This window comes from Coturnix japonica, chromosome 3 (assembly GCF_054131305.1).
Source record: "Coturnix japonica strain WE chromosome 3, WE-NBRP24, whole genome shotgun sequence".
NCBI classification, from domain to species: domain Eukaryota; kingdom Metazoa; phylum Chordata; class Aves; order Galliformes; family Phasianidae; genus Coturnix; species Coturnix japonica.
Window position 1 is genome coordinate 63,987,513 of NC_140665.1, and position 120,854 is coordinate 64,108,366.

General features: G+C 45.6%; 2 protein-coding genes and 1 long non-coding RNA gene across 6 annotated transcripts in view; 1 reads left to right on the forward strand and 2 right to left on the reverse strand.

Annotated features, from left to right (window-relative positions):
- Positions 1 to 830: 830 nt before the first annotated feature.
- Positions 831 to 4,696, forward strand: LOC146761441 (uncharacterized). Its single transcript, XR_014944860.1, has 2 exons — positions 831 to 1,535; positions 4,455 to 4,696. It is a non-coding gene; the product is annotated as an uncharacterized LOC146761441 (long non-coding RNA).
- A 1,613-nt stretch (positions 4,697 to 6,309) lies between these two features.
- Positions 6,310 to 91,761, reverse strand: FOXO3 (forkhead box O3). 3 transcript variants are annotated; one of them, XM_085543646.1, is made up of 4 exons: positions 91,736 to 91,761; positions 89,827 to 89,933; positions 21,691 to 23,122; positions 6,310 to 10,412 (listed from the first exon to the last, which is right to left on the reverse strand). In XM_085543646.1, exons 2-3 carry the CDS (start codon positions 89,848 to 89,850, stop codon positions 21,725 to 21,727), a joined length of 1,422 nt encoding a protein of 473 aa, XP_085399772.1. In that variant the 5' UTR covers positions 89,851 to 89,933; positions 91,736 to 91,761; the 3' UTR covers positions 6,310 to 10,412; positions 21,691 to 21,724. The 3 variants fall into 3 exon arrangements, with proteins under 3 accessions (XP_085399772.1, XP_015714118.2, XP_085399773.1); XM_015858632.3 differs by lacking the exons at positions 89,827 to 89,933; positions 91,736 to 91,761 and adding an exon at positions 85,899 to 89,029; XM_085543647.1 differs by lacking the exons at positions 89,827 to 89,933; positions 91,736 to 91,761 and adding an exon at positions 41,422 to 53,551.
- Positions 91,762 to 103,835: 12,074 nt separating this feature from the next.
- AFG1L (AFG1 like ATPase) overlaps positions 103,836 to 120,854 on the reverse strand; it is a 53,571-nt gene continuing 36,552 nt past the window's right edge. Inside the window, exons 8-13 of one of the 2 annotated variants that reach the window (XM_015858768.3) lie at positions 117,525 to 117,607; positions 114,320 to 114,390; positions 113,963 to 114,063; positions 108,714 to 108,854; positions 108,255 to 108,368; positions 103,836 to 107,150 (exon numbers count right to left, since the gene is read on the reverse strand). In XM_015858768.3, coding sequence (XP_015714254.2) covers positions 107,016 to 107,150; positions 108,255 to 108,368; positions 108,714 to 108,854; positions 113,963 to 114,063; positions 114,320 to 114,390; positions 117,525 to 117,607 — 645 coding nt within the window. In that variant the 3' untranslated portion in view covers positions 103,836 to 107,015. The remainder of the gene's footprint in view (positions 107,151 to 108,254; positions 108,369 to 108,713; positions 108,855 to 113,962; positions 114,064 to 114,319; positions 114,391 to 117,524; positions 117,608 to 120,854) is intronic. The other variant, XM_085543655.1, reaches the window with a different exon arrangement.

A 120,854-nucleotide genomic window follows, 5' to 3' on the forward strand; every position in this document is an offset into this window, starting at 1 on the left:
GCATGACTGGGGAACCGGCTCTTCAGAAGCCACACACGTCACTGGTTACACAAGGCCTATGAAGCACAGCAGTGTCATCACCACACCTCTATTTATTAATGGACACTTCCTTCTGCTTTTAGGTTAGGTCCTGTTATTCACGGGGAACACTCTGCCCTGTATGAGGAAATAGTGGATCTTTCTCCTCCTTTAAAGTGTGTAATGAAGTTTTGCTCAGGGATTTCCCACTGAATTGATATTTTCCCAATCAAACGTGACACATCTCTTTTATACCTTCAGCTATGAAGGGAAGGCAGTGTATGTGCATAATGCTGAAGTCGCACTGCCTCCACTGAGACCAGACTTGAGAGAATCACAAAACCATCACAGGGTGGCTGAGGTTGGAACAGGGCCCTGGGACCTCCGGCCCAGCAGGGACACTCACTGCAGGGCACCCAGTCCCACATCCAGGTGGTTCTGAGGATCCCCAAGGAGGAGACCCCACAGCCTCTGGGACAGCCTGTGCCAGTGCTCTGTCACCCAGACAGCAGAGCAGCACTGCCTGGTGCTCAGGGAGAGCCTCTTGTGCTTCAGTTCATACCCGTGGCCTCTGATCCTGTTGTTTGCTATGTTTTCCTCCTAAGATTTGGGACACAACCACTCAAAATACCAGTGTGAGCAAAAGGGAGTAAGAAACCAATTTATCGTGGTTTGGAAGAAACTGCTCCAACTGAAGGGACACGCAAGGAAAGTTGTAGACAAAACAGCAATGACGACAGTGAGACTCCTTTTCCAGGTCCTTTTTCCAAGCACGTGCTCTGGGCAGAGCAGCCAGATAGGATCTGCAGCACCATAAATCAATTTGCTGCAAAGCGAGAAGAGAAACGGATTGTGAAACGAACTGTAAAATAAACATCTAATGTAAACATGGAAAACGCAGTGGTTTGTTTTTTCTGTCTGGGAGCCCAAGTCCAGCCCCAGTTACTGGCTGGCTGCGCCGTGTCCTCCTCCAGCCTTGGGTTTTCTGATAAGCACTCACTCACCCAAAGCCTCCCCATCATGATTTCTCATCCCAGCCCAATCCAATCCATGAGGCTTTCCACTCACAGCATCTTCTGATCCAGCCCATCCTCCTGCTGGGAGGGCTGACACGTCCTCAGCAGAAGAAGCTGGTCAGCTCTGGGACAACCCTGACCTTATCTTCTGTGCATCTGCTTCTGACCATGAAGAAGAAACCTGCAGGGCAGGGGGTCTCTTCAGAGCTTGTGCTCTACCCAGGAAAAGGAGAACGTGTCTTCTGCTTGAGATGTGCCTGGGGAATGAGTGAGGTCAACATGAAGTTTCGCAGGGGCAAAGGGAGAGGCTGGAAGGCAGGAGGAACTGAACTGTTCCATCTGCTTAGCGGGCAGCTGGGTCCCATCTGTACCTCTCTGTGGTGTGGGGCACACCCCAGCTCCTCTGTCAGTGCACCGAGACAGCATTGCTCAATGCTTGTTGCCCTCAGCCCGGGTGAAGAGATAATGATTTGCTACTGTACACAGAGACCTGTGCCTCAGGTAGGAAAGGGCAGAAGCCTCTTCACCTTTCTTTTCTTGCTGTTTTGTTTTGTTTTAGGGCTTTAAGTCTATGAGGGAAGTCATAGCAGCACAAGTCTGGGAGAGGCTGCAGAATCCAGTGTGTCTCAGCTCTGAGGCAGGAGCAAGGGAAATCCAGGCAGACATTTTTCTCCCCAAAGCACACTTAACAATGAAGATCCCATATGTCTAAGAAAGTTTCAACCACCCACCTAGCTAGGAGAAATGGCCTAATTTAGTGCAAATGAAACAGCGTTGTGACCTCTCCTTAGTGGGCAGAAGGATGGCCTTGGTAGCCTATGACACGAAGAGAAGTTTGTTCTCTCAGTCTGTTTTGACATACTATCAGCCTTTTTCTGCAGGTTTCCATTCTCTCTTTGAGTGTATCTATCTCCTATTCCACCAGCCAAAGCTACCACTGAAAGTGAGATTCTGGCACAGCTGCCCAGAGAAGCTGTGGTGCCCTATCCCTGGAGGCACTCAAGGACAGGTTGGATGGGCCCTGGGCAGCTGAGCTGGTGGGGGGCAGCCCTGCCCACAGCAGGGATCGGAGCTGGGTGGGCTTTGAGGTCCCCTCCAACCCAAAGTGTTCTATGATTCTCCAAATCTGTGGAAGAAAGACTTCTCCTCCTGCTTGAGGGCCCTACATGTCCCATGGCTGCTGGGCTCATGACACGGCCACAGGCAGAAGCTGCTGACAGCTCCCGGCCCCACAACCATGGGTATGCAGCCAGCGCTGGGCTGGGTAGACAACATGGAGACCACAGGATGAATGTGGCAGGAGATTAAGCTGAGGGCAGGAGGATGGGACAGGTGGGAGCAGAGATAGCGCATGGGGCCCTGCTTTGGAAGCCTGTGAAAGCTGATAGCTGTTCATGTGTCTTGGTTGACAGAGGACTGGTCCCCACCTCCAAGTTTCTCTCTTGCAGTTCTATTAGGAGGAGGGCAAGGGCTGAGAGGCGACACATGAGCCAAACCCCTGTGGAACAAAGCAGGGAAATCCCCGCAGGTCTGGGACTTTTAGCTGATTCCAGTGGAAGAGCTGGCATCCTGCAACACACCACTGACTGGTGCAGCACAGCTCTGCCCTTGGACATGCCAAGTTTGGGAGTGTAGTGCTTAAATGCAAACAAGGCACTTCAGCAGTTTATCATAATGGAGATTTCAGATAAGAGCAGTCGGAAGAATGAAATTCTACTCTACCCATTGCTGAATAAATCTTTGTGCAGACTTTCATCCAAGTGCCAGATTCAATCCGCTTTTACACCTTGAACAGCTGAGACTCCTGGCTCACAGGTGATGTCCAGGGCAAGGGCAGACCAAAGAGAAGTATGTCTGTATGGAGGTGTTAGACAAGTCACCTCTGCCTGATCTTTCCTTAACCATGGGCTCACCCAACCTTCCTGCATGATAACTCTGACCTCCAAGTTAGTCCCGGAATGCTGAACACGCATCTATAGAGGGCTGCCAATTATAGTGGAAAAGAAACAGATAAGAGTTTTGTTTGCTCCCAGAGGAGGCGATGAGGATAAAATGTTCAGATTCTCTTAACCTTCAAAAGAAGTTATCAGATTTTTGACTGTGTGAAATCAAGATAACTGGAGGTTGCCAACTTTATTTCATGTATTATGGAACAGGGTCGCAAAAGCAAGTGCTGCCCACGAGCAGATGTGGATGGTTGCTGTGAATCAAGTCTACTTCTTGACATCCATTTCTCACAGAGAGGCTCAGCAGAGCGGCAACAAAGAAAGACACTTCTAGCAGGAGACAGGCACTCCTTTTTCCCATTCCTTTGGCTGCGAGGTTTGCTCTGGAGTGCTGTGCTCCATCACTTTGTGCAGCCCTACCTACTGAGAGTGCCACGGCTCATGCTCAGCTGCACATCTCCCGACCTTAGCAGACCCCTGAGTGCAGCCGAGTTTACACAGGCTGCAGACCTGCTATTCTGTGTGAAATAGCACTTAAGGTTTGCCCAAACTAAAAAAGTGCCAAAGTAGCTGGACCAGCAAACTCTGCCTTCAGACTTAGACATAGCTTGTAGCGCTGAAAAAAGGAACTTCCTCCTGCCAGCAGTGCAGGAATGCAGGGATTGTGCTGGCAAGCAGCTCCTGCCACACAACTGTGTCCTCACTAGGATTCTCGCTTCTATAAAAACACCATTAAAATTAATCATACCCACAACTGGTATCACCGTCCCCACAAACATTTTAATATTCGGCATTAGAAAAGCAGGGAATGTAATGAGTAAATCTTTTCAAAGAAAGACTTCTGGAGATCAGAAGTGAGGAAGAGCATTTTCATGTATTGCTGTATTGCTCATGTGGAATCACAGAAACATGGGATCATCTGAATTGGAGGGGACCCTTAAAGGCCATATAGTCCAGCTGCCCTGCAATGAACAGGGACACCTACAGCTACATCAGGGTGCCCAGAGCCCCATCCAGCCTGACCTTGAGTGTCTCCAGGGATGGGACATCCACCACATCTCTGGGCAGCCTGTTCCAGCGCCTCACCATCCTTATTGTAAAAAATAATCTAAATCTCCCCTTGGTTTCTGTGAAACCATTTCCCCTTGTCCTGTCACAGCAGACTCTGCTAAAGAGCCCGTCTGCTTTCTTCTTAAAGCTCTCCTTTAGATACTGAAACATCTCTTTCAATTTCACTGCACACACAGAAAAATCCCCTCTTAGCTGCAGTCCATGAGGCAGCCAGTCGGGAGCTCCCACTCCATTCATTGGTGAGGGTGGGCCAAACTGCACAGTGACAGCACTCTGAATGAATTCTACTTTTACTGCTTTCCCCCAACTTCATGTCAAGCACGGGATGCAGATTTCTTTAAACTCACACATCATTTAGGCCAACTGCTATTGCTGAATTGAGATGTTTTATCTCGGTTTCCAGGTTCAGTCTTCTCCTTGTTATGTCATCAAAGCATCAGTGGTTACAAACAGGAGACACTTTGCTCTGAAAAGCCAGCATTGTGGCACATGTGGAGCTACTACTGCCGTCAGTCTGAAAAGAAAATCCAAGCATAAAATGAAAACCAACTAACCAACCCAGAATGAAATTTCAGGATTTCATCAAAAAACTGTGTTTTTTTCTAAAGATTAAGAAAACTACAGCAACAAAACCAACAATCTTTTTTTTTTGTTGTTCTAATGGAATTCTTTGTGCTTCACTTTTATATGATAGTAACAGCGAAAACAAAATCCCCCTGGCTCTGTGAGGTGGGCTGGGCACAGAAGCCATGAGGTAGCACTGGGATGACTCTGGTCTGTCTGCTCCATCTGCCCTGGGCTCCACTTCACCCAAGACATCCTCCCTTTGGAAAGCAAGGCGTCAGGCACCACGACTCCAGCAGAACAAGAGGCAGACTCCCAAATGTGCTTATCTCAAGCTTCTTGAAAGCACCCCTCGCTTCCTTGGCAGCGGTAGCCAAACACCAGCTGCAAAATGTTGTGTTCCCTGGTCTGGTTTAACCAGCAACTCAGCACATGCGGTGGGAGCTCCCAAAATAGCTCCGGGTTGCCTCATCAGTCTCGGCAGCAGCTCAAAAGACCTTTGGTTTTCTGGGACTTGGAGAAGTTCAAGATGTTGGAACTTATTTTGAAAGTATCCTGTCAGATAAGGATGAAATATTCCACGGCCGGGTGAACCGCAGGTCACCGTCAAGGCATTGCACAACGCAACCAAGGAGGCTTAGCACAAAACTTGCACAGGATTTGATCTGCTCGCTGCTGTCCTGACCTAAATTCGGATCAAAGCTGAGGCCCTCCCATGTTGGCAGCTTGCTGGGCTGAAGGCTTTCATCAAGTGTCCTAAATGCCAAGGGAGTCATGCCAAGGAGGAGGACAACACAGGTCGTTCACTGCCAGCAAAATAGGTCCATTTTCCAGGAGCTAAAGCACAATTCATCCCAGTAAATGGCTATTTTCTGGCTGTATCTCCCTGCTGCTCTTTCTTGGAATCATCATTTGCTTTTGAAAAACTACTTCCAAAACCATACACATCTGTGGCTTCCCATCAGGGCAGGAGAACAGCACTTGCTGATGTGTCTCATGTTTCTCATCACGCTCTCCTGTGCCTTGGCCAGCGCTGTTGATATGGCTTTCTGCTGAGTCAGGCTGCTGGTTTTCTTATCCCAAATCCCAAACGGATGGTTTCAAGTACTCCAGACATATTTCAAACACAGTTTGAAACCCAGCCAAGCCCAGGGGGACACAACTCTTTTGGCCGCCTTGCAGCTGGGCTGGTTTTCTCCTGGGAAGAGTGAGCTGGGCTGCAAGAGGGAAATGCAATATCATCCCAGGGGACACCTACCAGTGACAGCCTGGCCCAGGCAAGATGTCAGAAGGACTTTCTCCATCAGGCGAGCGTGCAGGATTTGGTGTCACCTTCCTCACCTGGCACCTTTGCTGCTCTGTTGCTCCACACTCGCCTCTTTGCAGAGGGGTCCCATCCCCGGTTGCTCCCCTATCTCCTTCACCCATTGCTCACGGACCAGATCCCATTGTGCAGCATTCCCTGCCCCAGCAGCAGCTCTGGAATAGATGGCTTTGTTAACTCTGTGTAGCAAGCTGTCTGCAGTGGAAGGGATGCTAAGTCACTGGCAGTCCTCCTGGAAATGCTTCTGCAGAGCTGCAGGACTTCATGCATGCCTTATGGACCCATGACATCCCTGGCATCCCCTCCAAGCCCCCCATTCCAAGTCCTGCATGTAGATGTCCATCACATAACAAAACAGCAAAGGCAAATCTGCAATGTAGAGATCCATTATGCTTTATTTACATGCGTCACCATCTCTTTTACAAACTAGATTACAATTTAAAATGGAATACACAAGGCAATATCTACTAACACCAAGTGGAGTAAGCACTGCGTCTCTACTTCGTTTGGAAAGGGGCAGGTTTTGCTCCAAAACAAACTTCCTTCCAATCTCTGTGTAGTAAGGTAATATATCCATCCAGGGCAGCATCTTGTTATTATTATTCTTATTTTTTTTTATTTTTTTTTTAAATTATTTTATAAAATCCTCAGTAAGACTGCAACATGAGAGTGTCTGCTTTCAAATGAAAGTACAAGATAGCCCAAATGAAAAGTATAAACTGTTCAGCTCTTCGGTATGTAAAGACGGCCATGCGCGCTAAGGCTGTGGATTTAAAATTCTCCCAATCGACATGGCTTGAAACAAAAACAGATAAAACAGTTTTACAGATACTGTATACATATTCATTTTTTTTCCCAATCATGCAACTTTTTTAAAAAAAAAGTTAAACATGTGAAGCCAAATGTACAATCCGTTTTTCCAACCCATAGGAACAAAATGTATCTGGTCCCCCTTCGCATCTGTTGGCAACTCCTAACAAATATTGTGTACTAAAAACAATTACAGGACACTGATTGCCAAGCAATGACGTCATTCGAGAGAAAGACATGATCTAAAAGGTTGTATTTTTGAATCAGTGGCACAAAAGTTTCTGGAGTTGGGTAGTGGCCAACCATCCAATTATTCTCAAGAGAAAAAAAAACAAAACAACTTATAAGAGTATTAAATAAACCCCCAAAAATGTGACCAAGAACTGCATTAATGCCACCTCTTTAGACCTTCTGTAAAGTGTTTGTTTAAATGACACCCATGTAATTGTTCTGGGCCTCCACCTGTTTTACGTGCCTTCAGAAGGACAACTTAGCAGAAGAATGTTCAAAAAAACTCAAAAGGCCAAAGTTTTCAAAAGGTGGCTTCCCCAAATTAACTATTATTTTCATCCTTACTTTGACACCTACACAAGTGACCCTTGAGTTCAGCAAGACGCAGTTATTTTTCAGCACCTCTGGACATGAGGGCAATTTTTAGGCACCTCAGCATGCGGACGAGGTGGCCCTGGGGGGCAGCAGGCACCCCTGCGTGATTTGAGAAGTGCCAGCCCCATGACACCAGATCCACGTCCCAGACTTTCAATGCCTGACGTGAGGCACTTCAGTTTGAAAGTTTTGGCCGCAAAAACGAGCAACAGAAACCAAACCAAACTGAAGAGGTTGTCCAAGTCCATCCCCCTTCAGCTAGTGCTGAGATGATAGTCTCCAGCATAGGGGCCCAATGTGGCCTAGATACACCAATGGAAATGCTCTCCTTGACATTGCTGGGAGGTAGATTAAGCCTTTCAGTTGCTAATGCTTTTAATTAAAAAAAAAAACCAAACAACAACAACAAACCTTCTCTGCCATTGATTGGCTGTCTCTGAATCAATTGTCTCCATTTTCTGAGCAGAGCGGACCATGTTTTTCTCTCTATTTATGCCAGTGTGATCTAGCTCCAAGTTCAATGTAGCAAGGCTGCCCTGGCAGAGCACAAATTGCCACAGGCTGTTTTAGACTAAGGGGCCTTCCCTTGCACTGGACAAGAACTGCATTCATACAAAGGAACAAAACTGAACAATGGGTTCTTGTCAGCTCAGCCATCCACCACCACATCAATACTGGTGCTGCCTATATGCACCAGACACCTGGCAGGTGGCCTTTGGGAAGGCCCCGGGCCTCACTGCGGACATCACCCATTCCATGGAGCTCTGCTGGTGGCCAAATCCTCAGGGTATGGGGACAAGCCCAGGTTGGGGCAGCAACCACAGAGCTGCCTGGAGGAGAACCAGAGGACAGGCCTTTGGTGTACACTCACATTTAGGGTGTGCCAGGAGGCTTGCAGGGAAGCCCTTGACTGATTCTGTTCCGAAGTGTCTGCGGTTGGACTGATAAGCAAAGTGACACCTAGGCCTGGTGACCCGTGGCATGCTAGGGTTTGCTAACAACCAACCTCCTTGAGTATGGGGATGGGCAGCGGGTGTCAGCTCCCTCCCGTGGATTTAATCACCTAGTCCCCATGCTGACAAACAGACCAAGCGAGTGTGAAAATAAAAATCTCCTTTTTTTTTTTTTTTTTTTTTTTTTTGTTTGTTTGTTTAGAAATGAAAATGACAAACCCTTGGCTGCTTGGAAAAGTTGATATGCTACAGGGCAACAACAATCACAACTGCACAGAGTTTACATAGTCATTACTGCGGGATGAAACCAAGAGGTGCATCTTTACGAGAACACTGTGAGCGTGAGGGGGGCTACGTTACGAAACAAAACTTCCATCACACGGGGAGCTGTTATTTCACCAATATCACCTTGGGGACCTGGAAAGTGAGGAGCAAGGAAGGGCCCATGAGCGCTCGCGTGGGCGTGCATGACTGTGCGTGTGCGGTGGCAGTGGCGAGAGGGAGTCACTCCACATTGCATGGTACACGGACCGGTGGCAACTCATGCACTGAAACTTTGGGTTAAAATGCTAGTTGGTTTTCCTAACATCCATGCATAATGATCCACTTCTGTACATAATAAAATATATTTATATATTTATATGCATAATGCCTTTATGCAAAGAAAAAAAAAAAACTTCATATATCACTTTGGAGAATTATGTATACACTGTCCTATTCAGAACGTCTTCATACCAAGTTCTTATGTACCATTGGTGTTTTCCCCTCTTCTTTTTATTCTTGTATCCCTCCCCCCAAGATACTAAGAAAAAGTAATCAAACTTTCCAGATTATAGAGAGGATCTATACAGCACCATACCTTTTATTCATTATTATTATTATTCATTTTACAAAAGAAAATCTTAAGAAGCAAAATATATAAAACTGCCTTGTCTTTCAGTGTCATTTATCCTGTTACAATCTATGCTCGTATGAAAAGCCATTTGCATGATACTGTCACCATTCCCTCTCTTGCTGCTGCTTCTGCAATGGATTATATACAATGAGAAGGAAAAAAAACAAAACATCAAGGATATGTCAAAAATAAAAGGATCACTGATGCAATAACACACACTGCAACAACCTGTGCCTGGACACCCAGTGCTGCCACTGCGATCAATGTGCTGATGCACATGGCCTGTTTGCTCACCTTTCCTGCAAAGGAGAGTGCTTCCCTTTATTTCTGCTCCCCAGACAGTTCCTTACAGGTGGTTATATGCTCAACATGTCTGGCAGCAGAGGGGCAGCTCAGCCTAAAAGCAGGATCCCATGGCAGCGAAGGCAGCAGTACCTGTGGTCAGTCCATCCTCACCAGCACCAGCTGGGAGGTCTGCCTCGCTGGTTTTCCTGGCTTTGCAATCAACCCTGGCTTGATGCTTACACAAAATGGGGCCGTACCATTAAGTTAAAGGAAAGAATGAGAAAGAAACAAACGAACCAACCCAACAAGCACACAGATCACACCAATCGCCTCTCTCTGGAATTCAGTTGGTTGTTGGTATCATGAACGGTGTCTATCTGGAGAGCCCTGACATCTGAGCAACGCTGGGTTATGATCATTTCCTTGCACATACGCAGTGTTTCAGATTCCCCAGTGAGAGAAAGCAAAAATGGTCAAAAATCTACAGAAATCAAACTGGAGGTTGTGGGAGGAGGGTGGGCAGACAGGGAAAAACCTCCAAAAAGGAAAGCCAACTTAAAACATCCCATAAACCATTAATATATTGAAACACCACATACTCATTGACAAGTAACTACTGTAAAGGCTACACAGTGTGTTCTCAACAGGATGGTGCTGAACATTGTCTCCACAGCAGGTGCTTGGCCATCCCAGGAAAGGAAGATTTTGCATACTTCAGAAATGAGTTCAATTCCAAAGAAAAAGAAGGGAAAAAAAAAAGAGGAGGATCTTCACTCAGATAAGGGGCCTTTTAACAGTCTGCTTTGTTAGGAAAATAACGCAGGGCTCGCAAACGTCATAAGCTGTAAACAGTATCACTGTCCACTTGCTGACAGCAGATTTGGCAAAGGGTTCTTTCTCTACATCTCGTGTCAGTTTGAGGGCCTGGAAAGAAAGAAGAAAAGACAATGAGATTGCTATGTGTGGGAAAAAAAACCCAACCACACAAAACAACAACAAAAAGCCAAAGCAAAGCTCCAAACCCAACCACAGATAACACTGGCAAGCAATTTTAGTTTGTTTTCATCCAGAAGCTTCAAACGCATAGCAAAGGATAAGTTCACACCATTATCCCTCTTGAAAACGCTTATCTCTTGCCACAGTCTCCATGTGTTTCTTTTCTGGCTAATGGCAAAGTGTAATTAAAGAAGCCCAGTACATGACCTACTTGCCATTCATATTTCCAGATGAAGCACGGACGGATCCTTTGCCTTCTGGAGCTTTTTCATGATCACCCTCTCCATCACATAGAGGTGTCACCACCATCAAGAGGCTGGACAAATCTGTCAGTACGTGACATTAAACACCAGCCCTGAATGACAGCCAAAGAATGCTGCCCAAAAGTAGCAGCAAGGAGCCACCAATTTTAGGTTGGACTGTTCTCCATGAAACGTGAACTTTTCAACACACCAAAAGGTCAGGTTTATGAAGTTGGGCAGAGCCTTAAGGATACAGGTAGGCCTCAAAGGGATTTTGAAAAATATATACATTTAAACATTCCCATGAAATCCTTTCGTATCTTCAGGAATCCCATTTGGTAGCCACCTGTATTGCTCAGCATGTGACTCCTCAAAGATTTGGCTTCCAAACCCAGGGCTCAGCCCCCATCACCCAAAGCCTTCTGAGGACTTTCCCTGAGACGAATGACTTGAGTTTTTTCTGCCATGCAAGAAGAAGACGACCCTCGCTGAAAGCACAAAGCAATCTGAGTCAATTACAGGGATGTTTTTTTTTCTCTCTGGAAAGCCTGGTATCAGCCACCCTCAGGAAAAAACATGGATTTAGGGGGACTGCTGGATTAATCTGGGAGAGCAGCTCCTGAGAGGGAAATCTCCCAGCGTTACAGAAAGGCTCTTGTGAGATGACTCCATTACCGCACAGACTATTCTGAGGCTTCTCCTTTTTAAGGTTCCAGGCACTGATCCTATGATAACATTTTATTAAAATGACCTATTCTGATAATGCTAAATGATTGATGGAAATTTAATCATTTTGTCTGATGGTTATTAGAGCAACAGTGTGACAGCTGCTCCCTGCGCCATTAGGGGAGAACTTCATTCAGAGTGGCTTAGGGAACAGACAGATTGTGTCTTTCACCCAAACAAAATTTGGCTTTAGCCTTAATTACGTGCAGGGTTTTGGGGTAGACTGTTTTACGAATAAAGGGATTTCCGACTGGATCAACATATTGATTTCCTCGTGTCCAAAGAGTAAATTAATGCTAGCCCCTTTGCTAATGTGACTGCCTGGCAACAACTCCATTTGGTGTGTGTGCCTCTGTGGCCACAACAAGGTCACCAGCAGACAGACCTGGTAACTCCCAGCATTAACCCAGCAGTGGATTTTTTGTGGAACAAATGAATGTCTGCCCATTGCAGGGCCGTGCTCCCCCACTTCAGCAGAGGTGGAACTCACTCATAGCAGAACTGAAACACGTTCGGTTCTCACTGTTCTGTTTACACAGATTTTGCAAATGGATTAAAAAAATGGAAAGAAGCAGATCAAAGTCTTAACCACTGTACCTTTAAATTACCCCGTTACAGCCCATAATAGACCCGTGCACTCTCGCTTTCTGTCTCACCACAAAAAGCCTCTGTCAACCTTGAGTTAGTTGCCCACTATTACACAGCAATGAAAGCCATACCGGACAGGAAAGTGAAAATTCCAGCTACACCTCCATGCATGGGTGGTCCTCCACCACAACCGCCCAGCTCTCCCCCACCCCAGCATCTCCAGCTGCATCCTTGGGCCACCACTAGGATTTCTCATGCTCCCAATGGCTGCTGGAAAAGCTGTGTCCACAGCATCCCCCACAGCCCCCAGAGAGCAGCGCTCAAAAGCAGCGAGATGGCAACAGCTGGAGGCTGTGCAGCCCTTACAACAGAGCTGATATTTGGGCCCTGTGGCTCACAGGCACGTACTGCAAGTAAGGGCAATTCCACTCTGTTTTGACCTCCTGGGCACAGAACATTGGAACAAAGCACATCTGCTGGACATCACAAGAAGCCCAAGTATTTTATGAAACTACAGCTTATGGAACCCCACACACATGTGGTAGGAGAAAATGAGCACTTTTAAACAGAAACAGAAAAAGGATTAAATTAGGGGTTGTTCAAGATGAACTCTTGCTTTATCACTTCCCACAGACATTCTGAGCTGTAGATGCTAAATCTGCTTATCCCATTCAGTGGAAGAGCAGAAAACAAAACCCAAAGATTTCTGTATTTCTCAATTCTCCCGTTTGTAAGCAGTTATGTGGGAGATAAGGCACATTCTGAATTTTCCTACACCCTCCTGTCCTCTACTTTGCTATCGACCTGCTACAAATGCTACCCTTGCTTTACTCTGGTCCAGCTGTTGGTTGTGATTTCCTTCCCCACCTTCACATTTCCTAAGCTCTGTGTCACATCACATCTCCACCATCTAAGTGGAAAATGGTCTACCGAGCCCTACACCACTTAGTGGGCCATCAGAGAAGCTCTGAAGGATCATCTGCTCCATTTTGTATTCTCCCTTTCATTTCCACCTGTGGCAATCACACAGCATTGGACGTTTCTTCAGATTGCAAAGGCGATGGATGCAGTGATGCTCCTTAAGGGCAAGGCACAGATGATGTGCATTGCTGGTATGTTTATCAGTAAGCCAACATCACTATTAGCACATAACACGGATTTGCAAAAAGAAAAGTGATGTACTCCTTCACGCTATCATAGTACTAGGAACTACACCGCCAGCACACAGCTCCTCCATAAAGAAGCCTACTGAGTACCTCCTCATTTGGCTGGAAGGCTTGATTAGTGCATTGCAGCTTGAAAAACAATACCACTCAAGGCCTGTAAAACAGCATTTTCCCTGGGTACCACTCAGCAGGAACAGGAAATCCCAATAATGCCTTTTGCAAGTAGCAGGCCAGAGACTCATGATGGAAATGTCTTGAAGGAAATGCATGTCCTTCGGTGACAAATGTGCATTTGATTTGGTGTCTCTGACCCTTGCTTCCGTCATCACCCCCAGCAGTACAGCTTCTCCACTAAAACAGAGTAGGCTCAAAAAGGAACACTTGACTAAGAATGATTACAGCTCTTTCCTTAAGTTAATATTCAGCCATAGGCTTTCACAGCTCAACACTGAAGAATACAAAATATTTGTTAAGAGTTGAACAAGGAAAATAATTGTTGTGGCTTTCTGTAATGACAAAGTTGCAACATGACGTTTTTCATAAATCACAGAAAGGTTTAGGTTGGAAGGGACCTTAAAAGATCATCCAGTTCCACCACTCACGCCATGGGCAGCGTTGGCACCCACTACACCAGGCTGCAGCATGCCCCATCCAGCCTGGCCTCCAATACTTCCAGTGAGATCTCCACAACTTCTCTGGACAAGAGAAGAATGAAAAACTGAAATGCTGATGCCACGGTGGTACCTTTCAAGCTTAGTATATGCTGTACATGAGTGACACTGTGCCAAAATGCAATGGTGAAGTCAGGATGTGAAGTCCAAGGAAAAGAACAGAGCTGGCAACTTCACTCAGCTTCTTTCGAAGGCCTGAACTTCCAGGCATGTCACAACTTCACTGTTTTGCTTTGAATTGTACTTAGGGAAAAAAAAAATCCTGGTTCAGACTGGTGGGCAGGGAACAAGAGGAGAAGAATAGAAAGACTAAGAAAGCAGCACAGAACTTGGGCATATGGGAGCTAAAAATCTGCTGCGCTAGTATTGCACAGGCATGTAAAGCACAAAAGTGTATCTTTTCCTTCTGTTGCTGCCTTTTCACTCCAGAACACATTGCAAACCATAGCAGACAAACAAATATTTTGGAAGTAAATGTAACTAAAGATGTCAGATCATTCTCTCTCCCCATGTCACCTCTGCAGTAAAAGGCTTGCCAAGGACTGCAGGGAGGTGCCACAACTCAGGTTGGATATTAGGAACAATTTCTTCTCAGATAGAGTGGTGAGGCAGTGGCATAGGCTGCCCGGGGAGGTGGTGCAGTCACCATCCCTGGAGGCATTCAAGATATATGGAGATGTGGCACTGAGGGATGCGGTCAGTGGGCATGGTGGGGATGGGCTGGTGGTTGGTTTAGACGGTCTTAGTGGTCTCTCTCAACCTTAATGATCCTATGATTCCATGGCTAATGATGTGTGTTATCCTGACGGACCTTCCTCTACCTCCTCTTACTTTGCAGAGGCTAATGCAGTTTGTCATGTTCATAATGCCACTATGGGTTGCTCCTGAACAATAAGCAACTTGGAGAACCACAGAAATTCACAACCACCCAACGCCAAAGCCTGTCTTTGCATTTTGTACAGAGTAAGCCTCTATGAAGATTTAAGCCAAACCATATAGCATAAATGACTTTATAACTCACCACTTAACTCACCTAAATCTACATTTATCTTGCCATGCACTTCATAATTTGAAGAAACAGAAGAAATTTTACTCTTTTCTTATTCTATTCTTCCTGTAGAACACAGATCAAACATAACCAAACCACGACTAGATTATCATCTTTTTATGCATGTCAACAGGTTTTAAATAATAAAAAAAAAAAGCTGAATTTTCACAACCGTTGATGAAAACTACTCATAGAAGCACAGGAAAATCTAGGCTGTGAGGGGAACTTCTGAACATCATTTGGACCAATCTTCTGCTGAACCTTAGCTTAGGTTACTCAGGACCCTGTCAAGGCACTCCAGAGCTATTTCTAGTAAGAGAGTCCATCGTTCCTCTGATCAATTCACTTCACCTTGGGGGTAGGCAAGGTGCCTTCTGATTGCTTTACAGATGGGTACAAAAGGAGACATCCAGAGAGAACCTGGCCCACCTGTATTCACACACTTGAAAAGAAAAACAGATTGGGGTTTTCCTTATGTATTGGGACCCGATACTAAACAACCTAATTCACAGGCAGTTCTGCACTTGCTTGCAAGAGGAGCGGGCTTGTACAGACGACACTACATATGTCACTGTGTTGCTGCCCATACAAAAAGACCATATGCTGCGACACTTGTTTTTACACCTCCAGATATGTCACTGTGCAGTGATGCTGGCTTTCCAGCACGAGCACTGCTGATATCCAATTGCCTTTGAGAACCACTGCATCAGGCTGGATTCAGACCTCTGCCCTGGCCAATGAAGAAGAGAGTAGATACAAGGCATCACCTCCTAGGGTGCCTCCATGCTTCCTGCTAACATTTTATGGTAAATTTTATGCTGTCTTCCCTTCATGGGTCTCCAGAAGGAACTCCTTGTTCCCCTCAATGTTACAGATAGCACCACAACCGACTGAGGGACAACGCTGTGCTCAACACAGCACATTTAAGCAAGATGCCGTTGGACTAATGAAAGTTAACTATATGGAGGAAGAAGGCAAAAAACGCTTGCTAAACTGCCTGAATAACAGTGCTATGGGTACATGAGAGCACTGGCAAGGATACCCCTACTGCTGACAGAAAAAGATGGGTAACTGCTGTACACAGGAGTGTACAACACAAAAATGGAGGAGCTATTTGCTCATGCTTTTGAATCTGGAGAACAAACGCTGGTCTCTGAAGTGCAGAGTAAAGGATACCTATATGACAGGAAACATCCTGAATTACAGGTTTACAGCACTGTGGGATCCTGCCATCTACTCTTTTTCTGAGTGTCCTCACAGAGTGTTTATTTTTCTCTGCCAAGTACAAGCCAATAATGCTCATATTGATCATTCATAAGGATTTTCACCAAGCTGACATAAGAAAGAACCTCTTCTATCATGACTTAGGAGCATCAGAGTCAGGCAAGAGAGGGAAGGCATTTCCTGAAAACCAGCTCTCTATGTCTGTACAAAATAGTTATCTATGGAAGCTTGAAGAAGCTGTTTGCAAAAGGAATCAGCGCAGGGAAAAACAAGAGGCAAGATGTCAAACTAGCTAAAAAGTGCGTGACCACATGCTGTTCTCCACAGCACCCTCCAGGAAACTGTCCTTTTTCCCCCGCAGCAATCACAGACAGCCATGGCTACAGCAGCCTCCTTCAGCTGAGCCACATCTCCATCCTTTTACTGCTCAACAGATGTCTGCTCTGCCAGGCTCCAGCAACGGCTGCCCCGTGTGGTAATCTGAGCGGAAAAGCTGATTAAATGGCCCCACAAACCAGACTAAGGCAGAGCGGTCCCACCACCCAACTGCTGGTACCTGATTTAATGGGGCCAGTGTCCCCATGTACCTCACAGAGGCTCAATCGGGGCAACTTTGATGTGACTGTCCTGCTGGAGACGTGCTCTTCACCACCAGCACGGAGCATCAGGCTGTGAGCATCCATCCTCTCTCTGTGGGCCAGGCAAGAAAGGCTGGCTATTAACCCACAGCACCACGCAGCTGCATGCTTTCCTGCTGCCCACATCGTACCTGCACTCTCCGCCTGTCAAGAACACAAGGCTCTCTGGCTGTCAGTTCATCACTGCGGCTGAGCACTGAATTGCAATGAAAAAAAGATCCTGACCTTTCCCCAGCTGCATGACGCTATGCTTCTAAAAAGAACCTCTTAATACGCGCTTCTTCAAGAAAATATTCTTTTTAGGGGGCTGTTTAAAAGCCTGGCTCAAAAGATGGACGGGAAAAAGCAAACCACCTGTAAGCATTCCAGCTATCAGGCAACAGCACCATGTGGGACCAAGGCTGATCCGCAGCTCTGAACAATCACAACAGCTCATTCACATGAAAAAGACAATTTGCAAAGACTCGTTCTGTAATAAAACCCGAGTGCTGCTGATGCAGGGAGGAAAGCACTGGGGAGACCAGTCAATGCGGGCTGTTCTAAAAATATCAGTTTGTGCTGTCATCTGGTGAGAGTATGTCATCCTGTAATCTTGGCATCTGCAGGGACAGCAAGTTTCTGCCTAATTATTGCTGCTGAATCACATGACAAAGCATGAGGCACTGAAATATATATATATATATCTGTCACAAAAACAGAAGAACACCCAAACCACACGACCAGACCAGCATCTTGGCTTCAGCCATCCTTCATTCACAACGCAAGTTTGTGGACAGAATTCTGCTCTTTTATAGACCTTTTCCCTCAGCTAATAAAACCCTAAGCCGAGGGCTTAGCAAAGCACTTCCAGAAGGAGCAAGGGACTCACAGCATGCATGTATTGGCTTCTGCTGCCTTCACTCCAGCTGAGTAAAGGCCAGGTAGGCATCCTCCTGACTCACCTGGCCAGGCCTGGGAACCTTGCTACACAGGGCTGCCACGAGTGACACAGAACTTCTGAAGCCAAGCTGGGAGCTGTAGGGACTGAAGCCCAGCTGTGCATGAGGTGGCAGCAGCAGAGGCAGCTTTCTGTGCAAGGAAAAGCTGAAACACCCTTTCAAGTGTGGGACCAGCCCTCGGGGAGTGAGGAGCCTGCTTGGGGCAAGCCCTCCTTGGAGATAATGGGACCCCTGTTCCCAGTGCAACACAGTTTTCCACACAGATATTTTTGTTCAAAGGCTGAGCTGGGTGTGAGTGATGCTTGGCGAGTCACAAAACCACCTTTCAGAACCTTGGCTTGTTGAAACAACACTGAGACGCTCAAAGCGTGCTGCTGCCTTAACCACCAACCTGTTAGAAACGGAGCAGAAGAATTTGCTCCTCTTGAATTTCCTTCCTTGAAGGTTAAAGCCCCATCTTGGCTCCACACAGGAAACCCGCCAGCCCTGCCCAAGACCTCATTTACTGAAGCTAAGAGAGGAGGAAGCAGGGCTGTGGCCCTGAGGCTGTGGGGGCTCTCAGGCAGCAGGCTCACCAGCTCCGGTCTCCACAGGTCAGCTCTAGCAGGTAGAAATGGTTTCTGGATAAGAATAAAAACCACCTTCCTCGTGGTATGTCTACTCAGGGTGCTCTGATTCCACTGGGACAGACTGCACCCAAACAGAGATCTCTTCATGTGGAATAACCTTTTAAGATGTACTTCTACTCAACGTTGTTATCCTCAGACCTATGGGTTTGTCTTAGGTATGAATTTCATCCAGAAACAGGCAGAATGGAAATTAATAAAGCAGCAAGCAGTCCGAACAGTTATGGACTAATGAAATATAAACAGGCATTTTACCATGTTTCCTGAGAATCTGCTTTATCAGAGGAGTTAACCGCCAAATTCTGTGAACAAATTCAGGATATTTCTATTAGTGGCTTGTGTGCTGTACTGCCGCAGTAAGATGACTTGGGACTTCAGCGATGCCTGGATTGAATGAATGCCTCTAAATGCTCTGTGCTGTATTTTGCATCTATTTCCAAACAAGCCAGCGTGGCTTCAGCACAACTCTGCTGCAGCGCCCAGAGGGATCCAGCTAAATAGCACATTAAAACATCTCCCAGAAGATGCAGCTCGATGAGTTTTGCAGGCAGCAAAACCAGCTCAGAAGTTCCTGCCCTACTTGCATGGAGCTGCCCTGCACCCCTTCCAAGCCCTGGCAGCAGTGCTGGCTGTGGGGCTCTCTTGTAAGATGGATCACTGAAGGAATGGAGGTAAATACAGCTTCTCTGGGGAGTTCTGACACCACAGGAGACGCTGCTGAAGTGAACGCTGATCACCAGCTCATGACAGTCCAGGCAGCTGCGAAATTCCCCCACTGCCCTCCCCGTCAGTTTGCTTGAGGTTACTCTTTGCAAACACCAAGTCCCTTCAGCTCCACTGGCTGAGAGGGACACGGAGCTAACCACCATGTGGTGTGAACACAAGCAGAACAGGATGTAAAAACATGGGGTATCCTGGAGAGAGGTTATGGAATAGCAACTAGATGACCTCCAGAGGTCCCTTCCAAAGCCCTGTGATTCTGTGATTCGTGTATTGACAAGCAAGCAGAAAGAACAACCCAATGATTATCTGCGTGGGTGGAGGGCAGATACAGTGCTCTTGGGAAGTAAGTGCAGGTAGGGGAACAGAGACCTCAACTAGCTTAACAGGGGAATTATGGCTGTGTGAATAAGGTACGAACAAAAGTATATTGATTTCTCTTTTCTTTTGTGAAAGAGGAAAAACCAACCAACCAAATTCAGTTATGAGCACCAATTAGGGCCTGCTGAAAGGCTGGAAATGGCAAAGCCTCACAGGCAAAAAGCCAGCGCAGTGGGAGCTGGTGAACATGCAAAGGCTTATGTGCAGCCTAACACATCATGGTGGCACAGTCTGCATAGGCCTTTGCCTTCCCAAGTGAACAGAATGTAGTTGATTTTCTTTTAAAGAGAGAGAAATACGCTTCCACAGATGACTGATCAATAATTCATTGAGGAGAGACACCTCTTTAAACAACTCCATCCCCTAAAATGAGGCTTCTCACCCACAGATGTATGGGTTCCTCTCCTCTAAGGCACACCCTGGGAAAGACTGGGGTGGCCATGCTCTCCCTGCATGGCACAGGACAGAGTTAAGAGGCAGTGGGGAGCTGCTGCAAGGAGGTGGCTGATACTGCACCTCCCTGCTGCTCCTGCGTCTCCTCATCACCTTCCATCTACACACAGCACTTGACTGTACTGAAACAGGAGGCTGCCTTATTGTGTGTCATACAATGCTGTCAGTAACATCTCTTTTTTAAGCATATTGTACTGCTTTGCCTTGGACAAAAATGGGTTTCTAAATTCCAGCAGCTCATGTACGTGGAGGAGGAGACAACAAAGGTGACCTGACACAAGGTTCTGCTTCATAGTTCATGAATCACTTTTTTTTGTAAATTCCCTTTTCTTTCTTAAATGATCAAGCACTGGAACTGAAAACAAAACCAGAACTCAGTTGGCACCATAGCCTCGCCACAATGCACGGTCAGTGGAATGCAGCATCCTCTACAGCCCATCGTTGCAGCCCATCTCCCAGCCTCACCCTGCAATGCTCTCCCTTCCAAAGCGATGTGAAAGAACCAGAGGAAATCATCTGCCTGGAAGAGAAAGTACTGCACAAACCACTGGCTCCACTGGAGCAAGGAAGCTTTGCAGAATGGCTACACCAAGGAGTCCTGAGCAGTTTTGCCCTCCCTTACAGCCAGCAGATCAGCACACATTTTGAGGGTACTCTAGACACATAGGGAGATACTCAGGAAGCTCCCCACTGCTGTTCACATACTGCAAAGCTTTCCCCAGCACATTTACTGTGAAACAAAGATTGAAAACCCAACTGAAGATTAAGGGGTCACCCACAAGCAAAGTCAAAAGACAAGGATTCTCTCTTTCCATCCCTCCCCCAGAAAATAAGTAAGTTGGAGGTAAGCTACAAAATGAACGAATGCCTGAATGAATGATACTCTGCACCCTGTTCTGAAGTTTGCAGAATGCTTTCAATAATTTATAGCCAACCTCTTATCCTACTATATTTTGAAATCTGCTCCCCTATACTAATAAATAAACAAAGGAGAAAGGGCACTTTGCATGGAACCTATTCTGTGAGTCAGTAAATGTATGTCTAAGCAGTCATGGGTAGGGGTGGGAGCCCACAGAAACACAAAGGATGGCAGAAACAATGTTTACAGGCTCAGATGCCCCCACTTGCAGATAAATACTGAAAAAAACCACAGCAATGTGGAGAAAAATAATGTGAGGAAGCTAACATTTGATTAGCACCTATGTCAGAACCCAAGCACAGAGATATTCTCTCAGTGAAATTCAAAAGGAAATGACACCTGCTCTGGTCTTGTGGGGGGCCAACCATTTTTGCATAGTTCTAACACTTAAAACAGGGTGTTCCTGCGACCAGGATCCTATTTTTGTTATTACAGCAGTATTTCTCCACTGACCACAAAGCCCCTGCCTCATCCCTATGTAACACAGCTTGGCTACGTGTGGCATTGGCTGCAGAGAGGAATCCGTCTGTTGCGACTTCAAAGAAGACAAACTGGAGCTCTCTGATTCCTAAAACCCACAAATATTCCACCTTTGTTTTCCTGATTTGTCATTAACGTTTCTTATGTCTAAATTAAGAGGGACACAGCATCAGAGGCGTGCTGACCGTGCTGCAGCTCAACAGCTTTTATAGCTTAGCCTCATTTCCCTCCACACCTCCCAGTTTTTCTCGGTTGTGCCTGTTGCATACCAAAACATAGCAAGCCATTGCAAGCCAAATTAGCATTATTAGTGTGCACTAACAATTAAGTGGTTGGTGCAAACTCCAATAAAACCAAGCATCTTACCACATCTACAGGGCACTGACCTGTTTGCCCATTTTCCCTGTCCTCAAAGATCCTTCAGCCTGGTACCCAACTCTGTGATGAAGCCTGTTTAGCACCAGTGAAGTTCCCCACATTCAGACTGACAACGTTCTGTGCTGAGATGAGGGAATCAAAGTTAAAATCCAGCCCATCTGCATCCATGAGTTCACTGCGGATAATGGACTCCATGTCACACTCCAAGCTCCCATTGAAAATATCCAGGTCTAAGTCACTTGGGAATTTCTCGTGTCCCATGACCGGAAGGTTCATGCTAGAGGAATACAAAGAGGAGCCTGAGAGAGGGTCAGAAAGTGTTTGCATAGACTGATTGACAGGTGACGGCTGATGTTTGGATCCCAAGCTGTTGGAGTCATTCAAGCCTATGTTACTGATGGAATTGGACAAGGCACGGCTGCCGCTAAGAGGAGAGCTGTGAGACTGGTGCTGGTGATGGGGCAGGCTCTGATTGACCAGACCGCCCTGACTGGACTGCGCAGCAAACGACATCATGGGGTCATTGCGGAGCATTATATTCCTGCGGGAGTTCTGGGCGGACACAGCTGTGCTGGCCTGGGACATGAGCGGGTCAGACTGTGTCATCATGACATCGCTGTGACTAAGTGCATCCGAGGCGAGCAGATCCTGCAGCGTCTGGTTGTTGTAATGAGAAATGGAAGAGAAGGTAGCCTGCTTGTTCTCCTGAATAGTCTGCATGGGCGACTGGCGGAGGGAATTCAGGGACGACGGCCCAAACACAGCGTTGTTGAAACTACTCGAGGGGGAGCCCAGCCCTGAACTTTTGGAACCATACGGAAAACTGGAGCTTCTCTGCATTATCCCTCCCGTGGGCGACTGCTGGGAGGAAGGGAGTGTTATATTGTCCAAGAGGTCATCCATGAGGTTATCTGTTAGTCCATCGTTCAAATTCATTGTCCCAGCCATATCAGTCAACCTAGGCAACTCCACAGTGCACGGTTTGTTTACTGAGGGGGACAAGCTCGAAGGACTACTGTACAGCATAGGAGAAAGTGGAGCGTCATCATCTTGAACATCATCCAGCTCGGTGCTCGCCAATATCGGTGACAAGCGGCCACTTATTGTACTGGCGTTTGAATTTGTCCGGGAGCGAAAATCTGTCCAGGCATCCAGCTCATCACTGCTGCGGGAAGTTGGGCTCCCCGGCCACTTGGAGAGCTGTGAAGGGCTGTCCTCACTCGTCTCCTGGGCAGTCTGTAGGGCTGCCTTTTTCTTCGCCGCCCGCCCTCTGCTCTTTGTGTACTTGTTGCTGTTGTCCATGGACACGGCGCGTCTCCGGGGCGCCTTGCCAACTTTTCCACCGTCTGGATTGATCATCCACCAGGAGCTCTTCCCAGTGCCTTCGTTCTGCACCCTGATGAATCGGCTGTGGAGCGACAAGTTGTGTCGGATTGAATTCTGCAGGAAAGGAAGAAAACAACATGTCAAGACCAGCATTCCTTTTGCTACCTCAAATCTCAATCGTCACAACACCAACTTCACAAGAAAACAACATGAATCAAAATACTGAGCCCCCCTGGATATCACCGGGGTTTCTTGGGTGATGAAAATGGGAAGGCTGGAGCATGAGAGCACCTTGCCAGCATGCTGCTACTCAGCAAGTGCCATGCCTGCACTAGCTGGGCATTCCTGCTACCTACCCTTATGACCCAAAAGCTGCATCCTAAGGAACAGAGCTAGTCAGGAGCTAGTAGAGACAGCTGGGAACATCAGAACAAGGGAACAGAATGTCTAGCTCCTCTTTGCCAAGAACCCCCCCCTCTCCTGGGATACGCATGAAACCAGAGGCCACTGCTTGTGCCCTTAAATCACTCAACAGTACCTGACTTAAGGGAGCTGCACTTCTCCCCTTTCAGCTCAGGACAAACCTCTACATTAAGAGCAATCTTGCCATCAGCTCAGTGAAACAGAACGTGCAAAGTCACTGCCTAAGTCTGACTGGAGTGGTAGTCACACTCACTGCAGCCTTGGCAAATGTCTTTTTAATTCTCCATCGGCATGTGTGTTTGTGTATTTATTCTAATTCTTGAGCAAACTGTGTGTGCCGCTGCTCCTCTCCCACGGGCACACTGTGCATAAGCTGTGCTTTCTCTCTCGATGAGACGCACCAGAATTACGCCTGTACCACGGCAGCCAGCCAGATGTCCCCCCACTATGGTATCTTCATAGTCTTCAAAACGTGACATGACACAGCACACAGTGATACGCTGTAAGCTGCAGTATGAGGCTGCACACAGTTGCACGCCCCACACTGCACATGGGGAGGTGCATTCACAGCCTTGCTCAAATCAGCAACATCCCCAGTCTGAAAGCTACACCAGCTCAAACCAGTGATCGTCACCCCAAAACAAGCGGCAGAGAAAACCAGCCCACAGTAGCCCTAATGAAAATCTCACTCTGCTCATCATAATGCTGTTGAGCTTAAAATACAGCTCAAAAAGGGACACGCAAGTAGTACTGGCTACTGAGAATGCTTCCAGAGGACTGGACTTTTTTTTTCCCCCATGTGCAAGGCAAAGATTTTTGGAGAGCTGCCATATCCTTTTGACATAAGTGTTACGTTATTCCTGCATGTTAAAGATGATCAAGTTTTAAAAGTTGAACGAGTTTTGGTTTTAGTTTTTTTTCTTTTTTTAATTACGGCAAATAGCAGCTATAGAGGATAAAATGACGTTTGTTCTACCAGCATGCTTTAAAAGCACAAAGTCAACAGGACCATAACACTGCCAATCCATCTGGCATAAGCATCCTTCATTTACAAAGCGCTGAAGAAATTCCAGGTTTAAATGGACAAAGAATGTGTCAATCAACAAATCATTCGCAAGCATCTCACTGCTCGCAGCGCTGGGATAAATGCACATTTGACATAAGTGAACTGGATGTATAAAGAAAAACAGCCCAGCTTTTTTTTTTTTTAAACAATTCTTCTCGGTATAAGATGCCTTTTTCCCGCTAAGTGTTGTGGCTTTTGTCAGATTGTGAAATGGAAAACACGCCTGAAATTCTTCTCACACGCAGACAGCAGACGCATTTGTGATTATCACTTAATGAAAAGAGGAATCATATTGACTACAGTTCAAAATAGCAACTGCTTTGTTTTAAACAATTTGTGCAGAGCAGCAGACTAGGCTTCGCAGACACACTCGAGACAAGTTTGGGTTAGCGCTTCAGCTGTAAACTTGTCTACTTCCAAGAGACTGTAATGCCATTATAATATGTTGGATTGAGGTGCAGCATCATAGTTCTTCAGTCTAAGGAGAGAAAAGGCCTTTTATTGTTTAGCTGCTGACATTTTAAGCGATATTTTGAGCCTGGTAGAGGTCTGCTTCTAATTTCAAATAACCAGGCACCACTGCTAACTTCCTCAGGTTCTTCCCAAGTGCCTGGAGACTGCTGACTTTGTTTTCTCTTGTTGTTTTTAAATCTTTCCCGATATTCCAGTTTGTACTGCTTCAATGCAGGCAGCTTTTATGTTTGTCCACTGTGGCAAATGTATGTGAAAATGTGGGGATCTCTCCCAGTGGCAGGATTATGACAACCAGAGCTACAACGCCACATCAAACACCGTAACGCACACAACCTAAACATGATGGATATAAGAATAAACAGCACAGTGATAGCTACAAATGAAAATATGCATATATATGCCTCAGAAAACAGAAAAGAAACACCTGAGGTGGGCCACGCAGCCTGCCACATAGCTTCAAACATAAGAACACTGAGCCAAGTGCCATCAGCTAACGGTTTGCAACCTTTGGTCTTCTCAAGAATTTCTGCTGTGTTATTATAACATCTGGTCTAAAACCGGGCAAAATCCTAAATGGTCAGTTGGTAAAACCATGAAATTCAAGAGCATTTCAGGATGAGGGCTCTTCTATGTGTGTATGTGTATGCACGTGTGTAATTTGCTTATTACAGTATCTTTTCACTCACAGTTGGTATTACAAAAATAATAGAAGAGTGCAATAATACTTTTGCACTGAAAATTGGTGGTTATGAAAAATCCAAGCGGCTTGTTTTCCTTTACATTATGCAATATGCCATTTATGCTCTAGCTTCTGTTTTTCTTTACTTTTCTCCTGTAGGAAGGCTGTTTTCTTAAGCATAATTAGGGGCCAATTTATTTCTGTGTACCTCATCTCCACCCTCTGTTCAAACACCGCCTTAAAACCCACTTCTTTCGTACAGCCTCCCATGCTGACCTTGTCAGCAACAGTATCTCAGTTTTTGGTTTCTCCATGTGTTGGGTGCCCTGCCAAATCAAATTATGGCTGGATCCTGTTATCCTTCCACATGTGAACTTTGCTAGACAAATCACTGAGACTCAGAACTCACAGGAGGGAAGGCTGGTGTGCTGGGCTACTGGCTGCAATCTAGAATGAAATAATTGGGCTTTCTACCTGTTTCTGAACCATCATCAAATACTCATGACTGCTTAAAATACAGGATAATCCTGTGGAACCTTTTATCACAGGGAGATGCATTAGGAACATGACCTTGCAACACACCACAGAGGAACTGGAAAAGCAAAGAAAGTACAGTTTGTGATTTGAACCTGTTCTGCTCAAATTAATGAGGATTTGTCACCACTTTATTTGGAAGAAAGATTAGGCCACAATGACTGAAACAAAATACATTTTTTCCATACCACAATACAACAAGAAACTTTAAAAGATCTATAGAGGAATGCCCATGAATCTCTCCTGGAGACCATATGTACATGGGACAGATGTTAGCCAGGCCACAGACACCTTGGAAAGAGCTCAGATACCAATGATGGCTGCAACACGAGGACAGTACAAGAGCAGAGCAGAAAAGAAGTATGATGAGCTCCTCCCTTTATTAGCGTCACTATTTATACTCGACTTGAAGTAATCTGCGTGCCCTACCAAGACTGCGATTCTTGCAGATAATATCAAGAGCATACCATACAGTGCCCAGCTGGGTCCCAGCCTCTCTTGAAGGGGTCCTGCAGAAAGGAGTTATTGTTCCTGGAGACGAGGAGGACCCAGAACAGAGGAACACATGAGATGGGGCAGATGTGGTGTGAGCAGAGGATGATGCATGAAGGCAATGTGGCTATGCTCAGCTGCCAGCTGCTTAGAGGTTACTGCAAATTCTCATTTAAAAAAAAACAAACGTACAGCTGTGCAGAGTATTACATGCCACCAACAGATGTCAGGTGGTGTGCAAGGCTGAGAAGAAGATGGACAGGCAGGAGTGTCCCTGCTGGGGAGAAAGGAAGCTGGACATGGAGGGGGCAGAGCAGGCAGAAAGGGAAGGGTGAGGACCAGGGCATTTAGAGAAAGGAATGGCAGTGGGGTGGAGTGGAGCACATCCAAGCACAGCAGACGGGGAAGATGTCAGGGGAAGGCATTACAAAGTTGAGGTGGGCAGTGGAAAGGGATGGCAGTAAGGCCTGCAAGAGGGCAGGATACCTCCTCAGCCTCCCTGCCATGAGCACTGAGAGATCATGGGGTGAGACTTCCCCCAGACAGCTTCTGTGGTGAGGAAACCAAGCCACCAAGCCTTGAGCAGAAGGCATTATGAGAAGGGGTGCTGGCATGCCCACCACCTCTCCATTGCTTCCTTCACTGAGCACTTTTCTCCACCGTGCGCCTTGTGGTGTTCACTAACCTGTGTGCTGATGTGAAATGGCAGGCCAGGAGGTGGCCAGACAGCACACTGGGTCTCACTAGCAACACATCCCAGCTGATGAGCCAGAGCAGCAACATGCAGGGTGATGCTACTTCTCCCAAAGCCACATGGGGCATCAATGCTGACCAAGGTCAACATTGCTCCACTGCTCTCAATTCTGTGAATACTCCCTGAAGGTATCAGCAGTGTTTTTGCTCATGAAAATAAATGAAATCAGTTACCGTGTCCTAATTATGCATCTTTTTTGGTATTTTGGTACAAGTGCGAACATATAAGCTCCGTGAGAGGACATTCAAACTTTGCCAAGCTGCCAAATACCCAGTCTGGTGCAAACTTATAAATGAGTCTCTTGGAAAAGCTTAGGCCGTGCGTTATTTCAGCAAGGAACTGTGGCCAGGCCAAAACAGCAAATGCTCAAGCCTTCAAAACAGAGCAAATCCCCCCCGCTCCTCCTGCCCATGTCTGCTTCAGCCTCTTCCAAACTGTGTTTACCTTGTGGAGCCCCGCCATTAACTCAGACACCAGCTGCAAGTGCTTCCACTGCAACACAGAGTCTTTTTTGTCTGGGAGCAACATGTGGTATCAATTTATCATTCTCAACAACGCCACAAGGAATCCACTCACTTTAAAAATAAAAAGAGAGTTGTGTAACTTAACTCTTAAAGGCCCCTGCTTTAAGAAGGAGAAAAAAAAAGGCTGAAGATTAGCAAGATGAGGTGCAGCTGGTGGCTGCTGTGTCCAAGTTACACACTGCTGTTTTCATTTTGGTGTTCTGCAGTGAGCACTTAATTTGTTATTTCAGATACAGGCTCCTAAACTGTAAGATCGCTTCTACAAATCAAGGGCAGTGGTTTATTTTAACAATTGGGATACTGCGAAATGATGAGAGAAAAACAAACACGATCTGTGGACCCGTGACTGCTGCTAATGCTCGCTTGGGAGAACTATACTTATTTTACACTTTATAAACATATTTAACACTCTGACTTCACCCTATGAAGTTGTCTGGTGACCACACAGTAGGGCAAGGCTCAAATCTAATGCCACTGGGGAGAAGCCATGGAAATAACACCTCCAGCTTTCCAATGGCCCTGCTTACTCCTTTGACTTTGGTTTCCAGCCTTCAGCACCATCCTCAAAACTCTGTAGCACAAATCTGTTCTGGGGATGAATAACCACTCCCTCAGAGGCCCTTCATCAAAAAGCAGTTATTTTCTTTAAGAAAAAGCAAAACAAACCAAATTAAATTCTTTGTATTCAGTGGTCACTAAAATATAAGGTTGTGAATAATCAATAAATTTTGCCCACCCATCCAGTCCAGCACTTGTGCCTTCCCATGAAGTAACTCAACATTTGCTTCAGCTACCATTTTTATGTTTTGCTTGCTTTAAAATCCTCCACTAGGCTCAGCTGCAAGTAAAGAAGAAAAAGGATACAGTGACTTCAAAAGGATGAATAGTTAAAACTGACTGCAGTATGCATGTAATATAGAAGTTTTTGACAAAAGGCATTTGTGAATCTGGACAAGGAGACTTTCAGCCTGTATATTGGTTCTACATAGTCCTTTGCTACACTGCCCTGTAAGGCTTAGCACGCTCTTCTCAAGGCACTTAAACATCCCCAGCCCAAAGCAGTCTCTGAACTTCTTACCTTTTTCATACGTTTTTGCAAACCAGAAAAAAATATGTAACATAATAAAGTAGTGAAAGTGCTCCATAAATGCAGAAAAATTGAGAATTAAAACATAAGCAAAGTAGCCAGCACCCCACTGTGTATGGCTCACAGAGGTCACTGCATAGAGAGCACTGAGAGGAAGCGGGGATGACACCAACTCAGCCCTGACACTGCACAGCATCAGATGTTGGCAGGGAGCTCTGTGCCCATCTGGCCCAACCCCTACTCCAGCAGGGACACCCACAGCAGGGTGCCCAGGCACACGTCCAGGTGGCTTCTGAAGATCTTCATGAAGGAATCTCTACAACTTCTGTGGGCACTTCTAGGAAGCTGAGTCGTCAAGCATATCCTCCTGCTGCAGAAGGGGAAAAGCCTCAAACACACAGGTTTAGGACCCCCATAAAATCAGTTTGATATCCAAAGGGTGGATTTGTGGCATTCCCTTCCTCATTCTCTCTTTAAAAGAAGTATTTCTGATCTTGATGGCAGGGGAACTGCTATAAGAGATTCTTGATGAGTCCTCTGTACCCACTCCCACCTCCTAGGAGAGCTGGAAGCAGTGAGGGACATCAGAGCTTCTTGGGAGAGCACTAAGCCCAGTGAAGAGTTACACTCTGAAAGGTGCTATGCTCAGATAGGCAAGCACGGCATACATCTCCCCCTTATCCAAAATAAGGACTCTACACTGTTCTAGATTTTGACAGGAGGACTCAACCAGAGGAGACAAAACAAACCCTAAGGACGCATGCCTCGTACCTGGGGCTGATCCCTCATTCAAGGGCAGGCAGTATGCCCCCAAAGGAGGTGGGAGCCATCCCTTCTAAAGGAAAAGGCATCTCAATATGTGGAGCCAAGGGAACTTAGTCACAGCATCATTAAATGCTTTTGCTAAAAGCAAAAAAAAAAAAAAAAAAAAAAGAAAAGAAAAAAAACTCTAATTAAAACAACTGCTGCCTCACTCTTTGCAAACACTAATACTGCAAATCACTATGCTGACGTAAATAAAGCTCAGCTGAAAATATCTTCTGCCTGGAAATTGTCTCAGAGCATCGCACTTCCAGTTAGCAGAAAAATCTCCAATTATTTTATAGTCAGACATCTATAGACCACAGGAGGACTCTAATAAATAACATTTGTTTTGCTTTGAGCTGAGCACGCTGCTTGCAGTTTATTTTTTTTTCCACTGGGCACTGGGATGAGGGAAACAAGAGAGTGAGGAAAATGCTGGTAGCTGCCAAGAAGGAGCAAGGTCTGAGGATGAAAAGTGTAGCCAACTTCATAAAGGGCAACGGCAGTGGCCATGCAGCATGTATCTGTATATTTTTCAATGTATTTTTATATATTTGAAGCCGCCTGAGCAACCTCCTGCACAGCTGCTTTTGCTCTGGGAGTGCTGGGCAGAACATTCCCTTCCTGCAGCCCAACCCACGTAAGCTGATATATAAGCATTTGGCTCCATATACAAAGCTGATATACAAGCATTTGTCTCCGTACACAAAGCGGATGCTTCTCCACATCAGAATGGGATTTGGGGACCCAGAATCACACAGCAGCATCAGGAGTTGCTAAAGGCACCTTGTCAAGAGCCTTCTTTTTCATCCTCTTCCACCTGCTTTGTACCATGTCTGCACAAAATTCAGGAGCGCAATTAATTTCAATCAAAGGGCTGAACTTAATTAAGAGCAGGAATTTTCTTTCAGGCATTATCTTGCAAGGTGCTGAATTTGTGAAAATCCCAAGGCGCATCAGTGCAGGCTTGACTGCGACACGAATATAGTCAGTAAAACTAAAAAACATTACCACTTACTGTTTTTTAAGTGACTTTAAACTCAAGGAGTTGCATACAAAATAGCCAGGATAAACACACACAGCTGGATCTTCGCAGAGACAGATCAAAACAGTTACGATCTCTGTTCAGAAGCAGCATGGCCAGCAAATAACATCTTTTTTCTCTCTTTTTCTTTAATGGCAGACCCCAGAATTTCAATAGTGACTCTGCATTTGTAGAGTACCTCCGATGGGGAATCACGGTGTTTCTCCTCCAGGAGCCCCAAGAGATGTGCAAGCACACAAACCCCATCAACCCAAACCATATACACAGAAACTCTCACAAAAGTAGCTGCTGCTTCCATTGCACACCCAACCCAGCAGCCCTGATGCGAGTGGCAGAGCTTTCACAAACCTGACTGGTCACTGTGTTAGACCTCAATGGAAACAATTCAATTTCACTGCGAGGCTGGCACCCTGAAGTCTTTGGGTTTGTTTTTCTTGACTAGAAGAAGAAATTTTCCTTCCGCTTTGCATTTCTTAGATGCACAGATCCCACCAAAAGCTTCACATAGTGTTTTGGAAGCCAGAGTGTTGAAGCTTTATTTTTGCTCACTCGCAGCATATGGCTGTTACTATTGACTATTTAGAAACATGTACAGGCGTTTTTTCATGCCTTTATAAATACACGTGAATGATGCTACTGCTTATAATAATACACTAAAAATAGTAGCTTCCCATGGAAGATGACAAAAGCTTGTCAATGCTGATTCACCTATTCTAAGTCTGTATTTATACAAATGTAGCTGTGCCAAAAGCCACCTGGCCACAGGCCTGGACATCCTGCTCTGGGTGTCCCTGCTTGGGCAGGGGTTGGACCAGATGTACCCAGAGGTCCCTGCCAACTTCAACCCTTCTGTGAAGTTTTGAGAAGTTTTTTGTGGTTCTGTGCTGACTTTCTTAACAATTGCTAAGCCTGGGAAATGCAACTGGACTCCCAGTACATCCCACTGCACAGCGGCATAGGAGCAAGGTCAAGGTTTGTGTTGCAAAGCCTCTGAGAGCTCCTGCCTTACTCGAATGCATCACTACCTTGCATGCAGCTCCACAAAGTGCCAGCTCTGAGGTGGCCTGACTCTGAAATGATGGATCACAGTGTGCATGGGCTGTGTTAACCGTAAGTGCTGAGCTGCAGCTATTTTATTGCAAATCTGGTGACAGTTATGGCTAACATGTGACTGACAGAGGAATGGATCTGGTACACTGACTGACCGAGTTTGATCAGGTCTGAGTAAGCCCTTCCAAAGCTGGCACAGGCACACGGGACCTTCTCGTAAAAACAAGCCTTCAAACTATCTCCAAAGCAGCCCTGGACATCTCTGTTATGTGACTAATCTGAAACAGGACCCCTATCCTGCGCTATTTTAAGCATGCAACTTGTTTATTATTGAACCAGAAGATATTATCAGATTAAAAATAAATAAATGCATTTTAAAATACGATGCACTCCAGCTGGCATGGCAAGGGACCAAGGCTCCTGCTCCACAGCCCCAGGCACCAAGCAGGTTCGGGATACACCTGTGGGTGATGGCCTGAGGTCTGACCCTGCCCTGTGGGACACAATCCCTTGGGAGCCATGGGGATGCCAGGCTCACAGAGCTGCAGTCCCCAGATCTGGGGGCAGTTCCTTGGCACAACGCAGGGCTTGCCTTCTGTGGATATAAGCTCATGCCTAAGATTAACTGACTGGACAAAAACATCCACCTTCTCACTAGTTTTAGATCTACAAAGCAACATGGGTTCATTTCAGCGCTTCCTCTACAGCCTGTTCTGTCATCTCACTTCCATCAGGAAGGCACGGCATTGGGACAGGGATACCCAGCCTCAAAATAGCCCTGCCCAAAACCTTGAGCAGCAGGACAGGGTTCCAGCTTCCACAATGCAGTGCCCTGCCTGCAATCTTCCAGATCACAGCATTTCTATTTTTTTCCCCTATGGAAAAAAGTCTTTTGAGAACCTTAAAATTTAATTCACCTCACCCACCTTGGGCATGGCTTTGTATCTGCTTTGGGCATGGCAGCATTTTGGGAGCTGCTCAGAGCCTGCCCCTGCTAACTCTGTGCTCTCCTTCCACTCCTCACACACATCTCAGCCTCACCTTGCTCTATTTATGAACAGCTTGAATCAAACCACAGCTTGCTTGGATGACCTGCATGTTACTGGTTTTACTGGATTTCTTTAATTTATTTTCTATTCACTTCAGGGGCAAAAAACACCTCAGGAGCTGACAAAAAAGAAGATGACACCTATTATGCTGCCAATGAATCAGCCCTTTGCTACATCGAGCAGGACATTCCTGTTTCACGTGTAATTGGCAACAGCACCATCCCATCAACCTCAAAATCAAGGTAAATGCAAAGACATGATAGCCTCTTCTTCTTCTTTCTTTCTTTTTTTTTTTTTTTTTTTTTTTAACATTCACCTATTCTGAGAAACCTACAGTGCTGCCATTGCTACAACCACAGTCATCAGTGCCAAATATAGAGGCTAACAATAGACATTGTCCACACTTTCCAGCACTTCCCCGTGCTTTCTGAGCTCCCCACCCAACACCAGAGCCCTAAGAGCAGAAGGGTGAGTGCAGCCTTTCATGTTCCCAGTTTGAACCTGCGCCCATGAGTCATGCCTCCTGAAGTCTATGTTGGATCATCTGCATTGTATCATTTAGGAGGCACATGGGGCCATTCTTCAGAGGCAGCTGTGGAGCCATGAGGGCAATGGGTTTTGAGACCTCTTTTGCAAAGTTGAGGTTCTCAGCCTTGGTTGGGCACATGTGCCACAGCCAGCCTTTAAGGGAAAATAATGAGTTACAGTAGTGGAGCTGCCTTCCTTGAAAATAAATTCTTTTTTAACATCTACATGGCCAAGGCATGGGTGTATTTTAAAGGACAATGCTACGAATGATGGTGATGTTGTTCACTGGTGTTTGCTCTATGACGTTATTCACGCTATTCACAACTCAAGAATGCCAGGCCTCCAAAGCATGCCAGGTATCATTTTCATAATAAAGGTACCTAAGAAAGCAGTACCAACTGAGCAAATGAAGACAGAAAGGAAGGATCATTGGCAAATCCTTATGAGGGATACTTGGAATCACACAGTAACCCAAGTTGGAAGGTACCCACAAGGACCACTGAGTCCAACTCTTGGCTCCACACAGACAGCCCAAAATTCAAACCCTTTGAGACTGTTGTCCAAATGCTCCTTGAACTCTGGCAGCTTGGGGCTGTGCCCAGTGTCCTGGGCAGCCTGTGCAGGGCCTGACCACCCTCTGGTGAAGAAACTTTTCCTAATATCCAATCTGAACTTTTCAGGAAAGGGAGATAATCTTCTACCAGGCACCTGAACAAAGCGCATGTGTAGACAACAGCTGCAGAAATAGAATCATAAAATCATAGACTTACTCAGGTTGGAAAAGACCTCAAAGATCATCAAGTCCAACCACAGCCTAACCATGGTACCATAACTCTAACAACCCTCTGCTAAATCGTATCTCTGAGCACCACATCCAAACGGCTATTAAACACATCCAGGGATGCTGACTCAACCACCTCCCTGTCCCCAGCCTATTCCAGTGTTTAACTACCCTTTCTGTAAAGAAGTATTTCCTAACGTCTAACCTAAACTTACCTTGGCACAACTTGAGGCCATTTCCCCTCATCCTGTCACCTGTCATCAGTGAGAAGAGACCTGCCCCGCTGTCACTGTAAGCGCCATTCAGATACTGGAAGAGAGCAATAAGGTCTCCCCTCAGCCTCCTTTTCCCCAGACTAAACAGCCCCAGCTTCCTTATCCTCCCCTCATAGGGCTGATTTTTCTAAGCCCTTCACAAGCCTCGTTGCCCTTCTATGGACCTGCTCCAGTACCTCCATGTCCTTTCTGTGCTGAGGTGCCCAAAACTGAACACAGTACTCAAAGTGAGGCCTCACCAATGCAGAGTACAGGGGCAGGATGACTTCCCTAGTCCTGCTCACCATTCCTGATACAAGCCATTGGCCTTCTTGGCCACCTGGGCACACTGCTGGCTTATATTCAGCTGACTGTCCATCAACACACCAAGATCCCTTTGCATCAGGCAGCTTTCCAGCCACACCTCCCCAAGCCTGTAGGGTTGCCTGGGGTTGCTGTGACCAAAATGCAGGACCTGACACTTGGCCCTATTGAAACTCATGCTGTTAATCCTGGCCCCTCAATCCAGTCTATCCAGGTCCCTCTGTAGTGCCCTTCTTCCCTCTGGCAGATCAACAATCCCTCCCAACTTTGTGTTGTCTGCAAACTTACTGGGGGTGCACTCAATCTTCTTATCAGGATCATCAATGAAGATGTTAAACAGAACCAGTCCCAGTGCTGAGCCCTGGGGGACGCCCAGGGCTTACTACTTACTAATATGAGCTGATACACAAAGTACGAGTAAGCTAACACAAAATTCTGCCTTTTTCTTCATTTTTATAAACAGACTAGAGCTTAGTAGAAACAGACTATCGAGAAACATACAAATTGAGCCAGGCTGCATTTAGGTTAGGGCTAACAACGTTAACTCATTAGGGAATTACACCTTTATCAGAGCTGGTGGAAATTCATTTTGCTTTTAGGACCTAACTCTGTACCCTGCTGCAAAGAGACTCTCACCTACAAAGCCTTTGGCAGGTATGTAAACATATACTCTCTAAGTTGCTTTACTGGCCTGAACCAGTACATTCTCAACATGTAGGGTTAAATGCATACACATCTTTGCTAGACTTTGCCTTATTGGAGTGGGAAAACAAGAGGAGACAGACAGATAGATACACATAGGCTTTCAATCTATTCAACAGGCAAGTTTCAAAGCTTGCAAAAGTTAATGAAAACCTTCCAGTAGTTTTGTATTAGGCTCCATTTGAGTTGAAAATAGACCACATTAATTATTTTCAGCAGAAATGGGTTCTCAGTGCCATCCAACCACAGCTGTAACCCCAGTGGTCCTTCGGAAGTGGAGTGACAGCTGAGTCACTAATGTTAAAACAGGAATGAGAAAAGGAAAATGAGAAAGAAACTAGGCTGCTTCCCCTGAGGAGCTAAATACAGTATTTAATGGCACCTCTTTATAAGGTTAACAAATCAGGTGCTTCAACTATGAATTGCCATCATCACAAGTACAATAGGATAACCCTGCACAACCCGTCTCTGTCAAGTCTATTCCCTCCTGTGACACACGGTGACTGGGTGGCAGCCCAGCCTCTCAGCCTGCTTGAGGACGCTCAGCCACAGCCACAGAGAGCTGCAGGAGGACAAACAGCCCCCTTGCCAGCAGCAGGGGCAGGAAGCAGGAGGAACAGATGGGGGACTTGTGTTTCCCTGCACCTGCAGAAGCTTGCCCTCACCGCCAGCTGCCGTCCTCGTGGCACTCTGCCGGCACGGGCCGCAACAGTTGGGTTCCTCCTCTTTAACGAACAGTGAGGAGCAGCCCCCGCACATCCCAACACCCTCACATAAGAATGTCAGAAGCAATTAAGGCAGGAGGCCATGAAACCTTTGAGCTGCGTGCAACAGGGCACGCTCCCTCCAATGCTGCAGAAGCGCGAGGCACCCAATGCTTTTCAGCCCCTCAGCAGCCTGCTGCTCACAAGCTGTGCTTTAACAGAGTGGTTTCACACAGGCACACGCCAAAAGATAGCAGGGAACTCCTGGAAGACCAGGGAGTTCTTCAGGCCTTCACAGAGGAAAATGTCTGTGGGAGGAGAGCCTGAAGATAGGGTGACCCTCTTTGCCCAGCCCTGTGCCCAGCAGACACCATCCCCTTTGCCACCCTAACAATCATTCGGGCTTCAGGCCCCAAGGGGGGAGCAGAACTGCAAGCTCTGAGACTCAAGGGGATTGAAAAGAGGGAAAAAAGGGCAACTGTTTGTCACAGCCCCCTAGGAACAGGAATGGATCTATGTGCCAGGAGGCTGGAGTCTGTCATTTGAATTTCAAAGGCTCTCAAGGAAAGGCTACCTCAAAACACTTTCCCAAGCGGCTTTGAATGAGCTGCAGTTTGGTGCTCTGCCTTTTTTTTTTTTCCTCCTTCTCTCCTTTTGACACCCAGTGAAAAGCAAAACCTATTTACTCCACTATTTACAAGCACTTACACGTCACTTAGCTCTGGGTGGTCACTATGTATTGCACAGTGCACAAGTCCCTGGGAGCTCCAGTGCCCCAGAGCACCTCAGTGCTACAGGTTGCAGCAGGGCTTTGGCAGGCCATGCAGCAAACAGGGGGTGCTTTATTCTGTCGTGCCCTTCTCCTTTCCCGCTCCCCTTCCAGGATTATGGCCAGAACCTCATACAATGCTGTTTGCCACCAACACGCCTTTAAGAAACAAAAGGAAGCATTGTACAGAAACAGGATCGTATCTCAGGTTGCTGGCGATCCAACGCCCCAGCGCACCAAGTTGGAGCTGGCTTGTTCTGATGAGCACAACAAAGACAAAACCTGCGAGTAATCCGTCCTGCGGGCACACAGCCTTGGGATGGCTGCCAAGGTGCTCCGGCATGACCCGGCACATTGGGGACACCGACTTTGTCCTGCTGTTGGGCCTCCAGTGCCAGGCATGGGGTGGAGGTCAGCTCAGGTCCAACAGCAAGCAGCAGCCCCGTTCTTGCAGCTCTGTCCCCATAGGGCAGGGCAGCTCCGAATGGGGCTGGGCTGCTGACAGACCAAGAAGAGTCAGCAGGAAAGGCCCTTGTGGAGCTTTCTGCAGGAGCAGGGGTAGTAACAGCTGTAAGGCTGAAATCACACTCCAGCATGGTTCTGGGAGATAGCCTCAGGAACAGAGAAGCTCAGAGCCCTGTGGGACATAATCCACTGGCTCTCACAGCTGTCCTACCAAGTAAGGGAGCAAAGAAAGGCCTGGGACACATGTCAGCAGGTATCAGATGCCTGACAGGCAATGGTAAGGAGAGCTTCCCAGCCTCCGGAACAGCGGGGAGTATCGCCTTCCTCTTGGTACATAGCAACAGTTGCTAGCATCGGCAGACGGCGAGATGCAGTGCAAGACATCGCTATGACATCATCTGATTATCACCTCGCTTTCTTCATATTCAATTGAACTCCAATAAGGAATTATTTTTAGAACTGCTACAGACAAAAGCCTTGAAAACGTATACGTTACCGACTGGGGTAGAGGAGGCCAGGGTCTGCGTTTCTAGCAGACAGAGGCTTAACAAGGCCCACGTATTTGGAAGCAGAAACCCCAGCAGAAGTAACATGTATATATTACCAATGAGAGTAACCAACAGTCTGAAAAACGTGCTTAAAGGCACAGCAGATGCCTCACCGCCTTAAGTTTCTACCATTAAGACCAGATATTAGTCTGAACGGTGGGGTGCAGCTGACACTGAATTTGGGATTGAAGTCCAGTCCCTTAGGTTCTGCATGAGGCTGCTGCCCTGTGTCATCAAGAGCTCTCAGCTAACTGCTGTAGCCCCTGATATCAGCCATGCTCTGCTGCTTTCTTGGATTTGCTGAGGGCTACAGGCTGGGCTGGAGACTGCAAAGCAGGCCTGGGGTAGGCCAGCACCCATGCTTGTGGCAGCCCTCCACCAAGCCTTCCAGGCACGCAGCAGTGCCTCAGTGCTTGTGCAGCCACAGGTACTGGTATTTACAAAAAAACTGCTGCTTTTTACATCCCTTACTTTGAATATTTGATATCCCCTATGAATTTTAATGGACCGTTGTACCGTCTCGTGGTTTTTTAGCTTGTCATTTAATATGCTTGTACGGTGACAGACTAATGAAGTACAGAGTGATGGGAAGAGCTGGATGGTATGTCACAACAACACGTTTTGTAAAATAACAGGGCAAAGCTTTATCTAATTCCATGGCAAGGATGGATTCCCTGCTCCACCCACCCCAAATGGCAGGAAAAAAAGAAAGAAAGAAAGGTTTTGAGCAAGAAAGAAGGGAGGGAAATAAGCAAGACAGGAACAGAACGGAACCATCAGGTTTCCATTTTTACTGCAAACCTCACAACTGAAATGAAGACCTGGGATTAACACACCATTCTGAGCGTACAGCTCCATGCTGACATCGGCAAATGACTTTGCCTGCTGATTTGACTTCCACAACTCACCACATCATGACATGACCGCTAAGAGCTCCCACCAGTAGGCTTTTGTAGAGCCCCGGCCAACTCCACCCAGTTTTGTCTGCCCCAGCCCCACAGCAACATGCTATCAGTAGGACCACACGCGTCCACAAGAGATAGCAAAAGCCAGAGGAAGCCCCCATCCAAGCAACCAAACAGCTTGGCAGACAAGAAGTGACATGTGGTCAGAGAGATCCAGGAAGAGACACAGCTTAAGCGTCTGAAATTCAGAGGCTGCTGCCGCGTGTACCACAGATCTGGGAGGTGAGCCAGCAGCCACTGGTTCCCCATGACACCATGCCCTGGTCTGCTGCGGAGAAGTCAGTCACGAGGGAACAACCATACCCAGTGTGAAGATAGGATTCCTTGATGCATCTGCACCAAGGGGGCTTATGTGTCAGAGGCCTGGGATAAATACTTTGGTAAAACAAAAGGAAGGAGAAAATGGAAGGCAAAAAGCAGGCCAGCAAGAAACATGAGTATATGAAAATATATGGTGGGATAGGCGGGCAATAAATCACAAACCATCTGGGGATTTATTGGAGTCTGGCTGCCAGTGGGGCTGAGTGGCTCCTTTTTCTGGAGCGGGAAAGGCAAGGAAGCACAAGGGGAAAGACCGAGCTCTTGTTTACTGGAAAAGCAGATTCCTAAAACCCTGGAATGCACAACAGACTGCACAGCAGCGTGCCCAGCCCTGGCCTCGCAGAACATCGGATCTTCAGCTGACTCCACTCACCCCATCCCACACCACCACATGGCTTGGGAGCTGTTGGGAAGTGGAGATTCCTGCAGACTGGCAAGCAGGTGTCTGCTCCCAGTGAGCAGCTCCCAACAACTGCCTCCTTTCTGCCTGCAGAGGTTTTCTTTAACTGTTTACAGTTCCTTTGATCTACTCCTTCTCAGCACTAGCAAAACAAACTGGAGCTGAGGAGGTAGGATCTTCCCAGTTAATAGCTTCAGCATTGTATCTTAATCCCCCCCGAGGCATCTTCCCAGAGTCATTTTACCAGCAGCCACCCTCTTGCCTGGTTGCTTTCAAAAAGACTTTGCTATTGGGCCAGCTCCACAGAGCCTCACAGCACACAGCCCAGAGTTGGGGTGGATGCCTACCCATGCCCTACAGGAAAGGGACACCATGCTGGAAGAGAGGATGAGTTAAAAAAGGGCAGAGAACAAGAAGAGCTGTACTGCCCAACGGTGGGCACCCTGGATGCCAAAGTTAGTAGTAGAGGCTCTCTGTGCCCCCCCAGTCATCCTAAGTGTGAGATGTGTTGTTTCAATGCACCTCCAAGTGCAATTTAACCCGCTGCTCTTTGGCAGCAGAGATATCTGAAGTCAGATTGAGAAGATTTTCTCCTTTCCAACTATTCATTTTCCTTTGGCTTCTCCCTTTTTGTAGCTGAGACCACAAGCACTGTGGCAAGCTGTTCTCACCTTTGTACAGCCCCAGAGAAATAAACCAAATAATAACAGTGTAGAGAAAGGAGAGGATTTCTCTCAATTCTGTGATGTTTTTATTAAAGTGACTGGAGGCACAACACTTGTGCCCCAAATGAGGGGAAAGCAGGCAGGGGAAGAGGCACCGCATCATTCACCTGAACCCACAGAAAAGTGCTGCAGACTTTTTTCTCACCTTTTTCAAGCAAAGGACTTGCTTCAAAAAATTAAGGTTTCTCCACCAATAAAGCAGATAAAGAGTGTAATAGCTACAATTTTTAGCCTTAGAGAATGAACAATTTAATCTTCTTTTTAAATTCTTTTTTTAATACTTTTTTCTGGGGAACAACAACAACAAAAAAAAAAACCAAAATCACTAGCTCCTCACTGTGGTACTTCTACAGTAATTAAACAGGCACCAGATGACAAGATAACAAGCCGATAAACCTCAATTCAATGAAGAAGTGTCTCTAGCCTGGTTTAAAGCAGAAACTTTCCTATTCAGCTCCAAGTAAAATCCAGCAGAAATAAACAGACCTTTCTGCCCTCTTCATTTAGGAAGAAAACACGCATGTGACGCAGCCTCGAGGACACAGCTTTCTAGAAGGAAAGGCCAAGTGGAATGGTTGTTCCTGAGGAGTCTGCCAGCCACGGGCAGCCCACCACCTTCCCTACAACTGCAGCTGCCTTCCGCTCCTCCGAGCAGCAGGGGGCTTTCAGGGTTGTGGCAAAGGGGGAAGAGGTGAAGAAGTACAGAGATGCTCCTGCTCAGCAGCTCCTTCAGAAGGCGTTGCTCTCTGGCTGTTGGGAAGGCCAGGTTATGGATTGAGCAAACAGAACCCCCCATTTCTCTTTTGAGGAGGTGGTAAAGCAGGCAGGAAGCAGTGTACTGAGTAGAAGACTAACGGGAACAAAAAGCCAACATTTTACCACAAAATAAGGAAAACTTGGAAAAAAAAGAAAACCAACTTTCTGTGAAAATGTTTTAATAGGTTACCTTCATGTGGATGACTCCCCAGTCTCGCCAACTGACTCACCCCACAGTCTGCCTGCCTGCCAGCTCCTGGTTAAACTTGAACATCTTGTGACTGAGATGAATGCATCAAAGGGTAAAGCACCGTGAGGTAATAAGGCTTTCTTTGTCTGCCATCTCCAGATGCTCCACCTCTCACTCTAGCTCCTGCCTATCCCTCTGGGTCTGCAACCCCCATGCTCCCGACTTTCAGAACCGATACAAAATGGGTATGCAGAGCAGTTAAAACCCACTTGCCATTTGCAAAGCACTGCTGTGCCAGCAGCTCAATTTTGGCTGCTCCTGAGATGGTCTTCAGAGACCTGATGCCTGTCCTGGTGTCACCCCAGCAGAGGTGCTCCTGCATCGCAGGGTTCTGCACTTCCAACGTCTCCCTTTCAGTCTACTTACAGTGGTGATGGAAGGATTTAGAAGAAATAAATGAGTGTATTACTTACTTTCCCAGCTTTCCTCCCTACAACAGGATCACCTTCTATCTAGGAGGTGACAATTGAGCTTAAATCATTTTTCCTGCCCTTGCTAAAACCATTTTAAAACCAGTAGTCAAGACCAAAACAAACATCCCAGCAAATGTAATGTGTATTACTCAGTGACGATAAACATTATACACCCACCCTGACTTTTCACTTGATGTGGTTGGAAACTGCTATGTAAGGTGGAAAAAGTAAGGCAGACTGCTTTTATTTTTGACATTTGTAAAAGAGTTAAGGCTCCTGCAACAGCACATTTACTCTGGCTCCTCACGCTGCTCACAGCTCCTGTGTGAAGGGGCCTTGAGGGCTAAATCTTGGGAGGAAGAGAGACTTCATCCCCCACCCCTACTTGCTGCTGTGCTGCCCAAGCAAAGGGAGCTTCTCTTCCTCGCCTGCCACAGAAGGGCTCGGCAAGGTAAAGCTCTGTCTAGCCAACAAAGCTCTTTACCACCAATATCCTCATTAAACACAGCCTTATCAGAGTCCGGTTTCTGCAGTTTTAAGCAATCAAGAATTAACTCAGTCAATATTTACAATTTCAAACCAGGATTAGAGGCCAGAGCCAAGGGCAAGCTGCAACGTGGGCACCCAACACCGCATTTCCAGACCGAGCTTTGTCTCCTGCCTTACCCACAGAATGGAGCAGTCCATCCCAACAGGGCTGCAGGTTCATGGCCTCCCTGAGCCCCAGACAGTGGGCACAGTGTGAGCCTCAACCTACAACCTGTCAGTCAAGGTACTGGTGAAGACCATGATCCTGCTGCAGACTGGAAGCTGTAAGTGCTGCTTTCCACTAAAGACATACAGAAACAGTGAAAAGAAGTCCTCTATAAATAGGCAGAATGATAAGAAATTACAGGCTATGCCTTCTATATGCTTCCACTGGTGTTCTTAGAGAGTAAAGGGCTAGAGAAAAGTCTAGAAAGAGCCATAGGAATAAAGGAGAAGGAAGCCAGTTTTGATCCTCCCTTCAGCTGTACTTTGTACAAACCTCTTAGCCAAGTTACAGTTCTGGCTTAAAAACCAAAACATGCATTATTTGTCCTACAGTAATCTACGAACCAAAATCATCAATACTAATGACCGTACAAGGTTTCACTGCCAGTTCCCCTGGATTTCTGTGTGCCACTCGGCAATGCAGAAGTACACAGATTTCAGCACATGCCTAAGCTACAATGATTTTTCAACCCTTCCCTTTCCATTGAGTTTACTTTCAAGAGGTATTAAATGGGTAAACTCATTACCGAGCCTCATTATAAAGACGGAGAAAATACTTCTATCGCTTTTGGCATAAAGCACAGAAAGTTGGCTTTCTGCTTGAGCAAAACCCTGAAAAAAATGAACAATGCACACAGCACACATTGTTCTAGAAGTGCATGTGAGCAGGCCACATGCCAGCTGAGCACTGTGGATGCCATGCCAAGGCAGCAGGGTGCCCAAGGAAGGGAGGTAGGGAGAGGCCACACTGGTCAGTGCCTCAGTGATCCGCCTCAGGGGGGTCTGCACCTTGAGAAACAAACAGCTATGGGAAAATAAATAGACAGCACAACAGACCCTGGGTTCCGTCCAGGACCTGTGTGCGAGTGGGGCTGCTGGAAACCCAGCTACAGAGAGTGGAACAGAAACTCAGTTAGTTGCCTGACCAGTTCTAAACTATTGATTGTTTCAACTTGACACAATTTAAACATTACAGCATCTATGGAAAGTTAAGGTTTTATGGTGCTTATATTCTAGTAAGAATTGGCTAGTGGAAAAACAAGAACAGGTCTGAGAGGGGACATGCAGACAGCACTACGTGAAATGCTTTCAGTTCCACTGTGAAATCACACAGTAGTGTTCTAAGAGACGAAGTGGAAAAGATCTGAGGCTCAAAGAGTGGGTAGGAACAGCCACTGGGTGCAGAGCTCAAGGATAGCCCAGCTCTAAGCATCCCCACCTGTACAACCCTGTGCACAGACCATGTCTGAAGGGAGGAAGCACCAGGCAGCCAGCAGAAAACCATGGTGTCTTGCTGCAGTGTACACACAGGACTGCAGAGCAGCCCTGGCAAAGCCCCTCAGCACTTCTGGCTTTATTTCATTGAGTGTGCACGCTAAGAGCTCAGACAAGACAAGGCCATCACCCCCAAAGAGCACACGCTGCTTATTCATCTTTTTTCCAAATGAAAAGGAGAAGCTTTCAGCAAGCCAAAACCCGTGGGGAGATTTTCAGTCCCCAGAGGCAGTGGCAGGTGCCTTGATTCCTACTCAAGTCAGCAGAAATCAGGTGCCTAGCTCATTTGTGCCTCTGAAATCCCCTCGGTAATAGCTTAATGCAACAAAAGGGAGAAGCAAGCGGGTTTTGTCTATGGGCTGCTTCTCAAACAAAGAATACAAATTGCATGTGACAGGCTGCTGCGTGAGCCAGGCTCTGTTTGTCTACGTGCAAGTGGAAGAGTGAATGGAGAAGTATGCAAACTTTAGAAGGGCATATTGCTGCCAGTCACTTTCAGTAACACAAATAAAAGCCATCTCAGGAATCCCACAGGCCCCATTACACAAGGCTCCTTGGTGGGAGCAGCCTGCAGGTTGGGAGAGCAGGAACAGTGTCCCCTGAGGAGTGAGTGGAACCTCTTCATAGGGAATCAATGCAACCAAGCACCTCCAATTCCAGCAATTTTTAACATTTTGGTTTACCTCTCTAAAGAAACAAAAGAACAAAATACAGAACTTGGATCCAAATCTGAATTCTCCTGTGTAGGCTGCTTGGGCAGGTCAGGCATCTATCAACTAAAACCAACAACCTGATGTTGCTGGCTTCCAAAGCGCTTTTTAGATCGCAAGTAACCTCATGTGCATGGCAGCTGAATTTATTTTTTCCCCCATTTGACTTTCTCAGTTCTCCACGGATGATAAATACTAAAGTTTGTAAACGTGCTGGGATTTGATGTGGGTCTTTTTTCCCCACTTCATAAAGCATTCTGAAGCAGCACCAGCATTGGGCAATACTGGAGAAAGTTGTTCTCACACTAAGGAGAAACAAGCAGCCAGCACCACCTTGCTCCTGTGTTAACATTTAAAAGAGGTTGAGGCTTTCAGAGGGACCTCAGACAATTAGATGCTCCAGACCCACTGAATTTCAATTAGCTTTGTGCACTTACTTTCTTCAGGTTGTAAAATCAGGCCCATCACGTACACCTATAATCATACTTAAGTTTTAAAATGCCTTTCTGCTTTTGTCTGTATGCAAGTCTTTATTCAGGAGCATCTTTTGTGGGCATGATTAACTTCAAACATGCTTAAGTATTTCTTGAAGTAAACACAACTTAAGCATATTTAGATTTAAGCAGGTGCTTGCCTGCTTTTCTGAAGAAAGATGAACTTAATTACACATCTACATGTTTTTCTAAACGGAGCCCTTTACACTTCTTGCGTCTTTTCTTCCTTGTGATTCTTTCTTTCCTTTTTTAAATGTTAACTTCTCACTACAGAGTTTATAAACTCGGTTATTTTTAGCTCCCTGTAATACTCAGACTGCGATGTGTGAGTACAGATTATACTAACTTATTTTTAACGTTTTAATTTTCATCTGAAGGAAACCATTTGCACATGCCCAGCTTCGCCACAAATTTAAGCAGTCTATGATTAGCACTAATTGCTGGATATGCCGTATCACCGTGTAATATGCTGATCTTCTGAAGCCTTTAGTGGCAATCTTTAATAATCTGTCTCTAAACCGAGGCATGAACTCCGCTTCTCTGCATGTTTTGTCTGACTGAATTTGACTTGTTAATCTTCCCAGGAGCTGCACTCAAAGAGCAGTAACATTTAAAGATCAGCGTTAAGATAGACATACCTGGATTCATCTCAATTGAAGTCAGTAATGCTAACTCTCACATTCTGAGCAATGCTCAGATGAAAGATAGGTGTTCAGGTGCCTCCTGACAAAGAGTGGGAAGCACGAGGCCTGCAGTGCTGATGGTAACGGGTCCCAGGCCATATCACCTTTTATGCTAGAGCATGTTCCTCAAGGCCAGTGGTATTACACACACACTGCTGAGCCTGTACTGGGGACAATACCTGCCCATGTCACAGGGGTATCAACCACCTTGCTCAGCAGTCATTAATGAGGCCTCCTTTGGTCCTCCTAGTCTGTTCCAGAAGCCTTACTGCATTTATACACTGCCTTACAGCACTCAATTCAGCCCATTCACACCCTGTATGGACCATCTTCCTCCATCACCATGAACCTGCCTTGCCACCTTTCTGTACGTGGAGCTGGCCAAGCTCAGCCTACTGGGCTTCTGTAAGCAAAGAAGCAACTTAAGTACATTACTAGCAAACTCTATGGGCAACTGCAGGATCAGCTGAACTAGCCAAGCTGTGCTCAAAATAGGTCAATTCTATGTTATCAAATGTACTTACTGCAACTACAATTACAGAAAAACACTTTAAAGTAGAGATTAAAAAAAAAGTAAGGTAAGAAACAGAGAGGAGGGAAGAGATACAACATTAATTTTTTTGTCCTGTTCCTTTAAAAAGAGAAGGCTATACACAGGCCTTATCTTCGGGATAAGGAATAGGCTTTAAAGTGAACCTGGCATTTATCATGTAATAAGAGGTTGCAAGAGGATGCATTAAATTTTCTAGTACTTTGATGAACATTTATATTAGACATAAGAGGGATATTCTTTACTGCTCAGAGAAGCTACCAACCCTAGAGGCGTTCAAGGCCAGGTTGGATGGGCAACCCATGGCAGTAGGTTAGAACTGGATGGGCTTAAAGATCCCTCCCAATCCATGCCATAGCTTCTATGACTCTATGATCTGAAGCAAGAGCACAGAATAAAGCATTCAAAAACTGCCATGGTAGCCTCTTACCCACAAAGCCAGCAAGGCTTGTGTTAAAGATATCCTGACATGTGGATGTCTTGCAACAATAAAGCAGATTGGCAAAGCATGTGAAAATGCCAAGTGCAGTAAAAGGCATCCCTCCTTGCAAAAGCAGCCAACAGGCTGCAAATTCTTCCCAGGGTCCTACAGACAGAGAACACCTTGCAGTCCACTACAAGTTTGACTCTTTCTCTGTGTGAAAACACAAATGCAACTTAGTCCCTTTGGAAGTAGTATAGGTTTACCTTGGAAGCTAAGATTCACATTATTTTGAATGAGACAACCAAGCAAAGTAGCGCCACAATGAGCAGTAGAACTCCTCACGTGTTGCATGCAAACTGAAAGGCAAACAGTGGCAGGTATGGGGTATTTCATGTCAGTCAAATGGCATTCACCCTTCACTCCTTTCTTAAGGCACTCTCCAAAGAAGTGATAAACGCTACTGAAGAAAACAAGACTCTCATTTTCTTTGCATCATGGTTCCTTCTGCAAGGTGTCTTCTTCATGTAAACAGACTAGTTTTGTAAATGGAAAACAAAACAAAAAACTGTTCTGATTTCTTGTTTATATTATTCTACTTGAGAAATACAAGATTCATAGACAATAGCACTAATGCAGAAAGGGACCGTGACACCACACAAAGCCATAATGAGACTAATCCTTCCATCTCTTCCTAATCCCTTCTGAGAAGGGAGGCAGGATACTTACTACTTTTACCATCAGCGTCTGACCTCCCCCTCCACAGCTGCCAGTTACAGTGTAGTACAGTACGTACTGTTCAGAGCTGCTGAGTCAAAGAAAAAACAGCTCGAGTAATTAGAAAACAAACAAACAAAAATAGACTCTTTCTCTCCCTCCCCTCCTCCTCAAATCAAGCAACATCGCACACTATGAATCACACCACGGCCATTGTATGTCCATATCAGAAGCTCTGTACTTGCTATTTCTTCAGCTGTGCGTGTGATGAAGAGAAAAATCTTTCACCACGTTAGTTATCATAAAATACCTGCTGAGTCAGTCATTTATCTTAGTGATGCAGGGAGTCTCAAGACGCTGATTTCTGATTATGAACTGCAGATTTCTGGAGGAGGAAGCACGAACTAGAGAGTGGTCACACTGTATGTTTGATCCTAAACTTTGCTGACTTAGGAGCAGCATGTTTTTATGCAACTTGTTCAGATTTAAAATGTGAATGCCGATGCCGAAAGTAGTTTTATTTTTATTTTCACAGGAAAACCGAGTAATACAACATACTACGTAACATATACACTCTTTCTTTCTTTGTACTTTCATTTGGAACGTAAGCACTGCTAACACAATAATATATATTAATCTATATATCCCATAATCCTATAAGCATCACTTGGACAGAAACTGAAAACAAACCACATGCGAGCATGTGCACTACTGCACAGCTGCATGGTGCTACAAACAGACTGCACACTCGCCAGGGACACACCTCCCACTCGCAGCGCTGCAAGCAGTCGATGAAAAACTATCACCATTTAAATAACACCAGAAAAACTAGATTCCGTTTACAGTAACCTCTCAAAACCAGCATTAAATGCAGTCAAAAAGCCTCTAAGCTACACAAGGTTGCATACTTCCAGGTACAGATATCCTATTGCTGTCCTGAAAGGCACGGGCAGAATGGAAAACGCATTCACTTCCACCAAGTGCTGCCAGTGGATTTCTCTCTAAAGAAAGCAAATGGCTGAATAATCAACTGCAAATGACTTCTGGGTCACAGAAGCAGGCGGAGAGGTTGAAACCTTGAACTACTGCTGCTGATGTATAGTATCTTTATCTCCCTGCTCCCCATGGCACATAGTTGCTGGTTATCTCAAAGGATGAATGACCCGCCTGCAATGAATTATGCCTGCTTATCTTCCAGACGGGGCATACACTAAGTCATTAAGTCATCTAAGAGCATAAACCCAAGGGAATTACTAAATGAATGAGAAATCCTGCCTCGCTTTTAGCCATTGTGTCAGACTTCTGAGTGCTGCTGATGCAAGAGCAGTGGGCTGGGGGCTTGGAGACCTCTTGCCCGCTGGCTTGCCTACCTGCTTTCTGCTCTTCCCTTTTTCTGTACGGTGCTGTCATCACAGAGCCCACTTCTTTCAAAGCACAGCCCCTCTGAGCACTGAGTCTTTAAAAGCACAAACTGACCTGCTACAACAAACAGCCAACACAAGACGAGCAGAGAGCTCACAGGCATTGCATCCTTTCTGCGATATAATGGGTTTTGTCTACATGAAAGAGTGCACTTCTTCTGAAGAGCAGTCCATTTTTTTTTTAATTAAAAGAAATTGATTTAGTGACAGAATTTACGATAGGGTATCTGACAAGCCCACTGACCTTCACACATACGTACAAACGACTGAGGCTTGATACAGCCAGAGAAGCCGATTCTCATTCGAAACAATAAAACAGTTAAAATATTTACATCTCTGGCAAAAAGTGGAGAACTCCCCTAAGCATTGCTAAGCTCTGGCTCATCATCTGCCTGGGACACTCCATGTACTATTCCAGCTCCCACTGCTGCTTGAACTGAGCAACTCATGGAATAGTTAAATACCTCCTTTCAGATGTTCTCAGCACCTACAAAGGAAAGAGCCTCAGCAGCATCTTTATCAAAAAAGGAGTTACACCAGCCCCTCCAGATGTTGCTATGCTGTTGGCACCCAGTCTCCAAAGCTGTTTTGAAAGGGCTGCAGCTCAGGTTTGATTGCAGTTTCCACACCTGCAGCACAGCAAGCATCCCTGACAGCATTTCACTGAAGTCAGGAAGGTGAGGCATGGGGCAGCATCCTCCACACCTGAACAGTGCTGAACATCGGCATGATCTCTATCAGGAAGGAAAATAAGCAGGCTCCTCCGGGAAATAACAAGCCTGTCAGAATGGTGTTCTGCTCCTTTACAAAGCAGCAAAGCAATCTCTGACCTTTTGTCTGTCAGTACCCCCAGTATACACGAAGAAATGATGCTTACTGTCCATTTTGGAACTCCTCTTAAAACTAAAATGGTAGGAAAAAAAAGAAGGGGAAAAAAAAAAAGACATACACAAAAAAAAACCAACCCAAAACTCAGTCTTAACTTGAACTTACAGCCTTTACTAAAAGAACACCCCTCTCAGCCTGGTCACCCTGACAGGTTTCCCTGAATGCTACCAGATAAAAAATAAAACCTAATCCTTGCTTGAACGTTCTTGGGACAGTGCCAGGATATTTATATCTTTCCAGGGCAGAACTTAAACTAGGCCTCGTGCTATCACTTGTGCCAAGAAAAGTCTTGCTAGGACATGGAAGGAGGAAATTGCTCTCATTTCCATGTGGACATCAGAAAACTCTGTCCAAAAACAGAGGATGCCACACAGAAGGTCAGGGAGAGATCAGGCTTCTATTTGGAAAGCATGGGCTCCTCAGACCACACTGCTCACAACCTTCTGTAGGACAGTTCAGGCTTACTGTCATTTTTCTGTGCGCTTTTGTATTGTCTTTTTGTTTTGTTTTTAAAGTCGAGACCTTCTTCATGAGTTTAAAGAAAACAAAAAACCATTAAGTGTTCCATATTTCGTTTTCAAACAGTACTTCACACCCCAAACTGTGACAGGTACCTCCAGAAATGAGATTTTAATCTCATCTTCCTATGCACAGTGGTTTATATAAGGACTTAACTTACTTTCTCTTATATAACACCTATTTTTTCCACACTGTGCCTCCAGCCACTACCATAAACAAGGAGTTAAACTGCACAATGGTGAAAAGATTTCATTAACAGACGAGCTTCTTAGCTTGTGAGCAGTCTGCTAAAGGAAAAATAAAAGCAACAGATTTTCAGGTTTTGTAGACAAGGACAGAAAGGACTCCCTTGTTAGCTTCTATTTATGGTCCCACAGCAGATGACCTGAATCTCCTCCATACTCATCCCCCTCTACAGAGCCTATAGCTTAGATTATTCACTTCTTAATGAAAGCACCACCTGCCAGATGGACAAGAGAATAATTACATTACACTTACATTAATAAAATACATATGAGCCCCATTTGCTGCGCACAGAGCAGTGCTTTCTATCTGGATCCATATACAATAGCGAGACACGCTGAAAGGGGATTTTCCTTACTGTATTTTATGATAATGAAGATCAAGATCTGATTCATGCAATTATCTGACACAAATATACTTGATGCAGGGAAGGCAGCTCTCAGTAACACACTGCCTGCCACATCTCATAGGGGAGCATTTAGCCATTCCACCCACAACGCACTGCCATTCCCACCTGAAACCCTGAGCAGGAGATAACACCTGAACGGAGATAACACCAGGACTTACACAGAAGTAAGCTCTATTGGGTGTCACACAGAGGGAGGGACCTTATCTGAACTTGATAAAAACGCTTTGGATTTAATTTTTAGGGGTGAGCAAAAGTTCAAACCAATTAAAGCCCCCATATCCCTACTACTGCTGACAGCACTGACCAACCGCATGTCCTGTCCTGGTGGCATGTCTCAGAGAGCATTTCCACCTCTCTGCTAAAAGCCTCATTAGTCATGTTTCTGGGAAACAGGGATAGAGAATTAGAAAACAAAACTGAATGGGAGATGTAGCACATAATAGTTTCATCATTAAAAAGATCACCACGGATTGAGCCACTCTCTGTACGGCCAATGCTGCTGCATTTGCGTTGAAGTGCAGCAAATTGATTCCAACTCCCCTAGAACATTCTGAGCTATGACTGCTTTTATCTGGGAGAGCAACAAGACCCACTTGCACCTTCTGCTGCTTGAGTCCATTCCTCTCTTCTCCCAGGAGAGGTGACGTCTTCAACAAAAGGCAACACTTCAGAAGCTTAACCTCTAGAAATTCTAAGATAGAAATGTCAGTGGTGCCATTTCTGTCCTGCTACCTTAAACATTTCTCCAGGTTTCCCAGCAAAGGGCTACTAAGACTTTTCCAACCTATTCCATCTTTCTTGGCTCTTGTTTTCTAGATGGAATAGAACTTGAAAATCTCTTGTGATTCCATCCTTGCAGATGCTCAAGCAAACTACTGTTTGCTATGACAGAAAACGGAAATTCTGCCATTTAATTCAGCAGTACTTGCATCTCCTCAGTTACAGTCCTACTTGCAGGGTGAAAAAACAGGAGCATAGCCTTTAGTGTCCACCTAGTTCTCTCTCTGTTATTGGGAAAAAGTTTCCCCTTCAAGAGATCATAAAAGCATAGAATGACTTGGGTTAACAGGGACCTTAAAAGTCATTTAATTCCAACTGCCCTGCCATGAGCAGGGTCACTACCCACTACGTCAAGCTGCTCATCCAACCTGGCTATCATGATCTAAGGAAGCAAAGACAATGGAGGAAGCTCAGAGTCAACACAAACCAATGGTGTGAAAGCCCCATCCTTCTGACTAACTACTGCATGTAGATTTCCCTTGAAGGAAGAAAACACCTCCTCCAGTTTGCCTGGGACCTGAATTTCAGCCCCAGCCAGACAGCAGTCCCCGTCTCACCAGAAGACAGCCTCCAGCACTGGATGGCTTCCATCAAGATCCCATTAAGTATGTGCATCTGCAGCACGCTCAGATTTTGCCAGAGCCACGTGTGTCTTTTGAGCAGACTTTGACATTGTGTCTGTTTCTGGCTTCTCAATGGCTTTCATGGCCTTTAAACAAAGCCTGTTTTCTGGAAACACGATAATTTCTTAAACATGTTCACAAATTTATCCCTGTTACCTGGCGAACAATCTTGAAACTACCAAATGCTCATAGCTTTTGTTTTTACTTTTGAGACAAAAAGCTGTTTCTCTGAAGAAATCTGTTGTTTAGGACATGTACTTTGGTGCTTAGGATTCTTTATTTTATATCACAGCGCACAGATCCAGCCTCAGCTCCGGGTGTGTTTCTGAGTCTAAGCAGACATCAGGTGTCACAGACACGGATTAATGACTGTGTCACGAAACCAGAAATTATGTCAGAATCCAAAACCTGCAGAAAATCCTTGCACAGCGCACAGCTCAGGTAGCCTATGTCATAGATCATCCATGACCCCAAGCAATTCCTCATGTTCTGGGCAAAAGTGGGGTATAGATCTAAATTCCTGAATGCAGCAATATTTACTGCACTAGCTCAGTGATTCACTGAGAACAGGATGTGCCCAATTATTCTGTGTATTTTTCTGATCATATTTCATACACTTCAGTTGCACAACTAGAGAAATACATTCTTTCTTGCTTGCCCATTAAAATTCATGTTAAGAAAGGCCATCAGACTTCAACAATAAAATCACAAATTGGCTATATATATGATTTTCCTATTTTTTTATTTTTTTTTTTTTGCTTTTGTTATTGTAACCATGGAATCAAAAAAACTCAGCTGCCGAGTATATATATTCCGGGATACAATTGCTTTCCTTTTCATCTCGACCTGCTGAGAAAAGTTTTGCTTTTAACATAGGATACTGGTTTTGTTCCAAACCCAAAAATTAAAACCAGCAGTTCTGAGGACACCGATATCTGAGCCAACAACATTTGGCTCCCTAACATAAAAATTAGCAGAATTGTTATTACTGAAAACAAACCATTAGATCTTTCCAGGATAAATAAAAACTTAGAATTCTGACTATCAGTTCATAAACAGTACCTCTAATTTAGCTTGTTTGAACATTGCACCACAGATGAAACAGATGTACAAAGGCTGCTCTGAAAGTAATACCTCATACTTTATTTTGCTGGCCTACTGCATCAGAGGTGGATGTTGGAGGTATGGTAGTAGAGGCTGAACCCTCCTCATAATATTCCACTACATTTCATTGCTGTGCAGCAGGGGGACATTCTAACTAAATGGCATCTGACATGGATGTGCATATGAAGCAAAAGCATGTCACAGAATCACAGAATGACCTGGGTTGGAAGGGTCCTCAAGGATCATGAAGTTCCAACTCCCCTGCCTGGCAGGGCCACCCAGAAACAACTCATTCATTGACACTTGCTGAGCACTGATGGAGACCAACCAGAGGATGTGAGCACAGTGAGGCAGTGGGTGATGCTCTTCAGCAGTGGCAACAAGCAAGTCATTTTCCCTGGTGCAGGTTTTCACAATCATGGCACGCAGGCTCTTGTTCACCACTAATGAAAATACATTAAAAGCTAATGGTGGTAACTACATTGAAAAACAGTGTTTTGTAGCTGAGAATCTGATACTGTGCTTTTCAATTGTGTTGTAGCTTCCATTGAAATAAATAAGAAGCATTACTTTTGGAGCAACAAGTCATTTCAGTGTCTGTATTTTTAACACTAATTCCACAACCTTCACATTCTGAAACAACTTTTTTTTTCCCCCTTCCATAATGGGTTACTACAAGTACTCAGAACTATTTGTATTGCAGCTGAAATATTGAGATAACATGGCCAACAACCAAGCTGACCTCTTAACAAGCATGTCCAATACTTGAGAATAGCCACATAAAATTACTTTAAGAATGAAACATATTGTTTGTTGTGAAAGTAGTAAAGATGACAATGTGAAATATGAATGCTCCGTGGTGTCCCCATCTCCCACTGTAACACACATGCAACGTTTACAAGAATCACAGTAGTTGGGGAACGTGATGGGGGTGCTCAGCTGCAATAAATCAGTTTCCACCTGGAGAGCTCAAACTACTGCAGCAAGAGGTGCAGCCAGCCCTGCAGCTCCCATCGCTGCCAGGGATTCAAAGGCAAGCCACACACCCTAAATTTGAAGCAAACAGCCCCTTCTCACCTGCAGTTTACCTCCATCAGCTGCCCTGCATTTGAAGGCACTAAGTGTCACCTCACCACTTGTGTGTGAAGTCATTCACTTAGCTTTGCAACCTCACAAGAGACATAAGAGTAAGGAAGGCCAAATTAAAACTCTAAGACCATTAATCACACTCACATGACTTCAAATACAACATGCAACGTGCACCATGTGCTTATGTAGGTCTTGCCTTGGACCATAATCTAGATTATGGAATCATCTTCACAACAAGTAGGGCTGCAGGGAGAAAGAAATTACAGAAGCGAGGAGGGATAGACATGGGTCATGTGAATTCATTCCCTCTGTAAAAGGCAGTTATGTAAGGAGTTCATACCTGAGCTCAAATGGGCTGATTAACATTCCTGAAATGAAACTCATCAATTCTTCACATTAAATGAGGCCAAAACTGATGGCACATACCCACTCTTTGACACGTTAAATGCCCTGAAGTGGAGTTCAAATGGATCACTGCAGCTTCACAAAGTTCTCTCTGAAGAACTGCCAAAGGAGCAAAGTTATGTGAAATACCACTTCATCATTCCTATGGTAGCAGCAACGTGCAATCACACAAATGGCAGTGGAAGAATGCGGCTGAAGTAGTTCCTTTGACCTACTGCAACACATCAAGAAAGCTCTTCAGCCTGGCTGCTGGATTGCAGGCAGCTAAGCATCACAGTCATTTAGCATCTCTATCTGCAGACAGTGTTGTGTGGCATCCTAAGATCTGCGTTAATGCAAATTCTTTAAGGAAAAATAATGAAGCATAAATTGGACCTACTCAAATTATATTCTTTCCATGCTAAGTTAATCCAAATTAAGCTGCCACTCTAAAACGTGCCTGTCTGAACGGCTGGACTAGAGAAGATCCAGTATGTTTCAACCTCCCATTCAACAACAGAAAGCCTTCTGATGGAGATTCAGGAAAATGCTGAAGGAGATTGTTACCTGCAAATATATCTTATTTACTTCAGCAGTTTACACAATTAACCTGCTCCCAATACACTTGTATGAAAGCATTAACCTACTGACATTCCAATATAGTTTTTAACAATATTTGCCATGTAAAAATACAGAAGCCTTCTATGCCAGCTTTCACTTTTGAGAATTAAAATAGACATTCAACTGAGAGCAAGCACTGATGGTTGGGGACTCCTGCTTCTGCAGGCTGGGAAAGAGAACCTTCAAGCCTTTGCTGGGCTTGAAAACATTAGCAGCATCTGTTGCCAGCTCATACCAGTACTTTTGTGCATATGCAGCTTCATACAAATCAAAGCCTCGTTGCCTCTGCCAAAAGAAAGGACAACCTTTTCCTTTCACATGTTGCCAGTGAGCTCCTTCAGACAGAGAACATTTACGTAAGTGTTCCTGTGCAATGGATGCAATGGGCACAGCCTCCAGCAGAACATCCCCATGCTCTGCACTGTCTGGGCAATGCTGTGGGCACAGTCCTTGGCCCCACGTCCTGCAGAGGTGTCAGAAATGCAATTGGCTCCTAACTTGGCTTCCACCACACTATGCCCTTCAAATCTATCACTTGGTGAGGGAAACATCGAAAGATAGATGCACACTTGAAGAAATTACAAAATTTGTTCCGCTTATGTGTGGAAACAAATCTGACACAGCCCCGGACGGTTCTGGAGTCTCTGGTAATGGACACAAAACACAGGTGAGATGGAGGAGAGCACTGCATCCTTCTGCAGTGCTCAGCACACCCCTCAAACAGTTGTAGCTTTCACATACTGAATGCACTGATTTTATTTCACAGAATCCTTTTGCTTGAGGACTGTGAAAAGTTTGTTTCTAAGTGATACAACAGTGTTTAATTCACACAACTCCACCTCACAGAAACAGCAGGACATTTAAATTGCCTGGTTTTCATGGAAGTCTCTTACCTGACATGCAGCTTTAATGAACATAATAGAAAATGTCTTTATCTTCATTAGAGACCTGCTATCTGCTCAAAAAGCCATTAGCTTAATAAAATGGAAAAAAAAAAAAAAGAAAAAGAAAGAGGGGGTGGGGCTAGGGTCAAGAATTGCCCAGATGCAGTGTGTATTTGCAGTCCTGGGTTGTTTATAGCCGGGTGGAAAGCCCACCAGTCACTGATTCTATTATTCGCTTTTCCCTTCACCTGGGGGCCATGCATCTGCCCTCCAGCTGGGTGCCTGTAGGATGCAGCAACATCAGGAGGAGCTGTGGGGCTGGAGACTGTAAAGGGATCCACATCCTCAGAGCAGAGCTGGGCTCAAGCCTGTGGACAGGCACCATCCTGGACTGGGAGTACAGGCACAAGCTGTGGCTTTTATGAACAGGCTGGTGCTTTCCCTATAAATGCTAGCACGTGCTGTAAGGAGAACACAATGGTTCTTTTAATAGTGGCTGCCCCTCCCAGCTAGTCTTGTTAACAGAATGCAAAGGTGCCCTTCTTAAGCGTCCTTCCTTGGGTATCTTCCCCTCCAGCCAGCAGCAGGCAGCCACTAAAAATAGTTAAAGGTAAAAGCTGCTCCACAAAGTCCTAAGGAAGACAGCAGGGCAGCATGCCTGGAAGGAATCATTTGTCCGCAGCATCTCAAGCACTCAAGATGGAGATGGGCAGACATGTCTGGCTTTACGTTCCTTCCTCTCTCCCCCCCTCCCCTTTCTCGGAAATGGCACGATGTTGGGACATTGCCCCAAGTAGCATGACTTTAAATGCCACTCTCCTCCAGGAATGCTTTCAATGTAGGCCATTCTATTTATGACACTCTTCTGTAACCAGAGGATGAAAGAACACTGCTCGCAAGACACGACTGCTTGGTTCTCAATCCATCTTCAGGCAGTGCCAACAATAGGCCCGCTTACAGCTAATCCTTTTATTCAGCTTACCTGCTGCACTCCTAGCCCTTCCTAAGGACAGCCTCATAGAGATCACCTGCTTCCAAGCAGCCCATAGTAACCTCCCTGGCACTTGGAAAGCCATGCTTTTGGGATAAGGCAGAAGAGACTCATAATGGTTGCAAAGCTGCCAGTGGCCTGCCAATGAGAGAAGCCATATATACCTTCCCCTATGGGAGGACATGACAGACAACGCCGTCACCACTAGTGGATGCAAGCACTTTCCTGTCTGCACTTAACCTCCAACACCCAGCAGCCAGAAATGACCAACAGCAGCCCTCCAATGCTGTGGAAACTAACGCATAGTACAGGCCTACATTCCTCTGTGCTGCTTTTCCTTCAGAAGGGTCACAGCTGCTCTATCTACCTACACAAACTACCTCTGGATACAAACCTCCTGGCCAGAAAGACCACTGCCAAATTCCAAGAGCTTTACAATCTCAAGTCTTTAAATCAGGACATTATGCCTTTAAAGGACCCTAAAGCTCAGCCAGAATTGATGTGCTTCATGTAGGAATTATTGGATTAAATTGGATGTTGTATATATCATAAAGACATCAGACAATGAACACAGAAGGTCCCTCCAGCTTTAAAATCTATTAATTCCAGCCTGTACATAGTAGGAGCTCTATTACATTTATTGCTAGAAAAACCTATAGAAATATTATCATATTACTACAAAACATAGGCCAAAGAAGAAAGAGTTTAAGTGTCAGAGAGCGTCACAAAAGACTACTTCTTACATGCTAAGAAAAAAGCTCACTAATTTAAAAATAAATAAATAAGCTACTTTACAAAACTTGCCTAGACCTACAGCGATTTCTCCTCATATGACTCCAAAGGTAACATAATTCATTTAACAGCATTTCTTCATTAATGCTTAGTATCAATAACTATCATAAAATGTGTCTGTCTATTTTCTTAGCAGCTAATTTCTTTCTGGTAAGGACTCATCCTGCACTCTGACTGGCCTGGACAAGGACTCTGCAGTGCTTAGTGCTGTATGAACAGAGTAGTAGGCAATGCTCGCCCTCTCACCCAGCCCATCTGGGGCAAGCTGTCTCTTCTCCACATCTTGAAGGAAGACGGGTAGGTAAGGAGAATTTTTCAGGAACCACCGTGGCATTTTGCACCCCATGACGTTTCTCCCGCTTCATGGAGACAATCAGCTTCCATCCCTCCTTGCCAAGGCTGCACAAGAAGTGCCTACTTACACTCATGACTCGATCAATCAGGGCTGCTGCTGCACAAAATGAAGTAGAGATGGCTCCATCATATTTCTACATTAATGTCACTTCACTTAATCCGACCTCTTTATTATACTCAATCACTAGGCAAGGTTTTCAAATTTGCAGCTAATTATTCATAGAAAGAATTTGTGGGTGATTTTTTTTTCCTAACAAAACTGAAAAAAAAGGACTATTCTGTCTTTTTTGAGAGCAGGCTTTTTCTTAGTAATAAAAAGGATCATATGACAATAGTTTTGCAGCGTATCGTGCAAGCTCTGTTGGAGTCAATCCAATTTCTATACAAGTACTGCCATTTTGACAACAAAGCAGCCTTATTGAAACAGGCAGGCTTCATCTTAATTCTGGCACTACTGAATGGAGAGTACACACTACCCAGGGAACAATGAACCAAGAAAAGGGTTACAAATCTCTAGTGACAACTGCACGCAAAGAAAGAGAAGATGCATTATGATAGCATTGTTTGCTCGACTCCGTCAGAAGACCACTTGCAAACAAAGATCGCTTTTTGCATCGCAAACCAAAAGCTCCTTCCAGATTCTGCATGTGTGTCTTCCTGCCCTACCACCAGGCCAGTCACATCCCCATTACTCCAGTTGGAAGCAGCTCCAAATCTTAGGCAAAGATGAGAAGAAAGAGCCTCACCTTCTCACTTCCTTTCCTCACCTCTCAGAACCACTTTCATGCTCGGGGCACATTCAGCAGGACTACAGTACTGCTCTGTATACAATATTTGTCCTCCAGTTGATTTACATTACTTAGTTCTCAGTGAAATTTTGCTCTAGTTTGCTTGGAATAGAGACTCAGACCATCCACAGATAAGCAAACTTGTGAATCAAGGCAATTTTAACACTTTGTATCAGTTATAGAAAATAAGGCAATACGTATTTGTCCTGAGCAACGTGATTACAGCTCTTCTCATGAGTTGCTTATTGGTAAGTGCAAGGACACAGACACCCATATAGACATGCATACACGCACAAAGATAGGCCAAAACCTTGTGAAACCTGAGAAACAGGCCAGCTCAGTCCATGAGCTTCAGTGTAATGAGTTTCTTAAAACCTTTCAGGTATTTACCCTGGCAAATACAACCTGATAATACAGGTATTTGTAATATAAATCAAATACAGGTGTGTACACGTCTTTTTTAATTAAAGCAATTACAATCTTTTGAATACTTGAATATAAAGCTTTGGTTGGCAATTCTGGTAAGAAGGTGAGGAAAAATACTAGCTTCAAAGACTCCTGGAGAAACACCAGCTCATCACAAAACGGGTGGCATCTAGTTAGGGATTTTTCAAGGACAGCAGAAGCAGCTTTTTGCTCATAACCCACCAGAAAACAACAGGAGCTAAGTGACCAAGTCTTTCAGCATACCTGACAGTCTCCTCACTATTGCCCCAATGGAAACACCAGGAAGCATGCATGACTATTTAAATTCAAGCCATTTCTATCACACCTGGCTTCATAAACCTGCTAATGTCATGCTGATGCATACTAAATACTCCCAGAGAAAAAGAGACAGAGAGTCAAAAGCAGGATGGGCACCATTCACGTGCTCACATGTATAAGATGGAAGATTTGGCACTTTCTTTTCCTTGTTAACAAACACTTTTAAATTCTTACTTGGCAAAAGGGAATTTATTTTTTCTCAAGTGAAGAAGAAGGAGGAGAAAAAAACAATGTAGTGTCTTGGCAAGAAACACAGAACACAAGTTTAATCTTTCTGGACTAAGTCTTCAAGCTTGGATGATGCAAATGAAAATATGTGACGGGAGTTTTTCCTCTCTATGAATATTTGCATGGGAAGGAGATGAAGCAAGTTACAGACCTAATGAGCATATTTGCTCAGGTCAGCCATTCTGCTGCGTGCTGAGGAGAGCACAGCCTTTGTTTGCTTTTGACAAAACAAGATTACTGCTCAAGTGTCATCTGGGACCGAGTCCATGGCCCACAACCACCACTTCTCATTCATCTCGAAATGGAAAAATTATGAGCCCTGAAAGCTGGGAAATTTTATTTTGAGAACATGAGAAAGAGACAAACACTAAGAAATCCAGCCACCTGAGGTATTCGGAGAAGCCCTGGAGCTAGAATGGATGGGGTTCTCCCACCAAAAATAAATTACAATGTGAAATGCAAAAGGCACCTTAAGGCAGTAATCACCAATCTGCTAATAAAGGCAAAGGTTGTCTAGGTTCAAGAACTTGCTAATCCAGCTACATGGAGATGTCAGTCCTCCAATGAATACTTTGCATGAAGACCACAGCTACAGCTGGCTGACTTAAATACAAGAGTCTACCTTTCTGGCCATCAGACCAATGGCTCAGGGTGCTTAGAAACACAGCCCAAGCCAGAAGGATGAACATCAAAAGGTCTAAGGTCTCTAGCAGCTCTCAGGAATCCTGAAAGCCCTGCACGACTTCCACCTTTTTATATTGAAAAGTACATCAGTACCAAGGTGATTTGGGTCCAATGGCTCTGAATACTATTAGAAAAGCCTCCAAGCAGTTCTCATCTCAACTGTTAAAGAAAACTGCAATTATCCAAAGAGTACATCACAAGCATTTTTCTCTTCAACTGAGAAAGCTGTTCAGGTCACTGAGTAGAGAAAATGCCCAGCCCTTCAGCTTTAGAAATAAATGAAGAAAAAAAAAAGAAGTGGTTTTGGTAAGCAAAATCTACTGACTTGCTTCCAAATGCTTCTGACCAAAGCTCTGAGTGAAGCAACCGAACAGTGAACGCAAGCACCTCACTCACTGCTGTTAAACACATTCAAACCCACAGGTGATCCCTCTGATAAAATACAGCAGTTCTTAGTCTAAGTTCTGCTTCGCTGCTCGTAATATCTAAAACACAGAAAATAAAGAAAAAAAATGCAAGTGATTTAAGAAAAACATTCAGAGTACAGGGTTACAAACCTCATCCTTCAAGAAGAGGAATACAGAAGGCTGTGGAGTGAGCCCTGCGCTCCTTCATTCATGGGCCAGATTTGCGACTGAGAAATGCAATGCAATTCAAAGTATTCAACAAAGAGAATCTGTATACTGATTATGGGTTGTCTTAAGATCATATTTAAATAATCAGATTAACAATAGAAAAAATAAAAAAAAAAAACAACACAGCTTTGAGAGTTTGGGGGTTATTTGGTGATCTTTTTATTTAAAGAATCATAGAAAGCACAGATAAATTTCTAGATCAGTAATACTGGAAATCTCCTTTGTCTGGTTCAGGAATTACAGAAAGGAAAAGAATTTGGGGGAGGGGGGAGGAAGGGAAAAGAGGGGAAAAAAAGGCATTAAGATATGTCTGGACTACTAAAAGGAACTTTTAAAGTGAAAGAAACAGTTCTTATAAATCTTCTGAATCTGATTTTATTTACAGTGTTCTAAATTCAGTCCAACCCAGAGAAACTTATTTATAAAAGAGATGCTAGGGAAATTAAATAAGATGAGCTTCCTTATGTTTCCCAAGTGAGAGGAGGTCACTCTCTAAAACAATGTAAAATATGGTACTAATTTTTGTCGGCTTGCTGTAACACACTAACTGTCTGAGCTACATTCCAACAACACAGACTGGAAACAATAACAAGAGTCAGACTCCCAAATGACTTTCTTCATGTACAGAGAGGCTACTAACACAGACAAGCAGACCGCTAAGCCTTTCAACACTAATGAGCTGGCTTCTCTGCTGCCTTCATGTGACTTTTGTCCTTACACTGAAGTATTCTGCGTGGCTGCAGAACTGCTCTGAATTATAGTGATGTCCTTCGGCCCCTGAGATGGGTGCTCATCAGAGGCAGTAACAGCAGCTACTACCATGCATTGTGGGAAGGCTCCCTAAGTTCCCATCTCGAGAAGTGGATGCTTCTGGAAAGAGCAAGTTGTTGATGGTATTGCTGAAGCACAGCCTAAAACCTCTCCCCTTATCAAGCCATACTGACTGATGAAACAACTGTCACGCTATGACAGGAAATTGTAAAATGATGCCTAAACAGGGGAACACATCAGTAACTTCTTATACTGTTTGGAAAAGTTCACTTTGTTCTTTAAGACCCCATGGAAAAACAAAGTCATAGCCTAAACTTAATGTCATAATTACGTCATTAACTCAATTTTCATTCTCTCTTTTCTGAGTCAAATCAGATGAATACCCTGCTTTAAATCAAAGAGTTATGGAATATTAGGTATACGTATGAATTGTACAGCATAATCCTGCCTCTGTGTTTGGATAAAGTCAGAACGACAATTACTATGCAACTGTAAATTAATTTACTCTTTTTCTTGCTTAGAATCCAAGTGGCTCATGTCAGACAGCAAACTCTGACCACTGTGCAGGGTTAATGAAACAGCCAAACAAAAATAATCACCAGCAACAAAGAAGCAGAAGAGGTTACTGGAGGGCACACAAACTTAACCACTGGGAACTATCTAAAATAAGCAAGGGATTTAAAACCTTGTTCCCAAGTTGAATCAATTAAATCTGAATCCTGAAATGATTTCTGCTTAGGAGGAACCATTTCACCAATAGCATTGTGCAGTGGTGTAATTACTAGTGCATCTTTACTCTAGTATGAAGACGTAGCTCCTCATCAAAAGAGTTATCCAATGATAACAGCAACACACTCATAAAAGCTACAGAGAAATGATGCACAGAAGGCACTGCACGCTTTCAACAGAACAGCATTTTTGAACTATTGCAAGGGAAACATTTGGATTTCAGTTATGTTCAGGGACACTGTACCAAACAGAGCCTGTTGGTAAGGCAGCTCTGGCAGGAAAGTGTTCCTGTCCATGGAACTTGCCAAGCGGGAGCATTCTCTTCATGCTAAAATACCCAAGACGCAACCCACATCTAGCAGCTCTTCCCTGAGAATGAAAATGTGTCTCCAAGAGGTCAAATGACTGTAATATGAAGAAAAGAAAAAGGCTGCCTTGAGAGAGATCTCTGCAGTGAACAGGATGGACACTAAGGCTAGTTTCTTTCCCACCCCAAGCAGCAGAAATTAGGATCTACGTGCTGGGTAGCAGGTTTCATAGAAGTCCGCATCTCTCCATGACCAGACACAATGAACAGTAGATTCAAGGCTGAAAATACCATAGCCCAGCCTGCATCCAGCTCAGTCATCCTAGGTCTTGAGTTGCTTGGTTGGAGACCAGAAAATACAACTAATGAAGGGAACAGAATTAGCCAAATGCCAGTAAGACAGCAGCAGAGGGAGTGGTAAGTCAATTGCTAAAAGGCAACCCTCAGACTACACCTACAGCTGTTAATGTAAGACACCAAGGACCTCTCTGCCCCTGAAGCCAGAGACCACAGCACAGTTCACACCTACAAGGCTCCCCAGACTAGCCCCATGTCAAAGTGGCCACTGGGGACCATTTCCAGCAGGAGCTGGAGCCTTAATCCTATTAGGGCCTGACAGGAAAAAGCCTGGCAGTAGGGCCATGACACCAACAGCAGTAGGCCATATCCCTGCAGGTGCGAGCTGCAGCCTCCATAGCCTCCTACACAGGCTGTCTGGATCCACTTCTACATACCTTAATTTAATAATAAAACTTAAAAATATTTATAAATAAATGAGTAGCAGTGTGTTTAGGGAGAATCACTGAGACTGATGGAGACACTAAGGCCAAGCACTGAGCTTTCACTGAGCCCCATGCTCCATGCCATGGAATCCCTTCCACCTGAGGGAGGATATCCACAAACCACGTGTTGTGAAGACATAAACATCCTCCATTTTCAAATGGCCTGGTTGGATCACCCCATATGAGGCAACGCTTGCAAGATCACGTACACAGTTGCCTCTAAACCTCTGGATTTAAATTTTGCTGGCCTGACATGCAAGAAGTCAGGAAACCTCCAGAAACAGGAGGTCTCCAAGAAAAATCACTTGCATAACACAGAAGGGGCTGGGGGATGAGAAGAACGCCTTCATTTTTGCTCGTCTTGCAGAACAATGAACAATCTTAATTGCTTCACGAATTAGAGATAATAACAAAAGAAATATTTACTTCTAAAAGGATGAGGTTTGCTTTCCCCCTGCCAGGTGGCTGGCAAAAAAAATGAAGAAGAGAATTCCTTAAAATGCCCTTGACTCTGGTGTGCCTTGTTGATGGGTCTCACACCAGGGCCTGGGCAGACCCCTGCTCTGGGGTCAAAATGACTGGGGTACAAGCTGTCAGCCCAGCTCCTCCTGGCCCTGGAAACAGGACAGACAGAATAAGCTGTCATGGCAGCCCATGAGAAGAAAAGAGATAGGAGCTAATTATTATTTTGCCATCATAAACCTTCCGGCACTGACTGAATTTCACAGTAATGTATATGTTGTTCATTTTAAACACAGAAGGACTCAGGTTCACTAAGGTAAGTGGTAATGGCAGAGTGAAATATTTCCTTGGCTTCAGCTGATAGCACGTAGAGCAAACACCTGGAGAGGAAGCCTAGCCCCAAACAAAAGCTGCTTTAGGACTACACCACTCCACAAATTTCTGGCTGAACACAGGAGGATACCTGCATCCTCACTGCCCAAAGCCCGGCCATCACCTCTCCTTTACAAATGCACCACCTCATCTAGTGATTGCCTCACTCCAAGCAAGCACTGTGTAACATTGCTGAAGCTATGCCTACCCATCCCGTGCTGCTCTGCCTGGTGTCCCACCCCACAGCTGCCAGCAGCACCCAGCCATCCCCCCAAGGTGCAATCTGCTGCTCCAAAGCAGGAGAGTTTCTTATCTGAAGCAGCATCACCTCTGCAGAGGAGCTCGAGAGAGGCACGCAATAAAAATCAGGGTGGTAACTGTAAATAGCCAGGATCTTCTTGGCTGCATGCAGCCCTTTCAGAGCCATGAGGCAAGGCAAGGCTGCTGCCCTAAGGAACCTGAAATCTATTTTGGACTGATAATAACAGAGCATCACACAAACACTCATGAAACAAATGGGCACGGAGGTAGAAAAGCCAGGAGCAAAGGGGGAAAAGATCACATTAAAGGATTAAAAGACAAAACAAAAAAACTTTCATCCTCACAAAATCATCAGAGGGTTTTGAGTCCATTCAGTCACGGTATTTTCACACCACCTTTGTTTAGGTAAATAAATCGCTTTCAATAAGCTTAGTTAGACCTCTCAAGCCATTTATTAAATGCAAGATCACTGCAGAATACACAGGTGACAATCTTAATGGTAACCTCTTTCCTCTAGAGAACTTTGTCACTTGCTGCTAAAACAAAACCAGCTTGTGCTTTGTACTGAGGCTGCCTCAAATCGCTCTTTCAGAAGATCTTAAGCTCCAACCTGTGACCCTTTCAGAATCAATCTTCAAAAATCTAAGCAGTAAGACTTGCTAGCTAACAGCCAAAGTGGTTTATATTTACCTAAGAGACAAACGAGGATTTTCTGACCTTGTCTTTCAACAGAAGTGCCAAGAGAGTCCTCAGATATGGCACCAACCACTCCTGCAACCTCCAGAAGGCACCAGACCCTCTGGAAAGCACGCTCTGAGCTTTTTGCCTCTCTGCCACTAAAGGAATAAAAACCAAAACTTCAACACGCTTGAAGAACAGAGGAAACACAGCCCCAGCAGTCAGGAAGAACAGGAAGAAAAAGGTGACAAGCTTTTCAAGCTGTAAATGAGCCACTTCAGGAATTGAAAAAGGAACTCCGTGGGATTGTGCCTTAAGAAAAGCAAAACTCCGCACAGAAACAAATAAAAGACTGCATAGACCAAACTGACAGATACTACACCTGCTGCATTGCTTGGCTTCATGCTACAGATCACATCTTCAGCCTTTTAAAAAGGCCTCAGACACTGAGGGAAATGCTTGGGTTAGGTTTGCTTGTGTCAAAAAAAAACCCACACATAAAGCGTGGCAATAGGACTCGTGATAGGAAAGAGCCTTTCATTTTCTGAGCATCAGATCAAAATCCCACCCAGGTCAGCTGCTGCTTGCTGTCTGATAGCTGTTAAAAGGCCCCTGTGAAACGAGCTGGCAGTTTTAATCCAGCTTCAAGTGGATTGTGCTTAGATCTCAAGGTGGTAAAAGCTTTAGCAATCAAGCAGACAGGCACATGCCCTTAACGTAAAACTCAGTACAACCAGCACTAATCAGCAGCTGTACAGGAGAAAAGCCAGGGACGGAGAAGAGGCAGGAAATCCAGTTACCCACTCCATTCCTAGAAATGATTCAGCCAGACTGGACTTAAAGCAAATGGGCAGAAGCACAACAAGTAGCTTGTCTTTGTAGCTATGTTTTATGAATAAGTGTTTCTGCTCATGAACCCTTGATCTTTCTTCCCATAAAACGCTGTTGCAAAAGCCAACTCCTATTTTCCACATGCACGGAAAAGTATTTGCTACCCATTCAATTCCTTAAACAAACACGCACACTTATTCACCAGTTTTCTCTCTGACCCTCTTTTCATTTATTTATTTATCCTGTGTTTGCTTAGGGTTGTTTTTTTTCCCTTTTCAGGTCTGTCCTTTCAGTATTACAGAATCCTTTCTGCCTGTGCCATAGCCAGCTTTGGGAGGGCAGCACACAGCGTCAGGACGATGCATTAAGAAGTATTGGGAGTTCTGTTTGCAGTTTGCAAATACATTTGAGAATGTTTTTCTTTCCTGCACTCCTGCAGAGCAGTTGACAAATGAATGAGAAATTACAAAACACATTCTCTGACTTGTAATTTAAAAAAAAAAAACAACCCACAATCCAAAAGCTCTTAAACCCCTTAAAATACAGCAAAGAGGAGCTATGGAAAGGCAGGGTGAAGGGAAAACCTTAGAAATTAGACACATATAGTAACTATGCGTTAGTTTCAAAAATGTTCCTTGAGCTGTTATGTCCAAACACCGGCTTGAAAATTAAGCACTCATCAAAAGCGCTGAAGCCTTCAGCCCATGCTACGCAGCTCTGGCGGCATCGAGCACACACCATGCTGTCACAGAACGTGCTGCTCTGTCCTGTCCTGGTGTGTCAGCAGCATTGCATCACTGCCCGAGAAACCACACAGCTGCCTCGCTGCCTTGTTTTTTTTGTCTGTGCGATAGCAAATTTCAGCGCAGCAAATATTTGAGCGTGTGCCGAGCACCGGGCAGTTGCAGTACATACCGCTCGTCACCCACGCAGAACCCATTTATCACCAACTTCACCACCGTATCCTAATTTTTAGGGCACTTCTTGTTCCCTCTCATAGATACATTTGGAGAAATAACCCTCCCTTTACCGCAGAGATGCCATGATTAAGCTTAAAGATTGGCAGCCATGTTATTGACTGCTGTTATCCCCTTAGGCCTCCAGAATTACTGCTTTCACTGGCCATTATTGGCACTCTGGCAAGATCTGCAGCACCACTGCAAAGGGGCTCTTGGGTGGCCCCACGATCCCCAGCAAACACTGGATTCTGCTAAAAGGCAAACCCCAGCAGCAAGATACGGGCAACTTTTCTCAGTATCAATAGAGACACTGAATTAGGTGGGATCAATGTGCACTCACCGAGCTGCTGAGAAGCAGGCATACATCTGCCACCACACTTAGGTTGCCTACGCTGCTTTCAAAGAACGCTGCCACACAGAGATGAGAATTTTCCTCTTCCAGCTTCACCCACGATTTATCTGCGGCAAACCTGTCAGGTGATGCTCTTGAGGAAGGCAGGGGAAAAAGTCAGAGCTACCCACGCCTGCTGCATATCGTTCCATATCTTAGCCAAGGGCAACAGGGAGCATGAAAACATCCTATCAAAATTTAGAGAAAACACTGTAGCTACTTTCAAAACGATTTCAAAGATAAAAAACCCCCTTCTTCTCTATTTTGGAAGCACAGGAAAGGCCTGCTTGGGGTGAGGTTTCAGGAACAACAAGGTTTCCCAAATGACAGGCACACACAACGCCCTGCAGATCTCTCCAGAGCACCTTCGCTTAATTTTGACAACTAAATGCTTTAGCATAAGACCATCAGCATCGGCTGCGCTTGCAAAGGCTCCAGCTGAAACCTGCCAGATATATTCTTGTTCAGCCAGATTCTTGTTATTATCTTTTCCTTTTCTCTTCACCATGGCAAGAATAACAATTTAATTAGACAGGGTTGGGGGGGGGAAGGGGGGGCATGACTTAATTTATAACTATAGTGCAATACATTATTTTTAGCTAAAGAACTCTCCGGAAGGAAACAGTGCCCAGACCAATGCTCATGTACAACTTCCTGAATTTGTGATTCAGACCCAAATTTCATGGACAAGACTAACTTAGTGATCTTTCTGACCTCACAGCACACACGGGTGCCTCGGGTTTGCTGCCTGTGCCTTTGCTGCTTCCTAATCCCAAAGACCTGCAACCCAACAAAGTCCATGAGCCCCAAACCAGCAGCACCTCAGAAAACACAGCCTTTGGAGAAGACAGCAGAAGAACAAGGCTGTCAGCCTCGTGCACATCCCAGGGAAACCTGAGGTGGGCCATCTTGTTTGCAAACCAACGCTGCTATTGCAGCCTGCCCTGTGCCCTGCTGGGCAGACAACGCCCACAAGCTCCAAGCTGCCATTCCACCCTCAGCGGCAGCTCCTTTTTTTCTTTTCTATTTTTTTTTAAACCTGAGACTATATTTGACTTTGCTGTCAAGTATTTCAGCGCAGCTGCTATACTCAGGTTCTCCCAAAATACACACAGTAGGTACTGTACTATTGCACATATAAACACCTACCTTCCTACCGCAGCTATTTATGATTAACATAACTTTTCTCCATTTCTGATTTCATTTCCTTTCCTCCGGCCCCACTCTACACTGCAGAGAAGACGCTTTCAAAAACATAATTAGAACCAACTTTTAGCACAAAATACAGAAAATACATTTTTGCCTAGTTAGAAATTTTAAATGTTAAGACTAGTTTTGCTTGTGAGTTACAATTTCAAACAGGAAATTTCCTTTGCCCTTTCATAGTTTAGGGAAAATAAGAGTGAAAGTCAGCAAGTGGGGTAGGGTGATGGAGTGGAACACCTCTCACTTACTTGCTTGGATTTGGACTTGGTCCTGATTTCTGGCCTGGGGTCCTCTGGACACACCACTGAGCAGACACCCTGTGCTTGCAGTGCCCTCAGTTTCCCCACCCTCAGCAGGCAGTACGCTATTGGTGTGGCTTTTCTCTTTTAACTGGGATGCTTTGGTTTGTCATGAGGAGATGGGAAGCATTTTACCCTAAAGGGCGTATGGGATTACCCCTCCAGATCTCTGCAGACCATTCTCTGCTTGCTAAGACCAGGCTTGTGACACAGGTGCCTGATCCCACCTCAGGTCCACTAAAAGCTTTTTCTCTGCAGGAAAGAAAGGTGTTTAAAAAACAAAAACAAAACAACGAAACAAAACCCTAACAGCACATTGTAACCCACAATCATGTGATTTTCTTTGTGTTTTTTCCTACCTCCTTTTCACACTATTTTACTGAAAGAAGAATGACCGGTTTACAGTTTGGACACTGGTGTCAAACAAAGCTCTCCTTGATCACCTCATCTCTAACTCATGGCGTGTTAGTGTTAACTCACTCTTGTTACCTCTTCTACCTCCTTCCTACCTTATTATATGCCACACACTAGAAAACACAGAAAGCAAACAAAAACTGCAAAGGGTGCACAGAAAAGCCTCAATGCCGTGAGGATAGAACAGATTTCCCAGTTTACTTTTCCATCTCTTCCCTTCTCTTGTTCCATCAGATGCTAAGCAGCACATACAGCACCTCATAACCACTCATAACCACACAGGCTGACAGTTTTTACCTGGAGTAAGCTTTGCTATGTGATGCGCAGCATGGGAAATCACATCATTTAAACTCCTCCACCCTCCACGAAAATCACAGGGGAAACCTCAGCTAGCAGCCAGCACTTGGACACATGGTTTTCCAACCTACAAACCAACCCGCAGCGTGTCCTGCTGCAGAGATACTTATCTGCACTTCAGATACGTGCATTTGAATTATTTAAGTGTGCAGAAAGCACACGATGTAAAAGAAAATGACTTCCACGCTGCAGAGTCACACGGCAGAACACCCCGCTCCAAAAGCCAAAGCTGCAGCCAGCAGCAGCTGGGGCACAGCAGAAATACTCCAGTAAGTCAGCACTACAGCTCTGCAAAACTGTAAATGATTACAGAATAACACCCTGCAATCAAAGAACAAAATGCGTGCTGTAGATTAATCACTTTCCAAGACTGGAAAGGAAAGATAGGATTGAGAGATAAATCTGGCTGCAGTGTTTATGCAAGCGTATCATGCTCCTTAGGACTGAATGTCCCAGAACGAACAGAGGAAGTAAACAATGTGCCGGCACTCACAGCCCCAGATACGCCAGCTCGGGCAGGACATCCAACTTTCAGTTATGAAACAACACCTTCACAGCTCTCCCAATTGCTGCCTGTACTGCCACTGCCCGGGAAAATCTAAAACAAAGACCCAGCAGATAGAGCCTATGTTCTACCTCGGAGTCCCACGTTCTCCCTCAGGGCCCTCCTGGCATTCCCAGAGGCTCCTAGATCCTCTCACTTGTGTCAGCAGCCCGCGCACAAGCAGGCAGGCAGAGGCTGTGAGTGCTTCTTGTCAGGATTTACTTCTGGATGCACACACCGGCAACTCACATTCTCAGTGTCCCTCCAGCATATAATCACGCTGCTTTTGGCTGCTTTAAGCGCTGCCAGCTTTCATGCATTCCTCATTTTTGTGTAAACATGTTTACATTTGTAACTCCTGACTGGCTTTAATACCGCATAGGCACTTTGAGGAAAACCCTACGAGCACTTGAATTAAAGGCAGCGCTTTGACAGGCAATTACAAAGGAAGTAAATAGCAAACAGCCTGGAACAGGGGGGGCTGCATTTCCACAGAGGAAAGTTTTCTGGTGGCTGCAGCCACCATGCAAGCATGAACAAACGCAAACAGTGCCTCAGCTCGATCATCCTGTGAAAAACACCATGCTGTGCTGTGACACAGGCTGAAAAGAAAATGAAGTGACCCCAAAGCTGAAAGATCACACCCAAAGCTGGCTCCGTTCTTTCTGGCCAAAACACGTGGTTGATGGAGCAGGGTCATGGCATATCTCTTGTCCCCTGCAAAGGAGCACACTCAGAAGCCATGAGGTCACAAGTTAAAAGTATCTCAGCACATCGTGTAATGACTGCCCCCATCATCTGAGCACAGCTTGGATCCAGCTCTGGGGTTGCCCAGGTCACGGGGAACTCCTGCCTGCAAATCCCCACACACACACACACACGAATGTTTGGGGTGGGCCTAAGCCACTGCAGCACACACTGCAGAAGCACTGAGTCCCCACACCACAGTTCACATCCACATTACAAAAGCTATGACATCTCTGCGTACACAGCTCCCATTGCCACTGGATGCTCAGGAGCACCATGCAGTACCACACAACAATCCCTCATGTTCACAGGGATTCCACACAAACTGCTAACAATTTTATGAAGATGGAAGTGAGATGCAGCACCAGGGTACTTATCACAACAGCACTGCACACAGGGAACCCACATCGCAGAAAGCAGCTATATAAGGTCCTTCCTCCCTGCAAATACCTGCCTCTGTACTACAGCCAATTAACAATAATCTACAAGACTGATGTAGCTGTAAGAACCCCCTACAGTGAAATCCTGCCAGCGCTGGTAACTGATCCAGCAATGCGTACCAGGTCAATGGCACAGGCATCTCCAATTCTTGGAAACATTACATCCAGTCTAATTCCCTCCCAAGGTCACAACCATCAGAAAATCCCAGTACATCGTGACCCAGAGATCTGTGACTAAACAGCTGTTATCAATAGCCTGGGAAACCCAAGCATGGTGTCTGAAACCTATCAGCTGCTGTGAACCCCTCAGCCTCCCTGGCCTCTATAACAGCCTGCAGAGGAGTGGCAGAGAATCAACTGTAGACTTCTCTTGTAGGAGACCTGCCAGATTTGCTTTTGTACTACTTGCTGCAATGCCTGTTTGTGTGCACTTTATTGCCATGGAAAAAGGCCAGCCTGCTACCTGATTAAAGTTCCGTCATAATAAAGTTCAAAACTAGGGGCTCATAAACTGTGTGCTCTGAGCCTAAGTTCTTTGAAAAGTCAATACAGGGTTATTCCCACCGTTATAGAAGCTGGTCTGGCACCAGCTCTGTACTAAGCTGTCTCCTGACTATGAAGGAAACCAGGTGATGCTTACCAGAATCATCAAAGAGAAAGCACGAAGTTTGCAGCAGAGGCAGAAGATACAAGGAGCTACATAAGAAAAGGTTATTTTATTTTCTAAACTAAATATGCTGAGTCAGAGGGCACCCAGTAGAGGATGCAGGATATGTACACAGTACTATGGACTCTATACTTTCACATCATATAATCTATGACATATCACAGATTATACGACATACATTATCACGAGGAACTTGTAGCACCATCAGTAGGGAAGGAAAAAAGAATCAGGCCCTCATCACAATTATTCCACATTCCACCAAATACAACAAAAGGTTTTCAGAAGCTGATGCTCAATTTCTCCCTCAGCTTTGGTCACAGGCATCAGCAAAAACAATCAACCAAGTGGGGACCACTGGGTAGCTGATAAAATGGGTGATGAGCTTATTCTGACCTTATGGCTGCCTGTCCTAGTGCAGGAAGGTCAAAGAGGAGCCAGAGAGTGCACTCAGCCCACAGTCACAACCCAGTCATATGGATGGAAAGCAACCTTCAAGTCTCTCCTAATAAAATCTTGCAATTTTCTGCCCAAAACGGCAAGCATTTTAAGGACTGCTCATCAAAGCCCTGAAGTGCACCATCTCAGACACTGCTTGCTAGCTGTCTCATTCAGGCCACGCCACAGTAGAGATGCAAATCTCCCTAAGGCTGGATCATCACGTACACCAACGAGCAATCCCTATTTACACAGTATCAGCAGAGTGAATAACACTACCCGAATGACTAAGGATTTGCACACTGACAGCACCAGCACTGCTTACCCAAGGCTGAATTAGTTTAAAAAAATAAACAAAGTTGTAAATTATAGGTGGTTCTGTGAGCCCCACCTACATCTCGCATTGTCCAACACTTCCTATTATAAAACCCTGTTCCCAGTTGCTAATGGCCTTGCAAACCCGAACTTAAAGTATGAATGGAAATAGGGCAAGCAGCACGGGATGGGCAAGACACTGAAAGCAGGAAGTACTGGGACAGGGGAGAAAGATGGAACCAGGAGCTGGAAACTTGGCCAGCTGTATGAAGAGAGCTGATCTGAGAGGCAGGGAGGCAAGATGTACAGAGCAGGGTTGGGAAGAGCAAGGAAGGAGTCTGGAACAGGAGGCTGGGGAGGAGAGAGGAGGCTGGCTGGTGCTCGCTAGGAGCACAGGGGATGCTGGGGAGGTGATGGCACAGAGCAGCAGGGAGGGAAGAATGTATTTCCTTACTGAGTGCGTAGCAACAAGCATGGGGCAGGGCCCACATGGAGAGCATTGGGGATGAACTGCAACCCTGTCACCCCCATGAAGCATGCAACCCATCTTGAAGCTGGGGAAGGACAGTGTGTTGCTAATGATGGTGTCACAGGGAACAAGAGGGGAAATTCCAAATGAGAGAAGCAACTCTAACAATTTCAATTTCTGAGCATTGGCTTTTATATTTAAACATTTTTTGGTGCAGACTTTGGCATAAATTGAGTATACTGTCACTTAGTACTTCTGTGGAGCATTTCACGGAGCGGTCAGAACAAGCCACACAGGTACTCGTGCAGTCTTGGAGTATCCACAGGAATACTTCAGCTATTCAAGCAACTTAAGTCTGACTTTCCTGTTCCCTCTCTGCTCCTGGAAAATGGGAAAGGCATGTGACTGCCACTGCTGGCACCTACCTGTCATGTATCATGTTGCTTCTAGAGAGAACGCTGTGGCCTTGAGCACACCCATCCCTACAAGAGCAATTGGTGCTTGGTGACTTGTGAGCGTTTCCCACAGAAAATAAGGAAGCCATCATGTCTCAGCCCTTGCAGAGCTCTAAGAAAGTAACTGTCATCCAAATGAAAATGTCAAACCAGAAACCAGGCACCCGAGACTGGATAAATTTAGTAAGAGGTCATGATTCAACTACAATAGAAGGAAACCCACACTTAATTTCTCCAGCAATTGTTATCATAGTGCTCAAGTAAACTATTCTTCCTTCAGGCTTAGAGTACACCAAATCCACATCATTTCTCAATTTGCTGCTTCCCCCCCCCACCCCTTTCCTTTAACTAGAGTGCACTGTCATATTACAAGCTTGGTGTGAGTCTCAATAGAAAAAAAATGACACGAGTAGATCTTGTCATGGTTAAATCCTGACCCAGCTGTTGGAAAAACCCAAAGTGAACATTCCTCCTGGCCAAAACAGTTTTCTTTTCACCACATATACTCTTGGATCCAGTAGCTGCAAGTGACACTACAGCTCATCTTGTCCGAAACGGACAAAGAATCTGACGACACACACACACATTTTGGAGGCTGGTCTGCAGTTCTCTGAATACTCTGCAGCACTGTTGTGCCAATCCCAAACTGCTGCGAGTTTAAGGAGTGTGCCAAACACTTGTCAGAACAAATCCTTCAGGTTTTTAAAGGAAGGGAAGAAAAAGAAGAAAAGGAAGATAGAAAGAAAAGGGAAAAAAAGGAAAAAAAGAAAAATCGACTACTTTTTTCCTGCTTCCATTTTTCAGCACCAGAGGACCAACATTAGCTGTTCAGTTGATAATACCGCTCTTTATTTGAAGTTATTTTTCTCCTTTCACCACCCACATTCATCTGGGACTTATTCAGTATTATTCTGCCTGACACTGGTCCAAAACAGCAAACAATTTCAGTAACTACACAATAAGCAGAGCAGATCCTAACAGAGGCACTTCATCATCCAAGAATCCCCTTATGTAACATCCAGCTCCATACTGAAAATAATGTGGAAAAACTTGCAACGAGGAGGTTAGGTAGAGTCACGTCTTTAGCACGACTTCTCCCTGTGACCAGGACTGAATTTTACAAGCAAGGAAACACTTCTGTACTTTGGCCTTCTGTCTCCAGAAAGAGGTGGAGATTTATGCCCTTTCTGCTTCTAAATTAGACTTCTTCAGTGCCCCATTTTATATTCTTCCTGACAGGTCCCTATTTTGTATTTAAAAACCTGCTGTCATCGTGCTGCATAGCAAAATACCTTCCCGGATGAAAGAGGAAAAACTCATGCCATAGAGTGAAGAGGCGAGAGGTAACTCCTCAGTTGAGACTGCGTGGCTGAAACACCTCACCCAGCAACACAGTCATTTCCAGCAGGCTTTGATAAAATGGTAATTCACTGTCCAGAAAAGTCAACAACATTAACCATATTACACTGAGAAAGTCAAAATAGGTCATTCAAACAGCATTATTCCCCCTTCCTTTCAAACATAATGCAAAGTGTTTAAGTAGTCTCTCTCTTGCAATTAGCATCACCTTTGCTTCCTCGGTGCCCAAAACGCACTGGCCTCACAGAGCTGCCCTTACCACGATCCTCACCATCATTACTTCTCAGCAAACACAACAGGCTGAAATCCCTCATCAACCCCAACTACCACCTTAACCCATGGCTTCCCAGCTTCTGCCCTATCACCCTAGACCACAGCCACCTCTCCCTGAAGAACAGCTGCTGCCCAGAGAAGCCTTACGAAGGTGGGCTGCAAGGATCTCCCCAGGGAACGGTGGGTGAGAGAGAGCTTTCCTGGATGTGAGAAGTTTGACATATGTTTCCAGTGCATTTTAATTTAGAAAAATGTTGGAAAGATTTTATTTATGTTTCTAATTAGGTAAACAGTATGCTTCCTCCACCTGCTCCAAGCTACCCCACCAGGCCCGGTACACATCAGATGCTGACAAACACACGTCAGGTTGATTTCCTTCCCACTGCTAGTTCTCAGTGCCCTTCCTCCTCCAAACCCCCCATGCCACTACCTTATGGCACAAATGCTTTCCTTTTCAACGTAAAATGGCCTTGCAATTGATATCCAAATATCTTTGTAAGCATGCAGCTCCCTTTCTGGAAGCCTGAAAAACAGCTCTTCATAAGAGATTTTTCCCCTATCTCAAGTGTGCAAACCTCCTTGTACCTTTTAATCAAAAACATTTGCACCACGCAGGAACTAGGTTGTAAGAGCAGCGGGCCAAGAAATAAACCAGCTTGGGAAAGCCAAGAATCACACAGTCACCATAATGATGGAAATAATAGAACTGGGTTTAGGGATTTCAGCTGCTAAACAAACGAAGCTGGATATCTCTGGCTCAAGCCATTCAGAGCTCTGACACCATTTCCATTTTCAAATCTAAGACTTCAGATGTAGCCTACTTATCTGGGTCACATATATGGTTCAGGCTGTGCAAAAGTAGAAGCTGCTTGCACAAGATTCCCAAAACACTCAAGATCTCTTGCAGGTTCTCAGTAGCAGCATCACTCTTGGTGTCAAGGCTATTCTCCTCCAAAAGCATTGCTTGAACAGCTGCCTCCTTCCACAGGAGGTGATGAATACTTAAAGAACCACCATTCATGCTGAAACCTGACATAGCAGACAAACGGTTTTGAGTTCTCTGGTACAGTGAAGCTTTTAAACCTAACAGATCATGTTGCACAAAACAAGGACACCAGCTTCAGGAGTCTCAGCTTACGCTGCATCTCAGGACATGACTTGAACCGGCACCGCCAACTCTTATAAATTCCTGGAAAAAAAAAACGTTCTGAACATTTGCTAAGGCCCAGGGTTTTGAAGAGCAAATAAGTTATAGGCTTTCAGGAAACCACATCACTGTTCTCACAGCAAAACCAATCAGCAAAAAAAGGTGATAACGTGAGAGTCAGTGAAAGCCTCACACAAAGACACTCTTTGTTTAGCAGCGTTCTCGCTTATCAGGAGCCAATTTTATGTACTAAGCGTATCTAGAACTTTATATGTGAAACTGATAAATCCTCCATCAAGTACGAGCAAATATATTTGCCCAAGATAGGGTTCACTACCTAACTTCACCAATACCCACAAAGTCGCACAGTGTTGATGTGGATTTGGTCCCACGTTTCAAGGTACATTTACATTGTAGATTTTATATGAGAAGGTAGGGCTACCTTTGGTTGTAAACCACCTTTGGAAAGCCGAAATATCTATCCGAAGAGCCAGCATAGAGAGTAAGAATCAAATACAGAAGGTTTAAAGAGTGCCAGCATATAGCTGGTGAAGATACCAAGATAATATGGTCATAGAATAGCTTTGGTTGGAAGGGACTTCAAAGTACTTCCAATCCCCATATTCTGGACTCAGCCCATATTCTAGACTTGATAAAGTAAATATGACACTGGAGAGCATGTCTTAAAATTATTTATTTAAGATAATATTTTTTTACTCTTTTTCAGTCTGTTTCAGAAAAAAAATAAATTGAGAAAGCACTAATTTATATTGACAAATAGTCTTACCAGTTTCATTGCTGGCTCTTTAGATTAGGAAAGTGTTCCGTATTAGAGTATTACCAGGTAATGAAAATGCTTATAAATAGAACTTTATTTACTTAAGTGCAGGCAACGCTGTTACTAACACTGCCTGGCCCCACACAGTCCTCAGGGGGAGCCCAGTTCCAACTGCAGCCAGGGCTATAAGCAGCGCTGGCTCCATTCTTACTGACACTGATGAAATACATGCTGGCACTGCAGGGGAGCCCTGCCTGGAAAGCCCCATCATGCTGCTCTGATGTGGCCTTATGCAGGGACAGGAATCAGGCCCTGCTTTCATCTGCCCCTGCTGCACTGTCACAGACCAGGCTGCACCCATGCAAAATGATTTGCATCCCCTCTACAACTGCTCCGCAGCACCCCAAGGCAAGACACGCGTGTGCCTGCGTTGTGGTGCACCCCTACCTGCCCTCCCACAGCAGGCTGAGCTCTGTCCTCCCAGCCTCCTCCTTTATCTGCTGTCCTCCCACCCATCTGGGGCCACGATAAGCAGATGCCACCTCCCTGCCGACACACTGGCACCCAGCCCAGTTCTTCTCTTTGGCTCATCACATGGCTGGGGAACCAACAAACCAACCACAAACTTTCTTCCTGAGACTGTGCTGCACACATCTGTTGGTCACAACTCCAGATGTCTCCACGGACCCAGACAGAGCTGGAGGCCTGAAAAAAACCCAGGGCGCATGCCTGTCTGAAGTGCCACAAGGCCGGGGTGTGAGCAAGCAAAATGTAAAGCATGAAGGTAGCCTCAGTGGTGCCAGCAGACTAAACCCACACCTTTGGCAACTCTCTTCCATCCCCTCCTAATTCCACAGCTCCCACATGGGTTTTGTCAGCAGACCTCAGCACAGACCCACCCTCCACCTGGGCAGGGGCTACAGGGACACAGTGGCATGACTCGGTGATTCACCCCACTGAAACATGCCCACTGGCCCCAGGGTGCGTCACAGCCCGGGATGATGGCACAGATAAGAGCTCCACACCCTCAGCAGCAGCTTCCTGCTTCCAATTTAGTGCTGTCCAGGATGGCATGGGCTGCAGAGGCACTGACACAAGGTGCTTCCATCCACCTCACCTTCACTGCCCTCAGCCATCCTCCTGTGCCTCCCTCACACTCACCAAGCACCAGCCCCACCTGCAAGGGAGAAATTAAATGAAACACAAGTGGGGAAAAAAAAAGAGAACAGAATACCTTGGCAAATGAATGTGTTCAAGTGAGAACACTGCATTTCATAATGTACTCACAAGTACATTACATGTTTTGATCAAGCAAGTAATTAATTCCATTCGTTACTGCAAGTCTGCTATAAGAACCCATCTTCACATCTATCCGTACAAATCTCCAGAAAGGCATTTTTTTCTAACAGTGAAACTGTACAAAGGAGTCTTATTTCAGTAGAAATCTTTAAATAGCCTTTATTTTTAAATCAGCTCTAGGGAACAGATTAAGAAAATTGCACCAACAAGCAAAGTTCAGGTAGGACGCATGCACAGTATTACCAATGAGACACCAGCGCTGTTAACTCCTGACCTGCCTCCAAGCCTGCAAACAGAGCTACAAGCACATCAGCTATTACCCTTAAGACAAGGTAGCTGATTGAGACAGTAAGACTTCACCCACCGTTGCTGAAGGCCATGCTCCACTCCAGTGGCAGCCAGCTCTCACTGGCTGCAGGAATCTAGAAGTAAGCCCTGCATACAAAGCTGAAGGAGCCCTCCCTGCAGGGCACCCCCAGCTTCCACCACAGACCTGCAGAGCTGAGCTCTTCCCACACACAGGGCTGGGACTGCATCACTGCAGTCCTCCAGGTTTCTGCATGACCACAGAAAGGAAAATCCCAAGTTCCATGGAACAAAATGAAGCCTCTGTTGTTTCACTTACTACAGTTTGCACTCTCGGTCTGTGGTTTAAGTGCTTAGAAAGGGTTGCTCCCCAGAACACAATGTTCTTTGCTCCGAGTCAACACTCAAGGCGTCCTTATTAAGGCACTTGTTGTAACTGTCATGTAAGGGCCACCTCTGGGATTTCTGGATCCCTGTCAGCAGCCATTTAACCGTTCCCTGCCTTAAGCTTCCCACACACCCTCCCAAAGAATTGGTCTTATCTCCACTTTTCCTTCTTGTGATCCAGACCTCCAGAAAATTGTCCACACCAGGCAGAGCTTCTGAAGAGACAGTGGGTCCTCCCTGGGGCTCACAGACACAGCACTGCAGCAAGTTCCTCCTGTTTCTCCAGGTAAGCTCTCATCCAGTGATACTCCTCAGTGTTGAGGCTCTTATGGCCTATTAGGTCTACAGCAGCATGCAGAGTTGAGTATTGGCAAACTGAGAAGCAGAGCTCTTCCTTCATCTCCCTCAACCAGAGAAGCAAGAGCTGCACCTACCACTAGCAAAAAACACTTGGAAACACACCAAACTGCTTGGAAAGCTAAGCCAATGTCAAATAAACATTACATACACATGGCTGAGGAGTTAGGGGTGTCAGCGTTGCAATAGTATCCCATCACATGCAGCTGAAGCAAAAGAAAGCTGGCACAGCCACAAAAGAAAGCATGGGTAACCCATCCTGGTTTTGTCTGAAGCAAGTCAGAACAAAACATCTCACTCCGAAGGAAAATCCCCCTTCTGTAGACAAGCCACTTTTTAATAATAAGTGCTAAATGGACTATTCAAGCAGGTAATTAATGTTAATTAACATATGTCAGGCCATAAATTGGTTAAACGTACCTCATTTTCCAAGCTTAGTGTGTGGCAATGCGCAGGAAATTGTAGTAAAGAACAGTCCAAGTTTGTAGAAGTATATTAAAAAAAACACAAAAAGTGAATAGAAGGCTAAGCTAAATCCTCACTTAACTCACAATGTGCTGAGTCAGCACTACTGAAAACTGAATGATGGTGCACATTGCTTCAACGTTTTATCTCTGCTACTGAACCGCTGTGCTGTGCATATGTTGTCATCACCAAGAAAAGCCACATCAAATAAAACCCAGCAGCTCCTTCGGCGCCGCACTACCAGCAGGCTCCACGCTCTCTATAGGACATGACCCCAAGAAGTGCTGCTGGGACTGGGGCTCCTTTCCCACGTGAGCTTGGGAATGGCAGCATTTGGGTGCTCAAGGCTCACCCTCCTGCAGGGAGATCAAGCCTTGAAACCTTGAGGGCTGTATACCTTTAAAGGTAACACAGGGCTGCCATTTTACAGCCTTGCCCTGGGGCACTTTTTCTGTGACAGAGATAGCAGGAAAGCTTTTCCAAAAGTGGGAGAGAAAAGAGAACGAGCAGGGTTTTAGTCTTAACAGCAACTTGCACTTGGGAGCACTTTTGGTTTCTCCGCTAGCAAGATGCCATCACACAACAACCCACTGTAATTGCACTGCAAGCACAAAGCAAACATCACAAAGACTTTCAATGCCACCACAGAAAGAGCTGGCTTCTCAAAGCTTGCAGGGCACCTTTAGGAAGCTGCCACCTACAGAAATCACCTGGCTGCTTATCCTGAGATACCCCTTGCTCCCAGTAGTCCGTTCTTGCACGACCGTTTCAGGTAACCTGATGTTTTTAAAGAGCACAGGAACGCTGATTCCAGCACTTCCCAAGCAAGCCTACCTGGCCATAATGCTATTCTGCAACATTCGCTGGAGATTCCCTTGTCTAAGTTTATCAGAACTCGTGACTCTACCTACAGCTGATGACGCTCACAAAGGCAATGTGCTCATATCAGCATTTTTCAAGTCCTTAAGCAGAAGTGCTCCTCACTGAGGCACTGCAGGGGGAAACAGCAGCACCTCTCAGGGGCTGCCCAATACCTCCTTCTCCTCTCACAGCTGTTTCCTACCTGTACAAGCAGGAGAAAGAAAATGAGATCTCTGGTAAATGCTTCCAATATAAAATAATAATGTGCACTAACATCTACACATGACTTCCACAGTCAAGTTCAAAAACAGATCATTTATTACTTTGATGCTAAAGTACACTCCTCTTCGACGCGAGCAGCTTGTTACCTAGCATTTGGGGCTGGAATTCTGCATCTGTTTCACTCAGCATGAAATTCACTTACAAACGTTACTGAGCATTTTGCTAAACTACAAGCGTAAGGCTTTGATCAGGTAAGGTGCTTAAGCAGTAAGTTTAAGGACACGAGTAATCCCAGCGAAGTCCCAAGGAACCCTCCACGTGCTTAAACCCACGGCTGCTTCACTGGATCAAAAATAATCAGACTACAGTTTGCAGCCTAAGCCTTTCTGCGTGGACAAATAAGGCAGCTCAAAATTAGGGGAAAAAAGTAAAAAAATAATAGAAGGATTGAAAAAAAAAAAAAATACCAGTGCCAGCAATTTACTGGGAAACATGGTTTTGTTTTTAATAAAAAGAGCACCAGGAAAACAAAGGTAAAGCAAATTTCAGTTTTATGCTGCTGCTCCTAATAAAACAGCAATTTGCTATTCTGAGGAGGAAGAAGTAAGAAGAACAGAGCGCAGCGTTGCTTCCTTCCCACATCCTTTGCAAAAAGATGATCAAGAACGTCCCACACATCTTTGTATCAGCATCTGGCTAACAGATTTAGGCTTGTGCCTACATCACTGGTAAATTTCCTCAATAATCAGAATACCTGTGCGTTCATCACACTGGAGGAATTGCAGCGCTTCAGCACACATCAGTCAATAAAAGGTAATGAAAGAGGCAGAGTTTGCATACGAAGTCTCCAAAAATCTACCCCCCAAAGTAAAGAAGCCAGCGGATAGTATTTATCCTTCATGACGAAGATGCAACAGTGTAAAAACAAGCGCAACAGGTGTAAAACAAACGGGCTTCTGGTATAAAGCCAAACCTAAGCAAGTTAGCTGTGCCAATATTCAGGAGTTACTGGTACCTGCATACGAGGGACCCATTCACAGCCCTGCAATACAGCTCAGCAGAGAGGAGAGCAGTCCCCCTAGTGTACTCTTCCTGCAGAAAAGGCTGTGTTTTGCAAGAGAGTGCTACGAGAAATTACAAAATAGAGTTATAGGAAACGATACGGGAGCACTTCAACATGTTGCAGTGAAACCAGGCACTTACGCTATAGGCACAAACCGAGAGCGCTGCTTTGGTTTTCTGCTTCGGGATTATTGAGGAAAGTGAGTTGAAACATTATTTTTCCAAGTATTTAGCAAGCAGCACAGAAGCTCTGCAATCGCAGGCTGCAGATAGGGTAACAGATGCCTGAATTCAGGAGCACACACATACGAACCATCGAGGAACTGCATGGAGGTGCGTGCAATACTCCTACACCACGCTGCCAGTCGACACCTTTCCCCCAGCTCCAGCAATAAGAAATTTAAACGCTGACTTCCCACAGCGATCCCAGGCAGTCAGCAAATAAGGGAGCACACACCTAACCCCTCTCTGGCCATCCAGCAGGCTGGACTGACAGTAGTGTGGGGCTGGCATCCTGCTGGCACTGGGGCAGGCTGGAGCTGTGTGCATGGGGTGAGCCTTATCGGAGTTAGCGGAAGCGTAATATATGTCTTCCTAACCACATCTGAAACATTCACTTCTGCTTTAATGGCCGAGGCAAAAATAATAATAATGTGTAGTCGAACGATAGTCGCAACTTTAATTTATAGCTCTTAAAATAATTGTTTGGAGGAGTGTAATCCCAGCTATGCATACGGATTACGGTCTTCACCGCATCTCACTGGGAACAGCATTAAAATTTCATGTATAATAATACCTTGTTTTGATATCCTAGGTATCGTCTTCCCTTTGTTTAAAACGACACTTTTCCCCCCTCAAGGCTGGAGAAGAATATTGTTAATTGCGCCTGCAGCCTTCTAAAATAAACCTGGTTACGTGAAACTAAGATGAAGTTCGTCTGATACAGAGTTATTTTTCTGTTCACTTAAAATCTTAGGTTAAAACCTGAAAAAAAGTCTGGTGTGAGATGCTGACCTTACCTCCTGAAGAGTTGTGTTCACTACCTGAGAAGGAAACAGAGATGATAACATATAATGCGCGTGAGCACCGGGAGGCTAAGATGGAGTCCCTGTTTAAGAGTAGTGCCTCTGTACAAACTCACTTACTTTCAAAGTAGCTGAAATATCCCTCTTCCTAACACATACACAGGGACTTGAAGTGGCCCCTGCTCTGCTCGGCAGCCCGTGGTCAGCTCCTGGCCTCCCTTAACCCTGCATCTCACTGTCTGAACACGGCCCAACATGCTTCTGTGCTGATAAAGGTCACCCTAAAGGCTGCAGAAGGGCTTCTGAGCTAAACCGTATGAAAGAAATCCCAAGGGATCCAAGTTTTTAACACTGTAATTAGCTCCAAGTACCAGCTAATGCTGCTCAGGAAAGGAATCAATATCAAATTAACAGGCTAAGTTGTCAGAAAAAATAGTGACTGTATTAAGCACGCTGATCAATCCGAGCACTTGGTGCTACGGCCCGGGTCCTGCTGCTGAGGCAATGGGGAGCTCTGCCACCACATTCAGCTCAAGCAGCACAGCCCTGCTGCCTGCCCTTTGGAATAGTGATAGGGAGTTCACTGAAAATTCAACACAGCTGATAAAGGAGCAGCGTTTGCCACAGCAGCTGGCAGCGAGAGCCTCGGCTCAGTGTGCAGTACCTACTGAGGAAGGCCACGCTGGCACCATGAGAATTTAACCCTTTGCCATACTCCATGATCACCCTCACACAACAGCCGGTGCCTAGCTCAGCTCCAACACTGCAGAGTACGTGGGTTTCAGAGCCCTGCCCCACATTAGCTATGCCCCAATAAACTTTGTGCTCCTGTTTTCCTGAGCCTGAGGTATGGCATCCCAACGCTTCCCCCACAGCACTCCACTTGGAACCTAGCAGCACGTCAGTCCTACTCCAGAACTACGGGGTGAGGCAGAGCTGCCAACAACGCAGCCAGAGCTGCTTCAACCCGCAGTATTCCTGACTGGTTCATGCACAAGTTACCCCTGATGCAAGGCAGGGAGAATCGAAGTAGAAACCAAACCTCCCTGTAGCACAAGGAGACTTCCTGCACACATGCCCTCAACAGCCCCATCCCTTAGCAGCAGCCGCGATGCCCCACACACCCCAGTAACGTTCTGCAGCAGCACCCACAGATCTGTATGGCCGCATGTCAGCTCCAAAGGGCCGACAGCCGGCCATGGGAACAAGCCCAAAGCAAGTGGGTCGGGCAGTGCCCACCTCACACCCCATTTACACTGGGTAAGCATTGCCAGGTTGTATGGGTGCAGGGCCTCTCTCTGCCAGGCTGGGTCCGTCAACAACACAGCAGCGACCTCAGTGCAGCCTGCCGTGCTGTAAGCTGCTATCACCCCAACGGGCACGATGGATGGATGGGGTAAGTGAGGGGCACACAGGCTGGCAGCACCAAGCCATCACTCTCGCAACCCTGTCATCTCCATATGAAAACGGAGCTTTGGGCTTCTCTCCACCACCTTTAGGAACGGCAGAGCTGGCAGTTGCTGGAGGAAAACGCAAGTCAATCTACATGTGAGCTTTGGGCTGGCACCGCACGAGAGCAACTCCGCTTATTTCTGTTGCGAGTTACAAGGTCCCTACAACTTGTACAAAATAAAAAGCCTTTAAGAACACCGTCTCCTGCCTTCCCTGCTCGTCCCCCTGCACCAGCCGGTGGCCGAGCGGCGAAAGTCCCATCCCTTCCCATCCTCGTCCCCTACGCTGCGGTCAGCCGGCAGCCCGTCCCCTCACCTTCCATCCGGCCGAGCTGTTGTTGTCGCCCTTGTCCTTGAAGTAGGGCACGCACCGCACCATCCAGTCGTAGATCTGCGACAGGGTGAGCCGCTTCTCGGGGGAGCTCTCGATGGCGCGGGTGATGAGGTCGGCGTACGAGAGGTTGCCCCACGCGTTGCGCCGCGACGAGCACTTCCTCGGCGCCGCCGCCGCGGGGCCGCCGCCGCTCAGCCCCCCGCCGCCCGCCGCCGTGGCCGCTCCTCCCGGCGCCGGCCCGGGCCCCTCCGGGCCGCCTCCGGGCACGGGGACCGGCGGCCGCGCCGCCTCCTCGGGGCCACCGGCGGCCGCCGCTTCGCCTCCCGCGGGGGCCGCGCCGCCGATGGCCATGGCCGCGCCGCCCCCCTCCTCGTCGTCGTCGTCCTCCTCGGGGATCATGGAGGCGGCGTCGGCGGCCGGCTCGCCGGCGGGCTTGGCGGGGCTGGCCTGCAGTTCGGGCCTCTGCAGCGGCCAGGTGCAGGAGCGGGGGCGGCTCTGCGGCTCGAACTCGGGGTCCAGCTCCACGTCCAGGGGCGAGAGCGGCCCGGGGGGCGACGCCTCTGCCATCTCGGCCTCCCTCGGGGGCGGCTGCGGCGGCGGCGGGGCGCTGCGACGGGGCGGGCGGCCGCCGGCCCCGCTCCTCCTCCGCCGCCGCCTGCTCGGTGCCGCCGGGAGCCTAGCGGGCGGGCATGCCGCTCCCCGCGGGCACGGAGCGAACGGGCGAAGCCGGCGAAAACAACGAACGGAGAGCGAAAAACGCGATTCAATCGGGCGGAGCGCCGGAGCGCGGTGCCGGGGTGCGCTCGGCGACGCGAGTGTGCGTTTGTTTATGTTTCTTCACTCCATGCGGGCTCTCCGGCTGAGTCCGCGCCGTACCTGGCCGTGGGGGCCGGCGAGCACCTTCCCTTCCTCGGGGGGTCCTGCGCTCGTCCCGGGGAGGCACCGAGGAGTCCGTCCTTCTTCGGGACGCCCCGAGGGGAGCGCGGATCCCTGCGCGCTGATCGCCGTCACTTCGCCTTGCCCCCAAACACAGCGGCACCTCCTCGCCAGAAGAAAGGGAAAAAAAATAACAACAACACAAAAAACCCACAACGTAATAATAACGATAGAAATCCTTTCTCTCACGGGGGAAAAAGCGAGCACGAGAGGGACGGATCGGCGCTCCTCCAACAGGTCCGGGAGCTTTAAGCCCTCCCTCGGGCTGCCGAAGCGAATGGGTTTTGTTCCAGCAGCACCGCCGCGCTCGTAACCTCGGCGCTCATAACCTCCGTGCTCCTGCCGCTGCCATCTTGACAGTTCCCTCCGCTCCAGTCACCGAAAAACCGCGGCCGGGGAGCGGTGGGGACAGAGCCGACGACCGCCCCCAGGCCAGCGGAAAGGCGAAGCCCAGCGCCCGGCAGCGGCGGTGCTGGTGTTGGCGATACAGCCGCTCCTGCCGCTGCGCGGCTCCGCTCCGCCCGCTCTGCGCCCGGGGCTCGGCGGAGCCTTCCCTTTAAAGGCGACGCGGGGGGAGGCGGCGAGGCGAGCGGCCCGGCTGCCGCAGCCCGCCCCAGCTGCCCGTGGCCCTGCCGGCCGCCAGTTGGCACGTCCCTCCTCCTCCTCGCCACAACACAAAGTTATAGCCGCGCGCACACAGCCGCAACCTAACACAACGCAACGCAGCGCCCGCCCACGGGCGGGGCCCAGCGGGGCCTCCCACACAGGGCGGGGAGACGGGAGCGGAGCGCGGCCGGGCCCCTGCGCCCCTCCGCCGGGGGGAGCGGGGAGGGTGGTACAGTGTCGTTGCATGTCCACTCGTGTATCCTCTTGGATTTAAGCAACACGGGTGATTTCACTACTCCATACACTGAGTTTGTGTCACGTTCGCCCGATCTGCTGCCTAATCCCACCTGCAGGTAGCTCTGCTTGTCGCAGTGGAGCAATAGCGCGCCTCCTAACTGGGCTGTGAATTGTGCGTACAAGTTATTCCTGTGTTACCTCCGGAGTCCCGTTTTGGTCCTGTTTTGGTGCCGTGTTCAGGCAGCAGGGTGGAGAACACTCAGCCGATGCCCACGTGAAGGCCATCACCCCACTGTGTTCTCCACCCCTGACGGAAGAGCCTCAGAAGCTTGAGGATGTCGCTAATGACAGGTTGGGTAAAGGGGTGACCCACAAACCAGGAGCACGGCACTCTCAACAGCTCTTGCCCGGCTTTATGTCAGCCTCAGCCACGGACCAGAATCAGTACAAAACGTGTCGACTCAGGTGTGCTTCTGAAGCGTTTCCACGCAGAATTACTGTCTAGATCAAAGACCAAGCAAGGCTGTGAGTGGTGAGGCTTCCTCAAACACCACGAGGAGCCCAAGCAGGCCAGCTGCTGGCTGTCACCAACACCAAAGCCTTCCCCAAACCTGGCCGTGCTTGGGGGCAGCGTTTCCTCAGTTGCCAAGGTTCCACATTGCACAGTTCTATACCACGCTCTGACCTTGGGCTGGGTTTCAAGCTGAAGTTCTAGTCCTAAATGATATTATCATCTTCATTTATTTATTTAATTGGCATTGCATTGCTGCACAGGCACTGCCATTACGGCTCATTGTGCTAGGTGAAGGCCCCGCACGTGGTCAGAAATGCTCTACTCCCTGCCAGAATTGCAGCCTAAGTAAGACAGGCCAGGGCGGGAGAAAGGAAATAAGTAAGTAGTAACCCTATTAAGGAGATGATGGACCGAGGCACCAAGCAATTACATGACTCTGCTGAGGTCATACAGGAAGCCCGTGTCAGAACTGAGAAATAAAACCAGATCTCCTGGGTGCCAGCCCTGGCCCTTTGCTGCAGGATTCTCTTTCCTCTTCAAAATGTGTTCCAGCCAGACAGCCTGTTACTGCATAAGTTACAGTATCCATTCTCCATGCTTCCATACAGTGAAATAGAACGAGGAACCCGTTATCATCGCTGTTCTGTGGCTGGGAAGGCTGCGAGAGGAGTGATCCAAATTGAATCTAAAGCCTGCACAATTTCCAGCCTCTTCCTTTAAGTACCTAAACGCCCTGAGGGTGGGATTTTCAAAAAGCTGGGTTTATGGGAGTTTTATCGCTGACTTCAACAGGAATAAAGTTAGGCCAGCCCCGAGGCCATCCCACAGACTCACTCACTTACTGTGCCTACTTAGGCTGAGAGTACTGTGCCTTCCTCTGCAACACCTTCCAAAACCTTGAATAAGGATGGTAGACACACACGTATCTTGCATGGCGGATGAGACAGCCACCTTCTTACTGGGAGGGCTACACGCCATTTGCTTCCTTGGACAGAAGATGGAGTTCAATGACTTCTGCACAGCCACCTCCTTTCCTTGAGCCACAGAAGGACTTGCTGATGAAGAGGTACAGCTGGGTTCATTTTTCCTCCACAAAGTGCAGGACTGCTAGAGAGAGGCCGTTGTCACAGGTGAAACTGAAGTCGGGCATTCTTCGGGGCTCATAGAAGGGTGGGAAAAAAGGTAGAAGAAATGAGAGGAGTGGTGAAGATGAAAGAAAGGAAAACTCACAGAATCACAGAATTATCAAGGTTGGAAAAGACCTAGAAGATCAGATCATCTAGTCCAACCATTACCAATACTTCCTGGCTAAATCATATTCATCAACACAACATCCAAACGTTTCTTGAACACTCCCATGGTCGGTGACTCCACCACCTCCCTGGGCAGTGCATTCCAATGCCTGACTACCCTTTCCGAAAAGTAATGCTTCCTAATGTCCAGCCTGAATATCAGCTCAAACATTTTATGACTATTAAGTGCTCGTACTCCAAGGGCTGATCTGATTCAGAGGATCTACATAAAAATATACGCGTGGGCAAACTATTCTACACATTTTTAAATGATTTATTCCTGAGTTCCTTTAAAAGCTGTTCTTCTCCGTGCCATAGGCTGTACCTGATATGGATCCAGCGGGGTCATGATTCCTTTGCAGCTGAGTCATCTCTGCGGGTTATCTCGGTCGCACACATTCACCACCCATGAGACGCGGGGCCTATGGCACACTGCCTAGGGGAAGGTAGCAGTCATATGACAGAGCTCTGGAGGGGAATCCTTACAAGTGATTATTTTGTTGAGATTAACTCTTTTAAGCTTTCATATTCTGCTACATCAGCTCGGTTTTTCTTTTGAGTCTTCTATGTTGTTGACACAGAAAGCCAGCTTCTCCTAAGGTGCCGGTGTACCAGTTTCTAGCAGTAACCCAGATCTCATCACTCCTTCCTTCTGCCATAACCTACATTCTGCCTGGGCTGGTAGTTGGAGAAGTGCAGGTCACTTTTCTGGCTTTACCTCTTTACAAAGGCTTGCTGATGCAGCAGCACAGGTGTACGGTTGGAGGTAGAGCTAAAGGTGCATTGAGGAGGGGGGTTGGTCCTGGAACTTATCGTTATCGACATCTACTGTAAAGTGTAACTGCTGTTCAGTAACACAATGTTGTTGCAGTTACCTTAAAACAATGGCCACATTGTCTACATTGACTTCACACAAGCAAGTATATAGCAGGTTCCTTTGTAAGCTATCTGGCTTTGAAGCCAGGTTTCCAAAGGGTTTGTGCCCACTGCAATAACCCTGCCTGCCCCTCCCATCTGCCCTATTCTTTTTTCTTCCCTCAGTTCTCTAATGTCCTTTAAACACAAGCTGGGCAAAGGGCAGCAGGCTTTGTGCACAATTGAGATGTCACTTAGAATCCAGCCAACATCCTACTTTGAGACTTTAACCTTTCTGCCCAATCTGGCTAAAACTGACCATTGGGTTCCATAGTTATTATGGGGAGACTGGCTGACTGGCACGGAGAAGCAGAACAAGAGTCCGTATCACATTGTGGAGACACCCGGGGCTTGCCAAAGATGGTTGCTGAGTTCCAACTATAAATTTTTCCTCAAATGGATGAACAGCAGTTTAAGGATCAGTTTTAGGTTGGGTGTTAGAGGGAAGTTCTTCACTAGGAGAGTGGTTAGGCCCTGGAACAGGCTGCCCAGGGAGGTTGTGGATGCCCCGTCCTTGGAGGTGTTCAAGACCAGGTTGGACGGGGCCCTGGGCAACCTGATCTAGTAAAGGTGTATGTTTGGTGGCCCTGCCAGGCAGGGGGGTTGGAACTACGTGATCCTTGAGGTCCCTTCCAACCCGGGTCATTCTGTGATTCTGTGAGGTTGGACTTCAGCCTGTGAACTCGCTGACCAGTGAGAGGGGAGGGGAAGGAAGAGAAACACGACAGAAGGAGGAAACGGTGACATTAGTGCTCTTTCCTCAAGTGATCTTGATGACTTGGGGACCAGACCTAAGACTGGTTTGGCACCAAAATTTGCACACACATCAATGTGCTGAGGTACAGGTTCCTTTTTTCTTCTGTTTGAAACATTCAGTTTTCACAGAATCACAGAATGACCTGGGTTGGAAGGGACCTCAAGGATCATGTAGTTCCAACCCCCCTGCCTGGCAGGGCCACCAAACATACACATTTACTAGATCAAATTGCCCAGGGCCCCGTCCAACCTGGTCTTGAACACCTCCAAGGATGTATGAAAGGATTTAGTGGCAGCAGTTCCAGCTCAAGACAGAAGACAGCACTCAGCCACTTCACCCTCCACTCCCAGGACACCCTCACATACAAACACACATAGTGCCAATGGGATTGCCCTGTAGCCGACCCCTTGTGCAAGCCGGGCATACCGCCTCTTACCCCATACGGAGTTAATTACACCCACTTATTACTTAATTACCCCGTCCCTATAATTTAACGCCGTCCTTTGCCCACACAGCGGAGCACGGCCGCCGGCCCCACCCGAGGAGCCCGCAGCGCGGTTACCTCAGCGGCCGCCACACTGCAGGCCCGCCCCAGGGCACGCCCCCTTATATAGCCACGGCCCTCGCGTAGTCACGCCCCCTCCCTTAGCCACGCCCCCCAGCGCGTCCCGCCCTGACCAAGCTTGGCTGCGGCGTGCAAACAGATGATGTCATGCTCTACAGCCGCGCGTGACCGCCGGGGCCCGCCCTCTCCTCCCATTGGTCCGCAGCGTTCTGCCGTCAGGACAGCGCTGCTCGCCATTGGCTGGCGCCTCCGCCCCGCCACCGCCTCCCGGACAATAATAAACAATCGAGTAAGCAGCGCGGCTGTTGCTGGGTCGGTGCCTCAGCCGGGCGGCCGTTAAACGGGCGGCAGTCTCCACAGCGCTGCCTCACAGCCGGTGCCACCTGCGGCCCCAGTCACTGAGCAGCGCCAAGTAACTGCCATCTCCTGGGCTCCTACCGCACCTGGGCAGAGCAGTGGCAGGAGGAATGTGCCGCTGTGGCCTGCTGGCGTGTGTGGGGTTTGCTCAGAAGAGCAGGGAGTACGACGATTATGGACGAAATACTCAACATGAGCCAGCAGTGCGCTCTGGCAACCCGGAAAGCAAATGGGCTCCATCAGGAGAGGGGTGGTCAGCAGGGATAGGGAGGTGATCGGCCCTCTCTACTCGGCTCTTGTGAGGCCCCATCTGGAGTACTGTGTCCAGGTGTGGAGCCCTCAGTACAAAAAAGATATGGAGATTTTGGAAAGGGTCCAGAGGAGGGCCACAAAGATGATCAGGGGGCTGGAGCACCTCCCCTATGAGGACAGGCTGAGGGAGTTGGGTTTGTTCAGCCTGGAGAAGAGAAGGTTGCGGGGTGACCTCATTGCAGCCTTTCAGTACCTGAAGGGAACTTACTCCCAGGAGGGGAGTAAACTCTTCAAAAGGGCTGACAATAGCAGGACACGGGGAAATGGTTTTAAGTTAAAAGAGGGAAGATTTAGGTTGGATGTTAGGGGGAAGTTCACTGGGAGAGTGGTGAGGCCCTGGAACAGGCTGCCCAGGGAGGTTGTGGATGCCCCGTCCTTGGAGGTGTTCAAGACCAGGTTGGACGGGGCCCTGGGCAACCTGATCTAGTAAAGGTGTATGTTTGGTGGCCCTGCCAGGCAGGGGGTTGGAACTACATGATCCTTGAGGTCCCTTCCAGCCCGGGTCATTCTGTGATCCAGGGAGGAGAGGTGTGGGGCTGCCAAGCACGGGATGGCTCTGGGTATGCCCAAATATCCCACATCTCCACATGCAGACAGGCTAAAAATAGGTGAGCCCAGGATTGGTCTCTCCTTCAGTCTGGCAAACTTCTGTGTGAGAGACCCATGGCTCAGATCACTCGCTGTTGTACCTTGGAATGCTGATGACATTGAGTGAAACCTGTTTGTTTGGTTTTATTTATTTCTTTCTTTTTTTCATGTACCATTTTTGCGAGCACATGTAATTGAATACACGCTGAGAAATGATCTGCTCAAGAGCCTGCTGTTTCTAAATGTGGCAGCTACTCTTCATAATAGGCATATTAAACAAAAAATGTATCAAGGTAGAGCTATTATAAGCCTTGTTTTTACCAAAATGGATTAATTTTTTTTCCCCTTTGGAACAAACATGGAAAGCTGGGAAGAAACTGCGGCTGAAATCTGACATGTCCAAATACAAGAGGCCTAAAAGAGGAACGCAGGCTGTTCACTTTGCTCACAGAGGCTTTGCGACCTGTGTCCTCGTAGGAATGATGACAGAATCACAGAATCACAGAATTATCAAGGTTGGAAAAGACCTAGAAGATCATCTAGTCCAACCATTCCCAATACTTCCCAGCTAAATCATATTCTTCAACACAACATCCAAATGTTTCTTGAACACTCCCATGGTCGGTGACTCCACCACCTCCCTGGGCAGTGCATTCCAATGCCTGACTACCCTTTCCGAGAAGTAATACTTCCTAATGTCCAGCCTGAACAAGAAGAAATGAACTGCCTTGGCTAATTGCACCCTCGCCAGGACGCCATTTAGCTGTGAAAGTTGTTGGTGCACCCAAATTTCTCAGCTGGGGATGATTTCTGAAGTGAGAAATTTCTGTGGGTTGGAAGAGCTATTTAAATTTTATTCCTAATTGGAAAATTAAACGCTGTTGCTTTAAAACAGTGGTGCACCGCTTTGGAAAAATTAAGACCATATGGAATCATTTATTACTTTTCAATATGTATTCGGTCTCTGGTGCAATTTTATGTACCCGCTAATGCATAAAATCTTCTGGAACAAGAATAAAGCACCACAAAGCGTGATTTAATGCCATGGGGTCACCAAATCTGTTTTGTGTTACTGGATGTTTCAATCTGCTGAAAAGAAGGGGACGTCCCTGAACCAACGGAACAGTGACAGGGCAGTGGGAGGGAAGCCCATAAATCTTAAACACTTTGGCAATATACAACACTAGTCAAACAAAACTTTTTGAGAACCATTGGGGATTTGGGCGTACGGTTAGGAAGAAAACTGAACTAAGAAACATACAAATTAAAGTCGTATTAAGAGCACAATACCCGGTTGCAGCTTATTAGAGTCCTAATGAATCATGTTTTCAATAGTCCAGGCTCACATAGGTGAGACTCTATGCCTCAGTCATGGAGCTGGGAGCAGAGCATGTGGCTGGCAATATATATCTGTAATTTATAACCAGCAAGTCATCTGCCTAATCTGCTACTACCCCTCAGCACCAAAGCTTGTTCATTACACATTTGATAACTGATAGTAGCCACTTCAAATAACTTCAAATTACTGCTCAAGATACCATAACACGCTTCTGTTTGCCCATAGATGGCACTAGTATTACACTGCTAAAGGAGCCCCCAGCCTAGGAATTGAGACTATAGAGGTGACGAGAAGAAAAAAATACCTGCTTTTTTTCACTGTGACACGGGGAAATGGTTTTAAGTTAAAAGAGGGAAGATTTAGGTTGGATGTTAGGGGGAAGTTCTTCACTAGGAGAGTGGTTAGGCCCTGGAACAGGCTGCCCAGGGAGGTTGTGGATGCCCCGTCCTTGGAGGTGTTCAAGGCCAGGTTGGACGGGGCCCTGGGCAACCTGATCTAGTAAATGTGTATGTTTGGTGGCCCTGCCAGGCAGGGGGGTTGGAACTACATGATCCTTGAGGTCCCTTCCAACCCGGGTCATTCTGTGATTCTGTGGTGTTAGGAACTGCTCTACTTGCTGGAATAGGACTTGGAACTCATAGTGTGAGAAGAGATCCCAAGGTGATGAGGCAGCATATTTCCCATGCTCGATGTCAGCATTTGTTCCGTAAAACTGACCCTTACGACACCCTGAAAATGAGGAACGTGGTACCAGAGGGCAGAGCAGGAAGCATGAAGTGATGTAACACGTGTTTCTTCTGCTTATGAAGTACTTTATTTTATTATTTTTTTTAAACACCAGGTTTGTGATTCGGCATTTTCTGCCACTGTCAGAATATGATGGGGAAAACTCTGCAGAAAAAGTGAAGGAACCTCTAGAGATCATGGAGTCCAACCCCCCTGCCAAAGCAGGCTCCCTACACCACGTCACACAGGTAGGCATCCAGGCGGGTCTTGAATATCTCCAGAGAAGGAGACTCCACCACCTCCCTGGGCAGCCTGTTCCAGTGCTTCGTCACCCTCACTGTAAAGAAGTTCTTATGTACTCTTATGAGAAACTTCCTATGCTCCAGTTTATGGCTGTTGTCCTATCACCACACACCGCCATTTCTGTTGTTCTAGTTTCTGTTTTATAAAGTGTTTGCCATCAAGTATTTTTGTTCCCTTCTATAGAAGTGTGGAGGGGATTATCTTTCCCCTAAACCATTCTTCCCTCAATTTCATGATCTGAAAACCCTGGAAATAAAAGTAGAAAAAGCAGCATTTAGGCACAGCCTGGGTACTGAACTGCTCAGCTATTGATGACGAAAGTGAAATGCCGTGGGCTTTGTTGGAGTTAGATGACCAGGCGGCTCCTGTTTTGGCTCTGGCGAAAGGTCTTCTGAACTTAGTGTGACAGGCCAGCTCTATTGAGGTACTGGTACTGTGCAAATATCTGATTCAGGATGGCTGGCCTGGGGATGTTCTGAGTTGAAGTACCAGCCTTGTGGGGCTGCTAGCCTGGCATGCCCTCTGGCTTCAGTCTCTACTGTGTGATGATGATGTGCAATCTCACACGCAAGCCCTTCTCTCTGAGCTTATGCAAAAATGCCTTTACAGTCAATGGCAGCTTTGTAACCGAAGCCCTGGCTTCACAGCCCTCTACCTCTGAAGCAGTGGTATGGTTGCAAAATGCCTCCTCTTCCTATAAGTTCTCCTTTAAATATAAGGATTTGCCACCAACTTCTTTCTTAGTCTCTTTTCATTCTGAGATACATGAGGCTGCATTGAGGCCAGATACACATGCTGGGGACTCAGCAGACATCTCGCCTCTTTGGAGCCAGCGTGAGCCCTCAGCCCATCCTTGTGCAAGGAAAAGGATGCAAAAGTATGGACACAGCCATTCATGCTTTGAAGGGGAAGAAGGTTCAGTGGCTGCTCCGTGCCAGTTAGATAATTTGCTAGCGCAGACGCGGTCTTGGCATGCCTCAGGTGATGTGTGCTCAGGGTGGTACCCTCTGTAGCAACAGCATCGGTTTCCCATATCAAATCACATCTCAGTGAACAAGCAGGGAGACAGCCTTGTCATACTTTCTCTGTACCTGCTGAGATGGCAGTGTCAGTGAGGGTAACTGATGGCTGCTTTTCAATTGCTCCCAATGCCGGGCAGAAGGAAGATCACTTGCATCTGCATGAGGTTTTTGAATAGATTTTAAGAGTCCTAAGGGAGAAGCAACTGGGTACGAGCACATACCATATTAGCAAGAACAGCACTGGGATGGCTCGTGTTTTTAAATTGATGTTGAAAAATTGGCGGTGGAACATTAGAGCCACACAAAATGAGTCAGAGCCTGAAGAAAACGCTTTGCAATTAGAGATTTGCAGCACTCACTCACTCCAGCTTATCAAAAAAAGGCCGAGCTGGGAATTGATTACGATGGCTAAGGAACTTCATTGGGAGAAATATATCAGGTACTGAAAGGCTCTTTAATCTAGTAAATTATGAGAATATGTATCAGGAAGCTGAAACCAGATAAATTCATATGAAAAACTGAGAGCAAATTGATGAGAATGAAGGTGATTAATCACTGGAACAAGCTGTCAGGGCAGCTGGCACATTTTACAGATGTGCCCAAGCCAAGACAGGCACGTTTCTCATGGATGTGCTCTAACTGCATTTAAAAGCATGAGTGACGCCTAGTCAAGGTAAGCAGGCGAGGTTTGAAGGGCTGTGATATACAAGAGGTCTGACTAACAGTTCCCAGAGGATCCGCAGAGATCTAATGGTTCCCATCTGTCTTTAACCTCTAAGAGACTGAGAAAACAGCACTCAGCAGAGAGCGGAAGGGAAGCATTGAAATGACAGCCCTGTCACGGGCACACTAATGTACCCTCTGTATCTAGGAGGATTGTACCCTTCGCCTTCCGAGGTCTTCATCAATATATTTTCAACACTGATTTCGACACTGCTTTTTCTCCAGCCCTCTGTGCTGATTGGTGTCAGCGTCTTTCACCTTATTATAAAGTGAGTATAAAGCTGTGATGCCCAGCTGCTCATACGATAGCTTGGAAAAGTACTTTCCTTTTTTGTTTGTTGTTCCTTCACCTACTTGAGCTTCATGGCCTCCTGTCCTCCACACCTCCTAGTTCCCTTACCGCCCATTTCCTTTCATTTCCTTTGCCACCAGGTTCTGTACAGCGCTGGCAGTCTCTGGTGCAGCACATCTTGGAGGCTTCTTCGAACTCATTCAGGGATAAATGTAACAAAGTGAACCCTCTGCTGCACAGATTTTGCATGGGAGGGCTATGTGCTGTTTAGATAAGAGAAATTTGTGCTACAGCGCCCTTCATTCAGAACTATAAATCTGTAGTTACTGCAGCTATTGATGCTCCAAGGTGGCCTTGCAAAATAACTCCTCCTGCAATCTGTATCTAGAGAAGTGCTCTAATCTAATTTTAAAAACGAGACTTCTTTCCTGGAAAACCAGTTGGTTGTGAAAAACAAGATTTTCTCATTCTGCCTTGCCTTTTCCAGGGTCCCAGTGCTCTCCCACTTTCTCCCCATCTGCTCTGAGTGATGGAAGAATTTGCTGTTCTCTCAAGCCTTAAGTAAAGTCTGCTGCCTTTTCCCTGTGCCAGAGGGCGATTCTGTACAAAGTCAGAGCTGAAATGAGGCAAGTGGAGGGATGGGGAGAGATCCAGCCATCATCAGTACCCACAAGCCTGATAAAGGGAGCAGCACAGGTAACCTGCAGCAGACAAGAACTGTGACCATTAATAAAAACCCAATGAGAATAAATGAAAGGTTGAACAGAGATTGACCCATCTCCTTTTATACTTTCTTTGCCCTTGTTTTGGGGAGGTGTTCTTTCTCAGAATACAGGCAGTGGACAGGATTGTTGCAGGCTGAGCCATGTGGGAGGAGCTGAGAGACTGATGACAAACTGGTGGCAGAACAGGACTGGGGACCTTCCAGAAGCTCTTATCAGAGCAAGTGTGATAGGACAACGGGGAATGGTTTGAAACTGAGACAGGGGAGGTATATGTTAGATATTAGGAGGAAGTTTTTCACACAGAGGTGGTGACGCACTGGAACAGGTTGCCCGAGGAGGCTGTGGATGCCCCATCCCTGGGGGAATCAAGGCCAGGCTGGATGTGGCTCTGGGCAGCCTGATCTGGCGCTTGCTGACCCTGCACATAGCAGGGGGTTGAAAGTGGATGATCATTGTGATCCTTTTCAACCCACCCAGGCCATTTTATGATTCTACGAAGAACCATCTCTTTTTGTAGAGGCATAACCATGGGTTTTTCTTTAAGAGGATTCTACTGTAAGACTAATGATAGGAATGCTCTGGATCTCAGAGCAGCAGAGTTTCAGGCTTCTCCAGGCCAGAAAGGCACTGGTCCATGCTATGAGGGGAGAAATGAGGTTGTGTCAACTCCAAATCTGCTCCAGGTGGTGTGATTTTTTGAGAACAGTGCCAAGATCCCAGCAGAGGAAGGATATATTGCTCTAAGGAGATTTCCTCGCTGAGATACAGAATATCTCGTCATCACAGCTGCACTTGAAGTTGGGTAATTCGCACTTACACCTGAAACTGGGTAATTCTCCCTTTGTCCCGAGGCTACTTGTGGATGCACTGAGTATCCCTGAATACTCCAAAGACGTTCCACACTGTGGGGAGGTGAGGGCCCCCCAGCACTGATGAGCTCAGTCACCAGAGAGAGCAGCTTGGAGGTGCAGAGCAGCCAGGGATGTGCCAGTCCTTCAGGGAAGCCAGAGGGCTGTGGGGGTGAAGGACCTCATGAGCTTGGCTCCCCAGCTAGATGAATGGTCACCACCATCACCACTCTAGGTCCAGCTCTTTGTCACTTTCTCCACTTTAAATCAAGCCCTGGCTTTCCTTCCAGGCTGTTCCTCTCAGCAAAGGCTGATTATAACACAGGGTTGCAGATCATTATGATGTCATTATGCAAAGGTAGTGACACCTGGCAGCTTTATGTGGTCATCTTCCTTCCATCAGTATGTGCTCTGCTTTCTCTGATAACGCTTTCCTTCCACACTCTCTAGGCCTGGTCTGTATCTATTTCCTGAAGATCTATTGCCTGAAGATCTCTCTTCACTCGTCTCCTTGTTCTTTCTGTTGCCTTTGCTGACTGGACTCCAAAGTGAAACCACCACGATGAGTCTGAAAAGCTGAATATGTGATCATGGAGCACATCACTTACTCTGCACAGGTAACCAAACCCATCACTAACGCTTCCTCCTTACTCCCCTTACAGGTTCTAGATTCTCTATTTCAGAAGCCCAACAGCACAGTATACTTCTTTCACTTTGTTCTCCGTATGACAGATACGTGAAAGCCATCAGCATCCTTTATTTACTTCTTAACTTTACGTAGTCTGTAGGAAGAAAGGAAAGTAAGAGTCAAGTTCTTTACAGGACCAGCTCTGACCAGCCCGGAGGCTGCCGGGTCACCTGGCCCAGCAGCCGGAGTCCCTCCCCGCTCTCGGTGCGGTTCCCCGCCCGCAGCCGATGGCTGCCCCGTGCCGTGGTACAATGCTGCCATCTCGTGGTCCTCATCTTCCTTGCAGACAGACTCCCGCCGAGCTCTCAGCATCCCGGCTTCATTCCACGTGCTCATGCGGCTTTTTATTATTTACGGGATGCGTTTCAGTAGGAAGAGGTACTGAACTTCAGGGGGAAAAAAGGTGTGATTCATATCAGCCTCCCCACCTGGTTTCGTTGAAACACAGCATTTAAGAGAGAGCGTCGCTGTTGCTTGCAGGTTGGCATGGGAAGAGGAGAGAATCCGACGCATGGTGGAGCTCGATGATGGCAGATGAGGTGTCCGGCCCCCATAGGCGGACTCCGTAGTACAAAGGTGCTCCTACAGGGTTAGGGACTCGCTTTCTGTTCTCATTTACTGCTTATCCTGTTGTAGCCTGCATGCTCTGGTGAAACAGTGAAACCTCCCAAAGAGCCGTAGCTCAGGAGGTCTTTGTGCATCCCCCCTGTATGAGCATGAGAAATGCTACGGGGCAAAGGCGATGGGAAGAGGGGAGCTCCTGTCTGATTTACAGCCAAGAGCTGGGAAGCTCTGCTGCAAGCTCTGGTTTTAGGCATCTGCTTGAAGTGCTACATGCAGGGCACATGAGCTCAGTCATCTTTGCGTTTACAAGACAGCAGGCGCTGCATCCAGCTTTTATGCAGGAACCTACATCTATTCCAGCGAGGTATCCTAGAACATCGGAAGATTTTGACCCAAGAGGCTTTTCCCTCTCATTTCTCACCTGGGGCACAGGCAGGAGCGTGGCATTAGCAGCTGTAGTAGTTTCGTCTCAGCAGCACCAAAACTGTGTGCGCACAGCCATGGCAAGGGGTGTCTGGGTGCAGGCAGGTCCTGTCTGCCACACTGAGACTTGGTCTGAGGGGCAGAAGGCAATTGAGCAAGGACAAGACTAAGCTTTGCAATGATCTGCGGATGGAGGGTAAAATGAGAGCAATCAATGAGCAAGCTGCTGTGGCTTCAGGAAGGCGATTACAGACATACTAGTGTAATGAGCACATCTGATGCACAGGAGCTATTTAACCTTCAGCCTTGTGCCTTATAAAGCACCTCTGGGGCACTGGGTAAGGCTGTTAATTATCGAGGTCAACCTCAGCAGATGGAGGTGTCCTCAAGTATTGCTGTGATACACTCAGATAATTTCTCCATTATGTCAATAACTAATTTCCTAAATTGTTTAAGAATTTACAGATTAGAGTCCATTAACCAAGCCTTAACTCATGGCCGTGGGAGCAGTTACAGTCCACAAGGACTTCAAAACCCATTAATATGTCCTCGAGTGCATATATATGTGTGTGTGCGCATATATACGTGCTATGTCACAGCCATTAGTAAAACAAATAATCGATGCCCATAAAAAGCCTGAGTGGGCAATGGCAGACAGTGGCTCAAGCAGAGCAAGCACAGCCTTCAGATGCTCAGATATCAGAGGGGGGTGGCTGCCCATTATTTAAAGAATGGTGTATTTAGCAATTGTAATTTGCAATCTGCTCTGTGCTGCCTGAGCTGGTGGTGCAGTTCATGAGGCAGAAGAGTAGTGTGTGTGTCTCAGTGCACCTGCCTGGTGCTCTCCTGGATGGCTGCTGGGAGTTAAACTGAAAGAAGGTGAAGAGAGACAGGAGAAAGGAGGAAATGAATGATGGCAGCAATGAGGCCTAGTGACAACATCAGGCCTTCAGGAGGTCAGTGGGGAGCAAGGTCCTGGAAAAGGCACCACCAGTCCCTGCCAGAATGGTGCCAGGCTGTTTGTCCAAGGCTGGGGATGGACATGAAAACTTACCAAACCCTCCTCCAGCACAGATGAGAGGCCCAGAGTGCAGAGAGGTGAGAGCAGCCTCAAAAGGAGAAACACTGCCAGCACAGGAATCAGGGACAGCTGGGACAGAAAGGGGACGCTATCCCCCAGTAGTGCTGCACCAAGCTGAGGGAGGAGAATGTGGCAACTTTGTGTCTGAGGAGAGGTGGCAAAGCTGGGTGAAGGCACTTGTCCAGCATCCCAACTGGGCACCTGGGTACACAGCTGGCTGCCGTTTTTCCCCACAGACACCCCTCACCTGTGCCCTCAGGCCGCACAGCGCCGTGTGCCACAAGCAGGGGCTGAGCGAGCACAGGTGCATCGTGTGCTGGAACCATCTCCCACCCAAAGCGGCCAGGCGGCTCGGACTGAAATTTAATTTGCCTGGTGTGTTCAAGGGACATTCTAATCAGCATTGCCTACAATGGGCTTTGCACCCAGTCTAACCTTCTCCGTTTGCTATTTGCAGTGCTGGAAAACCTTTCCGTCTCACTCTCAGAAGTTTCTATAGCAATCAGTGCCGTCGCAGCGATGGACTGAAAATGGCGAACCATTCAGATTGTAATTTTGCTGGACAGCAGTTGTTCCTCTCTCCACCGGCCTCTGAAATGTCCCTTTTTGTGACATATCACAACTGGAGGAGACCAGCCTTCAGCCCATGCCTGCAATGAGCTTTGTCCCCCCGCACCCTGAATGACTGTGTTAGCTGTGTGCAGTGCCTGAATATCGGCCAGCGGGACCTGGGGCGGGTGCTTGTTCCCTCTGCTCCAGGACAGGCCTTACGTGAGTGATGTTCTTAACAAGGCAGCAGGAAAGAAACAACCCGTCGACACGTCATCGTGTGACCCGAACGTCATCCATCACTGGAGGTAGAACAAACAAGTTACACAAGTGCGTTTGGCTTTACTAATTGTAAAAGAACAGAGGATACAAAGGGAGCTTTCTCTCCGTGTCAGCGAGCTTACTTTCCCTGGTTCATTTAACTTCAGCTTAAACAATCGCTTGATCTTTTGTTGCGCGCTTCATCTTCCAGCGGCTGTGATCTCTCTTAATTACTGTGACGTTCATGAACCGCGCACTAAAAATATATTAAGCAGCAGAACTGAAGCGTTGCTTTCTGCCCCGAGAGGATGTGCCAGGATTGCACCGTGGCTTCTGAAGGAACAGACTGACCATTTCCTAAGCTCTTCTATCTAACAATCTTTTCCTACGCTTTTATGGCTATTGTTGCCCACTGGAAAAAAAGACTGAGCATAAAGCTGAGTAAGGGGAATAGCGGATAAGTGTCTGTAATTTGGCTTTGGACTAACACAGTGCGATGGCACTGAAAGAATTTCAAATCTTTGCACTGGCAGCAGCACTCGAATCTGGGAATATAGGATTCGCATTGGAAAAGAGCGGGTTTTTGTAACGATTTAAATGAACAATTTCAGCTAGAGAGTGGATGAACGGAGCCAACTAAACCCTTCACCCTGACAAAGCACTGGCGGGAGAACTATAGAAACTCATCCAAAATTTTACCAACATGAATGCGGAGTAATAGGTCAGCGAGAAGCATTTCTGTGTTTTAATGACGCTCTTAGAATTCAATTCAATTTGAAACAAAAGTTGTTTTACAAATATGAGGAGAATGCAGAAGGCTGGAGAGGGAGTGAGTGGCCTGCATCCCCCATCTGCTCTGTCCTCCCTCTGCTCTCACACATCGAGCTGCCACCACAAGTCCTGCTTCTTAGCAAACAGGAGGGAAAACACAGGCGCCACTGTAGCCAAAGGGTCAGAAACATCTCCCACTTTGCAGGGCCATGGCTGCTCCTGCTGTTCTGCTGCTTTGCTCCCTGCATTGAGAGGAGCAGTGCTGTGTGTCACAGCAGAACCTCCATAGGATGTGATGTGACGTGAAATGAAACACGAGGAGGATGCAGCCTCCCGCTTCACAGCCCTTGGTCAATCTGTAACATGCTACGGAGAAATTTCCAGATGATCTTTATCACCAGGTATCAACAGAGTCCTGCCAGCCCCTCCTTCATCAGATGTTCCAAGCTGTGCAAAATCTGCTGCCAACCACAGAACTAACTGGCTGATAGTGAAAGCAGCTCTTAAGCAATAAGAACCCCAATCTAGCAGAAGAAGGAGAGCATTTTAATTGTGGTTTGCACTGAGATGGAGCACCCAACCCTCAGGCTGCTGGAGAAGAGAGAGATGTGCAAAAATGAAGACAGAAATGAGAGCCCACCAGTGCCAGGCTGCCAACAGCAGTAACAGAGGACAAACCCGAATCATGTGCCCAGAAATAGTGGGAACAATAAGTGAAATGCTTGTAAAATCTGGACGTATTCCTTTTTCTGCATTACAACATAACTTATTTTCAAATAGCAGAAGGGTTTAACGGGGCTTGTTTATATATTAGACTCAAAATTACATACATCATTTTACAAATTCTCAGTACCCATCAAAATAAAAACCCCATCCAAATGTACAAAGCTGCTACAGGTACAGGAGCTAATGCTGCCATGAAGCACAATCTGTCATTACAGGTAGAAGAAAAGCAGCCTGAATTACTTACAGTTTTAATCACACTGCTCTTTTTTCTTAAAAATAGTTGTGTTGTACCACAAAAAATTACTCTGCAAAGAGGCACATGGTGTTCAGTTGAAGGCATTCATTTGGTAACCCAAATCCCAAACTCCTCATGGAGCAGCTAATTATATTTTGTACTGTTTACAGACCTCCACCCCACAGCCTCAGTATACCCAAATAATTACGAACTAAGGCCAGCAGCACTCCAACGCTACTGAATAGGTCAGTAACATTCTCACTTTATCAACAAGGAAACTGAGGCGAGGTAGTTTGGATCCAGACAGCTGCAGAAAGTGACCTCCTGCATCTGCGTCCTCCAGGACAGGTCTTAATGGAGAAACTCTTCTTCCTCCTTGGCAGATGCTGGTGGCCGTGCTGAGCGCCGGTTGAAACCCAGCCAATTCTGTTCATGGTTAAATTGCTGCAAAACAGGTAGTGTCCACCCAGCTGCAGTGTCACTACGGTCACGTTTACTCACAAAAAGCCACTTGGGGTTTTCCTTCGTAGATCAAAATAACACCATAAGAAGCATACCTCCAATATGAAGACCTCAGGTAGGCTGTGCTCGTTATGCCCACAATACTGCAATTGTTCCCTCAATGTGTGCAAAGGCAAACAATGAAAATCAGTAGCTCAGAACGACAGAGTTGTGTTATTTGTTAAAATAATAATAAAAGAGCTACTGCACAACAACGAGAAAGGCAAATAAAGCTTTAAAGATAGGTTGTCTACAGGGAGCAAGTAACAACACTCACAGAGATTGTATCTTGAATTGCTGGACACTGAGAAATACTTTGAGGTCTTTTCCAACCTCGGTGATTCTATGATTCCTTTCTCAGTCAGGTATTTTGCCACACGTTGGCCAAGAGATTCTCAGCCAGGATGAGGCCTTTACAAACCAACATGAAGCACTTCACGTGGTCCATAATCACATGGATTTTACTTTCTGTGACAGCAAAAACATCACACTGCACCAGAAAGGTTGCTGTAAATGTTTCAAAAATTACATTAACACTCACTCAATAACTAAAGGTTAAATAGAAATGGGTTGTGAATCTGAGCTGATGTGAGTTTGCAAGGTAAGAAAAGCTCAAGAAGCCCACATTGGAACTTGGGATCGCATAAATCCCATACAGGAACATGGGATAGCATAAATCCAGCTATTTCAAGGCCATTAAGGGGCAATTTATTCATAGGCATTTCATTGTTTGCATTTTGGCAACTAAAACATCTTAATGTTTTAATTAATTCATGCCACAGGGACACATCTCAGTCACTGCTCAATCACCTGGCAGCTATTTGACCTCAGGTCCCTCCCACCCCAAACCTGCCATTGGAAAGAGAATTTATGCATTCCACACAATCATAAATGGCACCCTACAAGAAGCTCGTAGGGCTTTACATTCTTTAAGGAAGTGGATACATGTAAATATGCTTCTTCTATAGGTACCACAGCGATCTCTGCTCTGGCATCCAGGCTGGCAGATAGGTTGGTCCCAGCAACTTCTCCTCCTGTCCTGACCTCAACACAGCAACCCACGCTCTCAGTGCTACCACAAATGCTGCACAGATTATAGCAGCTTTTTCTGTTTTTTCAGCCCCAAAATGCTTCTGAAATATTCCCTATTTCCTCTGCCCAATTGCTGGCAGCTCCTACCAAAGAATCCCAGCAGAAGGCTTCCTAGCTGGCCAAGTCAAGGCCGCGCTATGGCTTTATTGAGGAATGTGCTTTGGGAGCAGTGCTGACTGCAGGCCAGGCTGATGAGCAGAGAGTGCTACGCACAAATATATGACCACATACTTAAGTTATATATGCTAGCTTTATCCACATTTAGGCATGTATAAATGAAGTATACAGCTCTGAGTCTGTGTACACACACAGACGTGCACGAATCTCAGCAGTCTCTCTTTAGAAAAACCTAGAAAAAATCTGTCTGAAAGCATAAATCCATTCTTTGGATGGATTAGCAATTCCTAAGGAAACCTCATATATTCTCATTGGATTTTGCATAAATATACATGAAAATTATCAGGTGTAGTCACTCTTGTGGGCATAACCCAGTGGCATCAATTGTAAACTATAAGCGTAGGCTCTAAAAACAGGCATAACCTGTACCAGTAACTCCCAGGCCAAAGGAGTGGTCAGAATAGGAATCCAGACTTGAGCACGTGACTCCCAAAGCATCTGCATTGCTGTAACAACGCCAAGTGCGCAGGAACTCTCCACTTCCTCCTACTATGTGCCTCAGTAGCACTGTCCTGCCATCCCCAGCTCAAGGCAGATGTGCCACCTGTGATGGAAGGTGCCGCAGAGATGAAAGTTCAGGGGTACATTACCAGTGTGAAAGGAGCACGCCCAGCTTGCAAGAAATGGAAAATACAGGGGAAGTATTAAGTTGCACTTACAAGTTAACAGCATTCCCGACCCGCTGTGAACCCTTGCAGTGCCCAGCGTGTCCAGGCTAATTCTAATCCAGTCACACTTCCTCGACATCAAATTACGTTTCACAGAAAACAAAATGAAGGTACAATTTGACACTCCCACACACTGAAGGTACAGAAGAATAAGTCTGCATGTCCTAAGCATGAAAACCGTCCAATGAAAGAAACACAGTCCAGATTAGATAAAGTGCCATTATTATTTCAGTTGTGCTAAGAGGCCTTCTGGCTCTGTAGTTTTGCTTCTTTGCATACTTTCTGGTGCTTTTATTCAACTTTTAATTACAACCGCTCCTTGTTTCTGTCCCCATCTTTCCAGTACTGTTCAGTCTGCATTTCTGTAAGCCGTGAGATGGTACGCTGAAATGCAAAGATCTCCTCTTCTCCCGTGAACATGGAGAGACCTTTGGCAGAATCCTGTATCAGCACACAAAAACAGCGCCGCAATAAGTGAGAAACAGAGCCTTACAGAAGGGATCCGACCTCAGCCTTTATATGCTGAGTGCTTTACAGGCTCGGACAACAAAAACAGCACCATGGCACCAAGAGAAATTAACCGCCTAAAACTGAACAAAACCACCTATTTCAGGTAAGCAATCCTCTGACAGAGCACAGGAAGGTAATAATTTGAATGCTAACACAACAGCCATCTACATGCACTTCTCCGCTGGCTAGTTGTATGTAGATTTACACAGATATAAAAATCATTAACAGTACCTCTAAGAAAAAGGAAAAACAGAATGAGCAACACAGAGAACTGTCTGTGAAGATGAGTGAGGCAGCCCTGGACAGCCTAGAAAGAGGCAGAAGAGACCAATTTCTGGATTTAAATGTCCGAGCTAAACTTATTTTCAGACATCATTGAACACATCAGTGAGGAAAGTTTGAGGGAACTGGGCTTGTTTAGCTTAGAGAAGAGAAGGCTCCAGGGAGACCTCATTGTGGCCCTCCAGTACTTGAAGGGAGAGTATAAACAGGAGGGGAAATGGCTGTTTACAAGAGTGGATAGTGATAGAACAAGGGGAATGGTTTGAAACTGAGACAGGGGAGGTTTATTTTAGAGATTAGGAGGAAGTTTTTCACACAGAGGGTGGTGATGCACTGGAACAGGTTGCCCAAGGAGGCTGTGGATGCCCCATCCCTGGAGGCATTCAAGGCCAGGCTGGATGTGGCTCTGGGCAGCCTGGTCTGGTGGTTGCTGACCCTGCACATAGCAGGGGGTTCAAATTACATGATCACTGTGGTTCTTTTCAACCCAGGCCATTCTATGATTCTATGATCTAATGACTAACAGTCATAATTACCCTAAAACTTATGCAAAATAGTTCTATGTATTGTGATATTTTCCTTGACTATGAACAAGTAACAAAGCACACAATTAGGAGAGCGACAGATAAGCTGCAGAAAACATCAGATCACTGGTTAAACGTTTACTTGATTCCTCTTCTTAAAAATGCTACTGTAATTACGAGACCACAACCAATTTTGTTACAAAAGGGAGAGGATATTAGTATCATGTACCTGGCTCAAGTCCAAATCATCCATCAACACCCTGCTGTCCTCCAGCTCACCGCTGCCAGCTTCCACCATAAACAAGCTTTGGAGAGGAGTCGCTGCAGAGCAGATGATGCGCACCTGAAAGGAACCAGGCAACCATATTCAGCACCCATGCTGCAGAGCTCAGTGCAGGAAGGATTCCTGACCAGTGTCCATACAGCCCAAAACCATTTACTCTCAGGCTGGCTTCATCACAATCTCTCATTACTAAAATGTGGTCATGCTTATCACTCACAGACATACAATACATACTCATTTGCCTTATTCACAGTGGGGCAATTTGTGACACCAGAAGGATGTTTCCTTGCAGCCTTTGCTGCTTATGTTCTGTGGAGTACTGATATTTAATTGGCTGAAGGTGACAGGCAGGTCTGGGGGCTCTCGCTGTTATTCCTACTCACATTTGAAAGGCTCGGCTCTCACCTTATGCTCGTAAAAGGTATCAATCAGAGTAATGAAACGCCGAGCTTGAGTCCTTTTTGCCATGGTAAGAGGTGGGATGTCGCGAACAAAGACTGTGTCAAAATGCTTCGATATTTCCAAGTAGTCACTGGCCCCAAGAGGCTGAAATAAAACAAACCACAGGAAATGGAAACCCGTGAGAGAAAGATCCGTCACACCATACCCTGAACTACTACGCTTACAGACGAAAGGGAGAAAAGTCCTCATCACATTCTTACTTATAAGATGTATAGATCATTTTGCCCTTCCTGACCCAGGTAAGCGTGTGCTCACTCATACCAATGGCTTCACCCAAACACAGTTTGTTAAAAACTTGGCTCTTCTGCACCCTGACCACCTCATGTCTTGACAGCTTCAAACAGAAATGAAACACAAACTGTAAACAGTAATACATAGGAGAATAAAAATAGCTAAGCAACAATGTCAACCTAAAGCCTAAATAATCTGCACAATGAATAGGATGCCATCCAGCAGCAAGACCTCTGAAAGCACACACTAGTTACTAAATCATAAGTACAGCCGCATGTGCTTTGCCTATTAATAACTCGGACAAAAAACTCTTCTGTTTTAAGTACCAAAAGCAAGAGGAAACAGACAAAGAGACTATTTGTAGCAGTTCTTTTGTTTGCAGTTTCGCTTGTAATGGTGCAATAAAATGCTTTAATAAGAACTTTTGTTTCTATTTGTGTACCTAAACCATCAACAGAAGATACAGACAAGAAGTGGTACCTCATTCAAGTACACATTCAAACGTATTCATTTAAAACGACTTTCATTACATGGAAGGTCTTTTTTTTTTCCTGTGAGGTCTACCCTATTAGTACTGCCGGCAGTATTTTATCTTGAGCTTTTAAGTCACTATATTCAGGAAAAGAGCATCACACACCTGAAATCCATCTCGTTAGTTTTACTTGTGTGGGTACATGAGTACATTGATGTGACCATTCCATAAAGTAAGATCAGCAGCATCCTGCACAACGTTACAACTCCCTTCCTAATGCAATGCACTGCCCCAACAGGACAGCATGGCAATAATGCAGGGCAATATTGCTAACAACTTAAAAACAGGAAAACACACATATTGTACCTAACAAACTACTAAACAGATTTACTGTAGGCCAAGCAAAGCCGCTTAACTAGAATCTTTCCTCAAGAAATCATGGGCAATTATTAACGACCATCCATGAAGAGGACTTTGGGTTTTATTTTGAGCATGGAAACAAACCCCCATTCAAAGTTGCACATTCTGTTTACTTTCTCTCTGGTTTCAGTGCCCCCTGCAATTATTATGGTGTGAAAATGTCAAAGAAAGTCAAAGGAACTGGTGGACAAACACAGCAGAGCCAGCCCACTCAGCATCTCACCTCTGGATAAAGGTCAAGACCAGCTGGAAAACAATCGTATTGAGTGCAAAGGGAAACAAGGCAAATAGTAAAAGCATGACACACCTTGTGAAGAAAGGAAGACACTATGCTACTTTTGCTTCTTTCTACTGCCATAAAAGCACTGTTTATAGGTGGCTACAATAGGCATCCTTACAACAGCCAAACAAGAATTCAACCTCCTTCAGCAGCACAAGAAGCTAAGGAATATTATTAGTGATCTTCTTAGTAAAAGTTAAGTCTGGTTAGTCTGGTTCTCTGAACAGCATCCTACAAATAACCACTTAACTTGGTATGTGTTTCTGGTACTGTCTGTTCTTCCTTCTGTTTTACTGGATATTGATCAAAACTGAGCTTCAGAACCACAGCAAAATAATGTAATATTTGTCAATAACCATTTGTTGCCCACTCTTTCACCTGATGAGATTTTTGTTTTCTCGCACAAAACATCAATAGATATGAATTTTTCTTATGGTATTGCTCTTCCTGGACATATATGTAAAACTGCTGTAGATTTTTGTCATTAACTCTGATACCAGGAGTCACTATTTTCTAGGCATTGTACTAATGCAAAACGCATTAGCACTAGCATGGGCTGGCCTCCTTACAAAGTGCTTACCCCACTTCAGCCTGCTGGAGACTGAGTTCTCGCCTTCATTTGTTTTTGTTTTTCCGTCTACTTAATGCATTTTCAGCTATCATCATCTCAGTTCGAGTAGGATGTTTATTATTTGGAGCTCTCTGTGGACTGTTTTAAGAGTTAGTCGTCATCTGTTTCTATTATATATCCCATTAATTAAAGTAGAAAGCACCCGTCTTTGGTGGCTCATCAATTACAAAGCAGCTCATCTTTTAGAGGTCGCCTGAAGAATACAAAACACTTTACATGTGTTAGGAAAAGATATTTCATCTTTGGAGAAAATCTGCTTGTTGACATTGGAAGATGTTCCAGGGCTACTTCCAATAAAACTCCGAAGAGTTGTGACTGAACAGTAACTATAATTTAATGCGGAAACTCCAACACTTCAAAACTGCCTAAAAACAAAATACAGTTTAAGACCACATAACATTTACAACTTAGATATTAAATAACAACAAAAAAAGTACAAAGCTCTTTCTGCTGCTTCCTAAGGAGCCACTACTACGGCCAATGAGACAGAGCACCAATGTAACATATCAAGATCACGATTCAAGTACGGAACAGCAAATACTGAAGGACAGACCTGTGATGCATCTACATCAAAGCCTAAGCAAAAACACCTCTACCCCTCTTCACTATTAATCACACAAACAAAAGGAACATTGAAAAAGTGACAGTTCAGACAGGTGTTAACCTGTGCAGCCTTGACTTAAATCTCTTGAATATAAACACAGTGACCAAACGCTTCCTCCCACTCTACAGGGTTCCTGACCCACACAGTGTCCAGAACAGAGATTCTCACATAACGCACATTCACCAGCATTAGTAAAAAAGGTGGGTATTTTGTTCTTGTTTTCTTGGAGGAACAGCATTTTGACAATTAACATCACCGTTCTTTTGGTTTCCCATCGATAAAATCAGTTTTATAGGTATATTTTCCTACCCTATTAAGACAGTGTGTTCATCAGGCCTTGGCAGTTGGATGACAGGATATTTTTAATAAAGAAAATCCTACAGGATCCGTGCAACTATTGCTTGTCCTTGTAAAAATAAAAAAGGCTAAAATGGTCCCGACTGAATTAAGAAGTCGGTACTGCCAGCAGAGGGCAGCAGTTGCTACGCTCAAGCGAGAGGAAAACTGAAACACTGCCCTGGGAGCTGAACAGCACCTACTCACTCCCATAGGACGCTGGAGGATTAAATACAAGGTACGCTGTCGTCTCAATTATTTATACCAGCTCAGGAGTCAAGCCAAGCTGTCACAACAACCAGGTTTTAAACAGCATGTTATAAGAAAAGTGAAGAAAGAGGATTGGCAGAGGGGGATTTTTTTAAGGTTTAATGGATACTGACCTTAATGTGCGTAAATAAAAATGAAATTTTGCTTTGATGGGGTATGATTAAAAAGGAACAAAAACACAGTTCTGAAAGATTACACCACAGAAGCACATTTACAGGGAGCCATTCTAATAAGGAGATAACTACTCTCATGCCACCACTCCCCACACTGCCACATAAGCCCCAGATGTGGCACAGACCTGAAAACCTACTTTTTATTTTGCTTTAAAGCAATTGAAATGGATCGATATTCTATCACCCCATATTTTACACTTTCCCACATGTTCATATAACATCAAAAAATTAAAAAGAAACAATAAGTTAACATTTGATTTTAACTGAATTAGCTAAAACATAGAACTTTCCTCAGTGAGGGAACTGATGTACAAATTAATGCTATCAAATCAACTGCACGTCACACATCTGTGCTTTGCTTCTATACAGATTAATGGGCAACTGTTAGTTACTAATACCTGCTGCGATATTTTAGACCTACTTACACTGTTGATATGGAAAAAAATACATAGTAAGACATGAAGCAAGAAGATAAACTGTAATACTGTGTAGGTCACTCTGAAAGTAATGCCTCCTATTTATTCCCATGGAAACTACAAGAGACACAGAGAGCACAGTAACAACATTTGATATATAACATACACAGGGGTAGTGGCAGCAGAGAACCCAACACCCACATCACTCTGGCTGCAGACATTTTAAGACCAGAAGAGACCTTGAGATCACCCACTTCCCTAAATGTTAGAGATAGTCAGCCTATGAACAACTACTACTTTAGCTCAAACAGCTCTTCCTAAAATGATACACAGTTTGGACACCAAACGTAGCACAGGTAGCCCTGCCATATTTTATACATATTTTTATACATTAGTTAAATCACTTTTCGATCCATCTAACAGATAATGCCAATTTCTTAATAAGAACGCCATGTACAGAAGTCAACCTTCTCCGCAAGATCAGGGAGACTGGAATTCAATTCATTTCCATTCATTCATTATCTTCAGTATGAAACCAGAAGCAACTTTCCTAAGAACATTTCTGGACTAAAAGCTGGCTGATAGACTGAAGTCATACAGGTCCCGCTCGTGGTTTTTGCCTGTTTGTTTGTTACCACTGGCACACAGTAGCACTCTTTAGTGCTCTGGAATTTCACTTGCAGTCTGAACATTCACTTTAAATAAAAACCTTGTCAAAGATCTCAGCCCAGTTTTCCAGTACTAATGATCTGACTCCTGGGGGACCATCTTCACAGCCCACGAGGTCATACATAGAGAGCAGTTCAGGCATCACACCCACACGCAATCACAAAACACACCTAACAGAATTGGGCAGTATTTAAAGAAATACATCAAGTTTTTGAGAAAGCCTGCGGTTGAACTGGCCACATACAGCTAGTTACAACTAAGGGATGCAACAGAAGATTAGAACAGCAGCAAAGCATTACTCTAATGGCAGCAGGGTTACTCTTCTTTTGCTCAAGTACCAACTTAAAACCCTAATTTTAACAACAGTATTTGGATGCTTTTTATGTGTGAATATGTTTTGTCTACTAATATTCCAACAATGATCCTAGCCCAGGCACAGACTGCAGTAGGATTTTTGAAGGCAATGCAATTAAAAGTGAATTTACTGTATCATTAAAAAGAAAATTATTACTGTTCTTTTGGGAAGTTGGTTGGTTGGGGTTTTTTCCTTTTAAATTCAAAATCTTTCTGCAGGTTAAAAAAGCTTTTAGTTCATTAAGACTTGGAAAAACAGTAAGTTTGTATCGTGTTGCTTTTTTAAACTGTGAAAAGTCTGAGCGTTAACTGATCTAGATTTGACTGGGTACTCACTCTGTCGCACAGCTCTTCAAACGTGAAGTCTGCAATGGTTCCACACGCTTTATTCAGCCTCAGCTCTCTGCCTTGCACTTTTAGAATCCTTGGTCTAGTTACTATGGGAACATGAACAAAGACTCAATCTTCTCTGGATAATTACTATAAAATTCATCTCTTACAGATAGGAAATGCATAGCTTGATGAATAATAGCACATGATTCAACACATAAATTAGACAAAATGCTGATACAATGACTGCCACTTGAGTGTGGCATCAACCCATATACAGCAATGGAACTTATTAATTGGTCAGTGGAGATTGGGCATTGTGTTCTAAATGTATTCTCTTTCAAGAGAAATTAACTTACGTACAATCATTTTGTTTCTGAGCCAGCTCATCAAACAACTTATCCATGACAGCCTCCACATCAGCTTCACTTGTGCTACAGTGAAAAGAATAATAGAATATGAAATTAATAACACTTGAAGCCAACATCAAACAGCTGCCTGAGCCTGCTTAGCTTTTTGCCCATAAAAAAGAGAACAGGATGTTATGCTCTAAATACAAACATTAGATTTAGAATACACTTAAAAGTAGAGAATATTAACTCTCAGGTAGATGATTCTGCCTTATTTGCATACACTGAAAGACTTCTGTGTTTTGAGCCGTTTCCAGTAATGAGGCAATACAGGCAGAGCAGATCCATTAACACTATGTGTACACAATGAGAAAAAAGGCTTCTGGCTCTATCTAGCATGCAAAATAAGAGCAAATAGACAAGGCAAGGCAGTCAAGCACCTAAAGAAGTATCCTTTGAAATGTCTGAAGGGACTTCTTGAAATTAAAGATTAGAGCAGCTTTATGGAGGAAAAGAAAGAAGAAAAAAAATCAAGTCAACTGATTGTATTGAATGAATTGTACACAGCTTGTAAAATTAAAGTGAGATTCATAATGCCAGCATTACTGATTGTATCTGTTTCGTGGTTTTCTGCCACCCCATAAAACACTGTTTTGGAAAAGGTCAACCATGGGTAAGGAAAATGTACAATATCTGTGCATACAGCTGAAGTTTAAGTTCTACTGCTGGTACCATGAGGATGGTAAATCAGTGCAATCAGAGAATTGGTTTTATATTCCAAAATGGTTTACAAGGTCAAACTCTTTGTGTCTGCCCTCCTTAAAGAAGACAGATAATATATCTAGCTGAGTTCAAAAGCAGAGAACAGTAAATTAAGGCTACAGCACACAACAAACCTGTGCTCAAATACACAACGCTTCATCAAAGCTTTTACAGCATTTGGTGCAAAAAGTCTACCCTCACAGACAGCAGATTCACCTAAGTTGTGTTGCTGCACACAGACGTCCGTAAAGCGACAAGTGACGGTCAGCATATCACACAAATGTTTTCCTCTTCATTAAGCCTTATGCATCTTAAAAGTGTTAAAAGCAAAACTGAAATGTCCACTTTAGGAGTTCAAAATTAGTGACACCAAATCTTGTAGACAGAGAGAAATCTGGGGGAAAAAGACTTCTGCAACTTGTATTTGAAGCCCTCAGAACAAAACTCTTCTAAGTAGGTGGTTGTGACAGATAAAATAACTTCCAAAATAACTAGATATCTGAATAAAAAAGTGACAAACAAAAAGGAACAGACAAACCCAGAACAAAGCCATAACACAGGGAGGAGAACACTTACGTATCAGAGAACACGCAGCTGGGCATGCGTGTACATATCACAAAGTGTGAGGTAAAGACTATGAAAAACAAACATGATACCAAGGTGCATATTTGTACCTAATTACCAAGAAAGTTTGTTTTGAAAATAGACACCCGGGACTGAGATCAAGGAAGTTGCTTTCATCAGTCATTTTGTAATTACGTTACGCTGATTGCTTTCAGATGACTAAAAGCAACTTAAGGCAACCCCTAGATGCAACCCTTATTTGAAATGAAGAGTACGCAGATTTAACAGCACAAAGATTTATCGCCAATGTCTGCCATTCACATGGTCACAAGCTTCTCAGCAGAACACCATGAAATGCACGGACAGGGCACTGCTCCTGGGCCTTATTCACACGTCCCTTCTCCTCTGAGAAGCGATGTCACTTTACCCTGTTACCTATGAAAAGCCACGTGTGTAGTCTTCATTTATTTAGAGTATGGAGAGTGAAGAAAAGAACACGGTAAGAGCTTTCCACAGCTATCAAACAGAAGGCCAGGCACACTAAGCACAGCTTGAAGCAAGGACAGCTGTGTGGGGACCAGAGCAAGAGCCACGGGGACCAACTCTGAGATAACAGCGCCTACCTCCAGCAGTACCTCCAAGAAGGCAACATGAAACTTAAAGTAAAAAATAAAATGGAGCCATACAAGAATATAGACCAAGAAATATTTTCTTGAGCTTGTTTGTGGATACAGGACCCACATTTAAGCTGAAATTTCCATACACAGGATGTTGTGATTTCCCTACAGAATTAGCTAGAGATGAGTAGATTCCCTTTTTGCGCATGAACAAGTAACAGTGGGGCCAGGCCCTAACAATCTTGGAACGAAGAAAGCAATGAAGGAAAACATTCAAACACGGGTTCAGAATGAAGTGGAGGAAGAAATCTGGCATTTTGTTTACATTTTCCAGAAGCAATTTACCTGCTGCAACTGTGCTGAGCAGGACTTCTTTCAGACAAAACAAGTAAAGCTTCTATTTTGTAGTGCAGCGACAGGCTTGATTTCATATATTCTTGACAGAGGTGGAAACACTGCACCCTTCTTCCGGCAAACGTGATTTTAAATCAATATCGTACACAGGGTTGAAAGATACCATGGTTAAAAAGCTCATTTTAAGCTATTGTCTGCCTTGCTCATGTTGTCACCAATTGAATAACACTGTAACTAAAGAGCAAATAAGAGACAGAAAAATGCCTGCGATGTAAAGGTTTCAAAGTAGTTTTCCAAAAAAGAAAGGACATTTCTAGTAGGCAGATAATGCTGCGACTGCGCACGTGTTCTTTAAAGACATTTATTTGCAAACACAGAATAAAGTGCTGAAGAAATTTTGTCACAATAAACAGAAAATGTCAAAATATGAGTTTGCTGTTTTTCTTCCAATCCACAGCACTGGTAACACCCAACACGAGATGAATCCTTGTCATTGGAAACACCCAACATTAAATGAATCCTTGTCATTAGATTTCCACAAATACTTAATTACTTAAATACAATAAGGATGTTCTTCTATTATAAGAGAATTGTGCAATCTCTTACAAGAGGATATTCATTACTTTCTAGCCATCTGTCACTTCAGTTCTCCAAACACCACACCTCCCCAAAAAATCTAATTAGTTTTTATTCAGCCACACATTATAAACGATGCTAGTGTGGGTACTGAAAATGTAGTTTAATGAAGTTAATATCGAGGCATAATGGAAGGCGGTTTGCTGAACAAAATGGACCAGAAAGCAAAGAAAGGAAAAGTCACACCCTGCTAATTCTACTACGCATTTTTCATCTCCCATTCACTAAGAAATTATTGGCTAATAAGGAAAAAGAGGGCAAATACCGTACTGTAGATTGACTTACAGGTAGTACAGTTTTCCAGCAGCAGGAAGCACTCGTTTCCTGTAGTCTATTCCAGAATCCAGCTGGACCGTGCTGCAGTATTTCTACAGAGAGGGAAAAAAGAAAGAAGCTTTCCTCAAGCCAAAGCTGTACTTATTGCTGCCTGTATTAGATAGAAGGCACACTGCTGTGGCAAACTATCAGCACGAATATCACCTGCAACCCAGATTTGAGACATAAGACTGAAGTCTCCTTTATCACTACTGAAGCAAAGAAATAAGCTGAAAATTACACACACATTCAAAACAAAAACAAAGTGACTGTTTTCAAAAATGCATCAGTTAGAAAATTTAAACAGATTGGAAGAGCAATGAACAAAGTGGGCATCCCATAATAACCCTGATAGAGCTTTGTTTGGTGCTGGTAGGGATTAGAAATAATTATTATGACATTCAAGAATATACATTTAAAAATGGGAAATGAGGAGCAATAAATGTTTAACAGATCACAACCAACTTTGAGCATCAGAGATGACTAAACCTACTACTCTCCCAGCTAAAGGGAGTTGGGTTTTTTACCTTCTATTAAGATGAAGGGTGCTGTAAGTCAAACATCACGTATGTAAGCTGTCTTACAAAAGTCTTACTACAAAGTCTTGCTACAAAATGCACTGAAGCATAAAGGGGACTAAAAGAAGCTACAAAACCCAAACCCTTTCTGATAACGTACCATCCATTCAGACAAGGCACTTTAAAGAAATAAAATCAAGTTTCTGAGCATTCATACCAGCTGTACTAAACAGTGCTTTATTATTATTATTTACCCAAGGCCTTAAGGTTGAGAGCAATGTTCTCTCTAACCCCGGTGGGATTAAGATTTTACAGCCTCTAGCAAAGGGAATATCTCTGTTTACCTATCAGTACTGCTGCCAACACACACAACTGCTGGCTGTTACACAACCCCAAGCAAAAGAAGCTAAAGAAAAGGAGGGCAAGTTTTAATATTTTATCAGATACACCTCTGATAGCAATTTAATTAAAGCAAGTCAGTTTATTTTTGTAGGTAACTCAGCCCTGTTCTCTGGGTTGGTAGAATCCACTGAATGATTCTGCACTGCGGCTGCACTATGAGCTACTCGTTTATCTTCAATATTCTCACTTAGCATTTCATATTCTCTATCAAACTTTCTTTGAAGCCCATGTGAGGCCATTCAGATATCAAAATTGGAAACGTCAAATCTCACTTACAGCAACTTCATTACAGAAAAAAACATCTTCAGGTTTCGGAAGGACTGTCCCCTGTGATTTAAGGGACAACGGCCCTTTTGAACAAACCACGTTGCACAGGACTCAGTGAATACAAATATCTGCCAGAGTGACTGCGTTGATTCACGGCACTCATTTTTGCCCCTGACAATTACTGAAGGTTCTTACACTTATTTTAAGCCTCCAACTTCTCTGCAGAGATATACAGCGAAACAAAAATGATGAAGAAATGATTCTGAGAGCACAGAATCCCGGGGGAACGCATGTATTTTTAATTGTGGTAAGCGAGAAAGCCATGCTAATCAAATCATTATGCCGGGCTAAGGCTACTGCAAACACAATAGCATTGGTGCTACAATATTATTACAATCTATTCCCTTTCTCTTGGTGAAAGCTTACAAAGGAAAAGAGTAATGGAGCGGAAGAAAAAAGTTGCAGAGACGTGCGATAACATGCAGGAGGAAAGGAGGGTGCGTGTGTTTGCTTCAGCATCAGGCAGACAGGCAGGGCTGGAAGGGAGGTTGCTGAAGTCTGACTGCAAAGCTGTGCACTTGGCTGTTCTTTGACGTGCAGCGATGCTGGGCATCTTTCTACCTAAAGCTGTATTTTTCCAAAGCAGTAGATTAGTTCAAGTACTATTTTCTTCATGTTAGCAGGAATAAAACCCTGCTATAAGGATGGCGGATGTGCGGATATTAAAGTTAAGACAGACAGAACAGCAAACACAGAACTGCACGTACTCAGGAGCGTGGCATGTTTTTTTGCCTTACCAAAATGCACCTGAAATGCTGTAGCCGTGTTTACAGCATGCTGTATCAGCTGTGCTGATATTTACAGCAGCGCTAGCAGCCAGGCTGCTAATGACTGCTGTGAAAAGCAGGCACCGTGTGTGCTCAGATACAGACCAGCAGTGGGGAAAACGGCACAGGTCAGTGAGGCGTGCAGAGATACGTGTCAGCTCTTGGGGATGCAACACTTCAGTCTGTTTGCACTCTGCTTCCAAGCTTAGTGCTCCTTAAACACAACCACAGTCTGTTCTGACTCGTGATATAACGTTACAGTGAATGAGTTTTGAAGAACTGGAGATGTAAATATTATCGACATAGATATGAAGTGCGTCACTTCTCCCAACTTCCCTCCTTTTTCTCATTCTTGAAAATAATTAGTGTTATCAATATTCAGGATAAATCAGTATTCTTAACCCCGGTTAAGAAGAACTGGTTTAAAAAAGCTAATTTATAGTTTGGGGTCCTTTTACAGCTACGAACAGTTGCCTGAGGGAAAGAAACTCCTTTTTCCTATAAGGCTTATAGCATATAACCATAGACACACATCACAGTACATTAGAATCCAAGGTGTTGTAACATTATGTAGCTTACTTGGAAAATACCTGTTAGAAATCATGGGCTGTAGTGCCTTTCATCCAGAAAAGAGCAGCACCCAGTTCAGAGATATATCAAATACAGCTCTTACAGTCCTATTGATTTTTTGCTTCCTTAGAAAGCCAAGGCCAAACAAAACATACACAAGATGGAAAAACACAACTGTGATACACAGCAGTTTTCTGTAACACATGATAGAAACACAGGGACAGCTAACTGGAAACTCTGAAAAATGGAAACCATTGAGGCATTGTATAAATACATATAAAATAGATGGCCACTGCCATTAAAAGAAAATGTTATAATCTGTAGAGAAACGTGTTTTCAGGAAGCGTTCCTTTCCAACATAATTGCTGTTATGTTTTAAGCTTAGAAGGCAGGAACAGCTTTCTCCCTATGTGAATGTACAGCATAGATCTGTAGGTACTACTGAAAAATAACAACAACAACAATAAAACAGAAGCGTGAATAAAACAAGCAATGATTAAATGATGTGGTGGAAGAAGTGGCTGCCAACAAAACATCACACAACCAAGCACTGTTGCAGGCATTGCTATTTCAACTAACTCAGCTCAGATTCCACACTGAGGAGAAAGGGTCCGACAGCAGCACCAGTGAACTCAGGGCTGCTGTGGGAGGACTGCTTGCACCAACAGGCCGTAACAACAGCACTTCTCATCCGCGCTGAGAATGTGCTGGTGGAG

Bases quoted from the DNA above. Each gene is read 5' to 3' on its own strand.
- FOXO3 (XM_015858632.3), bottom strand. From the start codon at position 86,483: ATGGCAGAGGCGTCGCCCCCCGGGCCGCTCTCGCCCCTGGACGTGGAG. The intron at 23,123-85,898 runs GTGAGGGGACGG...CCTTTCCTGCAG, and splicing joins ACAGCTCGGCCGGATGGAAG to AATTCAATCCGACACAACTT.